This window comes from Podarcis raffonei, chromosome 17, assembly GCF_027172205.1.
Source record: "Podarcis raffonei isolate rPodRaf1 chromosome 17, rPodRaf1.pri, whole genome shotgun sequence".
NCBI classification, from domain to species: Eukaryota; Metazoa; Chordata; class Lepidosauria; order Squamata; family Lacertidae; genus Podarcis; species Podarcis raffonei.
Genome location: NC_070618.1, coordinates 13,754,076 through 13,898,254, shown reverse-complemented (window position 1 = coordinate 13,898,254; position 144,179 = coordinate 13,754,076).

Sequence of the window (144,179 nt, the reverse complement as noted above, 5' to 3'; positions counted from 1 at the left end):
CTACAACTGCTCAGTCTTCCTCTCCATTTGCAGGTGTAGTCTGAATGCCAACCACACCTGCAAACGGACTTCAAAAGTGTTCTTTGAAAGGCACATTGTCAGAAACAACTGCTGACAACTAGTAGCTCATTCTCAGTGCCAGTCAGCTGATCATCCCTGAGAGTGAGCACCTACTTGTCAAAGCTGGCTCAGGGGTCAGGGTGGAAGGGATCTGACTCATTAGACAAAGTCACTTCCCCGCCCCAGGTTTAAAACAGACAAAAAGACAGCCAAAAGAGAGTGGGGTGTGAAACACAGAGCAGTCAAATACAACATTCCTAGAGTGGGCATAAAAAAGGGACCAGTCTGGACCAGTCAGTCAGAACTTCCTGTTTCCTCTTGGGCTGGGACAAACTTCTTCTACATGTGACCAGAGATGGGCGTGACCCTACCTGTGCAGGTAACAAAATAGCACAGGACAGGCAGCCATATCTCTCTCTGACTCCATTCATCGAAGAAACATCTCCTTAGCCTGAGATGCTCTCTTGGCTTCAAGCCAAGAGAGGAGAAAGGAACTGCAGTATCTCCTTATGGGATAGATTCCATGTATATATTTTGTAACTTAAGTCTGCCTTCTGGGATCCTTCTGTGAACAGAATGTGAGTAAACTATTTTATATACTTTTATACAAGACTGTGCCATGTCTATTCTTTTTAAGAAGGAATAAAAGGGGAATTACCAGGAAACTTATTTTAGAGGCTTAAACAAGCCTGGCAAAACGTTATCCGCTGTGTAAGTTTATAAGGAGATTGTTACTCTGCTACATTGTAGAACTTGTTAACACAAATTGGGAAGGATATAAGTAAACAATATATCCTCTCCTGCCTCCCTGAACATTCCCACAAAGAGAGGGAGAGAAAACATCAGTAAAATAATGTCATTATGCAGTGGATTATCTCCCCCGCTTCACTTTAAAGGAAGCAAACTGGAAGAAAGCTAAAAGGAAGGCAAACCTTTCCACCATATCTGCACCTCACATTACCTTTCCCCGAAGGGATAAAACATCAGAGTTTGAAAAGAACTTGTGGTCTGTAATACTGTGTCATTTTTAAAAGGCACACATCGTGAAGGATCTGCAGGAAGGATGCAACTTTTGAATGGCAGTCCATCATCAAATACAGAAATTGTATACGGAATCTTATTTATTTATGGAAGGATGATGAAAATACATAAACTAGCATGACTCTCTCTGTGTGTGTGTGTGTGTGTGTATTGTATTTTTCAGTGTAAGTAACCATATACATGGCACCTCAGGTTAAGTACTTAATTCGTTCCGGAGGTCCATACTTAACCTGAAACTGTTCTTAACCTGAAGCACCACTTTAGCTAATGGGGCCTCCTGCTGCTGCCGCGCCACCGGAGCACGGTTTCTGTTCTCATCCTGAAGCAAAGTTCTTAACCTGAAGCACTATTTCTGGGTTAGCAGAGTCTGTAACCTGAAGCATATGTAACCTGAAGCGTATGTAACCTGAGGTACCACTGTAAAAGTAAAACAATATTGACAAGGTACAATAAACATAGTATGTGCACCTGTGTTGAGTACATTCTACAGTTGTGAAAAAATATGTATCTACTTTTGTGGGTGAATACCCCAAATATGCAATATCACTTTCCAGCAAGACAGAACTGTCTGCAGTGCACAGCAAGAGTGATTTCATTTGTTCCCTAATGTCTATGAGTCTTGGAAGCTCTTTTCATATCTTCTCGCACGCTCCTGTGCTGAGCAAATAATTCAGCCTCTGACCTGTAGCGGCAAAATATTACAGGACAAAGTTAGTGCACACAAAATGTTATTGATAAATTAATTTTCTTGCCAGCTTGATTCCTTGAGCATGATCATGAAAACTAATTGCCATTTCTCCAGTTTACAGAAGCCGTGTTTGGATCACTTTTGCAAGGTTTAGTTGGAAGCAGTTTACACAGTTATTTACTGTTGTGAACCATGTTTCCTGACCTCAGGCTGGGAGGGAGTGTGCTTGAGCCAGATAACTTTGTCCTTCACAGTGCTGATTAAGTCTTTGAAGAAGGAAAATGTTCATAACTATTAGGGAGAAATATTAAATTGCTCTCCAGCCACCAGTATTTATTTATTTATATAAACCAATTTCTTAACCCTGCTTCATATTTTATTACTTTTTTTTAAAGTATATGTTCACAAATGATAGGAATTCTGAGAGAAATAGCCTTGAATGAAAATCATATAAGGAACGGCAGAAGAAGAAAAAAATACTTGATATGATGGATAAAGGTTTTTGCAGGACCAGAAAGATGAATAAGAATCATGAATTTGGCCTTGATTTCTGTTGCTCCCATCCTGGCTCTCTTCGCCCCCCGCCCTTCAGTATTTATTATTGTTGCTGATACTGTTACAACTTCATTTGAAATCTGGAGAAGAGAATCTCAACAACATAAATATCAGTCTTCCATGAGTGCTCATATTAAATGCACACGCATACATCCTGAGTTATGATACAAAATGTAGTGAAAGAGCAGCCACCAAAATTTCCCTGAAATAGATATTTAAGGCAAATTTTGGAGTTTCCTACTTGGGCAAAATATCTAAGGGAAGCTAAAAGAGCTTTGATGGGCCTATGATATCTTAGGGAGACAATTTTATTTTATTTATTAGATTTGCACATCCCTTGGTAGGAGCACCTGAACCAAAGTCAGAGTCAGAGAGTGCAGCAGAGAAGGAGGTGGGATTGTGTTAGTGCAGAGAAGTCTGGTGATGAACATCGCCAATAGTTTACCAAACTTCCATCCTTCTTATGGTTTCCTAGTTCATTTCAGTCTCCTTGGATTCCATGTGCAGGATTAATCAGATTCTCTTCCGCCTTCTTGTCAACTTGTTGCTGCTCCAAATCATTAGACTATCTCTAGATGAAGGGCGGTGTAAAAATCTAATAAATAAATAAAATAAAATAAAATAAACAGTACCATGGATTCACTGTGTTCAGAGTCACAATTGTCATTTTCATTTTTGAAAATGGGGTGGTGTTTTATAAATGGTTAAATGTAACAATATGCAGTGGTCAGAGGCGTAGGAAAGTCAGGTGGTACCTGGTGCAGCAAATTTCTTGTTACCCCCCACTGATTTTTTTGGGGGAGGGGGGCTGCAAAAAATGGTTTTACGTTATTTCATATTTTCTTATAAAGGAATGTGGATTCTGGGCCTCTGATAACAAGTAGGCAACTGTGGACAGATACTTAAATCTACAGGATGGATTGTGTTTTGGCTCCACTGAATTGAAATTTCAGCCTTCACGACATTTGAAAACGGCCAAGTAAACAGTTATTTTCATGGAGGAGGGTCAATATATTAACTGATATGCTTGAAATTTCAGATATAGCTATATAATCCCTAGTGTAGTAAGATAATGCCTTAGGAGCAGGCATTTTCAAAAAAAAGTTTTGTATGAACCGCCCTAGTAGGGCAGTAGCTGTTCCTTGATAATCCCCCCCCCCCCCGCGCATCATGGCACCTGGAGCAACCCACCCCCCTCCTACACCCCTGACAGTGGTACCTCGGGTTATGAACTTAATTCCTTCCAGAAGTCCGTTCTTAACCCGAAGCGTTCTTAACCCGAGGTGCACATTCCCTACATAGGCCTCCCATGGCCACGGAAGCAGATTACATTTTTAATGTAATTACAAAGTTCACAACCTGGAGCACCGACTTCCAGGTTTGCGGAGTTCGTAACCTGAAGCGTTCGTAACCCAAGGTACCACTGTACTTCTGTTTGCAGTGGAAAGGGTAAGACGCCATCCTGGAGGCAATTTCTCACCCTACTGTCTGTACAGGAAAGATGTCTCTCCCCAGCAGAGAAGGTCCTATGGCTTCTTAGCAATGTAAATGCTTCAGTGACTCATAAAGTCACCCTTTTCGCTTTGGTGGCCTAAAAGATCAGAAAGAATACCATGGATAATATAGCAGCGAACTGGAAGGGAGACACAGAAATATAAAGAGGGGCTATTATTTGTGCTGTGGAGCCCTTTTGCTTGTTTTTATTTTTGATTCTGATTTGTCATGGCCAATGGCTAGCACTATAAAGTTATTTAGATTGGATTGGATTTTCATGACCTTGGATTTTCATTCTATATGCAGCATAAATTCTGCATCTAGATGTTCTCTGGCTCTCCACCCCCCTTGAAATATGTATAACCTAAATGAAACACTATTTTTATTTTGCAAATGCTGCACAGGTGGGAGGAAAAGTGAATGAGGGCGGTAGGGAATGAATGAAGGCAATGGCATTCTATCACTTGCTTCATTCTAGGAACAGGCCTCCTCTGTAGAGCTGAACAATGGAAGTAGCATAATTGTGTTGGCAGAAGCGTAGTGCCTGCATAGGTCAAAGGACAGCTTTTTAGCACTTTCAAATGTGCCCTTGATCTTTAGCTTCTGTTGTAGGCACTTAAATTTTTAATAGAAGAGGACCTGTGGCAATTGACAACCTTGTGATTTGTTCAAATCACAGGCGCAGTCTGATGCTATCCAGCTATTAACCATCTTTTTTATGATTTATTCATTGGGTAGCTTTGTTCTTTGACTGTGCATTAATCTGTTTCAAGGCAGGTATTCCCTGAAGACAAGTTTTTAGAATGTAGAACTGCACAAGTAGCATTGCAGCCGAGACACATTTTCAAAGGATAGGCACACTATAGCAAGCAAGAGTAGAATTCCACTAGCTTCTGTGTGCCCTGTCAGACACTCAAAACTGTAAGAAGAAAAAAGAAGAAACAAGGCAAGCTCATAAATAGGCACCCCAAAATGACAGCACAAACTTTCATATGTGTGGCTGCTTCTTCATCTTCTTCTTTCTTCCCTTCTTCTTCTTCTTCTTCTTCTTCTTCTTCTTCTTCTTCTTCTTCTTCTTCTTCTTCCTGGTCAGTTGACTATTACTTTCTGTTTGCCACTGAGCAGTGCTTTGGAGTCACAAGACTCTGTTTACATTCCACACATTCCAGAGACAGTCCACAGTCCAGGCTGATGGAAGTCTCACGGGAGAGGAGAAGGATGTGACATTACTGGTTTCCTGTTCCTTTGTTCAGTTGCTCTCTGCTCTCACAGAGAGAGGATGTATTTTTCTTTGCTCTCTGCTTAGTAATAAAGCATAGCATGTAGCCATAAATCTCATCACTTCCGCGTGCTGCTTTGGATTCTCTGCTGAATCAGGGATGTGCCTGAGGCTTCATCAAAGGCTCAGGTCGTTAATTATCGTCGGGGGCGATTCCGGAGGAAAATGAGCTTTATCATCTTGGCCGAGTGGAGATCCCGACATTGACAACCCTATGTACTTATTAAATGATGCCTGGAGTAGTAGGATTTAGTGCCCTTGTTGGACGCGGGTGGCGCTGTGGTCTAAACCACAGAGCCTAGGGCTTGCCGATCGGAAGGCCAGAGGTTCGAATCCCCACGACTGGGTGAGTTCCCATTGCTTGGTCCCAGCTCCTGCCAACCTAGCAGTTCGAAAGCACGTCAAAGTGCAAGTAGATAAATAGGTACCACTCTGTCAGGAAGGTAAACAGCGTTTCTGTGTGCTGCTCTGGTTTCACCAGAAGCGGCTTAGTCATGCTGGCCACATGACCCAGAAGCTGTCTGCGGACAAACGTCGGCTCCCTCGGCCAATAAAGCGAGATGAGTGCCGCAACCCCAGAGTTGTTTGTGACTGGACTTAACTGTCAGGGGTCCTTTACCTTTTTTACTCCTGTTTTATTGGGTTATTTTTATCTTGTTTTTATTCTATTTATTGGCGTTGATTGATTTATTTAATATGTCAATGGCTCTTTGTTATACAGTATTATTTGTAAGCAACCCTGCCTGTTTTCTAATAAGGTGGGGGGTATAATTATATTAAAGGAAAAAATATAAATAATAGTAGCAATTAGTAGTAGTCACAATTGATGGCTTGTGACAGCATCAGATCTACATTTAAGAAAGAAAGGGGGAGAGGAGGCTGTCACCACTGCTGTTTCAGTTAATAATTATTCTGCCTCAGGAAAGAAAAAAAAATCATCAAAATTGCCCTTCCCAAATTCACTGCCTTGGTGGACAAATTGGCAGGAAGCAGTTTAGGCTCATCATTGCTTACCAGGCAGAAATTAAAGGGGCTTCTCAAATTGCCCTGAAAGGACAGGGGCCCTTAAGAAAGGAAATGTTCACCATAGAAAAGAAATAAGATACAGGATATAGTTTTAGACAAGGAAAATTTAGCGAGGGCATTTCCGACGAGAAAGCAAAGAAGTTTCTTTGTTTTCAGCAAGAAGAACACGGAAGAAATCTATTTTGCACCTAATGTGTTTGTGTATATCGAATGCTTCTCTAACACCTGATAATTTACCTGAAGTGCATTTTCTGAAGAAGTGTTGTGCAAAGGAACAACATATTTCTTCCGTTCCACACCTCTGCCTGTCCAATTAGCAGTCTCCCCTGCACCAACTGTGAGCTCAAGAGAGCCTTTAATTCTCAGTTCCAGCCTAGTTAACAAAAAAGAAAAACCCACAGAGCTGCTGAAGACTGTTTGTTTAAATGACCTGTTTCTGTGAAGTACTTCTAGGAAATATTACAGATACTTTGTCACCTAGCTATTTTGAAGCAACTTGTCAGTATTAAGCTTTGATGGCCTGTTACTACAGTACCGCCTTCAGAAAGACACATGCTGAACAACTTTGCAGTTTGTTAAAAAGGCAGAGAGGTTGCCAACTGATGGCTGAGTGAAAAGGGGTTAGCAAAATTATCCATCCTATCTGCAGGTGGAGAGACAGAGAGGGATTTCTTGTACAGTAATACTTTTAGAGGACAGTGGCAAATGCTCCAGCAATTGGGTGGAATGAAAAAAGAAAATTCTCAAAGTATTTCCCAGTAAATTATATCCTGATGCAGTTTTCACTGTAATCTTTAGCTCACAACTCAGAAAGATCTGCCAGACCCAAAATAATGGCACTATATTACTTGAAAACTTGCTTCAAACATATTGATTACTATTCTGTGTAGGGATGGCTAACCTGTGACTCTCCAGATGTGGCTAGACTCCAACTCCCATCATCCACCATCAACATGGCAATAATTGATTATGGGAGTTGTAGTCCAACTTCTGCATTGCAGGGGGTTGGACTAGATGACCCTCGGAGTCTATTGCAATTCTGTCATTCTGTGATTCTGGAAAGCCATAGGTTGGCCAGCCCTGATATAGCAGATGATGCTTTTCTGTATTCCAATTTACAAAAAATTGATGACTGGAATAGGGCTGGCTCCCAAATTGCAAGAAGCAATGTTTGTTGTACAGTATTTTCCTCTTGTAGACTGGTGATATTTTGTTAGGTTATACAAACTGAGCTTAAAAATGGCTGCCACAATGAAAAATATGGGGCAGTGCGGAGGGCAATTGGCCAGGTCTTAGCCCAGATTCTAGCCATGATAGTTGGAACCCAATAAATGCCCCAGAATCCATGTTTCCAGCTCTCTCTCTTTAAAGGCAAACTCAGCCCTCCAGATGTTTTGGGACTACAATTCCCATCATCCCTGACCACTGGTTCTGTTAGCTTGGGATGATAGGAGTTGTAGTCCCAAAACATCTGGAGGGCCGAGTTTGCTTGTGCCTGCTTCAAAGCAAGTCACTAGCCCCTGAAAAATCAAAGATATGAGGCAAAATCAACAAGTGTTATTCTTACTAATCACTTGTTTGTAAGGGACTCTGTGCTGAATCACACTGCAATCTTGCCTTTTTAACTCTTTCGTGCAAATAGAAACAAAGTGACCTCTCCCTTTGTTGTTGAGCATTCTATTGTTTGCTAATATCTAGTCATTATCATTGCCTAGGCTTCACCTTCCTCTGCCCTGTTAGCTATGGTCCTGAGCATGCCTTGTCCACCAGAATAGAAACAGAGAAATGCCCCCCCAAACTGTCATTCGATGGAAGCAATTTCTCCTTGAATTTCTGGTTCAACAATACAAAATTTGAATAGATGAACTGCTTCTTGCCAGCCCTAGAATAGAGTGCTGAATTTGGAGTGCAGAGACCTGAGGCAGAAAGACTCTCAGGGACCTTGACCCATCACCATTTCTCAACCAAACATACCTTGCAGAAGAAAATTAACCTGTGTATGCTGCCCTGGGATCCTTGGATAAAAAGAGGGATACAATAAAATTGCCACCTCACACTTGCTCTGTAGATCTTAGAGATTGCAAGAGCCACAGAAGAAGTGTGAGGTGCTAATTTTGTTGACATCGCTTGCCACCTATCGATGGCAACTGGGTCTTGTTAGGCCCAGTTGCAGCTTGAGGCATTTTTTCATGACAGAGTAAAACTTACGAATCCCAAAAATTACAAGTTCATAACAGAAGCCCAGACAGACTCTTAACTACTGCAATGAGAACAAGAGACGCTCTTAACACATTTTTTATATATCTCCTCAGAAAATATAACTGCAAACTAATTAGGCAAACTGTGCCATTCTCTTTATTATTTTTTTCCAGGAGAACACTGAAAGCAGTATTATGATCAATTTTAAATTCGTTAGAACACAACTGAGTTGGCTCCGCAGTGCAGTAAAAAATATCACACGTCCTTGACAAAGTGGCTCGATGAGTTCTGCGGCCTACATGCTGTTAACATTTCTGAAAGATAAGCAATGTTAAAATGCAATGCATTATCTCTCTGTCTAGCATAGGGAGCTGTCCCCACGTCCTTCACTCAGGACCAACCAATTAAATGCCACCGGATGTCCCCCAGTCTTGCCTCTCTTTCTCTTCCCTTGCTGTCATCTTGGTCCATCTAGGGATAGCTGATAAGACATCAATCTGAGGCACATGTGTATCTCTGCAAGACATTTATGCCTGTAGAACGCTGTGACACAAATTAATTTGGTGTGTGGGTAGATGCTCGTAGGTAGACAGCACTCCCATTGGGCAGAGAGCCAAGCTAACCGATTTGCAGTTGATATTACTTTAACAATTGAGGGCCAGCAAGAGATTATTAAATCTAAATTCACATTTACAAAAAGTGAAAAGCATTTGGAATTGTCATGCATGCATCTCCATCATTAGGAGTGTAACCAGGGATGGGCCGCCTATGAGGTGGACCGAAGCAGCCATCTTGCATGGTAAAATCCTGCGGGGCAGTGCCCATGTAGGAGCCCTGCACGCCTACCACTGAGGTCGTGCAGCAGTGGCTTCCAGCAAGATCTCACCAGAGCTCCACAAAATTGTGCTGGAAGCTGCTGCCATGCAACACCAGTGAAGGAGGCTTTGTTGGTGAGGGCGGCAAAGGCAGTGGCAGGGATAACACCATCCTGTTTAACCTCAGGCGGCAAAACAGGACAGGCTGCCCTTGTCTGTAATTATAGTTCCTGGGTAGGGAAAAGGAGATGCTGTCCAAGACTCAGAAGAATGGGTGGGATATGGAATGAGTCTTTGTCAGGTAAAAAGGTGGGGTATTATTATTATTATTATTATTATTATTATTATTATTATTAATATATTGGATAGCTAGAATGTCTGCAATCAAAATGGCAACTTTTCTGCTTCAAACATTGCCCCAGGCATTTATAGCTCCACAAGTTTTAGTGAACTCACAGATTGAGAAATGCAGTGGATGCTTGGGTTGCGAACGTGATCTGTGCGGGATGCACGTCTGCGCACGTGCGGGTTGCGATTAGGCACTTCTGTGCATGTTTTGGCAGGTTTTGGCAGTCCATAACCCGAAAAAATGAAACCTGAATCGTCTATAACCCGAGGTGTGACTGTAACTTTATATTGTTTAACAGGACCTACCCTACCAATAGGCAGAGTGAAGCAGCTGCCTTAGACAGCTGATCTTGGGTGTAATAAAAGGGGCGCAATTGACAGTTCTTCAATATTGCTGTATATTTACTCCCAGGGGGTGGCACCTTTTCTCTCTCAGGTGTAAAAATAACTGTCAGCCTTACACAGGAACATAAGAAGAAGAAGGTAAAGGGACCCCTGACCATTAGGTCCAGTCGTGACCGACTCTGGGGTTGCGGCGCTCATCTCGCTTCATTGGCTGAGGGAGCCGGCGTACAGCATGACTAAGCCACTTCTGGCGGACCACAGCAGTGCACGGAAACACCGTTTACCTTCCCGCTGGTATTTATCTACTTGCACTTTGACGTGCTTTCGAACTGCTAGGTTGGCAGGAGCAGGGACCGAGAAACGGGAGCTCACCCCGTCGCGGGGATTCGAACCGCCGACCTTCTGATCGGCAAGTCCTAGGCTCTGTGGTTTAACCCACAGCGCCACCCGCATCCCCCAAGAAGAAGCCTTATACTGAGTTATATCATTGGTCCCTCTAGCTCAGTATTATCGACATAGACAGCAAGCAGTTCTCCAGGGTTTAAGACAGGGCATTTTCCCTGTCCTAGTTGTAGATGCCAGGAATTGAACTTAAGACCTTCTGCATGCAAAGGAGATGTTCTACCACTGAACTATAGTCCTTGGTTACTATGAACTTTGATTTGAGGAGTGGAGGACACCATTTACTGTCCTGCATCAGGCAGCAAAATGTCTTGGGCCCTCCCTGTTTAACAAGCAAACTGGGGAGTGGGGCCTTAAAACATAACGCCACCCCAGGCAAGAATAACCAAATCTTGCTTATTTTTCTTGCTTATTTGGAAAAACTGCTGGCCATATGGATATATCAATACAAAGATCTGGAAGAATCTGAGATTCTAATGCGCTTTTGAGAGGAACCTATTACAAAATCCTTGAAACTTTCATTCATTTAGAGTAACAGCACTGAGGGTATGTGCAGGTTTTTTATGTTTTTGTTTTGTTCTTAGAATTTTATCTTTTGTTGTACCTCGAATAGACATGCATACAACTCTTCCACAGGCTGTTTTCTGATTTCAGTCATTTGACCAGAATTTCTCAAGTCCTACAGGAGCTAAAAACCACTCCAGGCATATCCCCTCTTATTTAGCAGTGGGTGAACTCAGCTTGGATTGATTTAGAATCCGCTTGTTATTTATGAAGTTTCTCAAAGAATCCTTTAAAAATATCCTTCCCCCAAGAGTTCCTCCTTGCTTGTAAAGTTGTCATATATGTGCCATTATGCCTTATCATATTGCTTTACCATTTTCAACTATCTTTCATCTATATTTTTCCCACTAGTCCTACACACTAATCACAGCTCAGTCAAAGCTGTGTTGTCCCTGAAGGATGCCAGTGAAGTGGAACTGTTTTGTTTTGTTTTCCTCAAAGGTGACGTGTGTTGAAAAATGGAGGCACTCTGACTGAGAGAAGAAGCAGAAAGAGAAGAAATACAGCTAAGTAAGAAACAATGATGCCCTGGGCTAAATTTGGGGCCTGTTTCTGGGAAATGGTAACCCTTGCTTGTAAGCTGCTAATAGCTACATATCTGAACACCTTGTTCCAGACGACAACAGGAAACTTTTTGAACTACGAGCTGAAAAAAATCAAGCTTGTGATTGAGCTAGGTGTTGGGTAAGTTAATACTTGAGAGGGAAGGATCAGCAAAAAAAGTGTAGGCCACGCTAACTGGAAGGCTGGATCTACACAGATATGAAAAACACTATAAAATATAGCTCCCAATGCAATTTTACATTGAGGACAGATTGCTGCACTACAGCGTCCTCTGGTGTCACATTTTTATAACACATTTTAATGATATAGTTGACCAGTGTAGCTGAGTCCCAAGTTATACAAATGAAGTTAGGGAAGGCTTAGTGGGGACAGAGCATAAAGTCTCCAACATGCATAGCTTAAGGTTGCTTATCCAAGTTTATGATTGGCTTATAACTACTGTACAAAGGACGCTTTTACACTCACAAGATTTAATGTATTGCCCTCGGCTGTACTTGAGGGATGATTCCAACAGATTCCATACGAAAAATGCTTATGTCCCAGTATTGAATCGGTGGCGCATGCCCTTCTGGCTTGCACTCTTTATAAAGACTTGAGGAAGAGATTATCACCCTTCTTTTATTGTCCACTCCCGGTTGCCCACCCACTGCCACAGTGTCCTTTCTCTTGGCAGGTCAAGATGAGCAGGTGACAGCAAAAGTTGCAAGGTTTTTAGCTGGGACAATCAGAATAAGATCCTCTATTTGACCATTGATTCAAAACCCTAAAATGTATTTTATATAATTGACTTTTTATTTCTATTCTTTGTATAGCATATTGTTGTTTTATTGCTATGGCCGATGGTTGACTCAAATAGCGATTCATTCATTCATTCATTCATTCATTCATACTGCATTAAGGTGGGACAGGCTAGGGTGGAGATGCTTGCAGCTGGGTGACACAGGGTCTATTAGAATCAACAATGTATGCATAAGTCTGTTTGTGGAAAACTATAAAAGCATGTGTGCATACCCTCCAACTTTCCTCAGATGAAAATAGGGACATTTCATCCAAGGAATGTTGGAAGCAACCAACTCTCCTCTCCTTCTGCAGCTGACCAGCCTGCATGGTGTCACTGAGGTTGTGACTGGTGGCGCAACCCCATGGTTAGTCCCTCAGCTTCCTGTCGCTCAGGCTGAGGGTGCCCCTGGCCTCCTCCTCCAAAGACTGCATCCTCCACTGCCACCCTCTGCCACCACCACCACCGCAGCCACCATTTCCCTGAACTCCCACTCTTTCCTCCCTCAGGAACTCCACAGCACCACACATGTTCCATGGCAGCCACCGGGCAGGGAAATGGAGGGAAGCCTGTGCCAACGAGAGAAGGCAGAAGGACACATCCAGAGCAACACAGAGGGGGAAACAGAAGCTCCTTTCTCACCAGCCTTCCCTTCCACTCTAGGCAGACAACCATTGTGGAGCTGAGCAGCAGGAACCTCAGGGCCAGCTTACCCATAGGCTCTAGGGGTGCGGGGCACCCGGGCGCCGGGCTCTCAGGGGTGCCAGGCCAAGAGTCTGGGGCTGAGATTTTGAGTCTGGAGATTGAAGAGCCAGGCCAGCTGACAGCGGAGCAGAGCCTGTCAGAGTGCTGCAGGCTTTTCTGCTGAGGGTGCTGAGGCAACAAGCAGGCTCTGCCCTCCTGTGCGCCTGGGATTGGCAGGCTGTCGAGAGGCCCGCCCAGTGCATGCATGCACGCTGCTCACATGAGGTGTGCAGCTTTCCTCCCAAGCCTCTGTGGGGATTGCTCACCTCCCTCCACCCTCCACCCGCAGCGGTATGAGAGAGTTGCGTGCCCCCAGACAGACCAAAGTTTTTTGGGGTTTTTTGCACCATGGCACTGCATATGCAGTGAATTATGGTGCTGGAGGAGACTCTTGAGAGTCTCATGGACTGCAAGAAGATCAAACCTATCCATTCTGAAGGAAATCAGCCCTGAGTGCTCACTGGAAGGACAGATCCTGAAGCTGAGGCTCCAATACTTTGGCCACCTCAGGAGAAGAGAAGACTCCCTGGAAAAGACCCTGATGTTGGGAAAGATGGAGGGCACAAGGAGAAGGGGATGACAGAGGACAAGATGGTTGGATAGTGTTCTCGAGGCTACAAACATGAGTTTGACCAAACTGTAGGAGGCAGTGGAAGACAGGAGTGCCTGGCGTGCTCTGGTCCATGGAGTCACGAAGAGTCGGACACGACTAAACAACAACAACTGCATATGCTAAAGATGGCCCTGAAGAAAGGAACCTCTTGACTGCTCTGGGGTATTGTTAGGATTTGGGGGAACTTTCTGGGATAGCATGAGAAGCCGTGATGGCTAGAGCGTTTTTGGGACAGTCCCAGCAAAATTGGGGCAGTTGGAGGGCATGTGTGTGTGACCTGTTTGTGGAGTCTATTGTCTGCCCTGTGATGAGACACCATTCTCCTACAAGAGTAAATCCTTTTGCTTTGCTACCCATTGCCTGATTCCTGGTCTCCGCTACAAAATGAATCTCTAAGTGGTTACGTTCCAAAATACATGGAATAGGAGGAGGCAAGTTGGTTCGTCCCCAGCGTGTAAATGGCCAAGTCAAAGCGCTTCCAAGCTGCAGTAAAATTGTTGGAACTTACTAGATCTGGCATAAGGGTTTCAGCTGGGAAGCACCACAGCTGTGAAAAATACAATAAAATACAATGGGGGTTCTGTGAGGTCTGAGAGCAGGAAGTGGGTGGACTTTTTTCAGCCTAGAGTCTCCATTCCCACATGATAAATCTGCAGCCTGCATGCCCACAGTGAGTGGAGCCAATAAAAATATGGGTGGGGCTAACCCACACTTTCTCTCTCAATTGCTCACTCACACATATACACAAACACGCAAATGTGTTCATATACATACACACATAAGACCCACACTCATCCGTTCTCATATATAGTACACATAGACAGAAGAGAATATACCTCCGGGGGCAGGGGAAGGAACAGAAATGAATAAAGATATTCCGGGTTTCTAAGACAAATTCTCACCTGTCAGTTAATAACTTGCCTTTTTAACTTTTTAGAAAAAGCAAACATTAGGACTTGGCCAAAATTAGAGACCTTACCCATTTTACACAATTATGTAATAATGCGTATGATTTGATTAGGCCGAATCATATATGATTCCAGAAAAGAATTAAACTTCTTGAGTTATTCTTCAAATATATAAATAGAACCCGGAGTGTTTGTCTAACTAAGCCACTCTAATTGAGTTTCCTAGCATCTAATTAAATGCTTAAGTTTTTTAAAAAATACCCATCAGGTATAATCATTCAGTTGCCATATTTGGAATGCTAATCATTAGGGCTACAGGAAAAGTTAATCTTGCCTACTGTGAGTAGCCAGGGGTGCATAATGTGCTATGCATTTATTTTGTTTAATTCCAAAGTCTTGCCAGTATTCTGTGAGAAATTTGGACTAAAGCAGGCTCGAGGTATGCAGAGATGGGGAGCCCCAATCAAAGGAAGGATCCGGCTTGAGGCATGTTCACTAGGCTGTATTGTGAAAGTGCTGTTCTCTACCAATCACAGCTCAGAAATGCCTGTTCTCATTTTTACCCCCTTACAATACATTGAAACATATTGCTATTTGTTAGAATTCCTGCTCCATGACTGCAGTCATGGGATTTTTGTCTATCACATGATGGTGTATGTTTTGACTCCACAGAGTGACGGAAACAGGATGTTTGTGTTACTGTGTTCCGTGAAGTGGGACTATTGTCCTTTGTCCTTTTTCTCTTTGCTGTCTGATGCTAGAGAGAGAGAGAGCCATGTTGTGTTTATATGTAAATAAAGTAGATTTGCCAAAATGCTGAGTTGCTGAGGTCTGTCACGCAAACTGCGAAGACTCTGCGGATCCCTAAGTGTGCCGGTGTCTGTTGGCATCAGTTGCTGTGATATTCAGGCAGAAGAAAGCTTTTGAAGCTTCCAAACGAACGACCAGAAGGGAGGGAACATGCCAGTCGGGCATGTGTCTCTGCCAGGGTCCTACTCGAGTGTAGGATGAGCTCCTGACACTATTTAGGCAAGAGCACCTCTATAAAGTCCTTTCATACATTGGATGAATGGGCAGGTTGCAGAAGGTGATGCTATGATGCACACAAGCAGTAAGATGCAGAACTAGCCCATGCAATCCCATGGGGTTCTTTCAATGTATGAGGACATCCTCCCGATGTATATATCATACTTTTCCGTGTATAAGATGAGGGTTTTTTACTCAAAAATAAGCTTTAAAAACTGGGGGGGGGGGCGTCTTATACACAGGTAGTGTGTAGGGGTGACGGGTGACGGGTTGCAGCCATAAGCTGCCAATTGTCACTGGCGATTTTGTGTGTGATTGGTTGCTGCATCAAGGGCTGTTGTGGGTTGGCTGCCGCTGCGGCAACTGTGCTTACTATTTCCTGCCGCTGTTTGCGATCGGGCAGACACTTGTTAATAAGAATAATACCATTATTGTCATTGTACACCCTGTGTACAATGAAATTAAACGAGCCTCCCTCCCTCCCACCCAAACACTCAATCTCTTATCGAACAACACACCACCTCACAAGTCAATTGTGCTATGCTATTTTCCATTCAACAGCCTAACAGCCCACGGATAGAAGCTATTTTTTAGCCTGTTGGTATGGCTGATTATACTTCTATATCTGCTCCTTGTTATCTTGATGTCCGGAGGGTTTGCTCCCCGCGCTGCTACGCTCCTCAAGTCTGACCGAAAACGGGTGACGGCTGATTTATTGCCAACTTCGTGTTATGCCCTGAACTACAAGCTATCAAATTACAAATTACAGACAGCTATCCCAAATCTTGCCTCAATTTGGACCTTAGCCTATAGCTGGGTGGAGCTTCCGACTTCCTAAGAGACATAGTTTTTGAAATAGGAAGAATAACCCTGACAACAAAGATTTACAAATGGTACTTACCAGAAAGAAACGTAGGGACCTGGGGATAGTGACAAGCCCATTGTTCCAGGAGTGTTATGAGAAACAGAGTAAAATCACGCAATACTTTTTACATACAAGGGACAATGAGAATGGAAATGGAAATGGGCAAAAGATGGCTGAGATGGTTGAGTCGAAGCAGGATGAGGCTCTTCTTTTTCCCTCTGCTGCTCAAGATCACACAACCTCCTCTAGAGGAATACAGGACTCGGAGAATAGCAACCAAAATAGAAACACAATGAGCCTGGCCCATGAAATAGTCTTGGCTGAGATATTATCTTCAGAGCTACAGGAAGAAACCCGAAACTCCCAGAAATCCCAGACTTCATCTATGGGCTCCCAGACGGAAAACAATGACTGCTATCCTCAGGACTGGCTGCTCTCTATAAATCTGGATCTGGCAGCTATGAAAAAATACTTAACAATAACAAACGGGCTGCTCCTGACATTAGTGGAAAATTATTCCCTTCAAGCTAAAGGCTCAGAAATTCATGGTGCCGATCCACCAATCACCCCTCAAGAGCCAGAATATATAAAGCAACCAGCAACCAGCAAGTGCACACAAGGATCAGCAGCGGAAAATCATTTACACCAAGGAAAGGGCATAGGGTTGTATGTATCTGTCCCTAAAACTGAATTTCCTATCGAAGTAAATCAAAAGAAGCGAGGCATCAGTAAGAGATCCCATAAGAAGAAAGCTGAAACTAAAAAGAAAAGTAAGAACATAAAAACTGCAAGGAAATCTGTTATAAACCGACGTGCATGTAAAATATGCTGGAAAAGACTATATAAGCTGATCCCAACAAAATCAAAAACAAACTCTAACAAACCTGCTATACACGGCAGCAGAGAGAACAACAGTGTGGATTCAGGAAAAAAGATCCAGCTGAAGTCTCTGAAAGAAACATTATCGCTGCCTAACAAAACAAGTGAGGAAACGGAATTACAACCCGGGTGCTCTATGCTGAAACCCCAAGGATCCATAAATATTAAAGAAGACCCACCCCATACCATTGATTATGGCAGATCTCAAGATGAGCCAGTAGCAGGGCAAGACTTGCCCCAGGATAAAGGATGGAAACTGATGTTGGCAGATAGGAAGTTAGCATTTCTTAACTACCCGAAGCCAAAGGGCTTCCTTACACAGGAAGAACGCTCGGTGCACTTTGTGAATACTTTAGATGACATGCTGCCAGGGAAAATAAAATTAAAGGACATTACTTCAGTAGATTTTATATTCTACAATGGATACTCTCTGCGAGTGATTGCCTCCTTCAAAGATCAAAACTTGGCTAAATATATATATAGATCAAGACATTTGCTGTTAAAGAAAAGGATAACGGTAACAAGATTCTTTGAAAACAGCACACGTTTGAAATTGTTTCCTGATGAGTTTACGACAGCTGAGATAAGATTTTCTTGTAAATCAAAGGTGGAGAGAGGACACTCAAAAGACAAACTGGAACATACTGAGCAAGGGTCCTTGAAACTAAGACAGGAGATGAGACTGCCTAATGAGGGGACGGATAACTTCTATCCAGAAGAAAAGGCATTAATAAATCAGTTTGGATTGTTGCCTTTCCTTGCCCAATCTGAGATCTTGAGAAGATTGGAGACCCTTAGAAATAAGCTAACAGAGATGAATGCTCAGGAAAAAGTAAGAGAGAAAGAACCGGCAACGGACCAATTAAAGAAAGAGAACCTCTCTGAAAAAGCCAAGACAGACCCCATGAAAGATTACTCTTATAATACCTCTGCAACTGCAGAGATAAACCTGTTAACAACAGATCTAACACAGTGCGCAAGGGACAAACTACCATCTAAGAAGGAAGCCATCCTTATGGCAACCATGAAAGATTACCTTTATAATACCTCTGCAGCTGCAGAGATAAACCTGACAGCAACAGATCTAACACAGTGCGTAAGGGACAGCAACAATCTACCATCTAAGAAGGAAACCATCCCTATGACAACCACAACGCGCTCTTGGACCAGCATGAGATACCTGGATGAGGATGAACTTGGTACCAGTCAAATAGAACACCTCAAGGTTGATTCGCCAAAAAAAGGAATATTGATCACTAATGTTAGCACGCTGCACCCTTCAATTGATTCCATTGAGTACCTGGGCGACAATACATCTATGGACATTGCCAAAATGAATGAAATCCAACTAACAGATAAAAAGATAGGCCCAAAAAATCTTTTAAAGGCAAATTGACTAAGATCAATGTTTGGCAAGACAACGTGCAACCTTGCCTTGCTAACTTGGAATATTGCAGGTTGGCAAAAGAGGGTTTCTGACCAATCCTTTGCTAAATATATCCAGAGACATGACATTGTGTTCCTCCAGGAGACCTGGAGCACAAGTGAAGTGGAGCTAAATGGTTTTTCTGCGTTCTCCCTCCCAGGTCTTTTAAGTACTAGAGGGGGGCGAGTTAAAGGTGGGTTAGTTACCTTAATCTCAACAAGGCTAAGGGCCATATTTAAAGAACTAGACCCACTAGACCATCTGGCCACAGCTGTGCAAGTACAGTGGAGAACCCACAGCTTGCTGCTGATTAACGTATACCTACCCCCACAAAGAGAGAAAAGATTGATAAGAAACACTTGGGCTCAGTTAGAACAGTATCTTGACAAACTATCAAATCAATTTCCTGATGCCTCTGTAGTGGTGGCAGGCGACCTAAATGCCAGAACTGGACAATCTGATGAGGCTTTGTATGCCCATTTCCACGAAACAGTCCCCATTATAGAGGAAACCCACCCAATACCAGCTAGAGTCTCAAAGGATAAAGGCTGCAATTATGCCGGCTTATGCCTACTACGCTTGGTCAACAAGTTGGACTTGGTTATACTGAATGGCCGTACAGAGGGGGAGAAGGTCGGAGAATTCACATTTATATCTAACAATGGCGCCTCCACAATTGACTATATAATTGTGTCGTATGATCTTCAAAACAAAGTTCTGGAATGCAAAGTGGAGGAGCGCTTAGACAGTGACCATCTGCCATTAAGTGCACTCGTAGCTGCGGGGAAGGATTTATCCTGCGCTGAGAAAATCGAGCATTCGAGCCCTACAGCTCTGGAGCTTAGATATTCGCGTATCAGATGGACAGATGAACTGCATAAGGAAATTTCAAGCAGGCTATGCTCAAAGGAATTCCTCACTAAGAGAGAAAACCTTATAACTTCCTCTAGCCATGAACTAAAGATAAATTTATTTCAGGAGTTAATTTCACTCCTTCAAGATTCCCTGAAGGAAAAAAGGAACAGGCCAAGTAGGCAATCTTCAGTATATAAAAACTCCAAACCCTGGTTTGATCAAGAATGTCAGGACATGAAGCTAAACTTACTGAAAAAATACAAGAATTATAGATCTGCCAATTTACCCCAACTCCCCACGGGCTGGTTTGAAGATAAACGAAACTATAAAATTTTGATCAAAAACAAAAAACTCCTGGCACAGAAAAGAGAATGGAAATGCCTAATAGATGCATCCAGAGAGAGAGATTCGGCCACCTTCTGGAGACTGGTAGCAAATGGAGTGCGATCTACTTCCTCAGAAGTGGAGTTTACTATACCTGCAGGGACTTGGGAGGCATTTTTCCAATCTTTATATTCAGCTCTGCCTTTGACACAGCCACTAATACAGTGTGCGGCAGGTGATGAGTGGCCTCCGGTGTCGGTTGCGGAGATTAGGAGGCTTATTCAGGCACTCAAACATAGAAAAGCCCCGGGAGCAGATAATATTTCTCCTGAGCTTCTCAAAGCCAATATTGACTGGTGGGCCCCAGTCCTTGCCACCCTTTTCACCAGCATAGATCAAACAGCAATAATACCAGAGGACTGGGGATTGGCAATCATCGTTCCCATATTCAAGAAAGGCTGTAAACTTGATCCAGCCAATTACAGACCAATCAGTCTCTTAAGCATCATTAGCAAACTTTATGCAACTCACTTACGTGAAAAGTTTGCGGACTGGCTGGAACAGGAGCACATCCTAAAGGAAGCCCAGGCTGGTTTCAGGGCACATAGATCAACTCTAGACCAAGGACTGGTATTGCAACATCTAGTGGAGAAATACACCTCAAAGAAAGGAGGCTCTCTCTATGTAGCCTTCATAGATTTCAAATCAGCTTTCGATTCGATACCCCGGCATAGACTTTGGGAAAAATTAAATGCCACAAACATCGATAGACGTCTTTTGCTTCTTATCCGTAGACTACATGAAAATACTCGGATCCGTGTTAGATGTGATCGTTATGGGAACCTATCAAAGGAAATCCAAAGTTTCCATGGTGTCAAGCAAGGCTGTGTTCTTGCCCCCATTCTATTCAACTTTTATATAAACTCCTTAGTCGGAAAGATGGAGGAAGCAAGTACTCATCCCCCAAACCTAAACAACATACCAATACCAGTCCTTTTGTACGCAGATGATGCGGCACTTATTTCCTTCTCTTGTGTGGGTCTAAGAAAACTTCTACGAGCTCTTACAGAGTATTGCGAAGCTGAACACCTAATAATAAATTATACTAAATCAAAAATTATGGTGTTCCCCAAGAGAAAACTCCGACATAAATGGAAAATTAATAACCAACCTATTGAGCAAGTAACATCTTTTAGATATCTTGGAATAATTTTTGATGAGAAGGGATCTTGGTGCCATCAGATTAAGAATTCCATTGTCAATGCGCAAAGATCTTTTAGAGCTATCATAAGATTCTTTTACAGAAAAGGAGGTCAATATGTTCCTGCTGCCTCCCAGGTCTTTGTTGCAAAAATACTTCCACAACTGATGTATGGCACCCAGATATTTAATTGTCAAAAACTCAAGTCCCTGGAATCTGTACAAACTAAATTTTACCGCTCCCTACTAGGGTTACCTACCTGTGTCTCCAACACTGCCATTAGGCTGGAGGTAGGTCAACTCCCTATTAATGCCAGGATATGGATCCTGAAGATTCACTTCTGGCTAAAACTCATATTTTTCCCAGTGGGAGTGGCTCCATTGACTTTATTAGACCCGTTCCAGTCTAAATGGAGATTGTCGCTTTATGAAAAATTGAAGGGCCTGGGGCTTTCCCCACAAGAACTTATAGCCGCAGGTTTTGAAAAGGCTAAAATGATGGTGAGCCAGCGAATAGGAGATGTAGAGCTTCAGGACCATATGAGCAAGATAGATAAATATCCAGCTATCCAAGATTATGAAAAAGGGTTTAATTTAACCCCATATTTGCTGGATCTACAAATCGCAAAATATAGGCGGGCGTTTACCCTTACCAGATTTGATGTACTGCCATCTGCCTTACTAAAGGGCAGATACGAGGGCACACCCTATGCCGAACGAGTTTGCCCATGTGGTCTGAAGGAGGTGGAAACGGCTTCACATGTGTTGTTACACTGCGACCTTTACGGGGATATCAGGTCACTGTTTATCTCTCCTATCGTCCAGAAATTTCCAGGTCGATCTGAATCCCAGCGGCTGAAAATCCTACTAGGAGATAAAAACCCAGAAGTAACACTGAAAGTGGCCAAGTTTTCTGCGGCCGCGATCAAGCGGAGGGCATTAGTTGTAAAAAAGTAAAAGATCTGACTCTTGGACAAGCCCCCCCCCCTTTTTTTTTTTTTCTTTTTTCTTTTTTTCTTTTTAAGTCTACACATATATGGTAGTGCATATATGAGTATATATGTGCGTGTGTGTGGGTGTGTGTGCATATGTGCATCGTTTTTATGTATAATTTTACAACTTTTAATTGACACCATTATTCCCTCGTAAACTATTGTTGTCTTTATGTTGGTTTTTTTTCTTCTGGTCTATGACCGTAATAAACTTATTCATTCATTCATTCTATATCTGCTGCCCAAGGGTAGAGGATTAAAGAGGTGATGGCCGGGTGTGAGTCACCCCTGAGAATTTTTCTCGCTCTCCTAAGACAACGATCCCTTGCGATGTCATCTAGTGGACTCAAGGGACAGCCTATGATATCATGTGCTGTATTCACCACCCTCTGTAGAGACTTTCTGTCTGTGGCTGTCAGGCTAGCATACCACACTGTGATACAATACGAAAGGTCACTTTCTATTATGGACCGGTAGAAGGAGTTCATCAGTTGTTGTTTAACATTATTCTTTCACAAGACCCTGAAGAAATGGAGTCTCTGTTGGGCCGTTCTGACCACCTGAGTTATGTTGATTTTCAAAGTGAGGTCCTCACTAAGGTAAACTCCCAGGAATTTAAAGGAGGAGACTCTCTCCACACTGCCCCCCCCCCCCGATATACAATGGGGCTGACGCGAGTGATTGTAAGCGAGTGGCATGAGCGATTGCAACTGAATTACTGCATTCGACCCCCCCAAAAAAAATCTCAACAACTTTGGGCCAGCCTCCCAATAAAAAGCTCCACAACTCTGGGTCATATTCTTAAACTGGAGTCCCCCAAAACAGGGGGCATCTTATGCACGGGGGCGTCTTATACACGGAAAAGTACGGTAGTCTGCACATTTCTGTTCACAAAAGCTGTAGATCTATGTTTCACTGCTTGTGCTAACAGGGCATCACCTGCTCAGCTGAGAAGAATCCAAACCCTTCTCAGAATGCAGTTGAACCTCCCTATGCCTTATACCTTTCTAATGTTCTGTTATTCTGAACCAAAGGAATTGTGTGCTATTACCTCTTCTTTATTTCTTCATTAAATTTCTAGCCCACCTTTGCCAAAGTCATGCTTAAATTAGATAACAAGAACGCATGTATTTGTTTATACATACATTTTATTTTGCACCAATTTTACATCAGGGCTGGTAACGTTTGTCATATACCATAGTTCATATTCTGGCAGCCCTGGGAAATACAGATAGCAGAAATTTTATTTTTGTGAGTAAAGGAAGCTGAATTCTTCTTAGTGCCAAATTCCTGCTGTATTTTCAAAGAAAAGTAAGGCAGCTTCTAGAACTTATCATTTACTTTCCTTTAATTACTCTATTAAAAGACATGGTTATCTAGGAGTTCAGTTCTCAATTAATTCAATAATTACAAAGTTGAAAGGAAAAGGGTAATATACGAGCTCATTAAGTAATTGCTTGTCACTTTGTAACTTAAATAACAATGGGTCCACTTTATACAGCAGAATCCATTAAGATAATTGACTATTGGGCCTGCTGATTTGATCTTTTCCCCCTGCTTTGCTAAAGAGCTAAGAAGTATCTAATTTTGCTAATTTACTTCCAGCTAGTAAATATTGACGAGATATGCAGAATGTGTATTTTTTTTTTAAAAAAAAGCATAGCTCTAAAATCAGTTCATTATGTTTCATCTTCTCATTTAATTATAGCACCTTTTATATGCCAAGTTCAGTAAAGGGGGAACAACCTATTTAGTAATTATCAGGGCAAAACCTTGTGCCATAAAGATTGAATTTTTTTTTTAAAAAAGAAATCATCATAAAATTATAAATACTCAGATTTCCTGCATTTTCATGTCGCATGCAGGGAAGAAAGCTAAAGAGCTGTTCGAATTTCAGGCAAAGAGAATCAGTTTACACAATTGATGGGCTAAATGGCAGAATCAGATTCCTGCCTGAGAGAGGTACTATAGGTTTTGCTTGCATACCTATGTGGCAGGCCTGCTGGGACACCAATATGCTTCTCTCCGTGTGTTCTAGGCAACAAAAAAACAGGCGGCTTGTCAAGCATCACCTTCCCCCCCTGCCCTCATATATAGCTGCCTGTCTTTAAGATGTTTACTGGAGTCCATTGTCTGGGCTACTCACCCAATGACCTTAGATGGGTGACCATTAGGTAGAAGTCTTCTTCATGGTGGCATCTCGGTCATGGGATGTCCTCTCCACATAAGCATGGTGCCTGCATTAAGGTCTTCTTCTTTTTTGACATTCATGGGCATTTTAATTTCAACTTTTTAATTTAATCTGCTCTATGTTTGTTTGTTTTATGTACTTGATACTGTTTTACGCTGAGTGATTATGTCTTTCCATATGCAGTTATGCATTTGTCATTCTGACCGAGATTTGCTTTATTGATGGCATTGCATGCAAATGTTTTATTGAGTTTTGTAGACTACCCAGAGAGTGTTAAATCTAGTAATTAAAATAAGCAAACAAATGAGTAACTTATATGTCTAATCAGTGCCTTTTTTTCTCTCTAGATGAAAATAGGAATGTTCTGAGGAAAAGCAGGACATCCCGGGATCAAATCAGAAACTGGGATGGCTTCTGTAGATCCAGGACTATCCCTGGGAAATAGGGACACCTAGAGGGTCTGACATCATTTTAAATGTGTTGTGGGAGGGCGGAAAATACTAGTTTTGTTTTCGTTCTTATTTTTATTATGTACTTTCTCTTTTTGATAGTGTAATTTTATGTAGTGAACTGCCCTGAGATCTACGGATTAAGGGTGGTATGCAAATTTATTAAATAAATAAAATGTGAACGTGTTTTACATCATCCTGTTTCAGGTTTTAGCTATTCACAACACACTCCTGTGCCCTGAGGTCAATGGGTTTTACTTCCAGGTTGGAGATTGCTTAGGACTGCAGCTTCATTTTCCTTCGAGAGATAGAGTTTATTTCCCACGCTATAGGCCTTCATTTACTGAAAACACAGAGAGAAATGAATCATTGATAAAAGTTGGCATGAAACAAGTGAGCCTGCATTTCTCAACTAAGTTTCCTTTCTAGCCCTGGATGCTGAGCAGAAAAGAGAATGCTATTAGAAAGGCGAAGAATGCAATTTCGGAGACATGGAGACTTTAGAAAACGGTATAGATAAGTTTCAAGATTAAAGTAGGAAATAAAAGTCTCTTGCAAGTTAGGAGTGAAACAATGCAATAAAAACAGAATAAATATTGGCATGGCTACACCGGAGAGAAAGGCAATAAGGGCTGGGGTCACATGCCAGTTAGCATTAATAATCTTTTACTTCAAACACTTACACGGACCTTGTTATGGAACAGAGATTAATGGATCAAAAGATAGAAGTCTGGATGAATCCAGGGGCAATGAGAGAGGACCCAATGCACATACTGCAGCGGAGACATTTTTCTTCAAAGAATAATGAGTAAATGTCATCCACAGTGAGCCCTTGGGCTAAGACAGACTATAAATGTGACTAAACAGTGCTATTTTTAGAAAAGACTACCTTTATCTTGTTTCAAGGAACCAATGGGGCTCTTGAACCAGGAACTGGAAGTAGGGCGAGCCTAGTGACCCAGAACTGTAGGGGCTCAGTGCTCTTCAGAGATAGAAAGGAACAGAGATAAGAAACTCCTGAAAACATTTATTCCCTGCTTCCTTATAGAACTAAAGGGCTGTCACAGGGAAGACGACTCAAGCTTGCTTTCTCCTGCTCTGGAGGTTAAGACCCAAACCAATAGATTCAAGTTATGAAAAAGGAGATTCTGACGAAACATCAGGAAGAACTTTCTGACAGTGAGAGCTTTTGGACAGTGGAATGGTCTCCCTCTGGAGGTGGTGGACTCTCCTTCCTTGGAGGGTTTTAAGCAGAAGTTGGCTGGCTATCTGCCATGGATGCTCCAGCTGATATTCCTGCATTTCAGGGGGTCTGACTAGATGATCCTTGGGGACCCATTCCGACTCTACAATTCTATGAATCTATTATTCTAAGTAGCTGTCAGAATAGGACTCCGATTGTGGGTGGCTATTTTTTCCAGCTCAGCAACTAATGCATACAAAGGTACTTTTACCTCCTCTAAGAGCTCCACACATTTCACTGAAGGAAGCTGTTCTGTGTACAGTGGTACCTCAGGTTAAGAACTTAATTTGTTCTGGAGGTCTGTTCTTAACCTGAAACTGTTCTTAACCTGAGGTACCACTTTAGCTAATGGGGCCTCCCGCTGCCGCCACGCCGTCACCATGCGATTTCTGTTCTCATCCTGAAGCAAAGTTCTTAACCCGAGGTACTACTTTTGTAGGTGCTCAGCGCTCTCCAGCACTGACTTGCCTCTCCTTATACTCTCCAATGGAGTTTTAAACCCATGTAATTATCTAACCCATTTACTGAGACCAGAACAGCAATACCACAGTCATTAAGAGTTTTCAGACTAGGAGTCCCACTGCAAGACAAATCGCTCTCTTAAAGCACTGGTAAAAAGTTATGACTCCTTTCCATTTTGAAACTTGACAGAGAATTATACGTGATCGTATATGGTCAGTCAGGTGCAGGAAAGAAAACAGACTAATGCAGAAATATGATTCATAAATCATAATTGTTATTAAGTTGCAGCCTTCCTGGAGGAAGCGTCTGAATCTGCTGAGTGAGGATAGGTGATAAATAGTGACCTAGATCATAAAATATGGTGTTTAGCAGCACAGGGTAGTTTAATCACTGGAGCAAGACGGCAAACTTTTAGGTCATCAGGTTCCTGTGTAGTTTTTTTTATTAGCATGGTAATTAGTAGGATAATTAGTGTACCAGGTCTTCTCCCATAAACAAGATAATAAATGGAGGAGCACAGAAGGGAAATAAATTTTCACCTTGTGTATTTGACCTATGTACTTGAAGCCATCGATCGGAATCATAGATTCCCAGACAGAAGCAAAACTTGAAAAGTGTGTGGTGTTTTTTGTGTGTGGGGTTTTTTTTTTTAAAGAGCAGAGTTTGCAGCACACGAGAACGTTTCTGGGCTCACATATTTAGGTAGTATCCAAAAGATGGTAAACTATTGTTGCACACCAACCCAATCTCCGAACAGTGTGAGTTTCCAGGGGTTCCAGGCACTTACGCAAGGTTCATGTTTTCCTTAGGATGAGGGACAGCAGAAATAGAGAATGAGGCACATATATAGAACCTGAGCCTGCAATGGAGGTGTTCACAGCATTAACACCCCAAGATGGCTTTGCTCCCCCCATAGCCATAGTCCTGGATTCAAACAGAAATCTTTTTAAAAAAAAAAAAATTTATTGGCAATTTCAACACAATGGTTTTATCAAAAATACACCATCCACATTATTATTTTTTCCCCTCCATTTTCCCCCTCCCCTCCACCCCTAAACAAAAAACCCAACCTCCCACTCCCAACACATATTTCTATCTGCATGTTATAAAATTGTAAAGATCCTCAAGTTGTCTGTCTATATACTACAATAAAAAGTTTGTGAATGTTTAGTCAAAACCTGCCAGAGAGTCCAGTTCATTTTGTTGCTTCTTCAAATATTTCATAAAAGGTTTCCATTCGTCTTTGAATAGCCAGGCTAGCTTCTTGCCGCCGTTGTCGCATACATAAAAATATTTTTTAATTTCTTTGGCAGGTCTTTTCCCACTATCCCTAATAAGAAAGCTTCAGGCTTTTTCACAAATGTTAACTGGAACAGGATTCAAACAGAAATCAAAGATCTCTCTCTCTCTGGGTTCCACCTGCATCTAGCTTCTAGCTCACATCAATCTACTCTTGACTCTTGCCTTTGTCTTTCTAGCTACCAGAGAGTTGAGGGAAAGGCCACTGTCTATTTGGCATCTTTCACAGAGTCACTTCTTTTCTTCCTTTAATGGTCCATCACCCAGGCTATCACATTAGCAGGAAGCTAGCCTGGCTATTCAAATACAGTAATACCGCCACGAACATCCACCTTGTCTAGTGTCTGCTTCAGTGAACGTCTGCAGCAAACCCAGAAGTACCAGAATGTGTTACTTCTGGGTTTGCTGCTCGCACAGGCACAGAAGCACAAACCGCTCTGCTCCGGGCGCATGCGCAGACACAGCACTTTGCCCTGTGTCCTTTTCGGCTAGCAGCCGGGGCTCAGGAACGGATCTTGGTCACAAAACAAGGTACGACTGTAATTAGAAAGGGGCCCAGACATTCAGCCTACCCCCCAGCTGCACATATCACTATTTAAATATGCATACTCTTCTGATCCTCTGGTTTTGCAACAATACTTGTTCACAGGGGGGAATTCTGTAAATTCACTGCAAGTCTTCAGAACATGGCTGAAATCCAGACTCTCCAAGTGTCCCTATTTTCCAGGGACAGTCTTGGATTTACAGAAGCTGTCCTGGTTTCCGATTTGATCCTTAGGACGTCCCTATTTTCATCAGAGAAATGTTGGGTGGTGTGGAATTATGCAACCCCTGAGCCAAGGAGATAAGTAACTGAAGACAGCCCTGTATAGAGAAGTTTTAAAATGTTTTATTATGTTTTTATATATGTTGGAGGTCACCCAGTGTGGTTGGGCAACCCAAACAGAGTATGGGTGGAGTATAAATAACATCATCATCATCATCATTAAATAGAACGTTCCGATTTTCATCGGAGAAAAGTTGGAGGGTATGGAAGTCCTGGATTTGTCCCTGGATGGAACAACAATATAGTAACATATAGAGTAGCAAATAAGGAATAAGGAAAAATATAGCACCACCTGTTGGTTGGAGGTGTTAACATATTTACCGGTAATTACACCAGTAAGCATTGTTGTTTCAACCTTTATTTTTGTGCTGTCATAATTATTTCAATTAGAAATGTCAGAAATTGAATGTTTCTGCCCCTATGGACACCATACATGCTCAGTTCTCAAAATACGGAACAGGGATGTTGTAAGATAAGGTCTTTGGGGTATGCTGAAATCATTTATCAATGGTGCACCTTTAAGTGGCTTTTAAAGGAACCCTAAGTTTTCCTATCACATAGATGAGAGGAGTTTCACTGAGTCCCAATTTAATGAGCCATGAATTTTAAAATATTTTCTATTATTCACAACCTGTTTCCTTAGCACCCAGTTACCTTGGAGATACCAATTGCTATCTTTTAAAATTACCATATCCCTCTCCAACCAATTTTCTAGTTAGATGGGAGAAATCTTATACACTTTTACACTTCTTTTATAAGAAAGGCTGCTACAGTTTTCTAAAAATAGCCTTCCTTGTGTGTATTTTTTCTTCCCTTTTTACAGATTGGGCAGATCTCAGACAAACTGCAAATAATAGTTCATGATACTACCAGGGGCAGGGGTGATAAAACAGAACAGAAAGGTTGTGACAATGGGGAATTTGACCTGGATCCTACTACAGTTTTGCAAAAACCTATTTGCGATTTACCCCAGGACCTTCCCCATTTTGGTAACCTGGTCTCCCCAGATCCCACTCCAAAGGGAAAGGAGGAGGAAACCTTGCTCTCAGGAGAGTACCCAGCCAGTCCAAAGTTGCTGTAGTCTGATATTCCCTCACCAAAGACAGAATTTATATTCTGTGGGCTCCCAGGCAATATTTCTGGCAATAGGCTGCACTGGGAGCAGGGTGGCTAGAGAAACATTTAATAGAAACGGAGCTACCGTATTTTTCGCTCTATAAGACACACTTTCCCGCCTCCAGAAATTAAGGGGAAATGTGTGTGCATCTTATGGAGCGAATGCAGGCTCCATGGCTTCAGCGAAAGCAACGCAAAGCCTCCGGAGCGCAGCGGGAGCTCCCGCTGCGCTCCTGAGGCTTCGTGTTGCTTTCGCTGAAGCCAGGAGAGCAAGACTCTCCTGGCTTCAGGGATCCCTCTTGCTCTCCTGGCTTCACTTCACTGGAGAGGCGCTGCACAGCTTTCCCTCTCTGCGCAGTGCCCCTTCAGCGAAGTGGGAGGAGAAATGGAAGGGGCTTCATTTCTCCTGCTGCTTCACTGAAGGCGCTCTGCACAGAGAGGGAAAGAAAAAAAAATTTCTTGTCCTCCCCCTCTAAAATTGGGTGCGTCCTATGGTCGGGTGCGTCCTATAGAGCGAAAAATACGGGACTTAAATATGACAGCTGATTTTGATTCCCACCTCATGTCAGGACTAGATGACTAGATTTGGGTCCCTTCCAACTCTACAGTTCTGTTATTCTATAAGCTCCATTTTCAAATGGAGGCTGGGGCTGCTGCTGCTGCATCTTTCTCTCACACAAGAAATGGCAGGGATGGAGTTGTGGACCAAGGAGGTGGCCAGGCGCAATAAGCTGGTGGTGGCAGAGAATGCAGGGCAGTCCAGGGGATGTAAGGTGGCTTTGCCTGGCACCCTTCCCAGCACCACTTTGAGCCTAACAATGCTTCTGCAGCCATGAATCATATCCAGGACCCCAGGAAAAGCAGGCACATGTTCAATCTCACACAGCTTTGAGACCTTAATAAATACAAATCCTCTTTTCCCCTCTTTCTACTTTAGTAACAAGGAGGAGCCTGTCTTTCTTGAGCTGCTTTAAACCTTCTTCGAATTGAAGATGTCAAGAGTAGCAACTGCATACATACATTTAGATCCCCCTGCAGAAGCTCCAGCGCCGCAACGTGATACCGTGATTTTGCTAACAGCTATTCCTTATCACTGTGCACAGAGCAAATCTTCTGTAATCCAAAATAGTAGAGGAAAGATATTTTTTGTCCCCGAAGCCCTCTCCCTGCTCCTAAGATGCCTATGAGTTTTAAATCCTTACTTTGCATGTTTTCTGTTCATTATACAACAAAGTGTGTGGCCCAGGTTGGCATTATCTCTGCTACAAGGGGAAAAAAACAGTACCAGAAACTAGGCAGTATGTTATGGACATTACATTAGCCAATGGAAGAGCACAGCGTCAGGTCTTAATTATTGTAGTATGTTTACTTCTTCTTCTCCCCCCCCACCCCGTATTTAATGTCTTTATTGTTTTAAAATAAATACATTTATAAAAAGGAAAAAACAATAATAGTATAACAAACATCATTTATACACCCGGCAATACAAATAATTATAAATCTTGTGAATAAAAATAAAAATAAAAATGACTTCCAATTAGTCTCACTGTTCTAATATGTTTTCTTCATGCAACCAAATAAATTAAAACAATTGCAAGCATAAATTTAAATTTCACTGCTTTAATTATTCTGTAGCACTGCAGAATATAATGATTCAGAAGCATTGCAGAATTAGATTGCAGTCCTAGACACACTGACCTGGGATTAAACCTCATTAAACTCAATGGGACTTCCTTTCAGTAGACATGCATAGGATTGGGATGCGGGTGGCGCTGTGGTCTATACCACTGAGCCTCTTGGGCTTGCTGATCAGAAGGTCAGCAGTTCAAATCCCAGCGACGGGGTGAGCTTCCATTGCTCTGTTTCAGCTCCTGCCAACCTAGCAGTTCAAAAGCACGCCAGTGCAAGTAGATAAATAAGTACCGCTGCAGCTGGAAAGTAAACAGCATTTCTGTGCACTCTGGTTTCCGTCACGGTGTTCCGTTGCACCAGAAGCGGTTTAGTCATGCTGGCCACATGACCCAGAAAATTGTCTGTGGACAAATGCTGGCTCCCTCGGCCTGAAATCAAGATGAGCACCACAACCCCATAGTCGCCTTTGACTGGACTCAACCATCCAGGGGTCCTTTACCTTATCTTTTTTACCCGCACTGTCAGGATCTTAAAGCTGGGATGAACATCACACTTACCTCAGAGGAGCAGCCTGTCTTTGCTTTTTTAAAGAATCTTGAAGCCTCATCCCAAATTTGGCTGTTTTTGAAGATGGTGAAACCTCACCTTGGCTGAGAAGTTTGTTGACAGGACACATGAAGGAGCAGTCCTAAAATATTGCAGAGTAACAAGGGCTGTGTTGTGTATGTCAAGAGAGTTCACAACAAAGCCAAGAACTGAAAAGGGGGCTTCCAGATTCATAGCTTAGTCATCTTTGCTACAATTTATGCATAACAATATTGAAGATGAATCATTCTGTCATCTGAAGGTCACTGATTTTATTTGCCGTGAATAATCGGGTTGGGGATAAAATTGTGATTTAAAAAACAAAAAGGAATTCTAAAATTAAAGCACTGCATTGTTTTTGTTTTTTACTGTGCAGGTAGCAAGGAGCATTTTAGTGATATGCTAAGTGGATACCTGTCCTTTTAAAGAATCCATTCAAACTATTCATATCTATTTGGGGTTATTTTCGATGGATTTCAAACTGGAAATCATATCAGAGGAATGTTTTAATTTGGACATATGTTAGTGATGCTTGTCTTGCTGCTCAAATAACCTTCACACAGAGCCAAGATGGACCAAGTGGCCATAGTGGAGACCACCACTGAGCTCTGGGTCCCTAAGATCAGTTGAATTGGAGGGCTTGCAAGCTGGAGCCAGAATCTCAGGGGTTGTATTTAAATTAATAGGCATGACTAATTTAGGGCAATTATTATAATGGGTCTAGTCAGAGTAAAACTTAGTTGAATACAGACCCAGGTTTCTAACATTAGTCATGGCCATCTCATAGACTGCAACAAGGCATACTATAGGGGACTTATATATCCAATTCCATACCCTCCAACATTTCTCTGATAAAAATAGGAATGTCCTATTTAATAATAATAATAATAATTTTATTATTTACACTGCACTCATCTGACTGTGTCTCCTCAGCCAGTCTGGGTGGCTTCCAACTGAGGTAGAATGAGGTAATAAATTACATAAATTTCAGAGAATCATACCAAATAAGGTCTTGGCATACTGAGCATGCTCGAGACTGTGGTAAAACCTGACCAATCACATGACGCTCCTTTGTCTAAACTGGGAGCCAGTACGCATGATCCCAACTGCAGCAGAAGTAGAGCAATCACAGGGTTAAGTGCCTTAAAAGGAAGTGGGGTGAGAGGATCTGAGTGTTTTGAGTGGATAAGGGATTTGAACTGTATTAGAATGTATGAAGGAACTTTATTTAAATGTATGGGATGTATGCAATATATAAAAAATTGTATAGAATTCTTTGGCAAAGGTTCAGTCTTTGTGGAATTATCCCGCTGGACCTCTGTGCAGAAATAAAATACTTTGGACTCTCTTTTCCACCCGTCTCATGTGATTTTTGGTTCATTCAAGAGATAGGGCAGATATTCTGGCAACACAATCTATAAAAACATAATAAAACATTTTAAAACTTCCCTGTACAGGGCTGCCTTCAGATGTCTTCTAAAAGTTGTATAGTTACTTATCTCCTTGGCTTGGGGGGGGTCACAATACTCCACACCCTCTAACACTTCCCAAATGAAAATAGTTACAGATAGGTAGCCGTGTTGGTCTGCCATAGTCAAAACAAAAAAATTTTTTCCTTCCAGTAGCACCTTAAAGACCAACTAAGTTAGTTCTTGGTATGAGCTTTCGTGTGCATGCACACTTCTTCAGATACACTGAAACAGAAGTTGCCAGATCCTTCTATATAGTGAGAAGGTGGGGAGGGGTATTACTCAGAAGGGTGGTAGGAATGGGTGATTGGCAGATAGCTGTGATGAGCCTGTTGACGACTGCAATAGGTCTTACAGGAAAAAGCAAGGGGTGAGAAGGTGAAAAATGGCTTTGTCATGTATAATGAGATAAGAATCCAATGTCTTTGTTCAGACCAGGTCTCTCCATGGTTTTAAGTTTGGTAATGAGTTGTAATTCAGCAGCTTCTCTTTCCAGTCTATTTCTGAAATTCCTTTGTAGTAAAACAGCTACTTTGAGATCTTGTATAGAATGTCCTGGGAGATTGAAGTGTTCTCCTACTGGTTTCTCTGTCTTGTGATTCTTGATGTCCGATTTGTGTCCGTTTATTCTTTGGCGTAAGGTTTGGCCTGTTTGTCCAATATAGAGAGCTGAAGGACACTGTTGGCATTTGATGGCATATACAATGTTAGACGATGAGCAATTAAATAGTCCCGAGATGGTATGTGTGATATTGTTGGAGCCAGTAATGGTGTTGTCCAGGTGTATGTGGCAGCAAAGTTGGCATCTAGGTTTATTGCAGGCTCTGGTGCCAGTGTCCGTGTTACGTCTGGTTGTAGTATTATTGTGGGTTAGGAGTTGTTTAAGATTGGGTGGCTGTCTGTAGGCAATTAAAGGTCTTCCTCCCAGAGCTTGAGAAAGAGAACTATCATTGTCCAGGAGAGGTTGTAGATCTCTGATGATGCGTTGTACTGTTTTAACTTGGGAGCTGTATGTGATGACTAGAGGTGTTCTGTTATTTTCTTTTTTGGGTCTGTCTTGCAGCAAGTTCTCTCTGGGTATCTGTCTGGCTCTGTTGATCTGTTGTCTAACTTCATCTGCTGGGTATTTTAGTTCTAAAAAGGTTTGCTGTAGATCTCTTAGGTGAGAGTCTCTGTCTGTAGAATTGGAACAGATACGGCTGTAACGTAGTGCCTGGCTATATACAATGGACTGTTTGGTATGTTTGGGATGGTAGCTAGAGGCATGTAGATATGTTTGTCGGTCAGTTGGTTTACAGTATAAGGTGGTGTCTATGCGCCCATCCTGTATTTTTATAGTAGTGTCCAAAAAATGTATTTCTTGCATAGATTGATTCATTGTTAGGTTGATTGTGGGGTGAAAATCATTGAATTTCTGGTGGAAGGTGTCCAGGGTCTGTTGACCATGTGTCCAGATGATAAAAATATCATCAATGTATCGCAGGTACAAGAGAGGTTTGAGTGGGTAGGAGTTTAGGAAACATTGTTCTAAATCTGCCATGAAGATGTTGGCATACTGTGGGGCCATGCGGGTGCCCATTGCTGTGCCGCTGATCTGAAGGAACAGGTCATCACCGAATTTGAAGTTGTTGTGGGTAAGGTTTTTTTAAGTTTGGTAATGAGTTGCAATTCAGCAGCTTCTCTTTCCAGTCTATTTCTGAAATTCCTTTGTAGTAAAACAGCTACTTTGAGATCTTGTATAGAATGTCCTGGGAGATTGAAGTGTTCTCCTACTGGTTTTTCTGTCTAGTGATTCTTGATGTCCGATTTATGTCCGTTTATTCTTTGGCGTAAGGTTTGGCCTGTTTGTCCAATATAGAGAGCTGAAGGACACTGTTGGCATTTGATGGCATATACAATGTTAGATGATGAGCAATTAAATAGTCCCGAGATGGTATGTGTGATGTTGTTGGGGCCAGTAATGGTGTTGTCCAGGTGTATGTGGCAGCAAAGTTGGCATCTGGGTTTATTGCAGGCTCTGGTGCCAGTGTCCGTGTTACGTCTAGTTGTAGTATTATTGTGGGTTAAAAAAAATTTTTTTTTTGTACAGGAGAACACTTCAATCTCCCAGGACATTCTATACAAGATCTCAAAGTAGCTGTTTTACTACAAAGGAATTTCAGAAATAGACTGGAAAGAGAAGCTGCTGAATTGCAACTCATTACCAAACTTAAAACCATGGAGAGACCTGGTCTGAACAAAGACATTGGATTCTTATCTCATTATACATGACAAAGCCATTTTTCACCTTCTCACCCCTTGCTTTTTCCTGTAAGACCTATTGCAGTCGTTAAGAGTCGTCAACAGGCTCATCACAGCTATCTGCCAATCACCCATTCCCACCACCCTTCTGAGTAATACCCCTCCCCACCTTCTCACTATATAGAAGGATCTGGCAACTTCTGTTTCAGTGTATCTGAAGAAGTGTGCATGCACACGAAAGCTCATACCAAGAACTAACTTAGTTGGTCTTTAAGGTGCTACTGGAAGGAAAAAAATTTTTTGTTTTGACAAATGAAAATAGGTGTTATGTACTGAAGTTCTCACCCTGGGCCAGCAGGGGGATACTGTAGATAGTTATGCAAATAAGGGATCAAAAGTGACATTCAGCGATTGGATAGTTTTAGAAAATTGTTACAGTTACATTGTACTGGAGCTCTATATAAGCAGGCTGACTGAACCCTTCAGTTCAGTTCTGGCCTGTGAATAAACAAGAGCTGTTTGAAGAATCGCTGTGTCGTCTGATATGTTCACCCACAACTTAACAGTAGGGACATGCTTAGGAAAAGCGGGACATTCTGGGATCAAATCAGAAACTGGGATAGCTTCTGTAAATCCGGGACCGTCCCTGGAAAATAGGGACACTTGGAGGATCTGCCATTCAGGCTTTGATATTGAGCACACACATCCTCAATAGCTAACCACATGGAAATCCTAGCCTTGTTTCCTCCTTCAAGTCATGGCCACCTGAGCATTACTGCTGTGGAGCCACATGAAATCCAGAAGCTGAAGACTTTAATAGCTGAAACAAAGACCTAACGAGTGGTGTCATCATGCCCACTCCTAATGTGCTTCAAGAAATTCATTACCATTTTAATATCATTAACAGAAAGGACCCCTCTCTTTCTTATAATATATATGAAAAACTACGCTGGAGAACTCACCAAGAAAATATATCCTTCTCCTTAATTTCTTGCGGTTACAGAGGGCAGAAGCTTAACTGAAGTAAACTCATCAACATCAGCTAAAACAAATTGGGTAATTTCCAGCCTATAAGGCTCTGGTCCCAAGGCCAAAAACTTTACTGAGGTAATTCAGATACTATTTAAAATTAATATGGCCATTTTCAGCATGTAAGGTCCTGCGAATAAGGCTAGCTACCGATAAACATTAAAGTGAATAGAGTAAATGTTCATCAGACCAAAGCAGTCCCAGATTACATAATGCAGGACAGCTTAGCTATCTGTTATTTACTGTGTCTGGCCCACAAATACTGTGCCAACACTTGGACCATGCCCATATTTATTTCTTTAGAAAGATAGTTCTACAATAGGTAAATTCATATGTGCTGCCTGTCAACACATCAAAGGAGAGGTATAATTTTCATGTTTCCTGTCAGAATTATAGCACCCAGATAGCTTTTATTTATGTAATGGGCCTCAATACAATTTCTCTCAAATGGCTGCTGAAATTAAATTTGATCATTAAGTAAAATTGAATTGTTTCCGAAGACATATGTTTACAGGGGGAGAAGGGGGGGGCCCAAACTTAATAATGCTGTCTTCTTCAGGCTCGAGCTATAGTACAGATACAAAAGGCTGCATGATTTCTGATAGCTGTACCTTCTCCAGGCTCACAGAGGTAAGATTCTGTTACTTTAGCATAGTATTTCTCAACCAGAGGGGCTATTAAGTCCTTGTAGGGCAGTGGGCAGGGGAAGTGTTTCCAAAAAAATGTGCAGTAAATTTTAAAAATAACAATATTAAAATATAAAAGTATGAACTGTTAAGTTTGGATGTGAGAATATGATACGCGGATTATTATGCGATCTGCACTTCATAATGGGTGCATAGTAGTTCAGCATTATCTCATGAGCGGTGGGACACACACTGTACAAAGCATAGCAATTTATCATGCACTGTGTGATTAACTGGTTGCATGTTTATTTTTCCCGTTCCTTTCCATTAACTTTGGGAACTTTGAACATACCATTTGCTACTGTTATTACATATCAAGTTATTCATAGCTGAAGGCAGGGGTTTATTTTTTGGACACAAGATAGATAGTTTGCAGGGGGGAGTACTGTTGGAAAAAATGATATTTTTCCTTTCCTGGAGACATGATACACTCACCATTTTACATTTTTATCCCCTGCATGCACAAATATGAGAGACAGGGGTGGAATCTACACACAATAAAAAAACGCTGTGAAAATGTTAAAACGTTATGTTAAAATGTTAAAAAAAGTTTTGAAAAATACACTGAATTTGCCATAGCTCACTGTCGCCATCTCATGTCACATTTGTATATTGCACTTTACAACACACTTAAAACGTTTTATTTGCAGCTCTATAGCTGAGTCCAGGGAGAGGACTTCAGCTAAGGAAATCCAGTTACCGAGTCAATCCAAAAAACTACTACTAATTTATTAATCCTTTGTAGTTTTGCTCACTGAACTCCTCGCATCTCCTAGTCAGGGTTTTTCAGATTGACAAGACCAATCACAGGTCTGGACTGAGTTTGAAAGAGGTCAAAAGAAACCTTTGGAAAAGCTTCATTGGTTGGCAACTGGATTCTGCTGACATTACAGAAGACTCTGGTCGAGAGAACTGAGCAGATCATCTTGCTGATTGCAGAAGGAATATTTTTGACACTGATTTTCTGTTCTTGCCAATGCATCTCCAATAGTAGTTTTTGGAACTCAAGCATGAATCAGCTGCCAAAGCTGAATTCAAACAATTCACTTTGGAAATGTTTGGGTTGAAATATCTCCCCGAATGCACCAATACTGGAGAGTAGGCTCTGCACATCTCTATGCCATTTCACCCGTATGCAAATGGTCAGTTCTTATGCAAAAGGCAACATTCATAAATGCAGCCTAGCAGATTGCTTGCCATTTCTTTGAGCAGAGCATTGAAAATTTGATGATCTGCTCTTCTGTGAATTGGCAATTATGTTTCTGGATATGAAATGCAAAGAGTCAAATTATACTCTACTCATCTTTTATCTATTTGGGTTAAAACTCCGTATTTTGTATGCAAATAAGGATTAGCATTAAAAATGTGCCAAAAAATGAAAGATCACTAATGGACCGAGCAACTTGCGTTCCTAGTAAAGTACTCATTGTGAGTGGATGAGAGATTATTGGCAGAATAAGTTAAGAATATTACATTGCTCATGATTTCTTTTGGCGATCTTTTCAAAAATCTAGTATCGGACAAATCATTGTAGAGAGGGTTGGCCAACAGGCTGGGGAGCAGCAATGGGCTGGGTGGGGCACTGGCGAAGGGCCCAGAAGCCCAGCAGGATCCCTCACTGCCCAATCCCATTGATGGCTCTTAGGGCAGGTGGGGTGAATGTGTGCGCTTGGCTGAGTCCTGACAGCATCCACAGTCAGCTCAGTAGCCTTGCTGCTGCCTGGGAGGGGCTGTGAGCCCAGTACTGCTGGGATAGCTCATTTGGTAGAGCATAAGACTCCTAATCTCAGGGTCATGGGTCATGGGTTTGAGCTCCACATTGGGCAAACGATTCCTGCAGGGGGTTGAACTGGAAGACCCTTGTAATGACCAATTAGGTTCTTTTAACCTGTTTAGGTGTTTAACATGGAGGAGACCCAATATACTTTAGAAAGGCACAAGTAAACATCAGACAACCAATACAGTGGTACCTCTGGTTGCAAACGGGATCCGTTCTGGAGGCCCATTCGCAACCTGGAAAAAACGCAACCTGCACCTGCGCGCAGGCATGGATCATGATTCGCTGCTTCTGCTCATGCGTGTGACATCATTTGCGCATGCGCAAGCGGTGAAACCCGGAAGTAACCATTTCTGGTACTTCCGAGTCGCTGCGGGACGCAACTTGAAAATGTGCAACCTGAAGCAAATGTAACATGAGGTATGACTGTATTGATTTTTTTTCTATAATATTGCTTTATTGATTAACAAGTAATTCACATGTCAAGACAGAGAATATGCAGTTAACCATTCATTCCACTCATTCCATTCATATATCAGTCATACTCACCATTCTTCACTCTTCACTGAAGTGATCAGTTTCAGTAAGAGCCATGGGTGGCAGACGACAGCACTGTCAATGTCCGGCCCACAACTTAGGTTGGAGGGCTTTGCCATATATACTCCTTGTTCTTCATCTGATTCTTGGCATTGCACAACTCCTTACTCCTTGTTTTTGGCATCTCACATCCTTGTCCTTGGCATCATCTCATAACTCTTATCTTATCTCAAAGGTAACGCCATCTCCATGCCTCCTTGTATGTGCTGTTCTGTACCGCACCTAGCACACGCTGTTTTTGCCACAACATCATGATGTTTTCCACATTCCATTAGCGCTTATACAACACAGGTAACGGACAGGTCACTGACAGTTCAAAGACATTGCATCCATTTTGTGGTGTTCTTCAGCCATCTTTAGGCCCATACAAACCATGTCATTCATTACACCCTCGTGGTCCCTTCCAACGCATTCTATGGTTCTATGATTTGGGGCGCCTTCCTGCTGTATCCTTTGGAAGCCAGCACTGCCAGCCAGGTTCCATCATCGACAAACAGTGATGGGACAAGAGGCCCACTGTAGCTGGCCATGATGGATATAACTACCTGATGTTATATGAAATGCAAGTTCTTGTTTACTACAATAGCTCAGTTGGTTATAGTGTGTTGCTGATAATCCCAAGGTTGTGGGTTCAATCCCCATATGGGACAGCGGCCTATTCCTGCATTGCACCGGGGGCTGGACTTAATGATCCTCAGGGTCCCTTCCGATTCTATGATTCTACAAGTATATAAATAACATCCTCCTCACTATTCACAGTTCAGCCCAGGCTACAGTTTGGTAATGCTGAACAGGTTATCATTAGATGGATGGATAGTTGATAGCACTTGTTCTCCTCACACAATAGCATATTTGCCATGTTTAGCACAGGGAGTGATATAATGCTACATTCATTCACTTTAAAGTCAGAATAGATTATGCTGTAAATGTGATTTAATATAACTTTAATGTAGCTTGGCTGTTACAGTGTTTTCTAACCTCACTGAAGCTTCTACAAGGTAGGCTGTATTTGTGTGTGTGTGTGTACTTGTGGATACACTAGCACTCTACACAAAGAGAAATAAAATTCTACCAATCACTTATTTAGGAGGTAAAACATGACCCTCTGATCCCTGTACCAGCTAATTAGGAGGACATGAATATTTTTGAAAAGCTTCTATATTCCCCGCCCTTGCTGCTCCTTATATGCTCTGTTTTGATTGAGGCTTCGAGAATTTAGAAGCATATGTAACATCTAACACCACCTGGGGAAAAAAATCACATGCTAAATAAAAATAATGCTGCCTTTCACACAGCTCTAATCAATCATGTTCATGAAACAAAACAAAGCATTTCTTACTTTGGAGTCATAAATGGAACTGAAACCAAGCTGGAATCTGGAATCTGTTCCCATTTTAAGCTAAGCACACACGGCAGACAAGCCATCTGTGCTGGCACTGAAACAAATTACCTAGCTTTGATGTTCAAAACGACATAGCTCAGGCTAGTACATGAATGGAGGTACACTGCCTATTTATAACATTCCAGTCCAAAATAGGCAGCATCCAAAAAATCCAAAACAAAAATATTTAAATTGATCGATATTCAAGAAGAAAAGACTCTTAAGCTTGTTTTGTAACTTGCAGTTAAAAAGCAGAACGGTGGGGGCAGGCAGTCTTCCACGTTTATGTAAAGCAGGTCTCAGCAATGGGTGTGGTAATCTTAAATGCACATGTGAATTCCTTCAGAAGGCAGGGGAGATTTGGTGCCATATTGGATGCTTGATGCATGTTGGTTGCGGAAATACGGTGCTCTCATAAACAAGGCTCTAACCTAGCAAGGTGATGTACCGTATTTTTCGCTCTATAACACGCACCCGACCATAACACGCACATAGTTTTTAGAGGAGGAAAATCCGTAGGCATGCCACCCATAGGCATTCCCTCCATAACACACACAGACGTTTCCCCTTACTTTCTAGGAGGAAAAAAGTGAGTGTTATGGTGCAAAAAATACGTAAGTTGCATTTGACTGCCTGTGTTGTCTGGTGAATTCTCTCTTGCATTTTGCATGACCATGGCTGCTAACGTCCATAGTTAGTAAGCAGCTCAATAAAACATGAAAGATGGAGTTGGACCCCTGTGGTTATAATGTCTCCCCTTCACTTCTATTATTCTAATCATCCATTCCTTTTATTCAGACCTAGAAGCCTGGTGGAATGACTGCAATGTGTGTTAGGAAGCCTAATATAAGCTTCCTGAACGTGCCAAACGGCAGCTACTCATCCATCAGCCTGACAGTCAAATGTTAATGTGACATCTGTTGTAGCTAATTCCAATAACTGTCAAGTACCTTTCTGCATGCAAACTATTTAGGATGGTTAAAGGAGTGAAATTCACAAGCCCGTTGCCTCAGTGTCTGTTTCTTCAGTAGGTCTCCTGCCATTTTTGCATGAGGCATCCCATTTCTGCAGATGTGTCACGAAAGAATATCAAAGGAGGTCATATGAACAAGCCCTCAGGTACTTAAATAAGCCAGTGCCAAACCCTGGCAAGTCCTGCCCATAAATTTCTCTTTGTGTTTTTTTGCATATCTTGTGAAGCTTATGATGAGAGCTTATGATGAAGGGGTATGTAAGTCAAATAATTCCAGGGATGTGGGTGGCTCAATGGTTTAGACCATTGGGCTTGCCAATCAGAAGGTCAGCGGTTCGAATCCCCGTGATGCAGTGAGCTCCCGTTGCTCGGTCCCAGCTCCTGCCAACCTAGCAGTTTGAAAACACGCCAAAAAGTGCAAGTAGATAAATAGGTATCGCTCCGGCGGGAAGGTAAACGGTGTTTCTGTGCGCTGCTCTGGTTTCGGTGTTCCGTTGCGCCAAAAGCGGCTTAGTCATGCTGGCCACATGACCTGGAAAAACTGTCTGCGGAGCGGACAAATGCCAGCTCCCTTGGCCTGTAAAGCGAGATGAACTCTGCAACCCCAGAGTCGTCTGCAACTGGACTTAACTGTCAGGGGTCATTTACCTTTTTAAGTCAAATAAATAAATGAATTACAACAGGTAAGCAACCTGATCACTTTCAGCTCTAGGAATGTATTTGAAATGAATCTCTAAACAGGTGGACCTAAGATTGTGATTTACTAATGAAGCGGGTGAGAATATTTTCGAGATAATGGGAAATGGGTTTTAAGATGATATTTGCATTCCTAAGGACAAATGGGTAAATCCCAAATGTGGTACTCCTTTGATTAACAAAGGAGAGCCTTGGGTTTAAAATCAAATCCACTAATGCAAACACGAACTAGGTGGTTTAAAGCTCATACTGAGGGTGGAATTCAATCTAAAGATGGCTCGTTTGTTTTTCTAATTAGAGTTGATAAGAGGAGGAGGAGGAACAAGCTTAATCATCCCTTTCATTACAGAATAGTTCTGTGTTTGAGCAATTCCACTTTAAATTCAATAAGGTTATATATAAACTTCCAAATTTAATTAGGTTACATTTCCTTCTACAACTTGTTACCCATCACTAGGGCAGTTAAATACCAGCAGAAGCTCCACAGATACTTGCCAAAAATAGTTCGTTTTGTAGAAGGGTTTGAATTTAAGGCCCTAATTATTAACATCTCATCCCTGTTAGGTTTTTTTAAAAAAATAAAAAAATGATTCCATCAAGAGTCTTTTATTTTTTCCCAGCTGGAAAAGGCTGGAATGATGTATGTACGTATTGGAAGCTTAACTGCATATTGGGTAGCTGTCTTATTTTTACATCTCTTTGGGTACTTTTTATTTTTTCCGATAAAGTTAACAGCAATCTATTGGGAAAGTTTTAATGTGCAAAACTTACAATCTCATCTGATTCCTCCCAAAAACAATCCCATAAAATTGGTCTCTATTACCACTTCTAGCAGCTTGCTCACGGCCACACGATTTGTCCATGACTTAAAATTAAGCTTTCCCCAAGTTCTCTTCATGTGCTACTCACATGGTGCAAAACCATTCCCAAGTATCAGCCGTTCCTAGGGCCACATTTAATTGCCTTCCTTCCACTCTTTAGGGGATATTCCTTATAATAAACTGCTCTTCCCCTGTAGGGATGGAGTAATAGAAATGCTAATACATGTTCTTTTTGTGTGTGACTTTTACAAGGATGAGCAAAATAGGTTGTTAACGCCTGTCTTACTAAAATACCCAAGAAGGACTTACGTTTCCTCACTTATTGGCTGATACAAATAAAACAATAAAATAAGCAGCTGCTGGATTTCTCTCCCCCCCCCCTTTGCTGCAAAGATCTGTAACAAATTTCTGTCAGTTGAGTTGTAGTTTGGGTTGTTTTCCTCTTTTTGCTTCTTATATATACAGTGGTACCTTGGGTTACATACGCTTCAGGTTACATACGCTTCAGGTTACAGACTCCGCTAACCCAGAAATAGTACCTCGGGTTAAGAACTTTGCTTCAGGATGAGAACAGAAATTGTGCTCCGGCGGTGCGGCAGCAGCAGCAGGAGGCCCCATTAGCTAAAGTGGTGCTTCAGGTTAAGAACAGTTTCAGGTTAAGAACAGACCTCTGGAACGAATTAAGTACCGTATTTTTCGCTCTATAACACGCACCCGACCATAACACGCACGTAGTTTCTAGAGGAGGAAAATCCGTAGGCATGCCACCCGTAGGCATTCCCTCCATAACACGCACAGACATTTCCCCTTACTTTTTAGGAGGAAAAAAGTGAGTGTTATGGTGCAAAAAATACGGTACTTAACCCGAGGTACCACTGTACTTGCTTGTATTTGCTGTTTTTAGGCAAAGAGAAGAAAAGTCAGCCAGTGGCGGAGCTTCCTGCTCCGGCACCAGGGGTGGAGAGCAGGTAGGGGTGGGGCTGGCGGGCATCCCAGGGGCATGGTGCATGTCCTGGGGGCGTGGCACGTCACCTGCAGGGGCGTGGCACCCAGCACTGGCTGGGGTGAAGCTGTGATGGCACCCCACTGGGATCGCGCTGCCGGGGGCGGTGCGCTCCCCCCCCCACTTCTCTTCCTCCGTCAGTGGAGTCGGCAACAGGAAAAAATGACAGTTTTTAGTGACTGTAAATTGTTTAAATTGTTCTAACCCACACCATGGACCTCAGGATACAGGCAAAAAAATAACATATTAAATATGTTATTTATGTACAATAATTTAAACACAGCTTTTCCTAGAAACTATGATTTGGGGATTTCATTTTGCTGTCAATGGATCTGTGACTGCATATGAAAATGTGATTGATTGATTGGGTGGGAACTTGCATGCAGAATGTGGCCGGGGGAGGGGTAGAGAGATTTGGCCATCCCTACAGTCACTGTGGGTTAAACCACAGAGCCTAGGACTTGCCGATCAGAAGGTTGGCGGTTCGAATCCCCACGACGGGGTGAGCTCCTGTTGCTCGGTCCCTGCTCCTGCCAACCTAGCAGTTCAAAAGCATGTCAAAGTGCAAGTAGATAAATAGGTACCGCTCCAGCAGGAAGGTAAATGGCATTTCCGTGCACTGCTCTGGTTCGCCAGAAGCGGCTTAGTCATGCTGGCCACATGACCTGGAAGCTGTACGCCGGCTCCCTCGGCCAATAAAGCGAGATGAGCGCCGCAACCCCAGAGTCGGTCATGACTGGACCTAATGGTCAGGGGGTCCCTTCACCTTTACTTACAATCAATATCTTACATGCTGAGTGCAGGTGTCTGGAATGAAACGTCTGCAGGTGAGCTGCTTACCTGTAGGCTGTACACAAAACCAGGATCCCCTTTACAATCATGTGGAAAATCTATGTGAGACCAGCTGTTCACACATAGTCCTTCTCCTTTTGACACCTACCCTCAATAGAGGCAAGGCTAGCTGAAGCTTGTAACACCAGAGGTGCAGACCTCCTCTCTATTCTATGCACAAGTGTCTCTCCCCCACAAGTAGCACATGAAGAGAGCTCCAATCTAAATTTAATATGTTATCCACTGGACTCCCCTAGATCTCTGAGATGTGCTCCAGTGATCCCAATTCTTCTTTGGCAATTACTCATAGCCAAGTAAGATTGTCTTCCATGAACATGGTCTTAACAGTGAATCCATAAGTGACTGTGGAGGCCAATTCTGGATCCACACGTCCTTCCACAGCGAGGACATAGGTTTCCGGACAGAAGCTGATCATGGTGAAAGTTTGCCAAATGTGCCTTCCTCTTAGCACATTTCTCCCTTTTGTCCTGAGTTTGAGCATCTTCAAAGTCCGTGATACCTTTGGTAAAGGCTGCTCTCCTATTGGGAGCGCTCACAGGCCAGTGTTTCCCAGTTGTTGGTGTTTATACCACATTTGCCTTGAGAGAGTCTTTAAACCTCTTTTGTTGACCACCAGCATTATGTTTTCCATTTTTAAGTTCAGTTGCTTTGGAAGACACCAAATACAACAGCACCAATCCTTATTTTCTGGTACCTGCCTCTGGTAACTCAATGTCCCCATTTTGTCTCAAAATTGCCTTTGGGTGAAATTGAACATTTTCTTAAAATTCTTACTGTGAGTTCTAGCCTTCTGGGGACCTGGGGGAGGGCCTGCAGTAAAATCTCCAAGTATGTACACCAGAACTGAAGAGATTGCAAGTTGTATCCAATGCATATGTGTACGAAAAATACTGTGTTTTGCACAGACACTCATTTCACGTGCTACACCTGGTGAAATTAATTTTCAGCTGTAGATTATATATTGTAGATCTATTATGTGTGTGCTTTAAATATCTGCTTATCAAGAAGGAAAACCACCTGTACTTTTAAACCAATGCTTAAATTAAAAGTTTTATATTTTAGAGTTTCGCAAAATCTGTAGTTTTCGCTAGAGCAGAAAATTTTCAGGAAAGTACACCATTGCAAATGTGCACTGCCAAATAGAATGGATTTTCCTAAGCATTTAATTTGATTTTGGAATGAGTCCTGTTGTTGTTCACTGCCTGGAGGTTTTCCACTCTTTTGCCCAACATGGGGCAGATCTGATTCTTCAGATCTGGTGTAAAATCAGGTCCAAATCTGGTGTAATGACCAGTGAAAACCTATCACTGACCAACACCCATGCAGGATCGGAAATCCAAACATAAATTGTTTTACAACTTCCATATACACTCCCCATCTGTATTTAATATACTATCAGCACTCATAGTTATTAAGATATCACTAAGTATTGTTGGGGTGGGCATATGAAGCTTACTACAGGAATCACTCAACTACAAAAAGCTTAAAATAAAACAGAAGGATTTTTTTTGCAAAGTGAGATGTCTGTCACCGTTCTCTATTATTATCCATGGTTTATAGGTTTGATTGCTCTGATGTTTAGGGATTTCAAATGAACCACAAAAAAAGGAAACTAATTATCGTCATGTACGAAGCAACCTTACTGATCTTACAAAGGATTTAATCCTAACCCAGAATTCTTCAGACCATGGCTGACAAGTTAATTAATTCCTCACAAAGACACAGACAGAAACAAAACAACAACAAAACCCACCAACTTGTTAGACTAATCAGAAGAAACAAAGCAAAAAAACAGCATTGCACAATTACCACAGAGACCTAATATCCATTAATGGCAGAATAGCTCCATTCCTAGGGTACTTATCCCTGTCACACAAACTGTGTCCGAATTCCTGTTTTCAAATCCACTGATGCAATGCATTTATTTTATTTTATTTTGCCGTTACTTTGCATTTTATAAAGCTTACCCAGAAGAGCACTTGCAACGGTATATAATATAGAAGTTGGCAAGTCAGCTATATGGATGACCCAAAATAGTTATGGGCAATGTTGTTTTTATAGAAAAAGAGGTGCCAGAACTCACCATGAACACCTCCCTCAATCTCTTGGAATGCCAATGGAGCCTACCTGAGAGGTGCTAGAACTGAGTTCCGGCAGATTCCGGGAGAAAAAAACACCTGGTTTGGGGCATAGATTTCATTGGAACTATTTCTATGTAATCATAAGGACTGGGGATCAAACGGGTTCTATTTTTGTTCAAATATGTATTGGGCAAAGGAAGCCTACCCCCAAATCTTCTGGCTTGAGAGGAGATCCACAGGAGGGGACTTGTCTTCCACTATGCTCATAGAAAGCTGCATGGGCATGGATCAACTGCCATTGGTATTTCTCCTTGGGGCAGCCTAGTATTAGGCCTCAATATGGGGTATTCCATGAGTGCTGTGGAGGTGGGGTAAGGAGAGCCTTTCATAGAATTGTAGAGTTGGGATGAGCCACAAGGGTCACCTAGCTCAACCTCCTGCCAATCTTTTGCCCAACTTGGGGCTTGAAGCCATACTGCTGAGATTAAGAGTCTTATGCTCTGCGACCTACGGGATCCCAAACCTCTCATTTCCCCCAAGAGGCCCCCAAACCCGGCCCATAGTTATGTGATAATTCCTATCTGCACTACTCACACAATTCCCAGAGTTGTAATATATGGTGAGGAGGAGGAGGAGGAGGAGGAGGAGGAGGAGGAGGAGGAGGAGGAGAAGGAGGAGGAGGAGGAGGAGGAGGAGGAGGAGGAGGAGGAGGAGAAGAAGAAGAAGAAGAAGAAGAAGAAGAAGAAGAAGAAGCAGCAGCAGCAGCAGCAGCAGCAGCAGCAGCAGCAGCCACTCTGGGTGGCTTCCAACAGGATATTAAAAATGCAATAATACATCAAACATTAAAAAGTTTCCTAAACAGGGCTGCCTTCCGATGTCTTTTAAAAGTCAGATAGTTGTTTATTTCCTTGACATCTGATGGGAGGGTGTTTCACAGGGTGGGTGCCACTACCGAGAAGGCCCTCTACCTGGTTCCTTGTAACCTTACTTCTCACAGTGAGGGAACCGCCAGAAGGCCCTCGTGCTGGATCTCAGTGTCCAGGCTGGACAATGGAGATGGAGACACTCCATACTGGGTCAAGGCTGTTTAGGGTTTTAAAGGTCAGCACCAACACTTTCAATTGTGCTCAGAAATGTACTGGGAACCAATGTAGGTCTTTCAGGACCAGTGTTATATGGCCTCAGCAGCCACTCCCAGTCACCAGTCTAGCTGCCGCATTCTGGATTAGTTGTAGTTTCCGGGTCACCTTCAAAGGTAGCCCCACGTAGAGCACGTTGCCGAAGTCCAAGCCAGAGCATGCACCACTCTGGCGAGACAGTCTGTGGAAACGTGTGTTCCATGTGGAAAGAATATGAATTCCTGAAAATTGCTTACTTCTGAGGAAACATGCATGGGGTTTTGCTGTGCATCTGTAATACAGAATGGCCTTATGAGCATTCCAAGTGATGAAATAATGCAAGATTCACAAGTATCTGTCAATTTCTAGGGTTGTGCTGGATCTCCACTGTATTCAACACTCAGCCTCAATGGCGGGTTCTGAAATTCTGAGCCACAGCCCAATCGTAAACAGAGTGTGCGAAGGGGATGTAATGCACTTTGAGCATGATTTTTGTGTATACAAATAAAATGAACGAACGGCTAACTGCCTTTGCTTTATCATTCCAGAATAATTTCAATAAGTTGCCACAGCAAACATTGTAAATCAGACTGAGGAAGTTCTTGCATTGAGAGCTGCTCGCAGAACGTGTGGGGTGGAGAGACAGCTTAGCGAGCTCTTGTACAATAAATACGCTTTAACGACAACTTGACAATCTTGCTTACATCCTACTCTATATTTAGAGACAGCGAGGAAGGGGGGCATAGACCCACAGGATTTGAATTTAGCAGAGCTGGAGACATAGTTATAACAATCTGGGAAGATTCCCATTCTTAAATAAAAAGATGTGACAGTAATTAGCTAAATGCATTATAGCAATTAAAAACCAATTAGACTCTGCCATCACCACTCTCTTACAGAATGTATCCAAAATACTACTGAGAGTATTATCTAGCATTTTATTAAAAATATTGTATCTTTTAATTGTTTTAAGAACAGTGCTCCCTGAAGGCTGTCTACAGTCACTGAGAATTAAACCTGTAGTTTCAGATTAAGAAAAAAGATAGCACTGGCTTCTTTCATTATGATGTCTTTGTTTGAAAGATTTCATATTTATTGTGTTATAGGCTTAATAAAAGTGAAGCCAGTCTTTAAAAAGTGATGATTTCACAAACCTTTAATGTTGGTCTGTTATTACTCTATAGTTTCCACGCAATTTACACAGTACAGTGGTACCTTGGGTTAAGTACTTAATTCGTTCCAGAGGTCCGTACTTAACCCGAAACTGTTCTTAACCTGAAGCACCACTTTAGCTAATGGGGCCTCTTGCTGCTGCCGCACCGCCGGAGCACGATTTCTGTTCTCATCCAGAAGCAAAGTTCTTAACCCGAGGTAATATTTCTGGGTTAGCGGAGTCTGTAATGTGAAGCGTATGTAACCCGAGGTACCATTGTAGTAAATAATTGCTCAATATAAGGTGATCATTCTCCACGTAGCAGTTTTCAACTTATTGCAATTTAGAGATCTGGTATTTTGTCACCTCCCTTGAAGCAAGTATTATATTTAAGTTAAATTAGATGTGAAATCTTAGTAACATTAAGTAGGGTTTGGAGTTTGTTTTTGTTCTTTTAATGCATTTCTATTTTTTTTAAAAGGAGAGCAGTCCTAAATGTAAGGCCCATTGAGCAAAATGGATCTTGCTCCCAGAGAAACGACTATTAGCTGAAGGCTGAACAACTTGATCAATTCTCTCATATTTTCATCAAAGGGGCTGAAATGAGATCAATGCTGAGGTGGTTTCTTATTTACTTATTTTTATTATAAGTAGTTTTATACCACTTTCCATTTTAAGAAAACAATGAGGTGATTCACGTTATTGCTTAATTTGGATTGTGGAGGGCAGGGCATCTGGGCGGGGTATAAATAAAATTATTATTATTATTATTATTATTATTATTATTATTATTATTATTATTATATCTTTTACCTCCCCCACAAAATCTCCTGGACTTGCAGTTTGTCTGTGGGGTTACTAACCATGGTGTTAGAGGTACCTATGTTGGTGGTAGTCATTATTATTATTATTATTAAAACACATTTATTCAAAAGTTACAATACAGTTTTGTCCACTGCCATAATATCACAGAATGATCACTCCAATCCTCAATCCCTCATCACTGTCATGTCGGCTTGCCAAATAACCTCAGTAGGAACTCAGCTACTGATCTGGTTTACTAGACATTTTCAATTAATATATCCCCTCCACAGACAACTCTGTGATGATGGTGGCATTTAGATAGTGAACTGAAGAAGATATTTAAAATAACTTGTTAAACAACCAGAAGCTTTCTTGTTAGGTATCATAGGGCAGGAACTGGGGCCATCTTACCCATAGGTGCTAAGGGTGCAGGGCACCCGGGCACCGGGTTCTCAGAGGCGCCAGGCAGAGAGTCTGGGGCCTGAGAGTTGAGTCCGGGGAAGAGCCTGTCCATCAGTTGGAGTGCTGCGGTGGGCTCTTCTGCTGCGGGCGGCTTTGTGCCGCGAGTTTGGGGGTGACTGAGCCAGCGAGATGCTGAGGCAGCTGGCTGGCTCCACCCTCCTGCGTGCCTGGGACTGGGCAACCGGGGGGGGCACCGGGTGGATCTCTGAACCCTGGCGCTGCATATACTTAAGACAGTCTTGGCAGGAACCACCAAAATAGCAGAATAAATTGTTCATGTATCCTACAACAGCGGCTAGGATTTCACTAGCTCAAAAATGGAAAGACGACAAGATACCAACCAAAGAAGAATGGCAAGTTAAACTCATGGAATATGCAGAATTTGCGGAACTCACAGGAAGACTCAGAGACAAAGACAACAGAGACTTTTAAAAAGACTGGGAATCGTTTATATCATATTTACAGAAATATTGCAAAGAAATGGACTCACTGACAGGGTTTGAGTAAACACAACTAAGAAAACAAGAGTAAAGGGTAAGAGACAACAATATGGAAATTAATTAAACGTAAGATGGAATTGGAAGGAAATTTGGTATAAAAATGATAAGAATATAAGAGCACACAGCTAAAAGACGAAAAATAAGATAAAATTAAGCAGAAGAAGCAAATAGTTAAAGAACCAGAAAGGGGAGTTGAGGGAAGTCATGGAGTGGGGTGGGGTGGGGGGTTGTTTTATTGTATTTTCTTTTATATGATTAATATGCTGAATATAAGATGTAAAACTTAATAAAAACTTATAAAGTATATCTATATCCTGCTCTTTTTCAATAAAAAAGAAAAAAGGAGATCAAATCATGTCAAAGATATCTTTTTCGGAGATGCCTTTGATTATTATAAGGGAAATTTCCTGGAGACAAACTGAAATGGTCTTTGAAGATGGATTGCACCATATAGATGTCCATACTTTTTCACTTATTGAAATCTCTATGTCAGTTTTCCATCTCATTTGAATATCTTCGTTGTTGCCCACAAAGCTGTCTAACATACTACTATATATATCATGGCGTCTGCCCCTTTCGTGTCATGGCTAAGTTGGCTACATAGCGATTCTTTAGACATTCTCTAAAGTAACCACAGGAAACTGCAGCTACACTAATGGAGATTCGGATTGTTCCTTCCAATCAGCTGTGAGCTGTGTATTGGCAAGAGAGAATTAAGTAATGAAATATGCCCATGTGGACTTTATTTAGTTCAGGGTTTAATTCTGTATTCAATAGCGTTTATGTCAAAGCCTCCCAGAAGCTCCACTCTTTGCAGATCATCGTGGACAGTAAAAAGAAAACCCTTATGAAAGCAAGGTTCTGCTCATTTATAGACTTTTAAATTGTTCATGTCGCAATGAAAGTGTCACTTCTATTTTCACACACAGGCTCAAATGTGTAAAATTTCATCCTTAATAATCTGCAACTTTCAGTGGGGAGATCAGGAAGCAAATCACCCGACTTGCTGCCAACGACGACTTTCTTCTCAGAAATCAATGCCTTCAGCCCAGATAAACACCTGCTCAAAGGGATTGCATATAAAATCAATTTAAAAGAGTTAAATTACAATATTGATTTTCTTGGTGGTTAACGGCGTTTGCCATTGACATTCTATTTAGTTCACTTTAACCTTTTATTATTATGTTGTGGGGCATTTTCTCCTTTCCTCAGCTTGCAGGTCTACAATACACATTACTCCACACCAGATCGAAAACACATGTCCACCTTGCTATTTCCTGCTAATAATTGCACAGCAAAGCATGCAGCAGCACTGTGAAGCAGATTTTTCTGTCCAGGTCTACTTATGCTTGCGTATACTTTTGGAATGTATGTCTCGTTTATACATATTGTTGCTTGCACCTGTTGTACATATAGTAACAGCCTAAGGTGATATGCATAGTACTTTCTGCTCCATCATAAAGGTAAAGGGACCCCTGACCATTAGGTCCAGTCGCGGACGAATCTGGGGTTATGGCGCTCGTCTTGCTTTACTGCCCAAGGGAGCCGGCGTACAGCTTCCGGGTCATGACCAAGCCGCTTCTAGCGAACCAGAGCGGTGCACAGAAACGCCATTTACCTTCCCACTGAAGCGGTACCTATTTATCTACTTGCACCTTGATGTGCTTTCGAACTGCTAGGTGGGCAGGAGCAGGGAACGAGCAACGGGAGCTCACCCAGTTGCGGGGATTTGAACCGCCAACCTTCTGATCGGCAAGCCCTAGGCTCTGTGGTTTAGACCACAGCGCCATCATAACAACCCTAAAAAGTAGATCAGGCTGAGAGACAGTGATTGGCCCAAACTCCCCTAACATGCTTCATGACTGATTTGAATCTGGATTCCCCCAGTCCTCAGCTGACCCTCTAACCACTACGCTACACTGGCTCTTACACATAAGAGCTGGACTTTTTCCTATTAAAGGCTATGGAAGAGCTAAATGAATTTTCAAAGTCTTTCATTAATAGGGCTTTCCACACACCCCAGCCAGAATTCACAGGAAGGGGTGTGTGGTGAGTGCCATCCGCCCTGGGTTCCATGACTGAGGGGGGTAACAAAATGGCAGGCGAGTGGGTGGCACACCTCTCCCCCAGCAGCAGCAGCAGTTCTTCTGACCCAGGGGCAGAGAGCAGCCCTCCTCAGCCGTGGCGAGGCACACCCTTCATTGTCGGGTCTTGTCTGACCTGGATGCGGAGAGCAGGAGGAGAGTGTGCAGCAGCTTCCCTGCCCCTCTCCTCCCCTGAACTGTGGCACATGGGAGGGCACCCTCTGTGCCCCATGCCCCTCAGGAGCGTGCCCGCCCTGGGCAGCGCAGGCATATGCTCCACCGCTGTTCACAGGAACTCAGTTCCTCTCAGCTGGGCACCATTGTCATTATAAGAGGACAGGGGAGCACCTCTTTCTAAAAAAAAAAATAGCACTGATTATACATATTAAAATGCAATAACTGCTGCCAGGAACGGTGCACCGCATTTTGCCACTTGAGGCGAAAAGGGGAAATGATGCCCTGCCCTGCCGCCATCTCTGCGCCAATTTTGCATGTGAACTTATGCACTCTGCAAGTTCTCGTGCCAAATTGCATGTGAACTTATGCACTCTGCAAGATCTCATGCCAAATTGCATGTGACCTTAAGCACTCTGCAAGATTTTGTGTGATTTTAGAAATCAGAATGATCTTACTTGAAACCAGTGGCAATTGGCAGAGCAGACAGGGCTTCTGCTGCCTGAGGTTGTGGCATCACCTTGCCTAATGGTTGTGCTGGCTCTGCCTGTTGGCTTGCGATCTTAACCAGAAAGGGAAATGTGCCGTCTTGTTGAACATTCAGTTTTAAACAGCTAAATGTGAGAGGGTTTGTGGGGAGAGCTTAGAAATAGAAACACTTTCAGAAAATGGTGTGATGGATCACACTATTAATAACAACCGGTCTAGAGGGAAGACCACTGTCATGGAAGTTGCTAAGGAGGTTCCTCATTGCTCCCTCATGTTAATAACTGGCATTTATGTGCATTCCAAATTTCAACAGGCTTTGTAGCTTGAATGAGGGGTATAAAATGGAGCCAGTGCTTGCAGGCTAATATAATGAAGCTGCATTTGAATTTCAAGTGCTACACCATGTGAGAAATGTTGGCATTCAGGTCAATTTCCAGTTACCGCTGGCCATCTGGAAAGAAGCCAAAATATAGAAACAAAAGGCAAACTTCAAAAAGATGTAGCCAGCCCTGGTCATATGCAGCATGAGGGGCATCTTGCCCATAGAGGCAAGTGGCATGGGGCACTAGGGCACCAAGTTCTGGAGGGCACCAGGGAAGAGGCAGAGGTTGGATGCGGTACCTCCCGGCATTGCTGCCCTCGCCCGCCTTGCTGAAGCCTCTTCACTGCCAGAGGAGCCGCCCTCCAGCTGCTGTCTGCCTCCTCCAGCCCCACAAAACTGCCGGCAGAGCCGTAAAAAGGTCGCCAACTCTGGGAAATGGGGGAGGGGCGCATAGGAAGGGATATTTGCACCATGGTGCCAGATATACTTAAGCCGGCCTGTGCAGCACAAGCACCAACACAGGAGTAACCTGGATGAAATTCTGGGTCATGCTACAGAAGTGCAAACACTGTTAGCTCTGGACTGGAAATAATCATTGCCTGCTGAATTATTTTGCTGGGCCTCTGCTACTGATGATGATGATGAAGAAGAAGAAGAAGACTGTCAACTACTAAGAGCAATGTAGCTAACTGAAACTTCCAGGTATAGAAAACAATCAGGAGTGCCAGCCACTTTCTTTCCCTCTTGTGGAGTCCTCTAGGACTCAGTTATACAGCTGCAATGACCGCTCCCCGCTTAAAACGGGGGGCGCCCTTTGCGTGGACGCGCGCAGCCCTAGATCTGGAGCAGCCCCATCAGCATAGGCTTGGCTTTGCCTTCCCTCAGGTGGGATACCTGGAGGTCTCCGCCTACCTCAGTCAGTTGTCCAATCCCACCTGGGGGAAGCGTTGTCAAGGAGACCAGGCCAGGTAGGGGAGGGATTACCTGCCCGAGGACCTCTGGGAACTTGGACGAGAGAAGTGACAGCAGGAGTTCTGAGCGCCCTTGCACCATCAACACTGCAGTCCTACACCAGAGCATGGTCCCAATTCGAGGGGTTCAGAGATAAGTTTGGTTTACGACACAGACGTGCAGCTAAGGAGTCTGATGTTCTAAAATATTTGGTTCACCTAAAGCGTAGGGGCATGGCCCTTAAGACCATCAGCCTGCACAAGGCCGCTATCTCGTACTTCAGCAACTGTTTTTGGCTCCCAGACCCCTGTAACACTTTCCACGTAAGGAAGCTTATTGCAGGGTGGTGTCGCTCCCACCCGCCCATTCCAGATAAGAGGAGGCCAGTAACCATTGAGATCCTCCGGCTGATATGTGATGCACTCCCCAGTATTTGCTGTTCCAACTATGAGGTTAGGCTCTTCAGGGCGGCCTTCTCCCTGGCCTTCTTTGGTGCACTCCGTATCGGAGAGTGCGTTGGGGGCACATTGTCACCTCATCGCAGGGGCTTGTCTGTGGCTGATATCAACCTTGACAGGCGCATGATACAAGTCAAAATCCAAGCCTCCAAAACCGATCAACTAGGTAGGGGTTCCACGCTAAGTCTAGCCTCCTCCCCACACACTGGACCATGCCCTGTCACGGACACACACAAATTCCTGAAGGTACGTCCTCCGGGACCAGGCCCTCTCCTCATTCATGCATCAGGCCGCCCCATGACCCGTTGCCAATTTGTCTCAATATTGCGTAAGGCCATCCATGCTTTTGGAGGCGACCCGGCACAATTTTCCGGGCATTCCTTTCGTATTGGTGCAGCAACCATGGCCGCTGCAAGCGGCCTCCCGGCAGAACACATAAAAACAATGGGGCGGTGGCGTTCAGCTGCCTTCAAAGGCTACATTAGATACAACCAGCAGGCACTGACATATACCATATAATCCTTTCTTTCAGGCTCAACCCCCAAACATGTGTGGATCTTCGGCCACAGCATAGTGCATTGGGCGTCCGTCCATACCACCACTGGTCCAGACGGAGAACATCTGGGTCTGCAGCCAAAGATCTCCATTTCCTGGTTCGGACAATGTGGAATGCGATGGGATGCCCTGCTCCCTCGGTTGCGTCACGAACTTGCGTTCCGCCACCCGCCAAACGCGGTTGTGCTCCACCTCGGCGAAAATGACTTGGTCGTGTGTAAAAGCATAATTCTGATCAAAACAGCGATTGCAGACCTGGAAAGTGTACACGCCACTCACCCCAGTATCATGATTTTCTGGTCCGAACTTCTGCCACGCTTGCATTGGCGTGGCAACATCAAACCCACTAGACTTAATTACACTGTTGAAAAAATCAATAGGGCATTGCGCTCTGCAACCACTCGCATGGGAGGTCGGGTCGTGAAACACCCCAACATTAAAGTTTACATGAAGGAGCTATTTCGGCCCAATGGCATGCACTTATCGGACCTTGGTAACGAGCGTTGGCTGAGCGACTTCAGGCATGGCCTGATTGACTGGTTGGAGATGGCAAAGGGGCTTTTCAGATGTAGGTAGTCTTGGCGGCGAGACCGCAATCTTTGCGGTCTCGGGTGGCGGTATCAGGCCTTGGGCGGAATCCTTTAGTCCATCTTCCTCTTTGTGGCGGCGATACCAGGGTTCCCCGTTAAAGGGGTTTCTGAAGGGAGGCTTTGACCGTACGCCGAAAGGTCGTCATTGCTCTCCCCTGCAGCGGCGTAACGGGGACGGCTATCTCTGCTTGAACATATGTTCTCCAGAGCCGGCCCATCCCCCCCCACACACACACTGGATAACCCTGAAGCTCCCTAGGTCCCCGGCTGGGGACTGGGGAGGGAGAATGCCCAATGCCTGAGCCAAGGTCTACCCACATTTGAAATTTAATAAAGTTGTGGCCAATTTAATCCCATAACACGTTGTCTTGAGTCGTTATTCCACATGACGGGGGGGACCGCTCGGGATCTGGGGACTCTGCCTGTCCACGCAAATAAAATGTTTTAAGTGCATTGTAAAGTGTAATATACAAATGTGACACTAGCTGGTGACAGTGAGCTATGGAAAATTAATATATTTTTCAAAACGTTTTTTTAAAAAGCATTTTCACAGCATTTTTTTATATGTGTGTAGATTCTACCTTGGGGATGTGGGTGGCGCTGTGGCCTAAACCACAGAGCCTAGGGCTTGCCAATCAGAAGGTCGGCAGTTCGAATCCCCACGACGGGGTGAGCTCCCATTGTTTGGTCCCAGCTCCTGCCCACCTAGCAGTTTGAAAGCATGTCAAGTGCAAGTAGATAAATAGGTACCGCTCCAGCGGGAAGGTAAATGGTATTTCCATGTGCTTCTCTGGTTCACCAGAAGCAGCTTAGTCATGCTGGCCACGTGACCCGGAAGCTGTCTGCAGAAAAACGGCGGCTCCCTCGGCCAGTAAAGTGAGATGAGCGCCACAACCCCAGAGAGTTGTACACGACTGGACCTAATGGTCAGGGGTCCCTTTACCTTTAGATTCTCCCCTAGAGGCATCTGACTTGTAATGGACCAAATTCTGCTAAACTGGAAGGACTTCTTAACCTTATCTAGCAAGGCAAGTCTGAATTCTCTTCCATGGCAGAGAAATGTCCAATAACCCAAAAGCAGTTTATCAAGCCTGAAAAAGTGAATTGTCAGGTTAATTGAGAAAGACCGCTTTTCCAGCATTTTCACTAAAATAATTCATCACTTAAAGATCATGAATTGGAAGCAAGTATATGTTGGATAACAAAGAAAGTCTCCCTCCATTATATTGAAACTTTTAAACAAAAAGTCTGTTTGCCTTCACAAAAGTTTGAAGACTTAATTGAAAGTGAGCCCTTCAGAACGAAAGTCACTTTTACAAAGACAATGACAATGAATGAAATAGCTCCCAAAGCGGGGGACAGGGGCGGGTATCATTGGCATTGTTTAAAGGAAACGGATAATGTGCTGGCAGATTAAATTTCCCGTATGTAGAACTGATATCAATGCAGATGGTTTTAAAGACCATTTTTTAAAGAAAAGAATTGCTGCCAAATCTTTTCTTTTGAAAAGAAAGGAAATCTTCAGTACTGTCACTGGGAACGAGAGAGAACATTAAACTGAATTCAACAAGCTGAAGGAAACATACCTTTAAGCAATGGGAAACTGTTATTTAAATGTGGCAGGGAAAGAAAAGCACGTTCTGTCCTGAAAGAATATCAAATCACAATGGTAAATGTTTTTCAATTGTTACTCTTGGTAGATGTGCCTCTTCACAGATAGGTGAGTAGAGAGCGGATAACTCAATCTATGCTCATTAGTCACAGTAATGCAGGTTCAGAATCTATTGCCAACAAAAGAGACAGATAAGAACTGGAATCTTAGAGAGAAATAAGGAACTGCAACCCAATCTCTGAAATATTGACATTATGAATGGCAACTCTTGGTCTTCTTGATTTTGAGTCTCTCTTGATTTTGAATCTCAGCATTGATGATTCTAATGCATGAGTTGTGAGTATTAGATCCGGTGGCCTTCAAATGCAGACTTCTAGGTCCCTCTAGCCAGCTCTCAGGATATTTTCCCAGGCCACAACCCTAAACAGCCTTGCTTTGCACCTTCCTTGACTGCTTTTGCCTGGCTGGAATGAGCCCCTTATCTTGGCTGCCTCAGTAGAGGATGCTGAGTGGATGTAGGAATCTCTGACTTCTGCACAGCTGGAATGGAACAAAGTTGTACAATGCTAAGAGAGAGATCCATCGCTCCACCTACTTTTGCTTCTGATACCATTGCCGTGCGACTACCAGAAGGTTCCCTGAGACTGAGTTTGACCCTCAGGCTGAAAAGCCCTCCCCTCTCTGGTTTAATGAATTCATTCATTCCAATTATTTGTAGTTACACTTTTGAGTTAAATATTCCCAGCTACTGAGGCATACCCTTCAACATTTTTCTGATGAAAATAGGGATATCCTGTATAATAATAATAATAATAATAATAATAATAATAATAATAATAATAAACCCCTCCCATCTGACTGGGTTGCTCCAGCCACTCTGGGTGGCTTCCGACATATAAAAGCATAATAAAACATTAAACATTTTTAAAGTCCCTATACGTACTTCAAATGTCTTTTAAAAGTTGTACAGTTTGGCTCAGGGGTCACATAACTCAATACCCTCCAACATTTCTCCAATGAAAATAGGGACATCCTGAGGAAAAGCAGGACATTCTGGGATCAAATCAGAAACTGGGACGGCTTCTGTAAATATGGGACTATCCCTGGAAAACAGGGACACGGAGGGTCTGCTTGAGAAAACAATACAATTTTTAAACCAATAGCAACCATAAAGCCCTAGAATCACAGAAGTGAAAGAGACAGAAGCACCTGGGGATCTAATTACCACTGGAAAAGGAGTTCCGTCATTTTGTTGTCACTGCTAAGAAGACTGTGTTTTAAGCAGCTATCCAACCCACCTTTCTTTTGCTCCTCTCCCTCTCTTGCCTCAAAATCACCTGTCCTACAAAACATTTAGCAAAAAAGTCTAGTTCACATGCAATTCTACATCAGTTTTTGATTGGCACATGTTCTAACTGGGTGTAGGCTAGAGGACTACTGTATAAATGTGAATTTGAGCAGGTCTCACCTACAAGTCATCCGGGCCTTTTTGTTGTTGCAGATGCTTCAAAGAAGTTGGTCTTTCATGGCCATGGACACACATAAATACTGCTCCATACTAAGCATTTTTGTGACAGGCCTAATAGTTGCTCTCATACCACACCAAATAATGGATAGACCTGCTGAATCTGTGCATGGACACTAAGGAAAAAAAAACATGCACGTCACACTGATTTTCTAGTAGCTGTGATGCCAAGGGAAATTACAGTGAGAAATTGTAAAATACTTTTAAATTCCTGGAATCATATAATGGGGATGGCACATATTTTGAGTTTCCAAAATCCCATTAATAACACTTTAATAAACTGACATTAAACAAGACACAAGACAGATTTTGCTATGGTCTGGTAAATATTAGTGCTGCATTAGGAGTCCTGATCAGTGGCATGAACAATTTCAACAGAACACAAAGCTCCAATATTTTTTTTTCTTTGAAAGACAATTATTTACTGTGGGTTTTTAATGTGGCTGCAAGAAACAGAATTTAATTTGTTGGTTATTATGTGCAATGGTGCTCTCCTTATTAATGTTTACAATCTGCTTTCAGAAAGAGCCCTCGACATTTAACTATCTTGAAAACACACCATATAAAGATCACAACACCGTGGTAGATGCATTCAGGCATCCCTAAAAACCAGCCAAATTGCCAACCACTTTGCTGCACATAGAGCTGTTGAGTGAAAGTATGTGCGCCCCAACAATGAGCATGGTGGCCCTTCAGACATCCTGGCTCAGTAAACAAGGGTTGATCAGCTCAGGAATGAGCTATTTGTGCCAGCACGTTATTTTCTCACCTTCCCCTTCCATCTTCTCTCACGCCCAGCTTCAGCAAAGCTATTTTAGTTGCATCAGAGTCTTGTGACATCTAGAATAGGAAGCTATGGTTGAAGACTCTCTTCAAACCAGGACACATGGCCACTGGGAGGGCCTAATGGAGTCATAGTTTCCAAGGTCAGATGCCACAGGAAAATGGTTTAAGAAACAGAACAAAAAAAACTCCCCAAAATCCATCAGTGATGTTGACGTGTTTGGAGAGAAAGACTGTGCTGGCATATACAGTGGTACCTCTGGTTGTGAACGGGATCTGTTCCGGAGCCCCATTCGCAACCTGAAAAGAACGCAACCTGCGCCTGCGCATGCAGGTCGCGATTCATTGCTTCTGCGCATGTGCGTGACATCATTTTGCGCATCTGCGCATGTGCGAATGGCAAAACCCAGAAGTAACCCTTTCTGGTACTTCCGGGTTGCCACGGGACAAAACCTGAAAATGCACAACCTGAAGAAACGTAACATGAGGTATGACTGCACCTTGTTCCTGAGGTGAAGGTTGAGCCAAGATAATTATGAATGAACTGGTCAGTGGTTCAATTCAGATTTAACTCTAAACCATGGTTTGTCTTTTAAAGATGGGACAATGTCAATCATTTGATGTGTGCCTGCTTTCTCTTTCACCCCCTCCTTGTTTCACATGTGCCTTTGTGGCAAACCAACATTTGTCTGAATACGCGAACTTTGATTTGAACATATGATCATTAGTCCTCAAAACAGGATCCCAAACCAGGGGCAAACAGTGATTCGCCTAGGCCTGATTTGTCTCAGAGGTTGCGTAGAAGTTAAGCATGTAGCCAAATCAATTCTTGTTAATGAGGCACTGGAGATGTGTGAAAGTGTGTCCATAAACATAAACACTGTTTTGTTATGGCGATCACAATTCCAAAATTATCATTGTGCATTGTTGTTTCACATTGCATGAATATTATCTTAATTACATCTTGTTCCCCATTTGAAAGCAGAAACCTGGCTATTGTATAGTATTTCTCATTAAAAACAGAAACCTGGCTGCATTATCATTGGGTCATATCCAACACTGCTGTTTTGCTAGCACAGCAGAGTTCTGCTTGCACAGTGGAATGTTTCCCATCTCTCCTCTCACCTGCAGGGTTGTAGAACTCCATGGAGCAGATTTTGAGGGTGCTTGGGAAGGGGAAGTCCACTTGCATGAGGGAAACACCATACATGCTGTGTAGGGTGGAGTCCATTGTCTCTGTTCAAAAGCACAGACCTAACGTTGCAGCATGGGTCTCCCCCAGCGGTACAATATGTAATTTTAGTCCCACAACTTCCTGCTTCTTTAGGACCCCTTCTTTAGATGGCAACATTGTTCCTTCACTTACTTCAAAATATTGTCATAGATTTTGGGGCTGGGGGGGATCTGCCGAAACACTAGAAATTAATAAATGGTGGGATTTTGATAATTTACCAAGGAATTCTTGGGCTAGCCTATGCAAAATGACCTGGCCAGGCTAGGACTATTAATAAACAATACAGGGCCATTGAGAGCCATTGGCAATGCAAGAGAACCCCGTTTCCCTTGCCCTGAGGTGTGAACAGAGACTGGAAAGTTGAGAGGTTGCTGGGGTAACTGGGTGTGAAGTGACAGGAAAAGAGAGTTTTTAGCAAGATGTTCTTGGGGGGGGGAGAGAAATACAGGGATCCATCTTGGGCAGGTGGCTGAAGGCCGGCTGCACTGCTGTGGGGGACAAATCCCTCTTGAAATGACCATGCTGTAAGATCTGGACTCCCTTCATGCAGACAGAAGGTGTAAATAGGTTAAATAAACCATATTTTTCAAAGCTATGGCAGTCTCAGCTGTGTCTCAATTCTCCAAAGGAACACCTTGGGTGAGTGCCTGGAACCCCCAGGAACCTTGCAGAGAGTGTGGATGGCACTCAAGTTTTGTAACAATATGGTAATCCAGCACAGCTGCACTTGAAAGACACCACACTCATTCTATCCAGTGGGCTCCAGACATCTGCTTCAAAGTCTTGCCCTGGTGGCATGCCTGTGCCCCCCCCCCTTCAATAGAAAATTGTCATGTTGGGACACTCAGATGAGCAATACATTTGGGCTTAAATAGTAACATCCAAAAGCAACTACTAATTGCTTATTGAGGAAAGTTCCAAACTGCAATAACTAAAAATATGCAACTGATGGTGTATGCTCAAAATACTGTTTTGAGCACTCTGCTGCAACAAACACTCATCAACAGTAGCAAATAATATTGTTATGTACTACCTGCTTACTTCAGTGGAACAATTTCAGGACAGTGCTATCCAAATTTGGTTTGATTTGGGCCTGTTCACAAAATGTTTCTACTTTATCCTCTCCCTACCAGCGCACCATTGGAAACCTTGTTTTTCTTATGATTTGACTGAGAAGCTGGGTTCAGCTGGTATTGTGTGCATGCCTTGAGATGATGTGTTTATTTTGCCTTTGCTCTGAGCAACGAGTATGGCATTACTGTAAGGAATCAGGAAGCCATGGTAGTTTACACCAGGTATCAGAACACCATGACGGAAACCAGAGCACACGGAAATGCAGTTTGCCTTTCTGGCTCAACGGTACATATTTATCTATTTGCACTGGTCTGCTTTCGACCTGCTAGGTTGGCAGGAGCTGGGATAAAGCAAAGGGGGCTCAGCCCATCACATGGATTCGAACTGCTGACCTTGTGATCAGCAAGCCCAAGAGGCTCAGTGATTTAGATCACAGCGCCACCCGCTCCCCAGGTTTGTATAGACACACAATCAGATATGTAAAATGTTCAAACACAGATTCTCAGAAGGAGAACGCTGGATGATTTTCTACTTACTACTGTTTAAGTTCTTCAGCATGACTCTCATGCTGATTCCTATCCTGTGCTCCTACAAGGCAAAGAACCCAGCCTGGTTTCCTTTTTATTGTACTTTGAAGCTGTCTGAAATAGATTCAGTTAGAGTTTTGAACTTTCAGTGCAAAGTTCTTCCGGGCAAGACGTTTCCTCTCTCTCTCTTGATGCTGTTTCTGTAAAAGGCAGGTGATATTTTTGTTCTCTCCCTCCCTCCTCCTCCTCCTCCTGTTCATCTCTCTTGTAGCTGTTACCAGAATAAAAGCCTGAGAGGGAGGAAAAAGGTTTCACTGGCCTGGACTGCTGATCCCGTCCCCCCAAAAAAAGACAGGAGATTTTGTTCTAATACCACAGTGTCATCTTCACATCGCATTAAGCCATTTAGCTTTCATAGCTTCTCAGCCAGCCCTTGGTTCAGTAGTAACCCCTGTAATCCTTCTTCAAAGGCTTCAAGTAAGCAACAGCTTTTAGAGGAAGTTGTAGCTGGTTGGTAATGGTCTCAGGGAGACCTAATTTCCTGTTGCGTTTGCACGTGCTTCTTCTGCACGGCTTTCATCTCAACTCAAATGGGCCGCAGGCTGCGATCCTGTTAGACTTTCAAGGGAGGAAGTCCCACAGAGCTTAATGGGGCTTGCTTCCCATAGAATTGCATTGTTAGTTGGTTTGGGAAGCTCTAATCAAAAACCTGTGAATCAGGACAGCATTTGACAGCACAATCCCAAGTGTCTCTCAAAAGTAAATCATACGGAATTCAGTGGGGTTTGCTCCCAGGCGATGGAGGATAGAATTGTACCGTTACGTATTTATTTCAAATTGTCTATTTCAGAGCAGCTTACGCAAATGACACATCTTAAAAATACAGACAAAATTAAAAAAAACAAGAGAAATAGAACCCCACTCACTCAAAAGATATTTCTGTGAACTCCATGCAGTTTTCAGCAAGCAATAATTGCTATCTCTTTGCCAACCATTCTTTTTAAAAAAAAAGTTGGCCACATGAACGATCTCCTTCCTCTGCACACATTCCAGCTTGTCAACATCCTTCTTAAATTGTGGTGTCTAGTACTCCAAGGCTGGTCTGACCAAGGCACAATAGTACTATTACTTCCCTTGATCAGAACACTATACTTCTGTTGATGCAGCCTAGAATAGCATTAGGTTGTTGATGCAGCCTAGAATAGCATTTGGTTGGACAGTGTTCTCGAAGCTACAAACATGAGTCTGACCAAACTGCGGGAGGCAGTGGAAGACAGGCGTGCCTGGCATGCTCTGGTCCATGGGGTCACGAAGAGTCGGACACGACTAAACGACTAAACAACAACAACAACAACAACAACAACAGAATAGCATTAGCTTTTGGGCTGCTGCTGTATCACACTGTTGACTTATGTTAAGTTTGTGGCAAGCCAGGTGTCCCTCATCCTATATTTGTGCAGCTGGTTCGTCCATACTGAAATTCAATTTGTTAGTTTGCGCTCAGTTCCGTTAAGGTCATATTGAATCCCAGTTTTGTGTTCTGACATTCCATTTCAAGATGTATTTGAACGTGCATCTTCACCCACCTTCTGGCACAACTAGTCACACAGAATTCTTAATATTGTTGCATTAAGATGAAAGCAGCTAAAGGAAGGGTGCATCAGAAACAAAACTGCATTCTCAAGATTCTTCCCTGTTATGGAACCAGACCACATCAGCATTTTTTTAAAAAATGTCCTTCATAGTAAAATTATCTTTTTGATACATGGGGAAGTTATCAACAGTTTCAAAAGATTTCTACATTAATCTGAGTAACGATTATGTGCAGTTAAGACAGTAAAATTCTACAAGTACAATAAAAAGAGAAAATCTAAAGCATCAGCACAGCTATCTGGAGATTAATGCCTGCACCATGATAAAATATTTACATTCATGTGTGCGATTTGGGCTTCTTTTCTGAACTATATACCATTCTCAGTACTATGACCTTCTTCAGCCTGATCATCTAATTATAATTAACACATTCTCCTGATCTTTCTGCTGCCATTTCAAGAGGTCATAAAACAATGATGTAATTAGTTACTTAACAGAACCCATGGGCCTGTGCAGGGTCTGGTCTTGGGGGGAAAGTGGGGGGAAATTCTTCTCTTTGTCTCACTCCCTGCCCTCCCCCACTACATATAGCTTTGGGGTGCTTCCAAGATTTCAAATTCTCTCCAGTTTTTGAAGTTACACAGTACCTGGCCTTGCTTCTGAATTTGAACCAGTACATGAAATTCCACTCCATTGTTCCATTTAAGGGAGCCCCTATTGCTCAGTAGCAGAGTATTTGCTTTGAATAAAGAAGGTCCCATGTTCATTTCCTGGTATCTCTGGCTGAAAGGACCAGGCAAGGGGCGATGGAAAAGACCTTTCGCTGAGACCCTGAATAATGTGTTTTTGTTGTGTGCGTTTTTTTTAATAATCATTTTTATTAGTTTTCAATTACAATAACCTAATAATAGCCTCATTCTAACAATGCCAAATTATAATACAATTACTAATACCAATCATTCAGTTGCCAAATTATATAATTTAGGTGGCCCCCACATGCTAGAATTGATGGTTTGATGATTTACTTTATTTCTGCTTTCCAAAATCTTATTAATTTCAATTATACTCTAGTCAAAATCCCTTATACAACAACTGCAATATTAACAACTTCCATTCGTATTGACACATTAAATGATTTGTAAATCTACAGATGAAGCATTCAAACTATATCCTTGTTCTTCCTTTGTGTGGCATTTATTCTGTCCGTAATGTTTCTTTTTGTCCTTGAAAAATATTATGTCTATCTCTACCAGCCAAGCCAAATGGACACAGAAGCAACTCACCTGGTAGGATGGACCTGCAGCAATAGCCTCTGTCAGAAGAATTTCTGTGGCGGGAAAGCCAGGACTGCAGGTATATCCGCAGTATCTCACTTGTGCACCTATGTAGCCCTGGCCTCACCTCTCCACCTTTGGTAGTTCTATCTCTGCCATGAGGCTATCATTACAACTCCACCGTATCCCACCAGATGACCCACTTTTGGATGAACCAAGTGCCTGACCTGGTTTAAGGAGGCATTTTTATTATTATCTTAAAAGATCATCATCCTCTGGGTTCATGACTGAAATGAGGCTTTTTAACACATTCCATTGAATGCGCTTAGAACCCCGTGCCCCTCAGACCTTTCTACTAAACATGTGAAGATTGATGGTGGAACATACATGCTTGATGCACATGGGAACAATGGGGGGAAGGGGAAGGCACATCTCCCCCTTTACACACTCATGGCCCACATCTGTTGCCCTGAGTGCACAATGAGGGCTTCTATCTATCTACAGAATCATACGGGGGTCAAAGAACTTTGGAACTCAACCATTCTTCTGACCTGTTCATTATCACATAGTGAAATTGACAGGTGGTGATTCTGTGTCTAGACTGTACCACTTCAGTCTGCAGGTGGGGCCTTACATGATGGAGTGCTCCCTGTGGGAGGGGGCAAAGGAAGCTGCCTTATACTGAGCCAGACAACTGGCCCATCTACTCCAGCAAGGTCTACACTGAGTTTTCGTACAAATGTGAGCTCCCACCTTGCAGTCTAAAGTGGTATACTCCAATTTTTCACGGAGGATAAGGGTATTAATGACTACTAGCCATGATGGCTATATTCTGCACCCACTGTTGGGGGCAATAGGTCTCTGACTGCCAGTTGGTGGGAATTAAAAGTGGGGAGAGTGCTGCTGTGCTGCTGTGCTGCTTTCAGGCTCCCCATGGATATCTGGAGGGCCACTGCAAGAGCAGGTTGTTGGACGAGATTGGTCATTGGAATTTTTGTCTCTGCCTTGCTAGCTCCACTGAATGGAATATTCAGAGGCAACGAGAAGCAGCAGCACAATGGCTGAGAAACACTGTCGGGCCGCGTTTGAGCGGCTAAACACCGCTCCCAAGCCTCCAGCCAATTGGCTGGCCACCTGGGGGCATGGCACGGCAGCCAGAGCAGTTGGGCAGGGGGAGGAACACCCCCTTCCAAAGCAGGAAATGGCTCCTGGTCACAACTCCTCCCCTCCCTGAGGAGGAGAGGCTATTCAGAGGCTGGGTAAGGGTGGGGAGAAGATTTGACCTGCACACTCCCAAATATTTGTGCAAATGTTTCTATGGTCCTTTTACATGTATCACAGTTCAGGTGAATGCAGGAGAATCAGCCAAATTTCTATTAGTGTTGATGAAGCAGAGTCATTTTTCATGGAGATAGTGCATGTGCTACCAGCTTATTGAAAGAGTGCCTCACCCTTTACAATATGCTATTGTGGCATGTATGAATTCAGCAGATGATGATGAATAGTAACCATTATCCCCCTTCTTAACACCAAGACAAATTACTTACACGCAGACCAAAAAGTTACAGTGCCCTGCACATTCCTCCCCCCACATTTTTCCTTTACAGGATCTAGGCTATAGGATTAATTTCCCGCTTCTGCAGAATGCAGCAGCAGCCAGCCATGACCTTATGGCGGAGACAGCATCTATGGTATTATTTCAACCATTAGCTGTTCCTCTCTTCTCTCCCAAACCCACCCCCGGTTCAGTTCACTTTTTATTGTTATAGTCATTTGCTGGTACAAAAAGACCACGTAAAAAGATAAAACTGAAAGCAGGCAATAGATAAGTTTGAGATATCTGTAATGCAATCAGTAGTATTCTCCACCCTCCTGACTAAAGTAGTTATTGAAGCCCAGTTCTAAGGATGTGGGGCGGGGGAAGAACAAAAATACAATAATGATATAGCCAAGTTGCAACCCAAAGAATGTATCAAGAAATCCACTACTGAATACAAAGTAGAGATTTGAGTCATACCGTTCCATGAGACCCTTGCATAAAAGAGTCAAGGGTCCTTCTTTCAACTCAAGGACCCTATTTGCTTCTGAGCAGCTTTCCAGGGATCATTGTAAGTGGTGGGTGGGTGCAGAGGCCAAAGCAGGTGGAGCAATAGATATGAATTCTTCGCAGTGACACACACTCCTCTCAATCTTGCTTCTGGACAAGACAGGATCAGTGTCAGAATTCAAAAAACCATAGCAGTGAGGCAAAAAAACCTTTCAAGTAGGGTGCAAAACAAAGCTGTTCAGGTTTGTCACTTGGGATGGTGTGTGGCCTGGAGAAGAATCGTGAGGTCCAGACAGAGAGGTGTGGAAGGATGCCTTTGGCTCCCAGACCAGATGCTTCCTTCCTATCCCTGCTTTAAAGCTGGATTTTATATTAGTAGACAGCTTGAGCTTCAAGTCTATGTGATGCTCAAGTGCCTCTGTTTCTTGCCAGGCAGATCAGTTTCAATACTTGAGGGCACACTTGACGAAGAACAATGCGAGGAAATGCAACAGCAGCTTCCGCGTGCACAAGTTGTTGCTTGATGATAAGGAAGAAACAGGTTCTCAAGAACGAAGAGGGCTTTAAAATGTAGCTCCAGTTGTTACGATTACAGCACCCTCTCTGTTGTTTTCTTTCTGGAAGCTCATCTCACATTGTAAATGGGTGGAATAATACAATTCCTTCTTATCATTTGCTTCCAGTGGGGGGGGGGTCTTCTTTGCTGTGTGCCACTTTTTAAAGGGAGAAATCTGGGAGCCTGGTAAAAAGAACAGGGATGGGGAAATTGTAGCTCACCAGATGTTGTTAGACTCCAACTCCCATCAGCCCCAACCACCATTGGCCAAGGATGATGAAATTTGTAGTTCAGCAACAGCAGAAATGCCACAAGTTCCCCATCCCTCATATGTGGCATCCCCCCTCTGCTGTCTGTCTGGAGACGTTACATGACAGGCAAAGGGGCTGCCCCAAATTCCAAATGCCTTTCAATTGTCCCAGATGTGTATATCACATCTGCGAAGGATATGGCCCCAGTTACGAATCACTGGAAAAAGCCAATACTGAGCTTTCTGGACCTTTAGGCTCATTCTGTTGAGATCTATTGCCTATATAGTGACAATGATGGAAGTATATTCTTTCAGTAGATAGCTTCACATGGCACTCCCAAGGGTCCTCCACTAGCAATTGGGAAATGATGTCTATGATATATAATATCGCAACCCTGGCATATGGCCATTTTAAGTGTTGTAGAAAGTATCTTGGCTTGGGTATTGAATTTTATTGGTGTGTGACCACCACCATTTATCTATCTTCACAGACACACACAATTCTTTTAATAGCCTCCAGGTCTGCTTCTGACTCCTAGCAGAAAAGCAGAAGAGATTACAGTAATTTGCTTGTTATGAATTCAAGGTTCCAGTAAAATCCAAAAATACATATTGACAGTAAGGGAGATTATATTTTTGCCTTTCGTATTTTTATGAGGAAAGAATAAGACCCATCATTTACTATCTAGTAATTTATGTGTGAACAGCAAAGCGGAGCCAAATTTTCAGAAAATAATTTTCTGGATACTTTAAGAAGAAGAAAAATCCTTTTGGAGGTTTGATTGAATTGTTGAAAAACTTCAGTCCTCCCCCAGGGAATATCGAGCAAACCAGCCTCCTCCATTTTGCTGTCTGTAAATTTTGGCCATGACTGCAGATCTAATATTGTTTAATATTATTTTAATAAAGTTGTAGGAAGCAATGGGTTTGGACCCTACTGCTTCCTCTCCTTCTGTCATAAGCCATTGCTTCCTTCATTCAAGAGTAAGAATTAGCAAGAGGGTTGCTCTCTGGTATGTCCCACAGACGAACTTATGGTCTTCAAGCAAAAACATCTTGAAGGTCCCAGGCCACAGAGAGGTTAGGCTGGCCTCGGCCAGAGCCAGGGCTTTTTTGGCTGTGGCTCCGATCTGGTGGAACACTCTGTCACAAGAGACTAGGGCCCTGCAGGACTTGACATCTTTCTGCAGGGCCTGCAAGACAGAGCTGTTCCACCAAGCCTTTGGCCAGGGCACAGCCTGACTCCCTCCTTTGGCAATCCTCACAGAACTTCTAGCCCAATGGTTGCCATTAATTTGATTGGAATTAATTTTATAATGAAATGATTTTAGAATGTTTTATCGTTTTACTGTTGTTAACCGCTCTGAGCCCGGCTTCAGCTGGGGAGGGCGGGATATAAATAAAATTTATTATTATTATTATTATTATTATTAGTAGTAGTAGTAGTAGTAGTAGTATTAGTATTAGGCTAACGTGATATGGGAGTAGACTTTTATAGGATAGCAGTCTAAGTGAGGTGAAATTTGTTGGAGAAATTCACCTCTATCCCAAGAATATTATGCTATATTCCTTCCAGGGCTTTTTTCCCAGCTGGAACTGAGTTCTGGCACCTCTCAGGTGGGTGCCAGTGCCATTCTAAGAGAACAAGGGAGATGTTCATGGTGAGTTCTGGCACCCTTTCCCAGAAAAATCGCACTGATTCTCCCCCTAATTTACATCACCTACAGTGCTTTTTTTCCGGGGGTATTCAAGGGTACACAGTACTGACACTTCTTTTTTTGTTGTTAAAAAGTGTGGCACTTCATGGTGAATACCAGCCCCTTTTTTTCTTGAAAGAAAGAAAAAGCACTGCCTACAAATAATGCAAAGAATTTGGGGAAGCCCATGTCTACATGACTGCCCCTTGGTTTTGTTATTTATTTCCTAGAGCACATAAAAGCCACTGTATCATTGTGGGTGTCACTTGATTAAAAGAGGGGAAATAATGAGATTAAAATTTCACTGTCATCTTTGGGGGAAAAGCACATTCTTGAGAACTAGCTCTCCTGAGCTTGGGCATTTTTATGTCATAAACCTATTTGTTACTTGCCTGGTAGATTTCACAAGCAGAAGAATCCTCACTAGAATTGTAATATGCAAAAAAAAAATCTTTAAAGAAACTGAGCTGGCAGAAAATATAATTTTTATGGCCATGAAATTGCAAGAGAAAGGAGATTTGAAGGGTTTTATTGGGTAGTATTGGTCTTGAGAGAGGTCACAATACAGAAACAAAGTTTGACATGACATAAACTCAGATGTCATTCAGATATTCTCATTTCTGTCAGATCATCACAAACGATACATTGCATGCAGAACGGCTCTGTGAGAATATGTGGAAATATGTGCAGTTATGTCATTCGGGAAAATCTAGGCTAGGTACATATTCATATTAAAATAATTATAAATCCAATAGTCTTATGTCATCATAAATATTTAACAACTTTTATTCACAGTGTATTAACAGCATGATTTAATCATGCTCTTTACCCCCAGTAGTATAAGCTGGTTTTGCACAAATGTTTCTTCAATATATACAAATTGTACTCAACATTTCAAACTGTATTTTTCATCAGCAAGCTTACATGGAGGAGGGTAGAGACTGGCACAGAACTTGAATAAATTTGGCATCAAAATACTAAATATAAATAAGCAGAGGACATATTTGTCTAACTACTATTTGCCGAAGATTAATACAACCCGAGTGAAATAATTTTTTTAAATATTGATTTTATTTTTAAACTTACCTCATATATAATAAGGGTTGGTGCAGAGGTGCAATGGGAGCAGAACTATAGGCTGTAAATATCGAGGATGTGAACTGGTCACAAGATTCAATTTGTATTTGTAGCTTTGGGAAGCACCTCAATCTGCTTCCGAGCTGTGATGTGTGTTTCCAATTTGACTGAGTATTCTGGATCAAACTACAATTATTTAAAATTAAACTCTTTTAGATTCCCCATTATCCTGAAATCCCCCCATCTCTCTCTCTCTCTCTCTGTGTCTGTGTGTGTGCAGAAGTGGATGAAATTTGCAGGCATGGCTGCAAAGAGTAGATTGAGACTGCTAACTTGCAGGCAGATACATACAGTCATTTCCATGTAGGGCACCTTTGGTTTTTTAAACGTAGTTTTATTTTCTGCAAGTTAACATTTGCAGGCATGGACATGCCTCTCCTTTTTGTGGTGGTTGATGGGGGATGGTTGGCAGAGCTAGTGTGCTCATCCCCATTGTGTATTTAGATACAGCCACAAGGACCTACTGGTCCACTTGCTGTCTCAGTAGTAGGATTATGGCTACCCGGATGGAACCCTGACTTTGCTAGGCATCTGGCTGGCCACTGTGATGGCCTGGGATTTGGACTTGGAGGCTGAACCTGAGGAATCCCAGCCTGCACAGGATTCCCCGCCTCCAGAACCAGCTGAGCTGGGGCTGGGGCTTGAGCCTGAAGGGTCCTCACCTGTGCTGGATCCTCAGGTGCAGGCACCAGCTGAGTCTGCTCTGGCTCCTGAGGTGATGGAGGACCCATTGCCTGCAGGTGCTCCACTCTCAGCCCCATCAGGGGAAGGTGAGGTTGCCTCTGGGTCCGGTAACCTTCCAGCCTCTCCTGAGCTGCAGAGGCTCAGGGCAGAGAGGCGGAGGGAACTGAGTTCCCGCAGGAGGAGTGCTCACCTCCAGGCCAGGAGAGGTGAGTCACCTGTGGACCGGGGCCGCCCTATGCCTCAGAGCAGATAAAAGCCAGCCAGCCACAGTCCCAGGTTGCGGAAGCAACATTGTTGGTAGCCTGTTCCTGCCTGCACACTGTCCTGCTCTTCTGGCAGAGTTCCTGACCTCACCCGACTCCCTGCCTTGGACCTTGCTTCAGCTTTGACGGACAGCCTCCATACCGCACCCTTGACCTCAGACTGGACTCAGACCTTGCAGCACGGTTAACCCTCAGGACCAGCACAGCCACTGTGAAAACAGGATGCTGAAATAGATGGGACACCAGCCAGATCCTGTGGGCTCTTCTAAGTCCCAGAACCCTCCACACAAAGCAATGGTGCAAGCAACAATGGATTGTTGCACAGCCTTTAGGTTATAATGGCTGTGCAATGGACAACTAATGCTGCCAGGCATTCACACAATGAATGCCCTGTTTAGAAATTACAATTCTGTACTAAAATAAAGCTGAATCCACCCAGTTAGCACAGACCAAGGTAGTTAAGGGTGTGGTTTCTTTCCTTGTGATGACGGCGGCCAACTTACACAGAAGGGTTGCCACCTTCTTCTTTTTAACACAGACCTTGCAGAGCAGAGGTGATAGGCTGAGCATTAACTGGGGCTCCAACACCAGTCAATGGCCCAGTGGGCTCATTCAGAGGCAGTGTAAGATGATTATTGGTTTTCATGTCCTCCCTTTCTAAGTTAAGGGAACTTCATAAGGATGTGCACTTGAACCTGTACTTGGGGCCATAGTTATGGAGTGGTGAGGTGGGCCCCTGCCAGGAGTGCAGACACCCCCCCCCCAAAAAAAGGCTTTAAAATAAGTCCATAAATTCGTCTATAAATAAAAATATTGATTATTGCCTCATAATAAAAGGTTTTAAATAGAGGGTGAATTGAATGGGGTTGGAGGAGAGGCAGAAAGGAGAGCTAATTTGTCCGTGGATAGGGGGCACAATCTGGACAGTTCTGCCAGGGGTGCAAGATTGCCCAGCTATGGCTCTGCCTGTACTCTATACACAAGTTCACAAAAGTATCATTTAGCGGTATTTACTGGAGATGATGCCACAGAAGACAATACAACAGACCTGATTGTTTCAGAAATGTCAGTCTTGTATTCTTCAACTGGGAGAATTAGCAGGAAACAACTGAGGAATATACAATAAATATATTATGTTAATCTACACCAAAAAAAAGGCTTTTCAGCTTAATGTGCCAATACAGAAATATGCTGGGTGCAATATCTTGTACAGCTGTCAGTCCAGAGGGGAACATGCACCCAGAATTAGAAAAGGCCTTTGGTTTGGGTATTTATTTTTATTTATTTATTTTACACTCAGCCTGTTAAGTGACTGGTCATATTTGAATTTCCCTTCATAGGAAAACTTACACTTTTCAGCAGGAGCTCTATCAGTGTGTGAGATACACAAATGGTGAGTGACAGATTACTAGATTGCCTGTCAGGCTTAGTGTAAATGCTGTCACACCAGCCTGATCCCTCAGAGATACCAAACACCATTAACTACCGCTGGAGACAACAGCAGTGGAGATTTGCTTCAGAAAATTACAGAGAGTCTAGGCTGGGTGAACGTACTGTGTTTCAAGGGAACTCAAATCCTTCCCAACGCTTTGAGTGAAATGCAATCTTGCTTTAGCTACTGTTATTAGCAAGACAAATTAGGCGCATCAAACCCACCCAAGCCCCAAACATCTCTATTCCTGGGAAAGTAGAATTCTCTTGTGCGTGCAGACTTGTTGATTCCTTAACTTAAAAAATGAGGTATTTAAAATTTTGTTTGGCGGTTTAGGATAGTGGTGGAGGGATTTTTTTCTGGATTCAGATCTTAAAGAAAACTAACCAAATTTGCACCCCCAGGATTGGGATGCAGTTATCCTTGCGATGTTGCCCTTCTCCAAATTTTATGATATGGTCCTTGGCTTGGAATCCTACCTGTCACTGGCTAACACCCTAGTACTGGTACTTTCTTCAACATAGAAGAAAGATGGTAGGGGACGCTCCATCTCATTTTAAATACTCATGTGCTGCTTTACACCAACCCATAATTGCAGCCATATTATAGTCCGTAGATGCATTTCTTTATTTTAATCACTGCAGCTGAAATGATAAATATTACGGCCTATGCAAAGGAAGCCTGAGAGCACAATTCATTAAGGTTGATGCACGGCCAACAATGATATATTTGTAGAAGCCCTTTCAGAGTTTAATGATTCACATTAATTCCTCATCCCATACAAATTAACTCCCTAGATGGATCATCCAATTGAGATTGAATTGTCACTGGATTGAAATGAAGTTCAGCGGAGCATTCATCTGTACATATCAATGATTAGACTGCAGTTTGAAAAAGATTAATTTTCCTAAATGTTTCTTTGCAAAGTTATAGGAAAGTGAAGATATGCTAAAAGATCATGATAAAAATCTGGCAAAGCAGACGTCAAAATGATGCAAAATGTGAAAGGTGTTGGTTTTGGATAGTTTCTGGGGGATGGGTTGCTTATTAATGTTAGTGGTCACATGGGGGGATGGTTTGGAGGCTTCCTACTTGGAATATTTATATTTATATGATAAAGTGTGTTGAAGTAATCCCTACAGCCATGACAACCACTTTTTCAACAGGGAGGAAAGCAATACACCAGTTCATCTGGCTCATGTCAGAATTTGGCATTGTTGTGTGGCCCACTGACAAGCCCAAGCGTCTCCTGGACTAGTCCCTCCTTCTAGCTGTTACTTCCCCTTTCCAGACCCTCCACGTGTCCCTATTATCTTTTATTTCATATACATACACACACACACATACAGTGGTACATCGGGTTACATATGCTTCAGGTTACAGACTCCACTAACCCAGAAATAGTGCTTCAGGTTAAGAACTTTGCTTCAGGATGAGAACAGAAATCGTGCTCCGGCGGCGCGGCAGCAGCAGGAGGCCCCATTAGCTAAAGTGGTGCTTCAAGTTAAGAACAGTTTCAGGTTAAGTACGGACCTCCGGAACGAATTAAGTACTTAACCTGAGGTACCACTGTGTGTGTATATATATATATATATATATATATATATATATATATATATATTCTGTTTTACAATTTAGAATACTCCATTTAAACATTCTTAAAATATCACTGACTTTCCCTTCTTCTCTTTCCATGGTTCATTTTGCATATCATAAATCTCTGCATATTTTACGTAAACTAAACCATTCAGTATTCCATTATTACATGCATCAAAACTTATTTACACTGCTGAATTTATCTTAATGCTGCCAACGTTTTCAAGTGTACACAATTCCCCCCCCCATATATTCAGTAAACATTTTCCAATCTTCTCTAAACATATATTCTTCTTGTTCTCTTATTCTATATGTTAAGTCTACAAGCTGCACATATTCTGTCAACTTGAGTTGCCATTCTTCTTTGGCTGGGACCTCGCTTTTTTTCCCCATTTTTGGGCCAACAAAACACGGGCCACAGTAGTGGCATACATAACCAACCTTTTTTGACACCTGGGAATTTCCGTCTGAATTAACCCCAACAAAAAGGGTTGTTGGTTTGGGTTGTTTTTTTTAAAGTACTTTTAAACATTTTTTTTTCAATTCATTATGGATTATTTCACAATACTCTTTTACCCTTTTACAGGTCCACCACATATGAATGAATGTTCCCTCAACCTCATTGCAACTCTAGCACTTATCTGATTCAGTCTTCTATATCTTAGCAAGCCTACTCGGAGTTAAATTCAAGTGTCCCTATTTTCCAGGAACAGTTCCGGATTTACAGATGCTGTCCTGGTTTCTGATTTGATCCTAAGGACACCCCTATTTCCCTCAGAGAAATGTTGGAAGGTATGGAAAAAAGGTAAAGGGACCCCTGACCATTAGGTCTAGTCGTGACCGACTCTGGGGTTGCGTGCTCATCTCACTCTATAGGCCGAGGGAGCCGGCGTTTGTCCGCAGACAGCTTCCGGGTCATGTGGCCAGCATGACTAAACCGTTTCTGGCGAACCAGAGCAGCGCACGGAAACGCCGTTTACCTTCCCGCTGGAGCGGTACCTGTTTATCTACTTGCACTTTGACGTGCTTTCAAACTGCTAGGTTGGCAGGAGCAGGGACCGAGCAATGGGAGCTCACCCCATTGTGGGGATTTGAACCGCCGACCTTCTGATCAGCAAGTCCTAGGCTCTGTGGTTTAGCCCACAGTGCCACCCACGTCCCTGGAAGGTATGGTAGGATGTCCCTATTTTCATTGGAGAAATAATGGAGGGTACTGGAGTCCAGGAGATGCAACCTTTAGAAAACATCTGAAAGCAGCCCTGTAGAGCATTGTAGATCAAATTTGTATGTACTGCATAGAATTTAGATATATTAAACATTTGCAAAATGTGATGTTGAGGACAATAAACTTTTTAAATAAAGTTTGTTGCAAGGACTCTTACACAAATGGCTTCACAGACAATATTCATGTACCTGGTTCTGCGATGCTGCTTCAATGAACAGACAGTAACATTGATTTGAAAATAAACCCCTTGGGAATGGGGAGAAAAATGTATTTCCCAAAATAGCTTCACATATACTTCCCATATAATTATAACCGTCCTTGCTTCTAATATTGAGGGAATAGTTAATTGCAGGCATACCACAATCCTAAATTATTATTTTTAAAAAGCATCTTATTCAATAGTCACATCTTTCAACCATTTCTTCCCTACCATAGAGATAAGATAAGTGTTTTTATAAGAACCCATTTCTGGGTTTTTTGAAAAATTGGGTTTTTTTATTGGATGTGCTATTGATTTATAGGCCATTTCTCTGACAACAATAGAACGAATGTTTCAAGAAAACCATGTCTTTTATAACCAAAATATGTTGTTTTGTAGATGCTTCTCAGATAACTTTGCAGATATTTTTCATAAAATGTTAAATAATACCCTTTTAAAGAAACACATGAAACCATAGCTCCTACCCCAGTCCTCACAATTACAAAAAGGTCTTCTTTTATAAATAATAATAATAATAATAATAATAATAATAATAATAATGTTATTATTTATACTCCACACTTCCCCCTCCTGCAGCCTCTATCACCTGATATTCTAAATAGTATTGCATCCGTCTATGGAGGTACAACATAGCCATCATGTCTAGTGGCATGTTGGAAGATATACATGTTGTAAGATATGCATGGCGGAAACATATTCGTAATATAATAGAACCTGTTTCTTCAATATTCTCTAGACCAGGGTTTCCCAAATTTGGTTCTCCCACTATTGTTGGACTGCAACTCCCATCATCCCTAGTTAGCAAGATCAGCAGTCAGGGATGATGGGAACTGTAGTTCCCAAACAGCTGGAGACCCAAGTTTGGGAAACTCTGCTCTAGACCAAGATTTCCCACGCTTCTCATAGATGTCTTTTTTCTGAATTAGATTTGGCCATTGAAAAAAAAAGTGAGGACTAGAGCAAAGTGAATTAAATGTGGAAGCAGATTTCACTCTTGGATCTGAAAAGGTTTGCTTTCATAGCATGACCAGGGCAAAATGGCCTCAGCAGGACCGTTCCTACATCAGTGGATTAGATGATGCCCTTGAAAGTCAACATGAGCTTGCATTCACAATCAAAACCTCAAATGGTGTTTTGTTTTAGCCTTTCTAACAATTATCCTCTGCATTCCAAGGATCACAGTATAAAGCATACAGTTGCCCTGCGCTACATAGGAAAGCTGTTGTAATAGCACTTTAATGTTCAGACTTATGTTCCATATGTACCTGTGACCATCAAACATATCTTTTACAGATTGGTAATTCAGACCCAGTGCTTCAATTAAGTGGGAAACCTGGAACTGTGAATGTCAATGAGTTAGATGTAAAACGGCTCTAAAAGGCAGCCATTTATTTCAGCATAATTTACTGAAAATGGCATGAAATTACACATAAAAATACAGTAGAAAATCAGAATTTTCCCAGTGCTGAAGCAAGGACATCCTTTCTGAATCTCAATTAAGGAATACTATTCAAAGAACACCAATGCAGGAGAATATGGAGGGTGAAAATGAGAGCAAGAGAGGGCAGAATAAACTAGTCTCCTGGTGAACTCATGCTAAAAAATTTCACAAGTCTTTACTTGAAAAGTCAGGAGCAACCATCTGCCATTTCTGATTATCCTTCTTAGCTCAAATCAGAGGCTATCACATGAGCTTTCATTTTTTTATTCTTTTTACACAGATACCTGCACAAATAAGATCCATTTCATAGGAGGCACAAATCAGAAACTAATATTCTTTTATCATATAACCATGGTATGTGTGGTGTTTTTTTTTTAAAAAGTAGGGTGCCTGGGGGCTTGCTATCTACTATGCCCGAAATTCTTCTCACATACAGTTCTGCCACCTTCCTTTTTGAAGCTGACCATGTTGACTCTGTACCAGTAATGGTTTGGTTAGTGATGGTTAGAGTTTAAAGTTAATCATGGTTAGCTTCAATATTGGTTCAGCTGTAATGCTACACCAGAGTTATCTCTCTAAAGGCCAGGGGAATTAATGCATGATATTGCAGCGTGCTTCCAGTATCCTAACCATGTTTAGGAGATCGGGAATGGGACATCTGCACCCTGTTCCAATTGCTGAGTCAGAAACCACTTTATTCCTAAAGCTGAGTCTGGACGGAGGAGTTTGCATATACAGTGGTACCTCGAGTTACAAACGCCTCAGCTTATAAACGCTTCAGGTTACAAACTCCACTAACCTGGAAGAGTTACCTCAGATTGAGAACTTTGCCCCAGGATGAGAACGGAAATCATGTGCCAGCGGCGCAGCAGCAGCAAGAGGCCCCATTAGCGAAAACACGCCTCTAGTTAACAACAGTTTCAGGTTAAGAACGGACCTCCGGAATAAATTAAGTTTGTAACTAGAGGTACTACTGTACTTCACAATGCTTAATGATTGAAACATGACAGCACTTGATGGCCAGCACTTTCTAACTGTGACATGCAGTCATGGTTTTGTTTGTGTGCACTCTGAATCTGTCAGGTAAACTTGTCATATTTTTCTCAAGCATATTAACTTCCGGTGGATTCAGTTCATACATTCAGCTGCCAGAAATTATGTGTCATATTAAAACATAGAGAGATCAAGTGATTTTGAACCGCCCTCTACTTCTCCCCAAGTTTAGACTTTCTTTGTGGTCTGTTGGCTATTGGCCTCTGTAGACTTGTTAGCTCTTCAGAGAGATACCAATATCTTGTAGAGCAGAAGGTGGGCAAACTTCTCATTGTGTGTGTAGTGGTGTGGTGTAGTGGTTAAGAGCGGTAGTCTCATAATCTGGGGAACCGTGTTCGCGTCTCCGCTCCTCCACATGCAGCTGCTGGGTGACCTTGGGCCAGTCACACTTCTTTGAAGTCTCTCAGCCCCACTCACCTCACAGAGTGTTTGTTGTGGGGGAGGAAGGGAAAGGAGAATGTTAGCCGCTTTGAGACTCCTTAAAGGGAGTGAAAGGTGGGATATCAAATCCAAACTCCTCCTCCTCTTCTTCTTCTTCTTCTTCTTCTTCTTCTTCTTCTTCTTCTTCTAGATTTCTATTCAAAAATAGTTTAAACATTCTAAAGACAGTTTCAATCAAAAATATTATTTCATCTGGTAATCTCAGGGTTGTGAGGAACATTATTTCTCAGCCACCAAATGCATTGATACATATGAATTCTCTTGAAATGATAGGAACAGACACAACTCACTAAGGAGGGCATTCCACAAACTGGGAATCAGCACTGAAAAGGTCCTGTCATGGGTCGACTCTAAACAGGCAGCAGCTCCCAGTGGCACCACCACAATCAAGGCCTCTCCAGCAGATTGTAAGGTTCATCATGGTTGATGATGTATATTGGGACTGTCAATCAACAAAAGCTTTCAGTGCTTTGACTATCCAGGGATGAACAGTATGGTGCCCTTTTCTGAATCTGCCTAGTGAAGAGACTTCAACAGAGCTAGGGAACCTTATTTGGCCTGAGAGCTACAGTCATTCCTGACCAACAATCTGGGGACCACATGAAAATGATGGAAGAAGCCATAGCAGGTGAGGCTACCTTCAATGCACACCACATAAACAAATGCATAAACACATGTAGGTGACATCCACGCACACGCATAGGAACCAACTCCTAGGGGCTAGGGTCCCCTTGCTCCCCCCAAATAAAATATCCGAGGGGGCCGGAGTCCCCCCAAGTTGATGAGCATTGCAATTCAAATGATGTGTGTGCACCACGTCTCGATTATGCAGGGCAAGGCATATCTGGGCCCCCCAATATTTTATTCAAGTTGGCACCCCTGCCCACATATGTATATACACACACACATATACACCCCCCCAAGCAATTAAACTTTTAAAAAGCATTCAGTTTTTCCCCAAGTCTAACTGCAGTAGGGAGTGAGGCAATCTTCCTGGAGAATGCAGCTGGATTCCCCAGGAAAATGGCCCTCCTTCTTGCAACAATTAGGTTCGAGAGAACCCTTCTATTGGAGCCAATAGAACACTTTTCAAAGCCTAGTTGCAGCAGGGAGGGTTGGGTAAAGAGGGGGTGCTGCAGCTCAGATGGGGAGGCCCTTGAAGCTGGCCAGCCGTTCACCCAGAACCAGAAGCTCCTTTCCTTCCCTGTTGTGATATCCCAGAAACCCACTTCTTTTACTCAACACATCTGCACGGCGGTTGGCAATTATCTGATAATATCCCGATCCAACAATTCCTGTAAAATGTGTGCAAGTGTCTGATGTAAATCCCAGCAAAGTGAAGCAGTGGGCATCTGTTTTGGTTTATCATCGTTATGCTGTGTCACTAAATGCCCATAAACAAGAGTGGTTCATTATAAAAGCCTATGAAAAGCAGGTGATAGCAGTTAACACTTAACAGTCTTCCCGCTTCCCCTTACATAGAGGAACCGGTGTGCATATTTAACTAGTGCTACGAAAGCATTTCTGATAATGCCCCGTCGGTGACCTTCCATTTCTGCTGAAGCGCTAGTAATGAAGAAGCACAGTTTCTGGCTTTGAGGGCAAAGCCAGAGATATTACAGCAAGAGGAGAAATTCTGAACTGGAGGGCACTTTATGACTTCTGCCCTGGTAAACTAGATTAAAATAGGCTTGGATTTTCCCCCACTTTAATTTATTCTCCCCAAAATATTTCAGCTCCTACTATCTCCCTGCTCCCTTTTTTAAGGATGCCTAAGACAGGACTTTCCTCAAATGAATGTTAAAGAAAAGCACAACAATTAAAAGGATCCCCAAACTTTGCAAACTGCTCATTTTATTTAAAAATGAAATATGTACAGATTTTTTAAGAAAACAAAAACAGACGATGACACTTCTTTAAATCATGATTTAAAGTGTGTTGGAGCCCAGCCATGAGGTGTAATGTCATATTAAATAAATAAATCATTCTGCTTTTTGTTGAATATTTTACTGGTGCAGAATTGTACTCCTGCATGTTGGTAAGAGACTTCACAGAATTACAGTTGACACAACTATATGTACCAACCACACCAGGGACATTTCCTTTTTACCTTTTCTAACAATTATAACTGGACGCAGGTGGCACTGTGGGTTAAACCACAGAGCCTAGGACTTGCTGATCAGAAGGTTGGCGGTTCGAATCCCTACGACGGGGTAAGCTCCCGTTGCTCGGTCCCTGCTCCTGTCAACCTAGCAGTTCGAAAGCACATCAAAGTGCAAGTAGATAAATAGGTACCACTCCGGCGGGAAGGTAAACGGCGTTTCCATGTGCTGCTCTGGTTCACCAGAAACGGCTTTGTCATGCTGGCCACATGACCCGGAAGCTGTACGCCAGCTCCCTCGGCCAATAAAGCGAGATGAGCGCCGCAACCCCAGAGTCAGTCACGACTGAACCTAATGGTCAGGGGTCCCTTTACCTTTACCTTAACAATTATAACTAATCATAGAAGCCAACTCCTAGGGACCAAGGTCCCTTCAACCCCTTTTAGGACAATTGCTCGAAAAACAAGAGGTGGAGGACCTGTGGCTCTCCCCATGTTGTTGGGTTTCCCATCACTCCCAGGCAGTATGACCAATGGTAAAAAAATAAAAATATGAAATTTGTAGTTCGGAATCATGTGGAGGATCATAGGATCCCCACTCCTGCCACGAGAGGAAGCTTGTTCTGGGCTCCACATACCCTCAGGCCCACTAGAAAGCATTGGGTTCCTCCCATCGGGCCTGCTGTGGGTTCTGACCCCTCAGTCCAGAAACTCTACCCCTAGCTCCATTCAAGTGCCAGAAAGTTTTATTTCAAAGAATTGATACCTCTGTCGTTCGCCTGGTTTTCCTTGGACTTACATCAACACAACTTCTCAAAGAGCATTTTCTCATAATTTCTGCCTCGAATAAGCATTTAAAGAAAACACACAAAAAACCCCTTTCAAATGTTGTGAAGCTACTTCATTAACTCATATCACTTTCATGCAAATATACTTTGCTTAGAAAGGGATACACTCATTTGTTTAATACCCCGGCACATGACATTTCGTTTGGTGTTTCTTTAAATAGTATTATAAAAGAATTAATTTTCCCCTTCAGGGCTTTTAACTGTGAATCTCTCCGTTTTAATTCTGGTTATTGCTCAAGGCCATCATCATTACTAACAAACTATTTGCAACGAGGATCCCATCCTGATCACCCATTGTACTCCCTTACTCGTAAATGCACCATTCAGATGCTGCTAACAAACCTAGCTATTTCCTATTGATATTTATTAATGGGGATCATTATTACAATTGCATCATTGTTTATTGTCGCATGCAGATGTTGTGCAGTTCAAAGGGTTCTATTCAAATGAGCCCTTAATGGAAATAGCACTTTTAGAGCTGTCCTCTGTTAAATGCCTCTGAATGAATCATGAGGGCATGAGTAGCTTTGGCATTGCAATCTGTTTAATAAATTGTTTTTTGAGGGGATATGAAAGCAGTGCTGCATAGGTGCTGGAGAAAAGAAGCCTAATGCCTCCCTCTAGAACCTAATTTAAAATCAGAGTGAGTATGGTATCATGGGATGGATTTGAGGTAGCTATGAAGCATGCGGATTTCTGATCTCTCCACCACAGTTCCTGAATAATCATTTGGAGGGACTACATGGAACATATACATCTTCCTGCCAGGAGATAATAATGAAAAATTTTGCATTCATTGTAACCAAGCAGAAACAGTTCCTTGAAAATCCTGGGTGGTTGGTTGGAAGCCACTGGGGTCCTTTACCTTTATCTTTTTACATGCTGACAGCTTGCACAGCCTATGATTGTGTTGAGACAATGATTATTATGCAAGAAGAGAGATAGTTGTGATATATCGTTATAAGGTCAAATCTTGCAAACACAAGAAGAGGAATGAAAACCTCTGGCAGCATCCAGAGTAACACAGCTACTTTGATCATTTAAAGAAGCATGTTCCTATCAACAACACTGCTAGGATGTATGGGCCCATGCCCCCCACCCTGAAAAATTCCACAGGTTTATTGAGGTTGAATCCCGACAATACAGAAGTACTGTTTTGGGGGGACAGGAGGCAGGCAGGTGTGGGCCCTGGTCCTGAATGGAGTAACTGTAGCCCTGAAGGACCAGGTGCACAGCCTGGGAGTCATTTTGGACTCACAGCTGTCCATGGAGGCACAGGTTAATTCTGTGTCCAGGGCAGCTGTTTACCAGACTCAATCTGCCCGCAGACTGTCTCGCCAGAGTGGTGCATTGTCTGGTTATCTCCCGCTTGGACTACTGCAATGTGCTCTACGTGGGGCTACCTTTGAAGGTGACCCAGAAACTACAACTAATCCAGAATGCGGCAGCTAGACTAGTGACTGGGAGCAGCCGCCAAGACCACATAACACCAGTCTTGAAAGACCTACATTGGCTCCCAGTACGTTTCTGAGCACAATTCAAAGTGTTGGTGCTGACCTTTAAAGCCCTAAATGGCCTCAGTCCAGTATACCTGAAGGAGCGTCTCCACCCCCATCGTTCTATCCAGACACTGAGGTCCAGCGCCAAGGGCCTTCTGGCGGTTCCCTCATTGCGAGAAGCCAAATTACAGGGAACCAGGCAGAGGGCCTTCTTGGTAGTGCCACCTGCCCTGTGGAATGTCCTCCCACCAGATGTCAAAGAGAACAACAACTACCAGACTTTTAGAAGACATCTGAAGGCAGCCCTGTTTAGGGGAGCTTTTAATGTTTGCTGGATTACTGTGTTTTAATATTTTGTTGGAGGCCGCCCAGAGTGGCTGGGGAAGACCAGCCAGATGGGTGGGGTATAAATAAATTATTATTATTATTATTATTATTTCGTAAAAATCCCAAAGAGGTTTCCTAATCACATAGGGACTTCTAAATGCCAGTCAAATCATTCTGTAAGAAAATTTTGTGGCAGCCCTTCTTGTGTAACATGATGATGCACGAGACTTTACTGAGAAAAATGTCGGAGCCTCTGCTACGACCGAGCTACTCCTCCTTCGGAATCGCCTCCGACGATAATTAACGACCTGAGCCTTTAATGATGCTCCAACCACGTTCCAGTTACATAGAGAATCAAAGCAGCAGAAGTGATGAGATTTATGAGCTACATCGCAAACAGTGTTTTATTTCTAACTACACAGACAGAAAAGAAATCATCCTCTCTCTGTAAAAGACAGAGAGCAACTGAAAAACAAAGGAACAGGAAACCAGTAACGTCACATCCGTCTCCCATCTCCCATGAGACTTCCAACAGTATGGAATCTCTGGAATGTAAACAGAGTCTTGTGACTCAAAGCAACTGCACAGTGGCAACAAACAGAAACTAACAAAATCTGAGTCTATCCATTTGGGCAAGAATAGAAACAAAGTCTTCCTATCCTACTGCAGGCATTGGCAATGATAGCATGATGGTCAGGGTAATCCTACATTCCCAGGGCAGGGAGATGCTGCACTGAACCCATAGAAATGGAGAATCCATAGCCCTCCAGACAGAGAGAAAGTCTGGGGGCATGAATTTTACTTCCAAAGCGTTGGAAGTAAGGGCACCAGCTTCAGAATTGATGTATTTCTCGCCCCTTTCAGCTAGAGGGCTGCAAGTTCCCTGTTATCTGTGTGATATTGGTTGACACCAAGGAGTCATCCAACTCAGGGTTTTCCAAACTTGAGTCTCCAGTTGGTTTTGGGCTACATTTCCCATCATCCCTGACCACTGGTCCTGCTAGCTAGAGATGATGGGAGTTGTAGTCCAAAAACAGCTGGAAACCCAAGTTTGGAAAACGCTGATAAAACCCATCCATTTCCCTCTGAAAAACCTTCCTGCAATTTATTGGAGTCCAAAATCCAACCTGAGTGTCTGCCTAGAACTACAATCTTGTTTCATAGATATACGCTGCAGAACATTGGCAACTGTCAAAGTAACTTACTTTGGGAATTTACATAAGGAGAGCATGATTCAACATTATACTGAGGTTGGTAATTGGATATGGGCTTGTTTTTCAAGTTGGCCAAGATCTGATATACCGGTATATGCAGTCACTCCTCAGAATGTCTACTGATCTTTTGTACCAACCAGCCGCTGAAATTTCCCCCCTTTCCCCCCTACTTATGTGCATTATTCTTATCTCAAGTGCATTTGTCACTGTACCATTAAGGGAAGAAAAAGAAGGAGATGCAGAACCATTGCTGACTATGAAGAAACAAACCTTTTAATGCAGAGACTGCATTCCATAAATCCCACACCATGTCTAGCCTATGCAGTTTCTCCCATGTTGAGTTAATGATGGAGACAAAGATGGAGAACACAAAGAATTGTTACAACAACTCGCAGCAACTTCAGTGCAGAAGTATTCAAAAGGTTGCTGTCATTTTAAGAGCTGTGCATTTAGGCAGATCTGCCACTGAATATCAATTTAGGGGAATTAAAGTTTGAATTTGGAGGTAGAAAAACATATGAGGTAAAATTGAGGGATGAGTTTTCTTTTTTTAAAAAAAAAGTTTTGCAAGATTTCTCAAGATGCGTTTCCTACTTGTCATCAAACTTTGCCTAAGTCATCACTAATTTTTGTCATATGTAAAATTCAAGAGGAATTTGGAGAGTATTGTTCAGTTTAAGCATCAGTAGGACTGAAGACAGGTGGCTGTATTCAGAGTAGTGCCAAGTAAATAGTTGTGTCAGAGCTAGAATTCCTGTTTACACAATGAACAATTCCCCCTCTCATTCCCATATATTTCCCCTAATTCTGTTCTAGGGTTTTCCCCGACCCTTCAGAGCAGATGAGGGGCACTGGGGTGGGAAAAGAGGGAGTGAAACCCATTGCACTAGTGATAATTCTTGCACTGACTCGATGGTTTTAATCAGGGCTTTTTTTCATCTGGAACTCACCTGAACTCAGATCCAGCACCTCTCAGGAGAGCACCATTGTCATTCTAAGAGAACAAGGGAGGCATTCATGGTAAGTTCTGGCACCTCTTTTCTAGAAAGGTAGTACTGGTTTTAGTTGAATACCACCCAGGATGTTACTATTTTCTAGTAAGATTGAAATGTCTCAGGGGGTCTTACACCAATATGTGTAATTCATGGCATCCTTCCATTTTAGGATTTCAGTGCTATAGCTGTTTCTTCACTTGCTCTTTGCTTAGAATATTCTTCAAAATACTTCCAACATTTAGGGAAAGGGTTCTTAAGATTGCTTCATACCCAATGCGGATTTGAATCATAGAATCACAAAACTGTAGAGTTAGAAAGGATCATGAGGGTCATCTAGTTCAACCCCTATAATCCGGGAATCTTTTCCCCAATGTGGAACTTGAACCCAAAACTGTGAGATTAAAAGAGTCATGCTCTAATGACTGAGCTATCAGGTGGGCTGAACTCTGGTCTCCCAGGTTCTAGTCAGAAACCAGCATAGTCTTATGATTTCTCCTAGTAGTCTTCCTGCTTTTAATGTATTTTATATGCACTGAATTCCATTTTGTGGGTCTTTGGACCACAATAAAAATTGATTGATTGATTGATTGATTGATTGGCAGTGGTTCTCCAGGGCTTTGGGGACATTTCTAGGCTTGAAACTGGGACCTTCTGCATATGAAGAAGATGTCCCACCTTTGTTACAACGTTCAACAGAGCAGGTTTCAATGTCCACACAGAGAAATAAAAATAGATAATTCACTAACTCCATTTAGCAGTAGTTTTCAGAAGCACCCATTATGATTTTCAACTCTGAAGCTGTTAACTGCATGTTTTCACACAAGAAGGCCCTTTGAGACTCCTGGCTCATTTATTTTTTGCTTTTTATTTACAGATACTTTGTTTGTTTGTTTCCAAATCTGTTAAAAGAAATTTCCAGCTGACCATTTTGCCCACAAATACAGTTCATTTATTTCTGCCGATGCAACCAGTGAGGGTCCCAGAACAGCAGCTCATGGCTAACACATAGGCACAGAACTATCTAAATTACTCTTCACCACCTTGGCTAGTGGGATATCATCATAATAATTAAACAAAACAGTTAGATTGCCTGGTATGATCACATTGGAGAGTCTGCAGCCGACCTTCCCATCTGTTGTTTCAAGCTGCTAACAGCAAGGCTATCTTGAGCGCCGTCGGCAAGATGCAAATCAGATGCTTGTTTATGCTGACCACGTGTAAAATTGGCACAAATAGTTGTTATTTGTACGTGATCGTCCAAAAGCATAGAACCTGCTGGTGTATGTGTTCAACAAAAAGTGACAAGTTCATACCCTCCAACATTTCTCCAATGAAAATAGGAACGTCCTATTTCATAACAACAGCAACAATTTTATGATTTATACACCTGATGCTCTTGCTTCATCCTGATGTGTAAAATCTGTGTCCTTGTATGAATGAGGAGAGAAGGAAAGGCCATCATACAAAGGAGGCAATCACAGCTTTCAAAAGAAACTTGGCACAAACTGAGAGGCTGGTCAACAGATATATGGAATTTAATTTATTTAGGGGCACAGTCTTTATTTTTATGCAGGTGCTTGGACATATGCAATGTGATCAGATTTAAAATGTGCATGAATGATGATAGGAAAGTGTTGCAAAATGTTTGCAACAAAACAGCAGGCAGATCATAATGCAGGTGCACTCGCACAGAGATTAGACAAGCTGCAAATGGCTTTATTTTTGAATTTCGCAAATGTGATCCATACCCCCCCCAACACATAGCTCCTGGGATGTATTTAAATGTTTTGTGACCGTTTTCAGTACTGTTGGGTGATGAGGTGGTTGAAATCAAACTAATCAACAATAACGTGTACTGGAACAGTCATTTAAAGTTAAGGATATGAAGAATGCAATGAAATTTCCTCAAAATGCTTATAGGCAGCACTTCAGCCCACAAGAGAGTTTTATGCTCTCTGTTTATTTGGAAACTCCGGATGTTATTGCTTTCTTTCTACCTTTTAAAAAAATGCCATAAATGGATTGCACTCTCCCTTTGCTGAGAACAAATTTGAAAACCCTGCAGGATTACTTCTTTATTATCTTTTTAAAACATACAGGCAACTGAGGGTCAGCACTGTAATCCTTAATGTGTACAATGGAGTTGCCTATCAATCATCCTGTACACCCCCCCCCCGTTGGTTTGTCCTCCTAGTAGTGCAGCAATAAAAGTGCTAGCACATTTGCAAAGCTTAAGCAGGCTCTGGTATGGTTTCAGATAGGATGGGGACCACATGATGAGATTTATGTGTTGAACCAATGCTATAATTCTACCCAGCCCCAAGGGTCTTCTGGTGGTTCCCTAATTGTAACAAGTAAGGTTACAGGGAACCAGGCAGAGGCCTTCTTAGTAATCACACCTGGCTTGTGGAACACCCTCCTGTATAGGGAAATTTTTAATGTTTGATGTTTCACTGTGTTTGATGCTTTAATCTGCTGGAAGCTGCCCAAAGTGGCTGGGGCAACCCAGTCAAATGGGTGGCATATAAATAACAATAAGTTGTTGTTGTTGTGTGTTGTTGTCATCAAGATGGTTGCTGGTGTGTGTGATGTGTCCCATTGGTGCAACTGTGGTGGCACTCGCCCATCTTCTGATAGGAAATGTGGGGTGGGCAAAATGGGGGGGGGGTTGAGGAGGGTCAGTTGGTGGGAAATGAGAAATGTCCCTATTTTCAACTGAAGAATGTTGGAGAGTATGATTTGATTTTGTTGTTCCATTGTCACTTGTCCTTGGAGCAGCTTAATGCAGATACCCCACAATACATATGTTTTCTTAAAGGTGTGCCACGGTTAAACTACTAGCATAAACTGATATATATATTGCACGGTCTATAAACAGGGAAAAGGCAAAATCTTGATTGAACATACCATGGGGGGAGGGAGGGAGATTGCTTAAATAAAAATATAAACAGATTTCTCACCCCAGTACCAGACCTATGCCTCTGATCCCAAGAATCACATGTGGTTTCTTATCTTATCACTCACCTGCTTGCACTGAAGGCCAATCAAGAAGAGTAGCAAATCAAGGAGTTAAACAACAGCTAATTAGAATTGCACGCACTGTGGAGTAGGCAAAAAGGAGGACACAATAAATCCATCAAGGATGCCCCATAAAATTCCAACTGTGTCCCTCAAAGCCCAATATGCCCATCCCACAATGGGTGGGAGCTGCACAAAGAAGGAAAGTAGAATTATGGGTGGTGGCACTTTTTATACCTGGTCACCAGCCCTTCTGTTATTCTGCTTGGGTGAAGTTTTCACTAGACAGATCTGTGGGTGTGTGATGGGCTGGGGGAAAGGCAGTTGCATATCATGTTCAAGTGGTACACCCAAATCACCACCCAAGTGGTACACCCAACTTGTGGAGAAGGGAAGGATCAGCCACTGGATCCAGATGGGCAAAATTATGTGTTCATGTCAGAGCAATAGCTAATGATGAGATCCCTCTCTCTCCTCTATACCGCACGCATGGAGAAATTTTGAGTAGATATAAAACTTGACTACATCATAAAAGCTCCCTCATTGTTCTTCTCACATACTGTGTTCAGTATTCAATAACCGGCCACAGGCAACATAGCTTAAGAGATATTCTTTTCCATCAAGTAAGGTATTGGTATCACCTGCACATAAAATCTTCAATATTATCATCTTTTTCCTCTCCTTATGGCTAAGTAATGACATTCCGGAATAGTCTTCAGTGTCCATCAAAGTCCCCTCTGAACAATAAAGACAAATTACTTTGCAACTTATCAAGATTCTTACATCTACAAGAGACATTTATTCCTTTACTTGTTAGGCACATGTTTAACTCGATATACTTTTGAACAGTTTCCTCATGAAAGTGCTTAAAGAAAATTAAATTAACATTTCTATTGATTCCCCCCTGCTCTTATTGAATGAAGAATAGTAAACCTTTTGTTAAAAAAATAAAAATAGTTAATAGCTTGCATTTCACATCTTCACATTCCTAAGAAAGTGAATTAAAAATGAATTGCCAAGGCTTAGAAGTGGGACATAAATGTCATTTATATCTAAAAATGGTATCTTAAACCAGATAGAATTTTATTTTAATAATATGCTCACAGAAGGAAAGTTTAAATGACTTACATTTGAAGAGAATATGCTCAAATAACCAAGTTCTTCTGTGCAACTATAATAATTTAGTTTCTTCTGAAATAGAGATGAACTGGTGCATGTGGATGTGAATGTGAATGTGTGAGTGCCGACATTTAAACCTATGGGAGACAATTGACAGGTTTGATTTGCAGCTGCAGCAACAACTCACAACTAACAGTATTGAAAAAGCAGCACCATGCAGAAATAAGACTATCACCAAAATAAATCCCTTAAAATTAAGTTGTAGATTTGGAGTTCCTGGTTACGTAGGGTTGTATGCAGGGAAGGGTGAGTGATGCTGATGTTGCTGACAAGATAGGTCAACAAACCAGGGACAATTATTTGAACCTGATTGTACTATCCTCTGGGGAATTTTTGCCTTCAGGAATGACTGGGTGGTTGTGGCATTATCAGAGTGTCAGCCTCCCAGAAGCATTGTCATTGTCACTTAATGGGATGTGTCAGGGCAGGGTGACATAAGATCAGGGCACTGTGTGAACACTATTGGGAAGAAACTCACCAATGTGTCCATGTTGCAGTCCATTCTGCATCCATCCTGTATCCCATCTAAATCCTCCTTAATCCATTCTTTCCTTGCCATGTTCACAGCATCCATCATCCTGAGTGAATATTTGTCTTTCAAGCCAGCTGGACCACCTGCATAATCTGACCATGGTGGAAAGGGAGCTGCTTCCCTAATTGCCAATATTATTTATTTTATTTATTTGGGGGGTGTACGCCCTAAGACTTCAACTCATTGCCAGAACAGCTCACATATAAAATTACTCCTCAGCTTAAACCTGTCTAGTTGAAACTCTACATGGAATATGTAGTATTTCAGAAAAAGTCTCCTACTTAGCAACCTTGCTCCCAGGACCACATGACTGGATTTATTCATATTATTGGTGTCAACATGGACTGCAATCACTGATGCTCTTCCTATAAGGCTATCCAAATAACACCTGACAGACACAACCTTTGCCCCAGCAGATGCTCACCCAACTATTTTTGTCACTAATAAGAGCCTCACAGAGGATGATTCTCATCTCAGAAGGATCCCAATCCCTCAAGGACTGGGTTCCATCAGAGTGACACCTTTCTTTCCCAAGACCTTGGTTCATTGTGACAGCAGAGGAGCTATCACCCTGTGAGTGGGATACCACCATTATGTCTTTGTAGCCTTCATTCACCAACTTTTCTGCCTCTCCAGTTCATGTAGCTTTACCTCAAGGGAGTGAGCTTGTTCCCTGAGTGCCTGGAGTTCATTGCACGGAGCACCCACACATGATTTGTGACCAGCAAGTTGATAGTGGCATATGTTTTATTTGGTATATGAGACTGGATAGTTCTAGCACCCCTGCTGGCTTTTTAGGTGTGGACATCTTCTTGAGTTAATTTAATTTGGAAGTTGAGATGCATTAGGTCATAAAAAGCTGGGGTGTTGTTTGTCCTGGCTCCCCGGCCCTGCTGCCACGCTCATTTATTACTTTGATGCTTTGTCACTGGGGAGGAGATGTTTCATCTGTTCAAGCTCCCCTCTACCTCACTACTGAAGCCTGAAGTGACACTGTCAAGCTGGATCTGGGATTGTTCTCCCCGCCACTGCTCCTGCCGCCATTCTCCCTGCTTAGCCAAAAGAAACACCTCATAAATATTATTCAGGAGTTCTCAAAGTATCAGAAAACTATCTTGCAGCCTCGTAGGGCAGCTTAAGAATTTGAAGGAACCCGGGAGTCATTATGCAGGGACAAGTACGGCAGATATTTCATTTTACCAGTTAATGAACTCTTAAGGGGAAATGTATATATTTGACAGCTTGCCTGCATATAACGAACAACATTATTCATGCTGCTGCGTGTGAAAAGATTTTTAAAATCCAGAGTATACATAAAGGAGCTTGCTTGAAAAAAGAAGGGTGGTGGTGAAATATTAATTAAAGGAATTAAAGTTTCTTTCCTCCTATAATATGTTCAGCTTTTCCTCAACCAAGTAAACCTACTTGAGTTTGATTTTATTTCTTACATTATACTACATGATTCACCCAAAAAGGCCATCCTACTGTGAATAAGGTAAAAGTTGCATTTGTTGCTCCACCCACTTTTGCCTTTGGCCCCACCCATCACAGCCATGTGACCTCTGGAAGGTTGCCCAGAAAGGAAATAACATCATTGGCTTTATTTTCAGCTGGAACACATGAGAATTCAGTTCCACCACCTCTCAGGTGAGTGCCATTGCCATTCTAAGAGAATGAGGGAGTTGTTCATGGTAAGTTCTGGCACCTCTTTTTCTAGAAAAATAGCACTGCTGTCATGAATGAGCCAGCTCCCAGGAAATGTTTGCAGCCACTCCCAGGGAAAGGTTGCTGCCAACTGATGAAAGCAGCCGAGAACAGAGAGGGTTAACTGCCATGCAGGATGAGCCAACTAGTGCCAACTCCCTGCCCCTTGGAATGCTGGCTGATAAGAGAATGATGGAGAGCAAGCTAGAACGCAATCAAAGCTTGCCGGAAGCACAAACAGACGGGAAAGAGTTAAGAGACAGCCTCTCACAGAATGGGGAAGAGGAGGGAGCTGAACCACTCAGTCCGAGGGCTGCAAGATAGGAAGAAAAACAAAAGGTGTATGAAGCGAAAGTTCAGTTGCTTCTGGTCATGCCGGAAGCAGTCTTCAGAAGGGTCATCTTGACTGATGAGGGTGGAGGCTGTGTTAAAGCCGTCCAGAGCTATCTGTTTGTTTTGACAATAAATCATAATTTTTAATTAACTATGCTAATTGTGTTATCAAACTGGGGATTGGACTCATGACAACTGCCTTGACCTAAAAAAGGTTCCCCAATGCCCCTGGCTAAAGCTAAATCTCCATCTATCTATCTATCATCTGTCTATCTATCTATCTATCTATCTATCTATCTATCTATCATCTACCTATCTATCTATGGGTCAATCAAATGGATTCTTTAAAATGTCAAGGGAAGGGATGTGTGGTGACCAGTGCTTTTTTCTTTAAAAATGTTTAGGGGTGCTCTCATTTTTCTACTCATATTGAAATACTGCCCCTCAATGCGGCCAAACTTAGATTGACAAAATGTTTAGGGGTATGCGTCTCCCTGCTTCCCCCCAGAAGAAAGCACTGGTGGTGACCATGAGGGGCTGGGGAAAGGGAGGGGACATTGCCCACAGTGTGGATGGAACATAGTGACATGCACACACTAAGAAGTGATATAGCCTCTGAGATGGAAAGGAATAAATATGTCCATCTCTCTAGCCAGACTTGTAAACAGCAGCACTGATGCAAAAACTCTGTGTGTAAATATTGGTAGAAGAGTTAACTCCTAGGATCATCCTGTCTTGGTGGTTGGGGGCTTGTGTGAATCACTTGAAATTTGGTAATAGTTTTAGACAAATTGGCCAGGCATACTTAAAATGTTTCATAAGCTACAGGGGAGAATTGCCCATACATATTTATAACTGCTATTCTTGAACAATTTGGAAAATACATCTGGACTAGCTCTGCGTATTTTGGAAGGGGAAAAAATGATGATAATGTGCTACTTGACTTTATATTAGATCCAGCAATCCAAAGGTTTGCATAAGTAGTGGAAAAGGTAAAAGTGAGGTAAAGGTAAAGGATCCCTGGAAGGTTAAGTCCAGTTGAATTTAACTATGGGGTGTGTGGTGCTCATTTACACTTTCAGTCCGAGGGAGCCGGCATTTGTCCACAGACAGTTTTCCAGGTCATGTGGCCAGCATGACTAAACAACTTCTGGTGCAATGGGACACTGCGATGGAAGCCAGAGCACACAGAAATGCCGTTTATCTTCCCACTGCCGTGGTACCTATTTATCTACTCACGCTGGTATGCTTTCAAACTGCTAGGTTGGCAGGAGCTGGGACAATGCAACGGGAGCTTGCCCCATAATGCAGATTCAAACTGCTGACCTTGTGATCAGCAAGCCCAACAGGCTCGGTGGTTTAGACCACAGTACTACTTGCATCCCTAGTTGAAAAGTAACCTGTGAACTGGGGTACCATAAATGTTTGCACATTTGAAATCATGGCTTATACCATTTTAATATGTCCAAATTGGGAAGAGGGATGGCAGCAGCATGGGAAAGGCTATCGTTGTGCCTCTGGCATAAGACTTGTCTGCTGCCGCCACACAGGGAGGGGGGCATCAGAAACCATGCCCCATTTGAGATAATGCAATCAAGTACCAGCCTGAATGCTGGGGTTTGATGCTCAAAATTGTGCAACAACCACAAGTTTCATTTCAGACACCAGTTCAGCACTTCAAAAAATGATCTCCTTCAGTCTGAATAACTTTGGAGTCTCTCCGGTTCAGCTTGTGAATTGGATTGATTGGGCTTTAACTGTAAACTGAATTGGAATTCTCTTCCATACCTACTCATAACACTAAAGCAGGAATAGACAAACTCGGCCCTCCAGATGTTTTGGGACTACAATCCCCATCATCCCTGACCACTGGTCCTGTTAGCTAGGGATGATGGGAGTTGTAGTCCCAAAACATCTGGAGGGCCGAGTTTGCCTTTGCCGGCACTAAAGCTTGGGGATATCATTGGAAGATACAAGACAGAAAAAAAGTACTTCTTCACATGATGCATACTTAAACTATGGAATTTGCTCCCACAAGTAATAATAGTAATAATTGTATTTTTTATATGGTGCCCATCTAACTGGGTTGCCCCAGCCACTCTGGGCAGCTTCCAGCAAAATATAAATCACAGTGAAACATCAAACATTAAAACTTCCTTATACAGGGCTACCTTCAGAAGAAACAGTGGTAGCCACTAACTTGGGTGGCTTTAAAAGAGGATTAGACAAATTCATGGAGACTGTCAATGGCTACTGACAACAGCAAAAATGTCACGGAAGTTCATCAACATTTGAGTGCAAATTTCTCCTAACATACATAAAGGGTAAAGCGGACCCCTGACCATTAGGTCCAGTCGTGACTGACTCTGGGGTTGCGGTGCTCATCTCGCTTTATTGGCCGAGGGAGCCGGTGTACAGCTTCCGGGTCATGTGGCCAGCATGACTAAGCCGCTTCTGGCGAACCAGAGCAGCGCATGGAAACACCGTTTACCTTCCCACCAGGAGCGGTACCTATTGATCTACTTGCACTTTGATGTGCTTTCAAACTGCTAGGTTGGCAGGAGCAGGGACCGAACAACGGGAGCTCACCCCGTCACAGGGATTCGAACCGCTGACCTTCTGATCAGCAAGCCCTAGGCTCAGTGGTTTAACCCACAGCACCACCCGCGTCCCCCGCCTAACATACATACTTGTGTGCTATTTTGCCTAATATACACATTTTTGCAGGGCAATGGCCCCTGATGTCACATTTTTATATGTTAGCTTCACTTTCATGCACATGTTACCTTAGTATATGCATTTTTGGGTACAATACTTGGTTTGAGGACTCCATTGCAAAATTCAGAGAAGGGCAACTTTCAAATGATGCCTGTATTTTGGTATACATACTGCTTGGGAAAATTGTGAATTAGGTAGGTTCACCTTTGAATGCAAACTGAATTGAATTTCCCCACATCCCTACTTGTGAGTAAATATGGATAGGATTTCAGGGTAAAAAAAAAACTGTTGAAGAAAATAGACTTACGGTCTTAAAGACTTTGTTCTGTCCTTTTATGCATTATTCCAGAACTGTCTTCAAGCGTGCCTGCAGGATATGACAGACTATTCCATGCTACAATGGCAGCTTAGTTTTCCTAGGCATACTTCAGCTTTGAAATTCTTGGGGAGAAACAGATTATTGTTGCAGGATTGTTCTTTAGCTGTAGCAACCCAGCCTACCGCTAGCATCACTGCATGTCAAATAATTCAAGTAGGCAACTTGTGAATTCACTATGGAAAAAGTATCACATGCAATCTTTAAAGGATATGACCCTACCTACAGTATAATGCATGGATTCATGAAACACATGATCTAATCCATTTTTTAAAAATGCATTTTTTGGTACACAAACTTCAGCTTTCTATTTTCTCTATGTAAAGAGACAGATGAGACTAAGTCATTTCAACTCTGCTGACTGCCATGCCATGATAGTTTCCCCCCCTGCAAACGGGCAGTGGGCACTTTTCATTCATCGCCGGCTGTAAAACTTTAATTAAAATCACAGTGCAGCATGGAAGCAATCTGGTTTCATTACTAGAAAACTCAAACTCAAACTGCGTACGATAAACAGGCCTCGGTATAAATTTCTAGCCTGTTTCATACTGATAAATCTAACTTCCTTGAATCTTGGGAGACTAAAAAGGCAGAGCCTATCAACTGGCTAAGTAGCCTAACCTTATGGAGCTTGCAATTAATAGCATTGTTTTCATGATGGAATGGGTATTAGAAAATGAACCTGACCACTGAATGAAGCCATTTCCCAAGCTCTATTTCAAGTAATGAATGGTGGTGTATTTATAGAGTCATGCAGTACATCAAGCCTGTTGCAAAGAGACAATGCTCTCAGGGGCCTGGATAACAGGACAAGATGAAGATATTCTGTAATGCTGGCATGGGGAACCTCATGTGTGTGGGCCTCCACACCTCTCTATCCAGCCCTGGAGACTCTCTATCTCTCTAGACTCTGTCCCCTCTTCCAGCCACAGCCCCATCTTCCTAGGCCAAACCCTTCACTGTCCTCAAGTTCTTTTGCCTGGCTGGAATGCATCCATGACCTGTGACAATGCTTCTCGCTTGTATGGATGGGAGATAGCAAGGTGTGTGTAGAAACCCCTGGATTTTGTGTAGCTAGAAAGTAGCCTACTGTTCAAAGGTAAGAATGACAACCACTGCCCCGCCCACTTTTACCTCTGGCCACACCAACCACTGGCATGTGGTTTCCCAGAATGCAGCCTTCTCTGAAAAAGAAATGGTCCTCAGCCCTGCAGTAATGAACCATAACTGACCCTGTTGTAATGGAGAATGGGGGCTTTGCCCTATTACAACCAGGCCAAAACTACAGTTTCTAGCGGCATTTATGCGATGGTTTTTTACCGAGCAAATTCTGGGCTGATCCAGAAATAAGGAATGAATTGCACTTCCCCTGACTTCTGGCATCAGCATAATTCATACAAATGTCTGCAGGGAGAGATCATTTGCTAACAACAACAACAACTTGTTATTTATACCCCAACCATCTGGCTGGGTTTCCCCAGCCACTCTGGGCGGCTTTCAACAGAGCATTAAAAACAGAATGAAGCATTAAAAACGTCCCTAAACAGGGCTGCCTTCAGATCTCTTCTAAAAGTCAGGTAGTTGTTTATTTCTTTGACATCTGATGGGAGGGTGTTCCACAGGGCGGGTGCCACTACCGAGTAGACCCTCTGCCTGGCTCCCCTATAACTTCACTTCTCGCAGTGAGGGAACCACCAGAAGGCCTTCAGAGCTGGACCTCAGTGTCCAGGCTGAACGATGGGGTGGAGATGCTCCTTCAGGTATACTGAGCCGAGGCCATTTAGGGCTTTAAAGGTCAGCACCAACACTTTGAATTGTGCAGTACATCAGTATTGAACAGTACATCATTATATGAAGGTCAAAACATCAAAGGATGGGGGAAGCAAGCATGCATATTAACAGGGGTGGAGCTAGTCAGCACAGCCCCACTCCCACATGACTGCTTCACATGATGGAGGGTAATAATAGTTATTGATGGATTGTTCTCCAACACCAGTGTTCCTAATCATTTCTATACCTGGTACAGGTTCCCAATCCTACCCACTCCCCCTGCAAGCTAGCATTGAATGGCCACAGTCCTTTACAGTTATTCTTGATAATCCTGAAAAGTGTCCTTTAAATGTTGAAATGAATAAACCGGTGCTGAAATTCTGAAGTTCTCACGGCTCAGGCAGACTGTTCCTACTCAGATACTATTATGCAAACCCACATCCTACACAAATTCTGGCATCTGCTGCTGCTGAACATTACATGACTCCAATTTTCTCAGACATGAGTGAATGCACTTTACCGTATCAGAATTCAGACATAGTCAAAGAGAAGCTGCAACAGCACCGCTCTGGCCTGCAGTCCTCACAAAAAAAAATGAGTAAGCTGGTATTCAGCTCCTTATCTTCCATCTGGTGGTAGAGGAGAGGAGGTTATTTATCACTTTCTGAAAAGAAAACACGGCATTATTTGGCATGTGCATTACTAATATTTGATAAGCATTTTGCACACCTGATCACATCACACCCAGGTCAGGTCCTCTGAGATATAATCAGACTAGTTACATTATTGTTAATTCGACCAGGGGTATCAAAGGATTTGGCTTTGGAATGAACTCACCTGATCTGCAAATAACACGGATCTGGAAATGCATGTCAAACGTTTTTGAAATAAACAGTTTGTTTCCAAAACTGTCTGAAAAATCGACTTCCTTTTTTCAAAACTGAGGATGAGTTTTCAATACAGAGGCTGCCTGAAATATCACTCTGTGTGATTACAGTTAGCGGATGAGGAGTTGTCCAGATATATAATTTATCCATTAGGAGTGGCAGTCTTCATTGTGGAATTTGAGAATTGTAGCCCTTGCCTGCGTTCACTCTGGTTGCCTAGGAATGTTGACAAGCATCATTTAAACATTCAGCTACTTCCTACCCACCCACCCAATGATATTTTGGCTTCAAATGCACCATTCATTCTTGTGACAAGTAAACCACACAACAACACAGGCAACCATTGTGCAGCAGTCATTTCCTTTCAAGTAGCATATCACAAAGCAGCAGACAAAAGATCGAGAACAAAAACTGTTTCCATTTAAGGTGGCCTATTTTTTGTCACATAAAAATTTGACATGAGCGATGCATTGTCTGAACACCCTCCAGAAACCAACAATTGGCTGTCTTGAGAACATTGGCTGAACGGTTCCTTGAAATTTGTAAATCTCACACCTCAGAAAAAGTACTGACATGTCTGATAAGAAATGGTTGCCTCTTTGGGTAAAAACTGTTGGCACTGGAGTTGAATGCTGGCAAATACTGAACTGTATCCAAATCCCTATTGGAGGAGCACAGGTTCCCCTGGATACAATCACAATGCGACTCTATTATTTAACAAAAAACAAACAAACCAAGAATCTTGGATTTATTAGAGGAAATACACGTTGGCAGGAACTATTCCCAGTTCTCTCTAACTAAGGTGGAGATCCAGTAAATCATACTTGCTCCTGCCCCTCCAGAGAAGAGAAATCCAGACAGAGGCAATCCAAAGAAGGAAAGGAAGTAGGAAGTGTGGTCAGCCATCCTAAGAGTATCAATCTAGCTCTAGATGGAAGCTCAACACTAGTCACTACAAGAAAGGGCAGTGTAGTAAGCTTGCAAGTTCCTTACTCTTTCTACTATTTCTCATGCAGACACATCAGCAGACACATGCAAACTGACTGGCACCCTAAGACTTCCAACAAAAAGTAAGCATTGTTCTTATTCGCGAGGAGACTACTAATGGAGTATTCCCTGTAGAAGATCAACAGGCCCTCTTGCATTTTCCTAGTCCTTTCTCACTCCAACTTCTGAAGTTTCCCTCCCAATAACAGTTTCTCTTTTTGCTCACAGTCTAGCTTTTATCCAGTCATGCTGAGAGGGAAGCAGAGTGATTATGCTAATCTTCTCAGAACATTGGAACAAACAAAACCTTTGATTATTTCAAAGCCCAAATAAAACTATAAGTAGGCATCTAGTTAGGTTGAAAGATACTCTTCGGGCTGATTTTGAGGTTTGAGCTTGAAGGTTGACACAGCTGTGTACAACTTGGTGTGCCAAGTTTCAGAAGAACTTCTTGATTATTTCACAAGAGGCTGCCAGCACTTTTTAGTTTACATTTATTCAGTTTATATTTGCTTTGTGGGGGGGGGGGAATGAAAGAGGACAGAGGAGAGTTCAAGAGCATATAATGTTGGTATATTATTATATATAAGCCAGGTTCAGTCTGTTCAATGCCTAGGGGGAAGACCACATTAAATCCCTTGTAAATCCTACCCTGACCTTCAGAATGGAGCAAGAAGGTGGGTGGGATAATAAAGGAGTAATTATTTATTTTATTTTATAACCTTCTTAGCTGCCTTTCATATCTTCCCAGAGAGACTGGAGCACCTCTCCTGGTGGGGCATGACCAGGGCTTTTTTTCCAGCCAGAACTCACCGGAACTCAGTTTTGGCACCTCTCAGGTGGGCACCATTGCCATTATACGTAAAAGGACAAGGGAGGAATTTGTGTTGAGTTCTGGCACCTCTTTTTCTGGAAAAATAGCACTGGGCTATTATGGAAAGGGAACTCTGCCATAGCTTTTGGATTAGGATTGGTTGAGTGGAGCAGAGAGCTGATTGGCCACAGAACAAGAGTCTTATAGAAATGTCCTGAGTTCAAACAGAAGCGTAAAATGTGTCTGGGAAAGAAAAGGTATGTGACTTTGAGATTTGGGGATAATTGTTTGACAGTCTCATGGGGAGGGCTGTGTCCCAGCAGCATTGGTGGAGCAGCCTTCACAGACTGCAGCAATAGCCTCCCAATGGTAAGAGTTGTTGCCACTAAACAGAAGGAGAGAAAGGAGGCAGTGAGGGCACAGTGGTGGAGCCCATCCAGCTTCTCTGATATATTAAACCAATGCAACATACATTGGGATAAAAAAAATCCTCAGCAGAACCTGATCCAATGATGGAAGTTTAAGTGTCCAAATGGAGCTTTCTTTTTGAAAATCAAAACGAGGTTGAGACAAACAAACAAGAATCCTAAGAAATCTATTAAGGTCTGCCACTGAGGTGATTCTTCCCACCACCAGCTACTGTTAACTTCAGGTTTTGTTTTTGTTTTAAAAAGGTCCCATGTATTTTTCACACAAACACACAGCAATATAGAGAAAACCCCTTTTCTGACACCATTCCCTTGGATGGACTTTGAGACATGTTACTTCTCCAAGATATGGAACATGGTTTGAAGAATGGGGGGGGCATGTTTTGCTAATTGTATTTTTATTGGTAGTATTCAACAGGGGTATCCAACACAGTCCCCTTCAGATATTGTTGGACTGCAGCTCTCCAGCTGGGATTTGAAATCCAACAACATCTGGAGGAAGTGTTGGCTATCCATGGGGGGGGGGGGAACTGTCCACAGTCACTGGTATCTTTCTTGAGAACTTGGTGTTATCATTATACCTAAAAAGAAATTCTTATAGCATCTGAAGGCGGGGGGGTCAAAATCAAATAGAAATTCTGCAAAAATGTTTTACAAGGTGTTAGCTATAATACAAGCAGTGTGATTTTGTAAAGCCTGAAACCAATGGACAAATTTTTAAGGTTTATGGTATTCATCAGAGCAAAACCTTGGTGCATTTGAGACCCTTTCGTTTAAGCAGACCTGGAGCTGAAATGGAACCAACAACTTGGGTCTCTGACATTTGATGATGCAGGTTTTGATGAAGAGCAGGTTTTCCATATGCTACAGCACCACTCCACAGGGAAAACAAGAGGAAAGGGGTCTGCACAATTGTGCATGCTCTTATGGCCTTTGGGTAAACAATAAATTGTTGAACATGCTGAAGCAGTGATGTGAACAATGAAGGAAAGGTTTGCAGTTCAGACGACTTCTGGTTGTTTTCCTCTTTTATGCTTTAAGAAACATATTGGCTGTCATTCTGGTTCCAATTTATTCTGCTTTAACTACTTCATCAAGTGAAAAGTCTTTCTCTTTGGAAAAAAAGAAGAGGAGGAGAAGAAGAAAAGAAATAGATAGTAACAAATTGATAAGGAGCTTTATGTGGTTAAAACACTTTTTAAGTATCAGAATTTTTAAAAAAAACAACAACAGGACATTAGTAAGAAATATTGGCTTTTATAATGATGTGTCACTACTATGAAGAACAGCAAGGGCACTAAAGTATGAATTCACTTATAAACAAGATTGCTGTTCAGCACAAACCAATGTCACTTGTGCAAACACCTGGTTTACAGACACAAAAGAAAGCATTTTTTAAAAGTTGGAAAGGATCATTAAAGATCATACAGAACCAGTTCCCTTTTTTAAAGCATCTCTAAATATTTATCTCATATCTGTTAAACCCGTCTCTCTCTCTCTATTATCCTCTTCTCTTCCTACTGCTTGGTGGGAATTCACAGCTGCCAAGCACACACACATCTTTCAGGCCCCATCTTTCAATTCTGCACCCCAGATAACCAGCCCTTTTTTGAAATAAGGGCTGGTTCTGCCAGAGATGGGGAGGGGAAAAAACAAACTGCAAGACTAGGAGCCAGTCTCGTCAAGGAGTTTCAGAAGCCATTGGTCAGGGGGTCAAGGCATCATTCAGACTAGGCAATCTAAAAGAGAGTCATTCAGTGGCCAAGATCAAAAGCAAGGTAGCTGTCCAAACAAACAGAGACAGGGAAATGGGCAGGTGGGAGATAGATGCAGGAAGGTAGTCTGAAATCTAAAGGCTATTCTAGACAAGAGATGGTGGAAGCTGGGGAAAGTGGGGTTCTGAACTAGAATGGGACCCGATTGGTTCAGGATGATTGACAGAGAATAGAAAAGACCAGGAAAAGGCCCGATTGGAATGGGCTGGTGGAAGGACTGGACTGAGCTGGAAGGGGTAAAACAAGAGGATCCCACTCTTGTACAGGCTTGAGTGCCTGTGACAAGCAACAGAGAAGACCTCACACCAGGAGGTGTTGGAATCACAAGAATAAGATATTTGCCTAGCAGGGCTTAATAAAATTTATTGCACCGGTCCTCCAAGTATGGATTCTATGCAGAATCATTAGGGTTCACCTGCTCCCTGATAAGATTACACATACCTTCCATCTCAGCACTGCCCCAGCTCTTTGGAGGGGCTATAGCAACATGAGAAGTAGTTGTATCCCATTATCCTCCCATGTGACCTTAGACTTCTGATGTTACCAGGGTACTATGGAAGGGTACTATGTACTGGAAGGGTACAATCTTCCAACAAGATTTCTTGTCACTGAGGTAATATTGGGAGGACTCCTAAAAATACTCACCAAGGTTTGACAGCATTAAAACATAACCCTGGATCTCAGACATTTTCAGCACTCATTCACACCACAGTTCTTGTCCTTTAAATTAGCTGTTTGCAAATGCCACTTTGCCATTTACGAATGACATTTTCTTGAAAACAGTGATGGAGATCCGGCACCCACGGTATCTTTTAATTGTTCCAAGGCAGCTGCTGCTGACCAATACAATGTGGGAATAAGGAATCAAAGTTTAGAATGTCTTTGATGAAGTTTAAACAGCTTTAATGTCAGCGGTCTTGGACACCTAGAGCAAGAATAGTTATTTCATTGAGGTCTACATCACAGCCTGCACACCTTTAATGATAATCATCAGCCTTGAAGGCTGATAAGGTTTAATCTACATTGTTTGGCTCTGTATGTGATGTAGCCAACACTACAGCAAGGGCTAATTCTTTTCTCAGAACTGAAGAGGCTGTCCCACCAGGCTAATGGTTTCTAGCCTCAACTGATTAAAGCCAGAGACTCTCTGTTAATGTCAATGGAGCTGTGCCAATTTACATCAGCGAGGCCATCGGAGAGCAGAGACCATGTTGCAGAGAGTAATGTAAAATACATGTCTCTCGTCTAAAGAGCTTATAACCTAGTCAGATAAGGGAAGAAAAATAGCAGAGGCAATGAAGAGACAAGGTTACAAATTAAGATTACAAACAAATGCAGTTGCAGGGAAGCTTTGCTCAATTAAGGCATTCAGGCAGGACACCCAAGAGCTGCTGTATACTGTGTAAGGTCATTTGCCTGGCCAGTACTGTCAAATCCAGCTGTCAACAGCTGCCCAGTCAATCTCAGGCTGAGGTTCTTCTCAGCCCCACTACCTCTTTGCTAACGGAAATGCTGGGAATGAATCTGCATATGTACAAAATATGAGCTCCATCAGAGATTGCTGCAATCTTGTTCATGCTTAATTCTTTTCAACCTAAGTCATGGGTTGACTTAGAGCAAGAAGCTCATCTTTTAAGGCTGGGGCTCAGAACTGACCTACCCCAAATTTCAAAGTTTCAAATCAACACTTCCCAAACCCTTTGCAAGGTTTAAGGAGGATTTGATTAAACTGACTCTAACCCTATCAGAGTTGCTTCATGAAAGCACCTTCTTGTGTGGGTGGTACAGTGCAGCCGAACACAAATGTTATCGAGATAGTTGCCACCAACCAGTGTACATAGTAATGAGCTAAATGGGCCAATGTTCTGGTGTAAGGCAGCTTCCTATGTTTCCAGGCCTGCGAGGGTGCTGAGAAGTGCTGTTTACCTATGGGAAAAGTCAGTCAGGCTCAACAGCTTATGGTGGATAGACCCAAAGCCAAAAGTGATAGTTTGCAACATCTCACTATGCCACCTTGTCCTTCCTTTACGTTTCAGACACAAACACACACAAGAGGAAACGCAGACATGAGTGGTGGTCCAGGGAACAATAGTGGGTCCATAGATATGGAGAGCTGGATGACGCTGAGAGTCACATGAAGTATGGCCAATGGCTGCAAACTGCCCTCAAGGACACATCTCCATACCAGGATTTGGAGAAACTGGCTCACTGTTTCCATAATGCCAAGACACACTGTTGGAGGCAGTATGTTTCTGAATACCAGTTCCTGGAATTCATAAGTGGAAAGAGTGCTGTTGCACCTGAGTCCTCCTTGCAGGCATCTGCTTGTCCACTGTGAAGACAGGATGCTGGACTAAATGGGCCTTTGGTCTGATCCAGCAGGATTTCCCTTATGCCCTTAAACAGTAAAGCTTCAAGGTCCTGCTGGGCTGTTTTACAGAGACACACATTTCTAAAATCAGATTATTATTTCATTTTTGTTGACAAAAGTAGCTGAATCTCCTCCCTCCAGTCATTGCCTGCTTTGCAACAGGTTGCAGCTCTCTCACGTTGTCAGCTTGAAATATTCTTTAATGCAATTATAATTTCAAATGAACCAAGCACAGGAGAGTGACTAATGTCTTTTGCATAAAATGCCACTCAAACTGGCAGCAGCCTTAACCTTCTAATACCCTTGCAATGATGCGCATGATGCTATCCTCCCCACAGGTTGCCATTAGCCCTGGCAATCCTATTTCACACACACACACACACACACACACATTTTAAAAGGTTACCCAACAGCTTCAAAGCTTAAATTCCACAATTTGAACATTGTGGTTTAAAAAAGCAAAAAACACTGAAAGACAGAATGTGATGCATTAATTAGTACTTACATTTGTGTGTTTGCGCTTTCATCCACAATAAAAGAATGGCCTCTAACTTTTTTTTTCCAGAAGCTTTCCTCCAAATGGTACGATGTCTGAGCTTCATATGGCCATTAAAAATAATGACTTACTGTCAGCATAATGCCAAGCACTCTGTTATCCTGATATTATCCCATGGACAGAAAGTGATGCATTTTAAGCAGGTAGATACCCTATTCTTAAGTTCAGTATATGTGCTTACTGAAGTAGCTGTCAATGCTCTTATGGCTGCATTCACTGTATATGATCTGCCCTTGTTTTCTTCAAGATACTGTCATTTCCTTTCTGGATGCTGCCCTGATTGCTGGAGCTCATGATGTCTGAAGATGGAGAGAGATAGTGGTCTTGTCCAGTGGCTTAGCCTGGGTTGCCAATGCCCAAGGTCACATGGAGGCGGAAGGGAGGGAAATGGACAGAGTGCACGTGCACATTCAACTGCCTAACAGCATTCGCATCACCCAGGAGATTGCAGCCACAGATATAAGAAAAGAAGAGTTGTTCTGTTGTCTAAGAGATCACTTCCTGGTTCACATGGAGAAACTGTTTTCAACATGGACGCATGCAACTACATTGAGGCAGCACCAGGTGTTGAAATTTTGCACCCCTAACAAATTTGAATCTGGGACAACTGCCCCTGTCCCCCTATGCTATGCCACTGGTCTCTCCCAGGGAGGACATATAGCAAGCCAGCTTTGCATAGTCTGACCTCCTGGAGTAAATAGGGGCAGCATCCTCTAACCACGTTGATACATTTGCCAGCTGCGCCAGCCCAGCAACCACATGTGTGGGATCCATGCAAAGGGAGCCTATGTGTATACAAAAGCAAGCATGTAGGACTGGTCAGGATCTCTATTCCCATGGAGAGAGCATTATGTGCTCATATCTTTAATCATGTGGGCTCGCTTCACACGGATGCTTACTGTGTAGTTCCTGAGTTGTGTGATCAGCACATACATCATTTGCAAAGGGTGTGGTTAGCAGGCCCCCTCTTTAGAACAATACACCATGGATGGTCAGAGTTCATATTACTATGGAGGAAACCTCATCATATACATCTGATGACAGCGGAGGCTTGGCTGGTGCATGTGTTTAAGGAGTGTGGCCAGCCAGACACATTCTGGAGATCTCTTTCAGCACCAAATGGCTGGACAGGGCTCGACTGGTTTCAATGGATGAGGGTATAACTCTCTCACTGAAATTAATAGGACAAGAGTATCCTTGGCAGTGGTTGAAAGCTGGCCATTGTTTCATTTCAGAAATTGTTCCAGGCAGTTTCAAAACAAGTGAAATTTGAAGTGCTACAACGAATTTCTTTAGAGACAGAGAAAAGATGGGAAAGGGATGATATTCAGTATTGGCTTGAAACACGTCACAGGGCCTCTTGTCAAATCATGGAATTATACTTTAAAAGAATTCTTGAAAGAACATCTTGCTTCAAGTGGAAAAGCTCAGCAGACTTTAACTACAAAAGGCAATATCTAATTTGTTACCAACTCAGATTGTCAATCCAGTCCTCTAAGTCTTATACCTGCATCTATACCGAAAATAGGATTTTCTATTGTAGGAATTTGTCTGATAATAACTGTCAATCTGTTTATTCCGCACAGTCCTGCTCACATGCATCTGGCTTCATTATTGCTGTTGTGTGATTGGGGGTGGAGGGGGTGGTTCATTGTTTTCGGTGTCTAAGACAAATAGAGGGGGAAGACATGTTTTTCATACTGTAGTGGGTGATAATGGCTTGTTCTGCAGACAGCATCATCCAAACTGAATTGGAACATGAGAAAAAGAAGCAATTGCAGAGATGCTATCAGCAGCACATTCTTCACAGCTAGTGTGGAACAATGGTAAGAGTTTTGAGCAAAAAATGTGTAATTACATGCCAGTCTGCCTCCTTTCTCCCCCTTTTAATTACATTTGTGAGTGTGCCATTTAGAGAAAGAGTGGAATGAGCAATCAGAAAAGATGAATACCCCCTTTTCCTGCATGTCCCATGCTCTTGGTCCATATAATTATGGCTTCATACAGTGATAGAACAAGCCAAGGGGCATCTCTGCTGGGGTGCTGGGATCAAGAGGTGTCATGACTGGGCATCTGTCAAGGCCCACCAGGGCTGACTGAATACATTTTGCAGAGCAGCAGATGTCTGCACTTCCCCAAATCAAGGTGCATGGTGTCCTCCAAAGAGTCAGTTGTTGCATTTTGAATATGTGAAAGAACTTTCTTCCTTTTGATGGAAAGCTCAGGTATGTCCCTGTATAATGGATGACAACCCTTAAGCAAGCTTGAGTTCATATGCTGCCATCAGAATGAAATAAACAGCATTGAAGTAATTATGAGCTATCTTATTATGCGTATTTCAGTGCTTCATGGAGCAAAAATAATGCTTAGCAATTAACTCCTATAACATCCCAACAGTTTTTTTTTACCTCTGGCTTTTAAAAATAGCATATGCATTTGGGTGCAAAATCAAGCCAGGAACCGCTCCTTAACTGATGAAGCGTGTGACTCATATATCTATAAAGCCAGAGGAGGGGAAAGGGACAGCAGTCACCCTGTTTTGTAACTTTTTTATAACACTGAAACACTGTGAGAAACATATGCAGGTGCAAGGATCCTCAGATACTATTTCAGAAGATGTAATACCCTCCACAGCAAGACCATAGTGCAATATTATTCCAGTCAGACCCCGTATACATTATTAGATGTGGGGAACTGCAACTGCCATCATCCCTGGCCATTAGCTACACTTGCTGGGGCTGATGGGAATTGTAGTTGAACAACATCTGGAAGGCCAAAGTTTCCCTATACCTGGCCTATATAGCCAGACATATGATGGAGCTACATGATTGACTGTGACTGAGCTATACAACTGGCCTGTACAGTTGACTCTGGGGGTTGGGCACCAACCTGTAGTATGTGAAAGGGAACTATAATGCATCCAAGGCCTTATGAACAGTAGCACGCCATGAGGTACCACCATATTTCACCTGCTGAAAAAATTGGTGGCTTTTTGTTGGACAGAAAAATCAAAGGAATTTTGTTCTATGACAGAGGGGAATGGCAGGAGGGTTTACAAGGAGCAGTCAGGCCCTGTTACCTGAAGCAGCTGGCTCACTTTTCCTAATTATAGGGCCAGCCCTGTCTAATAATAAAAATCAGGCCACAGTCATCACCAGCCCTGCTTTGCACTCTCCCTGAGTGTTTTGGTTTGGCTAAAATGTGTCATTGAACTCTGATAACGCTTCTTGATTGGATGGAAGGTGGAGAACAATGTGTGGATGTGTGTAGCACCAAACCTAGTGTACAAAGCTTTTTGCTCCTCCCACTTTTTCTTCTGCTTCCACCCATCACTGGGATGAGTGACATGAGCCCCCCAGAAGGTTGCATAGAAGGGAATGAGGTCCTCAGTCTTAAGAAGGTTCCTCACCCATGTGTTACAGTTTGCAGATCTTGTATCACCTCATATTGCCTAACAGTATGGCCAGCTCTGAGCCTGAGCTTAAGTTAGACCAAGCAAACTGCTCTGTTTAGTTTTCTAGGTAAAGATAGAAGGCGAAGCTCTGAGTATTTACCCGTGCTGATATCTTACCGACACGTTTCAGGGACTGATGTTGTGGTCCTCTGTTGCCTTCTGCTCCTGAAGCAGTTTCTGAGCCTGAGGATCCATCCTAATTCACTCTCCAGAGCCCCTAACAAATCCTTCTTATTCGTATTTTGGGGATTTCAAAACCTCAAACCTACCTCCTACTTTGAGCATTCTGCATGAGATTAAAGCAAACTAAATTAAAATGTGCTCGGGGTTTGAAGTATAATTAAATCACTGAATATTCAAAATGAAGAAATATTCAAATCTGATGAACAAAACAAGCTTTGTTATTTCTGCAAGAATCAAATCCCAGTGCAGCAAAAAATGAGTCAGGATTCAAAATCCTTCTCAAGCCTTCCATCATCCCATGCAAGAAGTTAACTGAATCCAAGTCCCCATAGAATGAGCAAGTATTACAATATTTATACAGAAGGCATACAGCAAATGAGTCTCATTTAGATAAATGCTGTGAATTGAGATTTTACTTTTCTTAATATTCTGTGTGTCCTTTTCACCCTCATTTTATGAGAAGTTATTTCCATGCTGAAAACAATAAGTTGTAATAAAACATTTCAATGCTTGATATATTAGGGTAGCACTGGATTCCTGTATTATTATTCCTTTATTATCACTCTGTTATTTTCATTTCACATTGCCAACAACAACAAAGAAGAATGATGATCAGTTACTGGTAAATATTATGACTTCCCAAACTGATACGCTGAGATGAAAAATCTTTTAAAAACTGGTTAATAAGGCAATGCATTTCGGCTTTTGACAAAGACTCAGATGATCGATCAAAATACTTTCGGTATGAGCCACGCCTGTGTCACACAGAACAGGGAACCTGTGGCTCTCCAGATACTGTTGAACTTTAATTCCCATCACCCCTGACCATTGGTCATGCTGACTGACACTGATGGGAGCTGGAGTCCAGCAACATCTGTAGGGCCATACGTTCCTTAACCCTGACGCAAAGGATGATAGGCCAGCAGAAAGAGCAGAGGAGGAGGAGGAGGAGAAGATCGGTTGGCTTGGCTTATTTCCCCTCCTCTCTTTCCCCATTTAGTCATGGTACTGGATAATTCACATGACACTGGGTGTATCCACTCAGTCATGGCAACAGTTGGGTACATATGACCTGGATGAAAATGTATGGACATTATCCAACTAAACGTAAGTGCACTTATATTACATTAGTTTAAATAGGAGCATTAAAATTCACAATAAGTGACTGTCTCCTCTAGGTATGAATAAACACCATAGCCAGTGCTTTTGGGTCCAAGCCACAAATGGTTTCCTGCTGTGTGATTCAAAGCTGTGTTTGAGCGAAACAAGCTAAATTGATTGTCTTGTACAGGGTATCATAGAGAAGGCAAGCACAGCTGTAACCATATTTTGCAATCCTGGCAATGGTGATTGTGGTCTCCACCACTGGCTGGCCAGCACAACTTTCCACTTCAGCTGTGTCAGGGAGTCAGGATTTGTTAAATGTAATGGTTTAATTGACATTGAAATGGAAATGTGTTTGAATGTATATTGCTTAAGGTTTAACATTGAAAATTCCATTGGGCTATTCTAAGGCAAAGTAGAGCTTGTGGAGCACCTAAATGGGTTGATAATTAACTGTTGATGTTCTATTCTCTTTCATGGGGGTTGGACTTGATGGCCCTTGTGGTCTCTTCCAACTCTATGATTCTATGTGGTGTTTAACTTGAGATCACATGAGAGTGTTATTCAGTTGCAAATCGTCATTTTGAAGGGAGTTGCCTTTATCTGGAAGCCACAGATAAAGGATGTGATGATGAGGTCTCCTGAAGAGAAAATGGCTCTGGGCTAACGGAGGCTGTCAGGAGAGAGAGACCTTTGATTGTAGGTATGTTTGGAGTTTTTTCATTTTTAAAAGATGTTGAACATGTATAATATCAGGTGCATGTCCAGCACAACTATCTGGAAGTATCATTTGTTTTTGTATCTTTTTGAAACAAGTTATGTTTAGTAAAGTTTGGAAATCATGTATTGAGTCTGGACAATTTTTATTCCAAGAGGAGTCAGTTTTTATTTATCCTATTGCTTCAAGCTGTGCAATATTAATATCTGCAATAGGATTGCCCTTGAAGTTGTCACACAGCCAAACCTGAATGACTACTTGGTGTCATCCTGAAGCCAAATGAGAGTGAGGACAATGCTTCCTACCCTCACTCCATCATTACCCAAGTTGGGGGAGGGGATGTGGATCAGTGGCAGGCTGCATGGTCTCTGCAGCACTGTAGCCAGTTTTCCTCGTTAGGTGGTGCATTTGGTGGTAAGGGAGTACATAGTACCAGCCAAACTTACCTACCCCTCAGCAGTGGAGAAAACATGAGGACCAGGTGGCTACCGGCCTGAATCTCTGCCACTACATGGAATGCTGGTAAGACAAGTAAGCACATTGCCTCATTTTTTAGCTCCCCTGACTAGCTAATAATGGAGCATAAACTGCCTGAAAGCATTGTGGGGAAGCCTTTTGGCTTAGGCCTATATTTAACCCATTTGTGCAAAACTAAAAATGTCAGTACTAGGTCTCTAGCGTTACTAATGTGTACAGTCTTAGTGAATGTAAATCCTATAATAAAAGCAACGCAATAACAGGTACTGAGGGGGGAAACAGATTGATACACAGTACTACAAACACTGCACTGTGTATTCTCAGTTCTTTTGCCAGCATTTCAAACAGGAACACAGTCTTCTGAAGTACCAGTTGCCTTTGCTTCAAAAGGTCCATACCCTTGAATGCATAGCTAAGATGGTGCATAGGTCTCCTTGGAGTGGAAAACTCATTTCCTGTTTCGTATGGTATATTCCGTAGGCCTTTGAAAACCATCCTCTGCTTTGAAACAGTGAGAAAACTCGAAAGCTCCACCACTTCGTGGCTTTGAGATAAATGAATCTGAACAGAGTTTGTTTTGTAATAGCTGAAATTCCCCTTAATACTGGCTACATACACATCATATATTTAAAACCCATAAACACCATGTAAGAATTCTTGGAATCTTAGCATGTCATTTCATTCAAACTGAAAACTATAGTTTACACTAATTATGGTTAATGTAAGAAACTATGGGTTGCATCTGTCATGGATTGACTGGACACCAAGGAGTGGTGGGAGGCACCAGCTGGGGAAGGCACCACCAAGGGAACCCCCAAGGGAAGAAGGCCCAGATCCAAGGAATTGTTGGTAGGACAGAATGAGTGGTTAGAGGGAGAAGACTGGGAAGTGTTAGAAGCTGAAAGGGTAACAGAGTTTAAAGATCAGGCAGAGAGCAGTCCAGAATCAGAGGTAGAAGGGGAGGTTGGAGAGGAATGGGGCCAAGAGGTGGAGATGAATCAGGCTGGTGAAGAAGCCAGGGGGTCTCCCCCTCCTGCTGAGACCAGCTCACCTTCTCTCTGGTGTTGTAATCCTACACTGCCAGCCACAGCAGAGCTAAGTGAAGAGAGAATCCAGCCAACCAGCCGAGTCTCAGGGGGGTACTTGCCTGGAGGCAGAATCTGTATACAAGGTTCAGTCCAGTCCTAAGGTGAGGGGTATTTCAGTTCACGTAGTCAGACGTTCCGGGGGTCAAGAAAGCCAAGGGTCCAAGGTTGCAAGAAGCAGCAAGGTTTCGCCAGGAATGACAAATGTTGTGTCCAGCAACTGACTGAGGCTGGAAACCCTGCTTAAGAAAGCCAGCTGGTTCTCATCAGGAGCAAGAAGGTTGATTAGCAGAAGGTGAAGTCACTTTGCCTTCTGTTCCTTCAAGCTGCTGCTGGGCAGGCGAAGCTGACTCCTGGCCCATGACATCTGGTCTCCCAGAACCAGAAGACGTATGAAGAGAGAGGAGCAGAGACAGGCATGGTTGCACAGGCTCTAGTTGCTTGGGAAGGACCTGGGAGGGAGAGAGAATTAAACAGTGATGGGAAGGCAGGGATCTTCAGTCCTAACAACAACAACAACAACAACAACAACAACAAATTAATTTATTATTCATACCCTGCCCATCTGGCTGGGTTTCCTCAGCCATTCTGGACAGCTTCCAACAAAATAAAAATAAAGAAATAAATGTCAGACATTAAAAACTTCCCTGAACAGGGCTGCCTTCAGATGTTTCCTAAAAGTTGTGTAATTCTTTATCTCCCTGACATCTGATAGGGGGGGGGCGTTCCACAGGGAGGGAGCCACTGCCAAGAAGTCCCTTTGCCTGGTTCCCTGTAACTTTACTTCTTGCAGTGAGGAAACCACCAGAAGACCCTTGGAAGTGGACCTCAGTGTCTGGGCTGCATGGTGAAGGCGGAGATGCTCCTTCAGGTATACTGGGCAGAGGCCATTTAGAGCTTTAAAGGTCAGTACCAACTGCCTCATAGGGACAAAATCTACCAGGACAAGTTGCTGTGCTCACTAGGCCCAGCCTCCTGAGTAAACCATGTTTCCCTGAATAGTCAACTTCGCTGGTGCTGTGTAATTTATTGCCAGCCTGCTCCTGATTCCCACTCCTGATAATCTCCAACAATGTAGTTCTATTCAATATAGGGCCATTGAAAATAATGGACCTACCCAAGTCATGTCTATCATTTCAAAAAATCTACTCTATTTAGGACTAAGAATGGGTACAACCCCATGGCTTTGATGCTGGCTGCACAGACATAGCACCAGTCAGATAATCAGCCAGGGAGGATATCATCAGTTGCATATATACCTATTGCATAGGTGATTTCTCATGATTTCTCATGATTTGCACATGTGATTTCTCATGAAGCTAAGAGTAAAGGTAAAGGTAAAGGTACCCCTGCCTGTACGGGCCAGTCGTGACTGACTCTGGGGTTGCGTGCTCATCTCGCTTAAGAGGCCGGGAGCCAGCGCTGTCCGAAGACACTTCCGGGTCACGTGGCCAGAGTGACGAAGCTGCTCTGGCGAGCCAGCACCAGCGCAGCGCACGGAAACGCCGTTTACCTTCCCGCTATAAAGCGATAAAGCGGTACCTATTTATCTACTTGCACTTAGGGGTGCTTTCGAACTGCTAGGTGGGCAGGAGCTGGGACCGAACGACGGGAGCTCACCCCGCCGCGGGGATTCGAACCGCCGACCATACGATCAGCAAGTCCTAGGCACTGAGGTTTTACCCACAGCGCCACCCGCGTCCCTGAAGCTAAGAGTACAATCATGTAAAGTCAGCTTTTGTGTACATATGCTCCTCTAGCTGTATCAGGACATGAATTTCTAAACATGGACAGGATATTAATATGCTCCATCTAACGCTTCAATTATTCCATGGTAGATAGATAATTTTTATTTTTAGAGAAACAAAGAAGTAACTTTATTTTTTTTTTCAACTCTCAGTCATTTCTATTAATATTCAAAGTCTGATTGTAGCTGGGTATGCCTTCACTTAGCCCTTCAAGTTTGGGCTTTAACATTTGCATTTTTAAACTATGCTTGCAAAATTTAAAATAAATAAAGCTAAATGTTTAATTTAGTCTGCTGCTGAGCAAGAACTCCTAATCTGAACCCACTGTGGTTTTCTCTTTGATTGACCAATGTAATTGTAATTTGATGTAATTTAAATGTAATTAAGTAATCTGAATGAAAATTATTCTTCTGCAAAACAATTTCCAATAATGAAAGAGCAAGCAAGGAAGGAGGATGCTTTTTGTTTTTTTTTGTTTTGTTTTTTCAACACTGGTGGTGGTCTTTTCTAACCATCGACAGAGCCTCCTTTTGCAGAGTGCCAGTATAACAGAATTAAGAAACATTAAGTGTAAACAGAGGGTCATATTCCATTATGTTGTTAATGGCCTGAGGTTTATGTAGGCCAATTTGAGAAAGAACGTGTCTTAAGGGGGGAGGAGATCCTCCTAATTCGTTCAAATTTGGAATTGTTCCCTAAACTTATAAGTCAACATTAAGGAGAAAATCCTTATTTACAGATTTTAGTCAATATGTAAAACACTGCAATCCTGTACTTATAATTATTGCTCAGATCTGTGCAGTCTGAAGTGGAAATGTACCCCACTGAAAATGCCTTCCTCAAGGATCTAACTACAGGCATGTTCTCATTAGCAGCAGGAAACCCAGTGAGGTCATTTCCTTCCATTGTGTTTTCTCTTCTCCTATGTGTCTGGACATGTTTTAATAGGATTAAACAGCACCTCAATCTCCGAGCAGAGCAAGGCTGCTGGGTTTCCAGATGCTTCACTTTCCTTGGAATGAGGGACATTGGAGACTGTGGCATCTGTAGGATATATGGTTTATTTACACATATATACAACCCAAGCCTGCACTGAAGGAGCTCACAGCATTAACACCCAATAAAGTATTGCTTCTCCCATAGTCACAGCCTTAGATTCCAGCAGAAATCATGCATGGCTTTCACTCACAGGCTTCAGCCTGCAGCCTCCTGCTTCCAGCTTCTAGCTCTCACACACCTCAACTCTGGCCTTTGACTTTCTAACTAGCAGCTGAGGGAGAGGTTCTCACTCACTCATTTGCCCTCTGGCACCAAGACACTTCCTTTCTTACCTTACAGTATATTAAAAAATTGTCCAGTAGCACCTTAGAGACCAACTAAGTTTGTTCTTGGTATAAGCTTTCATGTGCATGCACACTTATTCAGATACACTGAAACAGAAGTCAGCAGATCCTTATATATAGTGGGAGTTTTTCTCACGAGGGTAGTAGGAGATGGGTGATTGACTCAATGGGCATGGTAAACCTGTTGGTGACTCTTAATGACTGCAATTAGTCCTACAGGAAAAAGCAAGGGATAGTATGCAGATGATTAGCATATGTAATGAGACAGGAATCCAAAATCTCTATTAAGACCAGGTCTTAATTTTTGTTGTTGTTTAGTCATTTAGTTGTGTCCGACTCTTTGTGACCCCATGGACCAGAGCACGCCAGGCACTTCTGTCTTCCACTGCCTCCCGCAGTTTGGTCAAACTCATGTTGGTAGCTTCAAGAACACTGTCCAACCATCTTGTCCTCTGTCGTCCCCTTCTCCTTGTGCCCTCAATCTTTCCCAGCATCAGGGTCTTTTCCAGGGCGTCTTCTCTTCTCATGAGCTGGCCAAAGTATTGGAGCCTCAGCTTCAGGATCTGTCCTTCCAGTGAGCACTCAGGGCTGATTTCCTTCAGAATGGATAGGTTTGATCTTCTTGCAGTCCATGGGACTCTCAAGAGTCTCCTCCAGCACCATAATTCAAAGGTCTTAATTAAGACCTACCTATTAAGACCTACCTGAATTTCTTACCTTAATGATCCATGCTTAGGCCATTACCTCTCTAAGAATCTTGCCTAGATGTTCCAGAAATTGAATCCTTGCTGGATCCAGGAATTAGAATGGGGCTCAGGCATACTGCCTAACCATCCCTGAAACTCACAACACTATGAATAAGGCATGCCATCTTAAACAGACAACAACTGGGAAAACTGAAATTGACAAGAGCGCTCTCTCCTGCAAGAATGGATTTCATTGACATTTTAAATTTGCATTACCATGCTGCTAATGAAGAGGGGAAAGTTTGTTTTTTTTCTGTCTTGCTGTTTTTTGCCATTTAGTAAAATACATAATCACCATGCTGACCTTTATTTGAAAACCTAGAAGAGTGGGCATGTATCCTGCTTAACAGACTTAAAAGCAGAAGGAGTCCTCTGTCAGAAGGGCTGGCTAATCTAAGTTGGATTTTGAAGCTAAAGATCCATAGGAAGGGAGAGCAGGGTGCCTTGAAGTCATCTATAGTGGTACCTCAGGTTACATATGCTTCAGGTTACATACGCTTCAGGTTACAGACTCCGCTAACCCAGAAATAGTGCGTCAGGTTAAGAACTTTGCTTCAGGATGAGGACAGAAATCGTGCTCCTGCGGCGCGGCAGCAGCAGGAGGCCCCATTAGCTAAAGTGGTGCTTCAGGTTAAGACCGGACCTCCGGAACGAATTAAGTACTTAACCCGAGCTACCACTGTATCTCCTGAATACAGGGGTGCCAACTTGAATAAAATATTGGAGGAGCCCAGGTAGGCCCCGGCCCACATAATCAATCACATGATGCAGTGCACACACACCATCCAAACTTTACTGTGGAGGGGGGGTGAAGGGACCTCGTCCCCTAGGAGTTGGTTTCTATGCCTAGATAGATCAGGTTGTGCTAGGTTTTGGAGACCCGGCTTCCTACCCCGCTTTGGCCATAGATAAGCAGTACAAAGCAAAAAGAGCCGCTTACCATTTATAGAGTCTTTAAGGATCAAAGCAAAAGAACAAAGCAGTCATTCTCAGAATGATGGTGTTCCAAATTAAGGTTTCCACCCACTTCCCCCCTAATCACTTCCACACCTTGCAACCTGATCTCACAACCACTGTGCTTTTTGTGTATCCACCTTATCTGCTCCATGTGACCTTGGACTGATAGGAAAGACACTCTCCAGTGAGAGAGAGGAGAGTCTGTTAACTCTCTCTCTTCCAGTTCTACTTCGCTTTGCTGTTCAACCCCCAGTTCGTCCCAACTTTTGTCTTCAGAACTATGCCCCTCTGCAAACCACTGCTCTAAATCTATATCGCTCCACTGCTCCTGGGCAGCGTCAGGATCCTGGTCAGGAGCAGGGGAAGGGGGAGGTTCCCACCATTCCTCATCAGAGCAGCACTCCTCAGCCTGGTTTCTGACAGCTTGCAGTCTTCTCCTTTATAAAGAGAGATACTGCATTTCTATTGAATACATTATTTCTAAATGTACAGCTGTACATATAAAATAGCATATGCAGATGCATTGCACACCTGTGGTCACTTTTTTCCTCTTGGGGAGAGGAAGGGCTGATGCATAAGTAGCCACCGACACTTGAGGCAATTCAGAATCAATCTTCAACAACTTTGTCTGCTCTTTGGATGGTCAACTAGTGTCCAGTAGGCTGAACCTTATTATTATCTCATTTACTGAGCCCTACCCCTCTCTCCCCCTGGACAGGAGAACCTGCAGGGTTCATCAGCTAAAAGAGCTGATCTTTCCCTAGTCAAATTGCTTGGTTTCCTCCCACCTCAATGTAGATCTTTATTCCCTCCTTGTCCCAGATGCAGGTCTTCACTCACCCCTTCTTCACTGGTGGGAAGGAGGCACGCCATCTTGCCTCAATGCCAAAATGTATTAGATTGGCCCTAATGTTACCTCTTTCTTTCTAGGAGTCTATGTCATAATTTCATGTGAGCCTCTCTGGTGGCACATTCAAAGGCATACCTCTCTATTCAAGTTTGGCCATGACACTGCAGGAGCTGCTTTCTTGCATCCATACTATGAATCAGCCAGTTGATGTCAGGAGTCCAGTCCCCAGCTTGATAACACAGTGAGCGTAGTTAATTAAAAAGGATGATTTATTGTCGAAACAAACAGATAGCTCCAGACAGCGTTAACACAGCCTCCACCATCATCAATTGATGACCCTTCTGAAGACTGCTTTTGGCGTGACCAGAAGCAACTGAACTTTCACTTTGTGCACCTTTTGTTTTGCTTCCTATCTTGCAGCCCTCCCATTCGCCGAGACTTCAGACTGAGTGGGTCAGCTCCCTCCTCTTCCCCATTTTCTGATAGGCTGTCTCTTAACTCTTTCCCGCCTGTTTGTGCTTCCGGAGAGCTTTGACTGCACTCTAGCTTGCTCCCTGCCATTCCCTTATCAGCCGGCATTCCAAGGGACGGGGGAGTTGGCACTAGTCGATGTTCATCCTGCCTGGCAGTTAACCTTCTCCGTTCTTGGCTGCTTTCTTCAGTTGGCAGCCTTTCCCTGGGAGCTGGCTCATTCATGACACCTGAATACCAACATAAAACAAGTGTACCAATTTTCACCTGTCAAATATTGGAGGAGAGTATATAGAGAACGGTTACTGCTCATAGACATTGTCAGTCATAAAAATGCAAGACTAGTGGGCCCCTGGTATTGTTTGAAGTATTGCAGCATGTTTTTGCTTATCTCTGAATGCCTGGAGTGTTTCAATAATCTGGAATGCTTTCAGCAGAGCACCCCAGTGAAAGAGGCCCAGGGCAAATGTGGAACCAATCTGAAACAAACTTACGGTCCACAAAGGTATTTATTTTGCACATTCATTTAGTACATGCTGAACTATTGTCCTCTTTTCTTTATCAAGCAATTTGATTTCTACACTCAATTCCAGTGTCACAGCAGCAGGAACTAAAGGTGACCAATAACTCTTGAATTTCTCTTCCATTAAGCCGACTCCATCGTTCATATCACCTGAGGGAATACAATGACAAGCTCAGATGCATAAATAGTACAAGCTGAAGCATTTTGAGAGTTTTATTTCTTTAGGGCAGCACCAGAGAATAAAAAAATATTCCCAAAGTGACTGTGCTCAATACACACATTTTCTCCAGGTGCAAAATAATAGTTTCTTCTTCAGTTCCACAATGGAAGCAAAATATTCTTCTCCTCCTGAAAGTCTTTAAAAGAAATTTGTAACTGACAAATGTCACTCTGATCAAATAATTACAGTATACAGCTATCTGGAAACAGGGGAAAAAATGATATTGTGTATAGTATTGTGTTCCATTGAAATGACATGTTTTACAAATAACCTAGTATGACATTGTATGGAATTCTATTTACATTGTGTAATATTTGCATTTCTCTGATTTTCAGTGTAATGGTTCTTTAACAGATCCGGCATAAATGATCCTGAAGAGAATGGTCCATGGTGCAGCCAAATCCAATGGCCAATAATTATTCTGCAGGCCTTCCACAACCAGGGTGCAATGGCAGCTGTGGTTGACCAACAGTCTCCCCTGGTCAACCAGGAAGCAACACAGGAGCAGAACATACTTCTTGCTCAACCATCTTGCATGGAAAACTGTGTATGTAGGCATGCAATTGTGTGAGACATGAAGAGGCATCAGGCACCAGTGTCTGTGGTGGTAGAAACAGAATTAATGCCTCTTCATAACCATCATGGCTAGATCAATCAGGTCCTCCCTGCTGCCTTCTACTTCCCCTTCTGCCTCCTGGTAAGTGTAGCAATGATGATGATGAGAGACCAGGTGAATGATGCTGTCCCTCCATGCTGGCTGTCACTGCTGAGTTGTCTGTCTTCTCTAATTGCCATGCAGACTTCCCCACCACTTCACTGACCTCCCTGCCATCTCTTCAGCAATGTGGCTGGCAGGAGTCTGGGGGCATGGCAGTGTCTCTCCCTGACAGACACTCCTGAAGCTCTGGATAAAAGCCAAGGGCACATCAATAATTTCATCTCAGCAAAAGAACGCACAGCGGATACCCTACATAACTTCCATTGCAGCTTTGAGATCTGTTTGCCAGCGGTATTCCTCAATCTTGGTGGCTCCAGACGTGCTTTGAAAAAGATTTGTTTGTTCTCAGCAGGTTAAGGAACATCCTTCAATTTAGCAATAATACTCACTGGGGAATTTCCATCCTCAGCAGCATATCCTCCCCACCGATTCATGCAACTAAAGACTCCTTTTCCCAGCCTCTCTTTACATAGGGTCCAGCTCACCTTTTGTTATTAAGCAGAAGGGGAAAAGCTTTATTCTTCATGCTAGACAAATGACTGTTGTGATAATAGATGATATATATGTAGAGCAAGAAGTGACATTATGTGTCAGATGCATTTTCCAGTATGCAGCGGAGGCGGGAGGCAGACAGGAGAAAGGGGAGGCAGGTGGGATCTCTTTTGATTCTAAAGTTCTATAAATTTTAATACATTGTTTAATACCTGTGGAGCAGGGAGAGGAATAGCAAGGATTTTATCAAGTTGTTAGCAAGAATGACTCAGGTAGCATGGGGCCATAACCGAGCCATAACCATGGCTGTTATTTGAAGAGCAGTTTTCATACTCAACCCAGGTCTGTTCCTCCTCTCCTTACCAACTTTTGTCTCCATTGTTAAAACTTACAATGTGGGTGAAACTTAGGTCATTTCTTTGAGGTACCCCTGATAACTTCTAAGAAACTCCAGAGCTTCCTAGAATGGATAAATTTATTTGTTCCCAGTCCATGCCAGTTTTGCGTGTGTTCATTCAGAAGTCGATTCTATCGCTTTCCAACAGTCATCTGCAATGTGTTTTTCTATAATGCCATTCTATTCAATTTCCACATTAATCTGCAAAATGTGTGTATCCATCTCCATCTATCTCTATTCTTCACACTGAGTCAGATCACAGACACCACAAAGCCTCAGGTCACTTTGTGACTCCAATGTTTCTGTACATATTGCTTTATGTTTTCCTCTATTTCTCTGCTTCTCTAGTCTCAAGAGAAGAAAGGAGAGAGACTGTCCTAAATGTTTCCTGAACTGAAGAGTTCTGGATTGATCTATTCATTTTTTTTTTATTTTTTTTTTTTTTGCTAAAGCATAGTCATTGATAGTTCTTTCAACAGTTAAAAGCTTCTTTTAAAGTTTTTAATTATTTCCTTTAACAAAAATAAAAATAAAAAATTCCCCACCCCCAGAGTTTTGCAGAATTTCACAGGCAGCATTCTAGACAGCCTCATTCTGTAAAGTGTATCAGATGCCTGTAAGACCTGTTGGAGGACATAAATGAATACAGAAAGAAAGAAAGAAAGAAAGAAAGAAAGAAAGAAAGAAAGAAAGGCTGGTGTGAAGCAGCAAAGTTGTAATCTTTGTATAGACAAGCTTACACACAAGTAGGCACTTCATTTGGGAAGTGTGAAATCAAATGGATAACAAAATCCTGATCTGCACATTCATTCAGCAGATGCTGATGCAATTGGTTCATGCTGGAATTTGCAAAGATCAAATTCCCAAAACATCCCTACTTGGGATACAATTTGAAAACCCCTCTTCTCCATAAATGTGAAGTATGTGTGCTATTACTAAAGGAGTCCCCAGGCAAGTCTGCCGGATTTGGTTCAGAACAGAACTTTTGCAGCCAAATTTCACAAATTTTCCACCTCCCACAACCTGGAGATGTTTTGGAATGCAACTCTCATCAGCACCAGGCAGTATGGCTGAGTTGGGAGTTGCAGTCCATAAACATTGGATGGCACCAGGTTGTGGAAGACCTCCTTGGACTGTACCATGTGGCATATGGAAGCTTGACTGACTACTTCCCTGAATAGGCATAAAATAAAATAAATCCTTCTCATAGAAAGCTAGCCTGCCAGAGAGAGCTGGCTTCTACCACAAATTTCTTATCAGGAGAGGTATGAAAAATAACACAATAGTTTGCACAAGCAAACTATAAAGTCCTCAGGTACAACTATGAATATAAGACTATCATTTGCTGTGTCCCCTCGCTTATGGTGTCTAGCCATGTGGCAAACCCACTCCTGTTTAGGCTTTATGGGATAGATTTGTTTTGTTCAGTATTTTTGTTTGTTTTGTTCCATGCTTTCCTTTTAATCTGCTATACTTGGCCCCAGAGGCGGAGCTAGCTGCTCTGGCACCCACATTTTGTGCACCCCTCAGGGATGACACCTGGGGCAGACCGCCCCCACTGCACCCCCTTCCTCCGCCAGTGCTTGTCCCTGATATAGTCTTAATGGTGGTGGTGCTTGTGTAGTCTGTCAGATCTCAAGCCTGCTGGTGGTGGGTTTGTGTGTGTAAGAACAGCAGCAGGTCAGTTATTGGAACTACAGATATTTCTGGATTCTCTTTTTATGAAGGCATCAGGAAGACAGGCAATAATTTTTCATATAAATATAAATAAAGGGTTGTAGCCAATGGAGTCATTGTGTGACTGGAAGGACTTCTGCCGATGCAGTGGAACTTATCCTCCCTTGTCTGCCCTTGTAGGCCTCTTGCACACACCCACACACCCAAAGCAAACAAACAAAACAATTCTCGGTTTTCCTCCAACACTTGGGAGCAGATTTGGGGAGGGCACATAGGTAGGGGGGAGAGAAAGAGGGAAGCTCAGTTGCACAAGGAGAAGTCATTCCACTGATGCATTGACTTTGTAGAATTCAACCTAAAATACATAAATAGTAGTCTGGTTTGGATTCGTCAAAAAAAAAAAAAAAGAACAACAATTATTAGTTAAGCAGACATTCTTTTATTTGTTTCTGTCACAGGCGCAAGTCAACTCGGAATTATTTCTATAACAGCTTGTCAAGACTTGACATTTGCTTTACATATTTTGAGTAAGACCATGGAGCCATTTTTGGAGCCAGCAGTAAAGGCTGATGGCACGCTACTATATTTCTAGCAAACAAAGATGTGATAGAACATCTGCATTGCTCTGCCAAATGGATGTCAAGAAAATTTAAGAGGAACTGTCAAGAAGGATAGGGGTGGGAAAGTAAAAACCTCGAAGGGAAACTCCATTAGCCAAAGAAGTAGGCTTTCAATACACATGATTTATTATAACCTTAATACGAAACATGTGGCACTGGATGGAAGAACAATTATTTAAAGAATTTATTTTAGGTGGCCATCAACACTCATGGGGAGGAGAGGACGAGGGAGGACAAGGGAGGAGAGGACAAGGGCATAGTGTCTCTCTCTATGTGTGTGTCTACCACTGAGCTATGGCTTACCCTGCAATTGTCCCATATTAAGCAGGACTTCCCAGATCACTGACGAAAATCCCAGCTTCTGTTTGGATCCTGGAATGTTCCACTTAAGAGTGGCACCCTGGCATGAGTCAGCAGAGTGGCATCTGACCCTGCTGACAAGCTCTAGAGCACCTTCTGCAAGCACTTTGCTGATTGTCAAAGGGTCACCTCTGCCCTGGCTCGATCTTTTCGGAATCGCCTTCCAGGAAGGTGCTTTGGCAATCATCAAAGTGTTGTGGCAAAGCGCCTATGGGAGAAGGAGGAGGCCATGGAGGCAGAGGCAGCGACTGTGGGCAAAGGTGCAAGGGGGAGGAGGTGGACAGCAGTGGTGGAAGTGAGTGGGTGAGTGATGGGGCAGTTGAATGGTGTAGGGGTGTGTGTTCTGCTTTGCCCTCCTGAAATGTTGTGGGGTGTGCTATGGCCCTTGCCTGTATGAGTGTGTGTGAAATAGAGAAAATGAGAGTGCAAAAGGGTCATATTCAGGAGCACAGAGATATGTTCCTGATTGTCACTGCCAGCAGAGATAGCAATACCATTAGTGAGAGTGAGATTTCAGCCCATGCAGCTGGTCTGGGGTGTATTTTTATTGTGAGTGGGACAGAGAGGTATGTTTTGCACAAGGTGCCAAAATAATGACCAGGCTTGAATACTGTACATCTTGACTTTTAGGGAGATGAGACATTTTCAGATTCACCTCAGGAAACAAAATGTTTTGTGCTGGCCCTGACCTCTCTAAATCCCTCTCCCCAAACTGGAGAATAGTAAGCAAAACAGCTTCCGAATGGCTGCCAAGGGGCCTCTTTTACTAGCGAGGAAATCATTAAAAAAAATTCTTTTAATATACCGGTAATTTCTCCACCAAGAAATTTGGCAGCCTTTCAGCAGAACTTCTGTTGGGGGGGGCAGCGTTTTCAAATCCAATGAATTAAGGTTCCTGCCACCTTCCTCCTGAAGCCACCTTTCCCCATCTGAAGTACTGGTGGGTTTCCCCCACCCACATCTGAAATAGAGTGGCATTCACAGCTGGTATTACCTAATGGCAGCCCTTGAGCCAGAAGACAATTAGCATATCAAGCTGCTAGATAAAAGGAAGCATGCTGGGAATAATTGTACAGTGATGGAGAGTGGGGGAACTCAGAAAAGCAATTCTGAAATATCTTGAGATTAAATCACAGGGGCTAGGGAAAGGCTCTGGCTTTCTAAGGCCTCAAATTTTATCCCAGTTCATGTTTTACAGCAGGCACGTCCAACACTCTAGAGACTGTGATCTACCCCCAATATAATGAAACTGGCAGTGTTCTACCCATTGTTATTGCCCATAGCTTTTTTTTAGGAGGGGGGAATGAGCTGAGTTATTGAGCTTTTGGGGGGTGGGATCAGAGTTGTTGAGCTTCTTTTTGGAATGATTACCAAGAGTGGATGAGCTACTTTTGTGAAGGCTTTCATGGAGTTTATGAGCTTTTGGGGCGAGGGATGGCATAATATCTCTCACCCTACAGTTCATAGCCCTAAACAAAAGCTTTCACAGCAGCAGAAATGGCCGCGATGGGCAGGGTGCATCGTGAGCGCTCAGGAGCAACTGGGCGATCACTTTTTTAACTCACGTGATCTACCTGGAGCACACCAGCAAACAACCTGTCGATCGGGACTGACCGCTTGGACATTGCTGCTTTACAGCATTCCTGGATATGTCTAGAATGACTCAATAAAACAGTATCATCAGCCCAGTATCAAAACAGCCCATGATACCAAAATAGTATCACTTCTCATGACCCATTAAGCAGTTGGCTTAGGATCAAACTAGTCAGTAAGTAAATTCATGACCAAAATGGCCACTCATAGACCTTACATATATTATGATGTCACAAAAAGTTTGTGGGTGCCAGGGGCACTGCTTTTGCAGGGCTTCCAGTCCTACCTGCCTAAGAATCCCTCTTATCAGCTTCGGTTTGTACAACAGCTACAGCCATTTCTGGAATGAGATCACTTGGCTACTGTGGTCCTCAGATTTGAAACCGAGATTACCATAATGTAAGAGATAGGTTGTTGACTGGGGTATCATGTTGACACCATATGACATCTCTGCTGTAGGAGCTACACTAGCTGGGCACAGTTCAAGGTTTTCCTCATCGCATGGGGCTGCCATACATCTGGGGTTTCTTGGATATATCTGAGATTTTGCCCTTGAAAATTGTGTCAGGGGAACTTTCCAGTTTGTGGCAAAATGTCTGGGAAAACTCGGACGTATGGCAACGCCACTTTTTTTTATATATAAAAAAGCTCCAAAAGTGGCAAAAATAAGCTCTAAAAGAAGGCGATTTTGCCCAAAGGAGCCAGCTCGCATGTCAGGCGGTGGTGGCTGCAGTGGCGGAGCTTCATGCTCCAGCAAGGTGTGTGGAGAGCAGGTGGGGGCATGGCTGGCATGCATCCCGGGGCGTGGCACTCATCCTGGGAGGTGTGACATGCATCCTGGGGGTGTGGCGCGCCGCCTGTGGGAGCGTGGCACCCCACCAGGATCATGTCTCCGGGGGCGGTGCGCTCCCCCCCCACCCCTGTTCCTCTACCACTGGGTGACTGAGGCAAGAAACAGGCTTCGCCAGGCTGAGGGAGAGCGAAGATGCACGGGGACTCAGCTCAACTTTTGCACTTGCCTCTCAGAGGCAGCAGTTGGAGCAGTACATGCTCCCGCACAGTAGCAGCAGCGGCGGATGCAGGGAATCTAAGGGGCAGGAGGCTCCCATGCAGGATGCTGAAGTAGAACCCAAGGAAGGCAGCTTAGAGCTTAGAGCTCAAGTTGCACCTGGGTGTGGCTCTCAGCAGCCTCTACTCTGCCGCTTTTCAGGCTTCCTGGAACAAGCAAGAAGTCAAGCCGCCATGGCTCCCTGCAAGGGGACTGAATCTCTCTAACATGAGATTTTATAGCCTGCATTTGCTGCCCCAAGGACTGCATGAACCTTTTTGTAAGGAAACCAAGTGCTTTTCTTTTAAAGTCATTTGGAACCATCTTCATTTTACTGCTAGCAGATGGAGACTTCTTTGATGCGACTTCAGGAAACTCTGTGGGTGAAACATACACTTATTTGCAAAGCTAAGTGTCTGTGATTTATCCTAGCTAAGTATTTTTGTGGGGAATGTTTATTTAAAGGTGGATGAGGGCAGATGCAAATTTAACCAAGTTTAAATGTGCCTGGAGCATTGTGTTTAAAGTCTGCTATGAGAGAGTAAGAGATTCCTCTTCCAAACCTCTCTATCCAACACAACTATCCTCCTCAGATGGGCACTGCTGAGAGTACCGCATGCCCCAGAGCTTAGAAACTCTGTTTTTTGAGTTGTAGCGACAGCACTCTGGAATGGGCTACTAGCTGAAATTAGGCAGGCACATAGCATTCTGATATTTAGGCAGCTACTGGAAACATTTTTTAAAGGAAGCTTTCCCCAAAGGGTGGCCCAGTCAATTTATTATACTCTTTTCTCTTTTTGGTAACTTTGGCTATGAAGTAATTTATAAACCTATAAAATAAATAACTAAATGGATGGACATTACTGATCACTATGGAATGGTGTTTTGACATCCAAACACAGTCTAAGTTCTATTTCCTATTATGAGACATTTTCAGCAGCAGCTGCCATGTGTCAGTCAGAAAGCTGATGCTACTTATTTGGAGTGGGTGTCAGAGTCCTTTTCCAGTGCTTGGAGACCAACCACCATTTCTAGGTGAAAAATTGAGCCTAAGAAGCCTTATCTATTCCTGCTCAGGATTCCAGTTGTGTGAGAGAGAATGTCCATTTCCCCAATTCAGAAAGGCTGGATTTTGGAACTGTTGCTTCAGCAGTGAAACAGCTCTGGCAGGGAACTTATACAGTAGTACCTCGGGTTACAGATGCTTCAGGTTATAGACCCTTCAGGTTACAGACCCTTCAGGTTACATACTCCACTAACCCAGAAATAGTACCTCAGGTTAAGAACTTTGCTTCAGGATGAGAACAGAAATCATGCTCCGGTGGCGCAGCAGCAGCGGGAGGCCCCATTAGCTAAAGTGATACCTCAGGATAAGAATAGTTTCAGGTTAAGAACAGACCTCCAGAATGAATTAAGTTCTTAACCCGAGGTACCACTGTAGTGGAGTTGGAGACTCCACCCCTTCATGGCACTCAGTCAGGCACTGCTTCATTCAGGTGCTTCAATGCACTTCAGTGCACTTCAATGCACAATCCTCCTGAGCTGTCCTGCATGAACTTATCTGGGCTCTGAGGGTTAGCATCTCACCTGGTCCTATGGCCCTGGGGAATATGGAATGGAGAGGGTCCGCTGGAGAATATGCATGCTGACTGGAGGGTATGCACATTGCCCAGAGAATGCAAAAAATATATAAACAATGCACTTGACACCTGCACATTCCCTACAGCATGTACAAAAATGGACAGGATTATGTGCACATTCTCCACAGGGCCTAGCGAATGTGCACAATGACTGGCTGCTATCGACATTAAGCACTCAACATACACCCCCCCCCCACCTTAACATGTTTATCTTAAAAAGAAGGGAATGGAAAATAAAGAAAATGTACTCTGGAAGCAGGCATCCAGTGAGTTCATGTTCCCATATACTTTCTGACCTCTGGCTGCAGTACACATGTTTATGTGATTATTTGCTAGGTGACTTCCTTGTCTGAAACCACGAGATCATTAATACTGTTACAATGAAATTGATAGATGGGTTCTAATGTGGGGCATTTTTAACAATCACCTCAGAAGCAACCAGCAGACTGTGCATTCCTATTTGTCTGGCCAAGCTTTTGATTTATGGGGACATTGTCACAGTTAGTAAGCCAGTCTTGTTGATAGCAGAACTATCCAAGTGGAAAACAGAGGCATCTAGTGGCAGGTTGAAGTTGTCTCTTTCTGCAAAGATATCAACTGAATATTCAGAATGACATTTGTGTCCATTAAATAAGGATGGCTAAATCTGCCATTTTTTGTGTCTGACCTCTTCACATTCTTCTGCTCTGAAGTTGTTCTTGTCTTCAGTGTGTGTGTGTGTGTGTGTTTAAAGATCTCATGAAACTTCTTCAACATTTTTGTGAGAACAAACACATTATTATGCATTATTATGCAATTTTGTCAAACACACATTCTTGCAATACAATTTCCCCTAGGATCAATGGATCAAATATTTATTGCAGGCAACAAACCATAAAGAGTCAGAAAATTTAAAAGATACAAAATCACAGCCTCTGAAGAACAAAGGTGAAAAGGAGCTAAGAGCTGAGAATCATAAGGTCTAGGATATATTACAACATTCACATATACTGCCTCCTCTTCTTTGATGAATTTATCAGACCCTTTAATGAAGAAACTCAAAAGGATCTCTAAGGCCCAATCAGGAAACTATCTCATAAGGGGATAAATGATGCATTCTGTCACCCCTTCATAGAATCTACAGTAGAAAAACATGAAGAGACTGTTTCAAGCACTAAATGGACCCAAGGACTTGAAGGGAACTTCAGCAAATCTGCCGTCTAGGATTTTGGAGAGTAAAATGTTAAAATGTGCCAACAAAACTGCTCTTCTTTACTTGGATAGTGTTAGAAAATAGATATATGGCATACGCTGGTTAGAGGCAGACATCCATCTCTTGCCTTCTGTTCTTAACAATAGATTTTGCTTCTACTAGCAGATAAGAAAGGGACAAACCAACAATACATGTCTTTCTCATTAGCTCTTTTTCCCTTCTAGACAAGAAGCACCAAGCTGTTCCTATTATGCCAGAGTCCCTGTCTTCTCACACTTCAGTTAAAGCTAAAGGGGATACTTCATGAGGCAACACCTCTCAAGGGCCTTTTATGAGATCAGCAAGTATGGGAAAGCTCTGGACTTCTAGATGTTGCTGAACTACAACTCCTATCAGCCTCAGCAAGAGTGGCCAATGGCCAGGAATGATGGAGGTTATAATTCAGGAACTTCTGGAGAACCAAAGGTTTAATGGGAAGAAAAACACACATGTCACCCTTGGCCTCCTCACAATGAGAACCAAAATTCTAAAGAAACTCTAGAGCAACTTTAAGTGAAATATGTGCACACACACACACACACACACATAAGCAAAGACTTCATGGAAGAAGAAAACTTCCAAGAAATTGAAGGGCATGTTTTAGCACAGCACTAGATAAAAGGTTTGCCATCCTATTCCTAAAACTTGTGATTTTGGTGTTAGAGATATCAGTATGGTGTAGAAGACTTTGCACTATGGAACAAGACGAATTAATATAAAAGTTCAACCGGCAGAACCATTTTGTTTCATTAAAAGCCCTATCGTGATTCATGACCTTAACCTTACTGAAAAATTTAATGCTAACAAGAGGGAGAGTATAAATATTTTATAGCATTGTGAATCCATAGTTCAAAGTGAATCAGCATTTCATGAAATTTTAGGCCTTTTTTTAAAAAAAAAAAAAAAAGAGGAGTGAGAATCCAGTTTACAGTGATTCTTAATGAGACAGAAGTGTCTTCCATATACATCTGAAAGATAGCATCAGGAATTAGTTCTTCATGAAAGGCGTAGGCAAATAATGCATACAGAGGTCACTAGTTTTTGAAAAATCCAGGAAGAAGGCCAGGTTCTTTTCGACCTGACAATTAGTTCTTTATGTTCTTGGATGGCATGCATAAACTAAATGAATATTTGCTGACTGTGGATCTAACTTTCATAATTGCCAAAAAACTTGTAACGAAGATTCTGAGCAGAGTTGTCACTGTTCTGTTTATTTATTTAGCATAGCATGTCCTTCACCACAAAGTAGTTCTACTTTAAGGAAACTTCTACCTTAAGCAAACTTCAAGGCAAATTTGGAGGTTGTCCCTTGGGGAAAGCTCAGCGAGTTTCAATAAAATGAGCAAAATTTCTCAGAGGGGTTCTGCATCCTTAGGTTGTCACTGGATTTCACCTAAAGTTAAATATGAGGGGAGCACAGAAGTTTCTGTGCAGGCAAAATGTCAAAGGAATTTCAAACGAAGCCCAATGAATTCCAATCCCCTTTGTCAATTCCCCTGTTTAAATTTCTCTGAGGATTCTACACATCCATATTTTGGAGTGAATTTAGACTGTAGGTGCCCAGATACTTTTATATTCTCTCACACACTACTCGCTATCCAGACAAGCAAACCTGCCATTATCCAATTTGCTCAAGACAGCTAGAATATGGTCACATTCACACCACGCTTTTAAAATTCCCAAAGAGCAATGGCTTCACCCAGAGAATCCTGGGAATTGTAATTTAGTTAAAGGCCTTTGAACAACTCTTAACATCAGTTCCCAGGATTCTTTGGGGGGGAACAATGACTCTTAAAATGGTATATGTGTGTTTTAAAATTGTGGTGTGGATGTGACCATATTCCTGGAAATACAGTGACTCGCCAAAGGGTTAAACCCAGTCTTTAAAATGTACTTTTTTATATATATATATAATAATATTTATTAAAATTTCAGAGGAAATACAAAAATATGAAAAAGAAAAAAGAAAAAAAAAGAAGAGAAAAAGGAGACAAAAAAATACAAAATACAGAAAAATAAAAATAGTTAAAAACAAATCAGTCATCTGCCTATTTCCCCGACTTCCTCACACCTCCCTCTTCTTGTATCCTGATTCAGTCATTGTTTCAGCAAATCCTTTCTATATTTTAGCTTATAACCAATTAATTAACTCTATACATCCTATCCATCTTTCACCATTTTCTGTTATTCAATTTACCTTACTTTATTTAACCTTATCTTACCATAAAATACCATAAAATACCTTAAAACTTAAAAACTTAATACTTATTTATCCTTATATCATTTCTGCTAAAGCCAGACAATTTCATTCCAACATTCTCCCTAATATTCATTAATTGTACACTAATTCCCAAAATAAAAATTTTTCTTTATAGATTATTCCAATTTTCATCCAACGTCCCTTCTTCCTGGTCTCGGGTTATGTCAGTCCTTGCTATCCATTCCATCTAGTCCATCAACCTGGTAGTCTGATATCTGAGGCTCTTAAGTCTCTTCCATGCCCCTTCTGCAGATCTTTTTCTTCTTGTTTATACTTGCACTTTTCCTTGTCTTTTGTTGGTTTCTTTCTTAGTTTCTTTCCTTTCTCCTTAGGGAGTAGGTCTCCGGGGAATTTCCACCCATACTCATGTCCATCTCCCCACATCAGACCAGCCCATTCCCCACAGTCCCACTCCCCACAGTCATCAATATAATCCAAAAGATCTTTAACAGCATATTTCAAAATCTCTCCAAAGTTGAGAGCCTTCTCAGCTCCAAACTCCCTCTGGCCTAATTCAAGTTCATTCTTCCAAAACAGCGGCTTATACTCCTGCAGGGCCTCGGGTCTCTCCATTTGTGTTGCTTGAGGTAGCACCGTAGCTTCCTCCATTATTATCTGCCCTTGCATTTGCCCAGTCGAACCAGTTTCCTGGATTAGTCCCTGTATGATTTCTATGTCAGTATTCCCTATTTGTCCACATTCACTGATTACAACAGTCATCAAATCCAACTTCTCGTTCATCAAATCCAACTTCTCGTTCATCAAATCCAACTTCTCGTTCATCAAATCCACCTTCTCATGCAACTGCTCCAACAAAGCACTTGTCTTGCAAAAAGCAAGCACCAGGACTTCTTCCAAACACATTTTTATTCAAGGTCACAGTCTGGTCCCATGATGTTAATCTCGCAGCTGTGAAATCCCCAAGTGAACTGCAGCAACAATTTGACAAGCTCCCTCTAGAGGATACAATATCTATTTGTGTCCATCTTTTTAAATCATGTCCAACAAAAGAAAGTTACTTTCAATTTTCAAATATTTTGAAACAGGCAACATTGGAATCAATTTGTTTCTCTTTTTTCTTGCTATCTGTCAAAATGTTCCATTCACAGTCAATGGACGTCTCCGATAATTTCTGTCTCTGACACCCCGTTCCCAGGTTTGAGACGGTGGAAACTTATTTTCCTTTACTCCCTCTCCAGCAGGCTTTAACAGTTTAATCCCACCCCCTTTTCTCCTGCTTCCAAGGGGGTTTTAATGGTTATAAATGAAGAAAATTTTGACCTTTGTAAAACGACTTTCCAGGCTATTAGCTTACAAGATTTTTGCTTCAGTCTATTTACAGAAAGCGGAAGGCGGACTTCCTGTTTTGAACCTTCCTGCTTCGGTGCCAAATTAAGATATTTCTTGATCCAATTTTCCGTTTCTACTCACGGGTACTTGTTTAGAGTCCAATTGTTGACAGGAAAAAGTCAGCGCTCTCCGGCAATGGCAATGCGGCTTCCCTCCGTGAAAATAGCAGTCAGTTCGCAGCACCGCGCCGATCACCCTACTTCACTCCGGAGCCCCAAAATGGGGTCCCCCGCGAGTAGGGGTGGTGCTCCTGGTGCTCTGCCGAACCCCACGTTCCCAGGCTTCTTCCACCTGGGATTTCTAGCGGGTCCCCACCTTCGCCATGGCGGGTAGACCCAGTTTCCACGGAGCCAGTTCCTCCAATCGGAGGAACTCCGCCATTTCGCCGATGGCGCTAACCCGGAAGTCCTTTAAAATGTACTTTAAGAAGGAAAAACAGACCGCTCCTTTGCACGTGTGAAATTCAGCACTGCTATTAAGATTGAAATGCAACACTGCAACAAATGAATAAAAACTTTGTTAGTATCATTATTTAATTAGATGCCTTACCCGTCCTTAACCATAAGGTCCTAAAGCCAGCTACATACAGAAGTAAGAATACAGTAATAAAATCAGTTATAACATTTGATCAATTTGGTTTGGGTTTGGGACTGAAACTGCCTTGGTCAACCTAGTGAATTAAGCCTGGATGAAACTATTTCACTCTGCTATGCATCCCCAGAGAACTGCAGGCCCTAGGGTATCTGTCAACTGCTAGATTCCACAGAACTCAGATTCTACTGTGGTTTAAATGCCATGGCTCATTCCAGTCCTCTCAAATGAGTGTTTTTCCTTGAAACACATTGAACTACAATAAAGAGTTTTGCATCAGTAAACAACAGAGCCATTTCTCTTATTTCTCCTCTTTATGTGAGGTGTTTTCCCCCTCCCTCCCATCCCTTATACATAGGACAAATGGAACATTGTCAACCATCATCATTGAAATCCTTCTGCAATGCAATGTGTATTAGCACCATACAAAAATTAAAGAGACATGGCTCTGCCAACAGACATACGATCTAATAAAACACAACATACAAGGAAAGGGAATTTAGAGGGAAGAAAGATTGTAGCTGTCAAACATTAATCATGATAATCATGAAAGAAAAGCAAGGGTTAAAATATGAGTTTCCCCAGTAACTTCTTAAATAAAGGAATAGACCAGTTGGATCAATGCTGAAAGGATGTTCTGGGCATACAGAACAGAGATAAAAAGAAGTGATCCAAATAGCAGCATGTGAGAGGTGAGGATGAAAAAGAACCTTCAGATTTCAAGAGTAGCGATACAGAGAAGAAGAAAACAGAGGTACAAAGTCATAAGAATGAACAGCACAACCCTAATTGTGTCTGTTCAGAAGTAAGCCATACTGAATTCAATAGGGTTTGCTCCCAGATAAGTGGGGTTGGGATTGCAGGCTTGGGCCCTTTGCAAAAAGAAAAAAGGAAAGGAAAAGCTAGGTGGAATTTGATAAGGAAGACAGTTGATACAAATCAATATATAAAGGGGAAAGACAATCAACCCATAAGGAAAAGAAAATGAAGAGAACAGGAGAATCCCATTGAGAGAGATATTAAAGGCTTAAGAGAATAAATGAGAACACTAAATGAAAGATTACTCAAACAATCAGTTCTGCAAATAATAAGAGACTGAATTAGGATTGGGTTGCCCCCATTTTTCTTTTGATAGTCTCCTGATTTGAGTGGGGGCAGCTTGGCTGAATCCTGAAGCGGGAGGGAAGAGGATGGCACAAAATTTGGAGGGGTGGGGAAGGAAGAGCTTATATGGTGGCAAAGAGATACCTTACTCTGGCCTTCTGGTAACACAACAGCAACCGCAGAGCTCAGACTGCTACTATCTTCCTTCCCAGAGTATGTCTGAGAAGATACTTAGCACAAATTCCCTTGCCTGCCCACAAACCATTTTAGGCATCAACTCTTGGCCCCCAAAATGGAACCAAAGCAGCCACACCCAGTTCTCTACGTGCAAATGAGGTGGCATTTGGGGATTACTGCTTGTGTCCAAACCCTGCCCTGAATACAGACTTACATTCCCAAGGAAGTCATCCTGGGGGCTATATGCCAGAGGACATCTGCTGAAGGGGATGTGTTTTAACAGGAGGCTGCTGCCACCCCCATCTGCCATACTTCCCCATCCTGCATTGTAGCCAGATCAAGCCCATCTTCAGTAGCTGAGGGGCATCATGAAAGATAGGGGGCTGGGGCCAGACACTCTCTGTCCCCAACTGTAATTCGAGCACTAGGTTAAACTGAATGGCATGTGTGTATTTATGAAATCTAAATGTCCAGGCAAATGTCTGATTTTAGATCATTCTAGTTAAGCCTAATCGCTCCTTCTATGCTACCTGTGTAGTATTTGCCAACAAGGAGAATCTTAAATAAAAGCTTTTTCTTGGTCTCTCCAACATTCAATTGTTGCAAACCGCCCTGAGATCTATGAATAAAGGGTGGTATGCAAATTTGATTGATTGATTGATTGATTGGTTGGTTGATTAACAATTCAGATCAGATCTCAGTCTCCAATTTAGGAGGGAGAACTCCAGCATCAAAGAGAGAGATCCAATATTGGACCATCCCACTCTGCCATTAGTTTCTCTGAAGTTCTGACCCAACCAACATCCAAGCTCCAACATTGGTAGGCTACAAAGGGGACATTCTGGGGGTGTTCTGGGAAGTGGCTTGGAACTGAGAGTTGTAGCCAATGAAATTCTGCTAGCATAAGGACTTCTCCCTGCAGAACAATGCTTCCTCTCCCTTCCCCTGTACCTCTATAAATCTGCTCCGTAGGTATGGAGGAAATCCCAAAACAGGTTTGGGAGGGTGAGGGGGGACTCAGGGGAAGAAGAGATGGGAAGGAAGTCCCATTGCAAAGGTGAAAGTCCTTGCACTAATGAGACAACTTCATTGGTTAAAACCCTGAAAGCTCCAAAGCCTCCCCAGTCTACCAGCATGTCCAGAAATTCAAATATTTCTAATGGGAGTGGAACTTTTTTAAAAAATAAATAAATGCAGGAAACAAATAGAAGAATGAACTGCATTTTTCCAACCTCCTGCTTTGCCGGCTCAAGCCCAGCAAGGGCATTGAATATTTTGGTAGAATCATACTTGTCTGCTCCCCGTGCACACACATTATGTTTGCAGCCGTAGCAGAATCAATGCTTCAAAAGGAATGGCTATTGGAATTATGAGGAAGGAAAAGTTGATACGTTTTTAACAAGAGCAGAAATGAGGAGCAAAAGAAAGTGTCGAAAATAATTGCAGAACTGCAGACTTGCTGCAGAGACTATGGCAGAGAGAAGCACTATAGTCAGACAGAAGAAGACAGAGAAGGTTTAGGAAGAAAAATGAATCTGTTCAGTTTTCTGCATATTGATCTTTGGTTTATGGTGAGACAACCATGATGAAATAGCCATCAGGTAGTACTTATACATTTTGAAGGACAGAAGAAGAAAGAGGTGGAATTTAAAGATACAACAATGCAACTCAATATACCTTGCCTAAAATCGATACAAATGAAGAAATAATGAAACTGAAGGGAAGAAAATATATTTGAAAGCAGAACGTTGAGAGACACCGATAGCAGAATGGGGCTCGGGAAAGCAAGCCATTAAAAGAAACCAAAGGAGTGGTTAATGAGATTAGATCAAAACCAAGAAAAGAGCAAAGAGAAAACATAAGACAGTGAAACACAGAACAAAAATCCAGAAGGATTTGCCTAGAGAAAGAAAATTATGATTTAAGGTAAAATTAATAATTTTTAATCTAAGAAAGACGGAAGGAAGAAGAAAAGCAGTCTAGGATAGCCATAATCAAATTGGTTTATTTCTATACAATATTTGTGCTCAAGACAGTAGCTGTTGGTTGGGCAGGTCTGCTTAACTGGCTTCATATTACCAGGATCACTACCAGTTCCTGAGAGGGAGACCTTGCACTTGTCATCTGAGACCCTTCTCTATCTCTCCGCTCCCAGAGAGGTTCAGAAGGTGGCAACAAGAGACCTTTTCTGTGGTGGCTCCCCATTGTGGAATGTTCTCCCCAGAAAGCTTCATTACATGTCTTTAGACACCAGACAAAAGCATTCCTCTTTTCCCAGGCCTATGGCTATTAAATAATCTATGGCCCATATTTTTTAGGAAATTCGCATTCTGACATGGGTTACTGTACATCCTGATTTTCCTGGTCATTTCCTCCTGTACACTGCTTGTGTGGCAACCCTAATGTATGGTGATCCACAAGTAGCCCAATAAACACCTCACTGTTGTTGGCGCCTGGAAACAAATGGCTGTCAGGCATCTGGCAGTCTATGGGAGATGGCTGATGGTCTGGATCCATCTCGGTAGGTCACAAGTTGTTCCAGCCAGGCTTAGGTCCTCCCATGATGCAATGTGGGGAAATTTATTTTGGTGGAACGGTTGTTGCTGCTTTATTTCCCACACAGCTGTCTTATAGAGATAAACTGGCACCTTCAGTTTGGAGAAACAAAACAGACACAAATTATATGTACAGAAATTGCTTGCAGGTAAACAGAAGGCTTTGGAAAGCCTTCCCTGCCGAATAATCTTTGAAGGCTTGATCTCCTCTCCATGCATCCACTCACTGTCGAGAGTTGCCTCTTTCCTCAATCCCATCCAGTGCTACCTATGAGTTAGCTGCAAGCAAAAGTTATTTTCATGGTAAATTGGAACATCTTTCAATGCATCAATTAATTAATTAATTAATTAAACTCATTATTAAATACAGAACTAAAAAAGCAACAACACAACAACCACTTTGCCCAGCCCCTTGTTGCAAGACACTCCTATGAACCTGCTATATTACACAGTGAAGAGGTTTGATGCCTTACCTCCCTGTGGAAGGCTGTAGTCGCAGGGGAAAAGAAGGGAGTTCTTGATCTCTCATGAATTGCTGCTCCTCCATAAAGAAAAGTCTCACTAGTATAAAACTAGATTTCAGGGAAAAGAGGTTTCTTTCCAGTGTTCTTCAGCCTCAAGTCCCCAGGCATTGTTGGGCCTCAGCTCCCATCATCCTTGGCCATGCTGGTTATGGATGATGAAGGTTGTAGTCCAACAACATCTGGGGAGCAAAGGATGAAAAACACTTCTATTCTAGCCTTCTCCCTCACATGCTAGTTTTCTGATTAGAAATGATACAATCCAAACACAGGTTTATATCCTCATTTTGCTTCTGTTCATTCATTCAGCCTTTACTGGCATAATTCAGACAATAAAATAATAATAATGAGAGAGAAAGAGAGAGAGAGAGAGAGAGAGAGAGAAACATCCATAAAACTTTGGTAATTCAGACATATTAAACACATAAAGCTTATAAAAGACTCAGTATCCACCATTAAGTAAAATTAAGTAGTTTTAAATTTGACTTTAAAAATCTTGGCTAAATATCCTGAAACAATCTCAGTAGTTTTGGGTATGTCATCCCTTAACAGATACTGGATTACAAATTTTTTGCAAGTAGATAATTTCAGCTTCAAATGGGTCACCAGTAGGTCTCTCCAAAGAATGTCAAAGAGAGACCTTACCTCTGTTAAGGAAAGTGTTTAATGGGTTGATTTCACATGAGTGGGTAGTGCTGACTCATTCCCCACAATGCAACTGTCTGAATCTGGTAGCTATCTTATCTCTGTGGCTGGGCAGAATTCACATGCAGCCCCTTTGTAGATAAGGAGCTTAAAATTACAGCATTCAGTGCTGATAAAATGTGGGAGATCTGAGCAGAGAGGACTGATTAGAAGAAAATGGAGCACTTTGCAAGGAACTGCAAAGACTTTGAAAGCAGCTGAACTCAGGACTTACAGTCGACTTTGAAAGAGCAAGAACCTGAAAGCAGAGAACCCTCTCTGGGATCAGAGAGGGCTGCCAACTTATAACTGTATATAGAGTGTATGTTTGTGTGTGCCAAGTAAAAGTGAAGTCTGCTGAGCAACTGTTTCACATGGTGAGCTTAACCACTTGACTGAAGCTTCCATGGTGTATATATAAAGAACACACCCAATAACCTCCTTGTGAAACCTGGACTTTAAAGAGCCATTGAACAATCACATTTTGGTGGCACTGATGACTTATGGAAGTCTAGTGGACCATACGCCTTATCAACATATATTATGCTATGAGGAACTGGGTGTAGTACCCGCTGGGTGTGGGATGTGTTCCTTCATGACTGAAAGAAATCAAAACTGATGGATCCATCCATTCCTATGACTCAATAAGGTGCCTAGTTTGTGTCAAGCTTCTCCTTAAGCTTAGCCAGAAGAATTCCTCCAAGGTTTCCTGGAATACTTGAAAGTGAGTCACTAGGCAGCCAATACTAATGAACAGAATTAAAATTCAGTTTAACTCTGAAACTCTTTTATTTTTAATTAAAGTGTGGGGGACTCATACTCCTCTCCTTTGATATGTACCATTCACTACAATTTAGCCAGCCTCTATTCAGTTTTAATGGCATGGATTTGATGCCGCTTAATTTGGCTGCATTTAATTCTCTTTATCACTCCATTTGCTTTACTTTTCTACATCAAAATGTTTTCATCAACCTCTATTATCATTCAGATGTTGATGTGAATGGTCGTACAAATGAGTTCTGTGTTTGTGTGCCCGTTGGTGTATTCAGTGCTCTGGGAAGCTCTGAAATGTATTTAAGTTTTGAGGTGAAACAGTTGTACATTTAAGAAGAACATTTCAATTAAATCTTTTTTTTTCCCTTAAAAAGAAAAAAGAAGCTGCAGAGCTGAGCTGAAATCAGACAGCTTTATTTTATGTTTTTGTTAGCGGCATTAGTAGAAGAGAGAAAACCACTCAGCCTCGCACCCGGCAAAGTTGCATTTTGCAATTAATTTAGCGCAACAAGATAAGCTCTGTTCTTGTGTTCAGAGGCAAAGGGTGTAAAAGGGTGTAAAGTGGAGAGACATGAGTATGTGTGCATACCCTGCTATCAATGGCTTCTTATACACCAGCTCCACCACAGACCTTCCTGCAATCAGTATAAATCCCATCCCAGCAGCCCAAGACAACATGGATGCTATCAAGGCTTTATTTCAGCTGGAACTCACTGGAACTCAGGTACAGCACCTCTCAGGTGGGCACCATTGCCATTATAAGAGAACAAGGGAGTTCTGGCACCTCTTTTCCCAGAAAAAAATAGCATTGGTTGCAAAGTATTGAGCCTGGCACTGAAAACAGACATGCTGCCAGCCACAGAACTGTTATATCTCAAAGAGGGTTGTTTATGTGTTTGTTTGTTTGTTTGTTCATTTATGGGGCGGGAGGAATCATGTGAAGACCTTTCTTTTTCAAGAAAGAGAGCCAAGTTTGTATTTATTTTCCATAAATAATGCAAAAGTAGCATCAAATTCATTTACGGGAAGCCAATCCTCCCTCTAAACCGACTGTTAATCCTTTGGCACCTCTGAAAATAGCAAGTAAATCCCCTGTTTCCCAGTCACTTTACCTAATTAGCCAATCTACTTCTGAAATATATTTCTCTTAGCTGTCCTAATCCGCAAGTGGAACAGATGGTGAAGGTTTTATTTGAGGCTAATTATTCATTAAAATAATACGTGTTCATTTTGCTGAAATATTTTTATTTTTGTTGATTGCATGCAAGCTAGCAAATCCATTAATAAATGAATAAGATTCTTAGCTGGAGTCTTAGATTGGTGTATTTCGATCCCATTACATTTTACTTGATTTTGATTTTTTATGTACTATATTTTTTATGTACTATATTTTTTATTAAAAAAAATAGTATGCTGCTTTGGATATGGAGTGGGGCAGGGAGGTCAGTGCAATGCAAGCATTGCACTGTAGTGCAAGCATTGCACTGTAGAGCCATTCCAGTGCTCCTGCCCACGTGTTTGCACTGCAACTACCTCCTCACTACCTTGCCCCAAAGCAACAGTGGTCCACCTCCGTTGTGCCTCCACAGCAACTGGATAACCACTTCTACTGAAATGATAAAAGGTAAAGGGATCCCTGACCATTAGGTCCAGTCGTGACCGACTCTGAGGTTGCGCACTCATCTCGCTCTATAGGCCGAGGGAGCCGGCATTTGTCCGCAGACAGCTTCCGGGTCATGTGGTCAGCATGACTAAGCCACTTCTGGCGAACCAGAGCAGCACACGGAAATGCCATTTACCTTGCCGCCGGAGCAGTACCTATTTGTCTACTTGCACTTTGACGTGCTTTCTAACTGCTGGGTTGGCAGGAGCAGGGACCGAGCAACAGTAGCTCACCCCGTCGCAGGGATTCAAACCGCCGACCTTCTGATTGGCAAGTCCTAGGCACTGTGGTTTAACCCACAGCGCCACCTGCATCCCTATACTGAAATGTTACCCATCAACAAAATCACATAGGACACCCCTGGAAATCATAATCTAGCGGTTGAGGACAAATGGGACCATTTACTACAAGTGTGGTAGTTAATTTATATGACACATTGGCAGGAAAGTTGTAGGTATCACATTATGGTGAGGTGTCGTCCCCCCTCCATGTGTGGGAGAATCAATGTGAAGTCCAGTCTGGGCATTCAATTTTCAAGTTATTAGAAATGCATAAGGGAGATGAGCACATTAGTTCCACTCCCTCAGTCCCTGTCCCTGCCATCACCATCACCCTTGAGATAGAGAGCTGAACATCTACAGCAGAGGCACCAACTTCTGAGGAAGAATGGGGGGACTGACATCACATGCGTGACATCGTGTGCATGGCGTCCCGACATTGCGCACATGATGTCAGGACACTGGAGAGCCAAGGGGAGGAGCCAAACACATCAACAGCATGGTTTCAGTGGCCGCCAGCTCCTCCTGCTGCTGCCACCACCAGCGAGGAACTGCTTTCCCACTCCTTCCTCTCTGTGGCAGGAGGAGGAGGAGAAGGAGCTGGCCACTGAAGCTGCACTGGTCCCAGCTCCATTCTTGGCCTCCTCTGCCCCCTATGAAAATTGGGGGGACTGGCTCCCTCCCAAAAATATTGGGGGCCCCCAAAAAGGACTCTGCCTCTAGGACAGCGGTTGTCAACCTGTGGGTCCCCAGATGTTGTTGGACTACAACTCCCATCATCCCTGACCACTGGTCATGCTGGCTAGGTATGATGGGAGTTGTAGTCCAACAACATCTGGGGACCCACAGGTTGAGAAACACTGCTCTAGGAGATAGTGTCCTTGACCTGTAGCAAGGGGCCATCTCATCCCCTGGATGTTCTCAGCACAATGTAGAACCTTGATCTTCCCAGGGTTCCAAACAAAAGGTGATGAAACTGGTGGTGGAAGTAGACTCATCTCTACTCTCCCTTTCATCTCTTGAGCCTTGAACGTCTGAAGAGGACTCCAGAAGGAGGAGTTTCTAGCTTTGTCACCTAAGTTGGAATACTTTAGCAACAGGGAGTTTAATGTAAAGCTCATTGAGATGGAGGGCCATTGAAGTGAGAAAATGTTTACATGTCAAATGGACTGCTACAAATAAGCCTTTAATTTAAAATTAAAGTAGTAGCTGTTAAAAGTTAATTACAGATGATTAAGAAAAGCACATTAGTTAGCAGAGGAACTATGCTAAATCCTGCTCTCCTTACTGTTATCTCAGAATTACACAGGGAATAAAGTGAACATTTCTTGATTAAAAATTGATGGGTTTAATGATAATGCTCAAAAAGAAACCGCCAATCGCTAATTCGAATTATATGCATCATGAGAACT